At 38.4% G+C, this 111,381-nt stretch overlaps 10 protein-coding genes and 1 pseudogene across 10 annotated transcripts; 3 read left to right on the forward strand and 8 right to left on the reverse strand.

Moving 5' to 3' along the window:
* Window positions 1-3,780: 3,780 nt before the first annotated feature.
* Window positions 3,781-4,728, reverse strand: LOC122697790 (olfactory receptor 12D2-like). Its single transcript, XM_043908786.1, has one exon. The coding sequence runs from the start codon at window positions 4,705-4,707 to the stop codon at window positions 3,781-3,783; it is 927 nt and encodes a 308-aa protein (XP_043764721.1). The 5' UTR covers window positions 4,708-4,728.
* A 1,981-nt stretch (window positions 4,729-6,709) lies between these two features.
* LOC122696805 lies at window positions 6,710-7,300 on the forward strand (annotated as a pseudogene).
* A 2,225-nt stretch (window positions 7,301-9,525) lies between these two features.
* LOC122697791 (olfactory receptor 1361-like) lies at window positions 9,526-10,455 on the reverse strand. The gene has a single exon (XM_043908787.1). The coding sequence runs from the start codon at window positions 10,453-10,455 to the stop codon at window positions 9,526-9,528; it is 930 nt and encodes a 309-aa protein (XP_043764722.1).
* Window positions 10,456-21,131: 10,676 nt separating this feature from the next.
* LOC122697792 (olfactory receptor 12D2-like) lies at window positions 21,132-22,058 on the reverse strand. Its single transcript, XM_043908788.1, has one exon. It carries the CDS (start codon window positions 22,056-22,058, stop codon window positions 21,132-21,134), a length of 927 nt encoding a protein of 308 aa, XP_043764723.1.
* A 13,025-nt stretch (window positions 22,059-35,083) lies between these two features.
* LOC122696806 (olfactory receptor 1361-like) lies at window positions 35,084-36,013 on the reverse strand. Its single transcript, XM_043906936.1, has one exon. It carries the CDS (start codon window positions 36,011-36,013, stop codon window positions 35,084-35,086), a length of 930 nt encoding a protein of 309 aa, XP_043762871.1.
* Window positions 36,014-44,991: 8,978 nt separating this feature from the next.
* On the reverse strand, window positions 44,992-45,918 carry LOC122697793 (olfactory receptor 12D2-like). Its single transcript, XM_043908789.1, has one exon. The coding sequence runs from the start codon at window positions 45,916-45,918 to the stop codon at window positions 44,992-44,994; it is 927 nt and encodes a 308-aa protein (XP_043764724.1).
* Window positions 45,919-54,186: 8,268 nt separating this feature from the next.
* Window positions 54,187-55,116, reverse strand: LOC122696807 (olfactory receptor 1361-like). The gene has a single exon (XM_043906937.1). It carries the CDS (start codon window positions 55,114-55,116, stop codon window positions 54,187-54,189), a length of 930 nt encoding a protein of 309 aa, XP_043762872.1.
* A 10,280-nt stretch (window positions 55,117-65,396) lies between these two features.
* On the reverse strand, window positions 65,397-66,323 carry LOC122697794 (olfactory receptor 12D2-like). The gene has a single exon (XM_043908790.1). It carries the CDS (start codon window positions 66,321-66,323, stop codon window positions 65,397-65,399), a length of 927 nt encoding a protein of 308 aa, XP_043764725.1.
* An 18,143-nt stretch (window positions 66,324-84,466) lies between these two features.
* LOC122697795 (olfactory receptor 12D2-like) lies at window positions 84,467-85,414 on the reverse strand. Its single transcript, XM_043908791.1, has one exon. The coding sequence runs from the start codon at window positions 85,391-85,393 to the stop codon at window positions 84,467-84,469; it is 927 nt and encodes a 308-aa protein (XP_043764726.1). The 5' UTR covers window positions 85,394-85,414.
* An 11,263-nt stretch (window positions 85,415-96,677) lies between these two features.
* LOC122696767 (olfactory receptor 5V1-like) lies at window positions 96,678-97,625 on the forward strand. Its single transcript, XM_043906913.1, has one exon. The coding sequence runs from the start codon at window positions 96,678-96,680 to the stop codon at window positions 97,623-97,625; it is 948 nt and encodes a 315-aa protein (XP_043762848.1).
* Window positions 97,626-104,696: 7,071 nt separating this feature from the next.
* LOC122697796 (olfactory receptor 12D3) lies at window positions 104,697-105,647 on the forward strand. The gene has a single exon (XM_043908793.1). The coding sequence runs from the start codon at window positions 104,697-104,699 to the stop codon at window positions 105,645-105,647; it is 951 nt and encodes a 316-aa protein (XP_043764728.1).
* The last annotated feature ends 5,734 nt before the right edge of the window (window positions 105,648-111,381 follow it).

Here is a 111,381-nt window from a genome sequence, read left to right on the forward strand (position 1 = left end):
ATTACTCCATTTGCCAAATGACATCTTCAACTCCAGTCTCTGGCTTCCCTAATCTCTATAAATGGTGATCTTAGAATTATTCATTCTATCCAATGATATTGGTGAGTAGATGGGAAAGAACAAAGAATCCAGGGCCTTGGCATACATTGATGAGACCACGTAAAGATACTGTAGTTCAGATGCTGAGCATTATCAATATTTATCTCTTTGGGGATTGGAAAGATTTTGGCAGCAGAAGAAATCATTTTGGTCTTAGAGACAGTTCCCAAAATTACTCATTAGAAAAAAACCTGGAGGAATTTTCAGTTGAGAACATTTCCTATAAATAGGGAATGAAATCAACAATTAAACAGAAGTCTAACCTTGATTTGGACGTGGAATTAGAAAGATGACTTAAAACTCATAATTTTGTCTAGTCACTGCCCTATCTCCTTTTATAAGAATAGTTTGAAAAGACTAACATACAGCCATAACATGTTATATGTGTCCTTTTGTTTTTATTTTTCTGAGAACTTTTGTCATACAAATATACTGAAATTTAACAAATTGTTTCATACATCTGTTGATAAAGTCATCTCAGTTGAGACTTGAAACATTAAACAGAGTCAGTGCTTCTCTGCTGTACTCTTACCAATTTCTGAATCACTATATCACATTCTGAATAATGCAATTTAATTAAATAAGTGTTTAACCATCTGTGCTTTAGTGTGTCATGCAGCAATAGGTGACCGTGTGCTCTTCTATAATTTACAGCCTCCATGTATGTTCAGTCAGTCAGTTCAGTTGCTCCATCATGTCCAACTGTCTGCAACCCCATGCACTGCAGCACACCTGGCTTCCCTGTCCATCACCAACTCCCAAAGCTTACTCAAACTCATGTCTATCCAGTCGGTGATGCCATCCAACCGTTTCATCCTCTGTCGTCCCCTTCTCCTTCTGCCTTCAATCTTTCCCAGCATCAGGATCTTTTCCAATGAGTCAGTTCTTCACATCAGGTGGCCAAAGTATTGCAGTTTCAGCTTCAGCATCAGTCCTTCCAATGAATATTCAGGACTGATTTCCGTTAGGATTGACAGGCTTGATCTCCCTGCAGTCACAGGGACTCTCAAGGGTCTTCTCCAACACAACAGTTCAAAAGCATCAATTCTTCAGCGCTCAGCTTTCTTTATAGTCCAACTCTCACATCCATACATGACTACTGGAAAAACCATAGCTTTGACTAGATGGACCTTTGTTGGCAAAGTAATGTCTCTGATTTTTAATATGCTGCCTAGGTTGGTAATAGCTTTTCTTCCAAGAAGCAAGTGTCTTTTAATTTCATGGCTGCAGTCACCATCTGCAGTGATTTTGGAGGCCCTCAAAATAAAATCTTTTACTATTTCCATTGTTTCCCCATCTATTTGCCATGAAGCGACAGGACTGGATGCCACGATCTTAGTTTTCTGAATGTTGAGTTTTAAGCCAAGTTTCTCACTCTCCGCTTTCACTTTCATCAAGAGGCTCTTTAGTTCTTCTTCACTTTCTGCTATAAGGGTGGTGTCATATACACATCTGAGGTTATTGATATTTCTCCCGGAAACCTTGATTCCAGCTTGTGTTTCATCCAGCCCAGCATTTCGCATGATGTTCTCTGCATATAAGTTGAATAAGTAGGGTGACAATATCTATGTATGTTGGATTACATAAAAAATTCTGATTAATAGAAATTCTAGTCTGAGATAGTTCAGGATATAAAATACCTTCTCCCCACAGATTCTTTTATAAACAAAACTGGAATTAAGAGACCAAAGAAAGTAAAGTAGGAAAATGAAAGAACTACATGAGCTAGGTTAGAACCAAATTCTTTGCTTTACAAAAGTGGATGTAAACAATTTGAATAATCTGTTCATGAACTCAAAATATTCTTTTATAACTTTTCAGTCTATATCTCTATTATTTATTTAGTAGTCTTATTTATTTATTTATTGGTTGCACTGTCTGGCTTGTGGGATCTTAGTTCCCCAACCAGGGTTGAACCTAGGCCCTTGGCAGTGAAAATGCAGAATGCTAACCACTGGACACCAGGGAAACCTATATCTCTAAATAGTTGGAAATGCTGGTATCCACTATGGTTTCAAATCCAGTGACACTTCATGGAACATAGAAAGTGAGGAACATAGTGATTCTTGTCTATTAGCTCCAAAAATACTTCAGCAAAGAAAGCTGAGTGCCGAAGAACTGATGCTTTTGAATTGTGGTGTTGGAGAAGACTCTTGAGAGTCCCTTGGAATGCAAGGAGATCCAACCAGTCCCTCCTAAAGGAGATCAGTCCTGAATATTCATTGGAAGGAATGATGCTAAAGCTGAAAGTCCGATACTTTGGCCACCTGATGCAAAGAACTGACTCATTGGAAAAGATCCCGATGCTGGGAAAGATTGAGGGCAGGAGAATGGGACGACAGAGGATGAGATGGTTGGAGTGCATCACTGAAGCCATGTACATGAGTTTGAGCAAGCTTCGGTAGTTGGTGATGGACAGGGAAGCCTGGTGTGCTGCAGTCTGTGGGGTCGCAAAGAGTTGGATACGACTGAGCGACTGAACTGAACTGAATTACTATTTGATAGCTTTCACTTAATATAAATTTGGTGATAGGTAAGAAAAACAAACTTGATGAATTCTCCATATTCCACTGGCATTATATCATATTATATCACATTACAATCTGTGAAAATAAGTATGGAAATAAAAAACAAAATAAATAATAAGAAAGAACTTTGAAACTCAATTTTCTATGACCAGAAATTGAAGGGAAAATAACGTATCAATGAGCAAGAAAGATATTCCTGAGATTTTTTTTCATGCTGCCTCCATTTATAGCAATATTTTATGGTAATCTTTGACAGGTTGTCCATTTGAATTATAAAGCATCTTTGGAGCCAAAGTTCACAATTTATCTCTGTTAATTAGTACTCAAAGCATTATTTGTTTTAATTACTTACTTGCTTCCTTGCTTGGAGAAAAAGAAATCATGATATACTGCTTAAAAATTTCCCTTAACTTATATATGAGTTAACATTTATTTTTCCAGTTGAGTAACCATAGCCCTACACTCAAATTCTTAAAATAAAACAGCATAATAACTTGATTGTTCATATTGTAATATGTTAATTTATAGGAAACATGCAGATTAACAAGCCTTAGTATTATCCAACTATACAATATATGCATATTTGAGGCAAATTTCTGTATCTGATTTTATTCAAGAACACACAAGAATATGTAAACAAATAGTTTTATCAACTTATATCCCCCACACAAATTCAACATTAAAATTCCAAGGAGGCTTCCCTAGTGGATCAGTGGTAAAGAATCTGCCTGCCAATGCAGGAGACACTGGTCTGATTCCTGATCCAGGAAGATCCCATATTCCATGGAGCAATTAAGCCCACTTGCCACAACAGGAGAAGCCACTGTACTGAGACACCTGAGCACCATGACTAGAGAGAAGCCCCCACTCACTGAAACCAGAGGAAAGGCTGCCACAGCAATGAAGACTCAGCACAGCCAAAAAAAAAAAAATCTTGTGGATAATGTCCCATTTGTTCAAGTTCCCCTTATATTACCTAATCACACACTGTTAACACAACTAGACTGGATTTTCCCATTTATTTATTTTTTTTTATATAATGCCTTCTGTTTCACAAACAGTAAACAACTAGAAAAGCAGTATAATCTCACATCTCAACTTTCTCATAGTCTTTTTACTGATGCCTTGGAAGAATTCTCTAGATTTCTTAGGGTCAGAGTCCCCTTCTGATCACCCTCCTCAAAGCCCCCTCTACTTCCTTGTTCCTCAAAGTATAGATCAGTGGATTTAGTGCAGGAGTGACCACACTGTACATAATGGCGATAATCCGTTCCTGGTCCACAGAGCTACCTGAGGCAGGACGAATGTAAATGAAAATAACAGGAGCATAGAAAAGAACAACTACCATGAAGTGGGAGGCACACGTGGACAGTGCTTTATGAAGCATGCTGCAAGAATGGGTCTTGAAGAAAAGATAGATAATAATATAGAAATAAGAGAGAAGGGTTAGAGAGAATGGGCCCATGGCAATGGTCCCTGTCACAGAATGAAGTAGCCATTCATTGAGGTCAGTGTTCCCACAGGCCAACTCCAGCAATGGCTTAACGTCACAGAAGAAGTGATGGATACGGTTGGAACCACAGAAGTTTATGCGAGAGGTCATTACTGAGTGCAGCAGGGCATGGAAAAACCCAATGATCCAGACAGTGATAGCCACCTGGGTACAGACCTGATGATTCATGATAACAGTGTAATGAAGTGGTTTGCAGATAGCCACAAAGCGGTCAAAGGCCATCACGGCCAACAACATGGCCTCTGTGCTGCCCAGGAAGTGGAAGAAATGAAGCTGACTTATGCATCCCAAGAAAGAAATTGTTTTGTGGGTAGACAGGAAGTTCTCTAGCATCTTTGGCAGAGTCACCGTGGAGAAGCAGATATCTAGACATGACAGGTTTCCCAGGAAAAAATACATAGGAGAATGGAGTCTTGAATCAGAGATGACAACCATCAGGATGACTCCATTCACAGCCACATTGACAATGTAAATTGCAAGGAAAATCACAAAGAGAACAGGCTTCAGTACTTGGATGTCTGTCACTCCTAGGAGGAGAAATTCAGTGACTGATGTTTGATTCAGCATCACTGGAAAGAAAAGACAAAATAAGATATGAAATGATTTCTCTCATGGGAACCAGTGTCCTGCAGCTGAGGATTTCCCATCTAGACAATACTATTTTGAGGGAGAGCATTGTTGTTTTGGGGCTTACCTGGTGGCTCAGTGGTAAAGAAGCAACCTAAATGCAAGAGACATGGATTCAACTCCTGGGTCAGGAAGATCCCCTGTAGGAGGAAATGGCAACTCTCTCCAGTATTCTTGCCTGGAAAATTCTGTGAACAGGGGAGTCTAAAGGGCTACAGTCTATGGGGTTGCAAAGAGTTGGACACAACTGAGCACATACACAAAGTTTGGGAAACCCGTGAGTGGAGAAGAAAAAGATTTGATGTGACCTCAATAAAAAAGTGAATTAACTAGGAAACACTTCTAGGGATCCCATGGGACATTCACATTTATAGCTAGAGAATATTTTGAGTAATTATCTAACCTTTATTATATCTTTACTGAAGGCTGGCACTGAGGAATTCGGAGTAGCTTTCCTTAATAACCATGTGTATTTTGTATATTGTTAAACTTTATCACTCCTGCTTAAGATACACATGATATGCCAAATGTTATTTTTGGTTCTCTACCCTCAAAACAAAATTGTATCAAAAATTCATTTGGGGGGAAAAACCTTTTCCCAACGTTTAAAGAAAACAGCAATCAGACTTTCTGTACTAAATAATTTATTTCACTGCATCTTTAGAGTTTACTCATTTATTTTGATGAATATCTAGAGGTATGGCACTAAAATGTAGGCAGTAGGGAGCCTTCATAATCCATAAATACAATGTCCATCATTAAATAGGAAACCAACTCTAAGTCCTTGGTATGTAAATTTAGCACTAACAAGAAATCAGAGAATTTGGGCAACTTTGAGCCTGTTTCATTCTCCTACCTGATTCAGTGTTCAAATTTATAGTTAAGAAAGTTGACCAAGTTTACACTTCTGAAAAATAAACAGTAGAAAACTATGAAAAATAAAGACTAGAAAAATGTTTGAAGTGATAGTTTATATTGGGATTATAAACTCTTCATATTCCAAAACTTCTTCTGTCTGAAATTCTTCCTTTTGTTTATGATCCATGGTTCTTTAGATATATAAACTCTGAGAGAGGGTGTCCCCTGGGTTTGAGAGGAGGATTGTAAGAGTAAACAAGATACCTTTCTATACCTGCAATATAAGACAATTCTCCTTGGGGAATTCCTATCATGAGTTCCATTCTTTTCATTTTTCCTCTTTTCTTTGCTGTTTATTTCTTAATTTCAGAACCACAGGCAGTATAATTCTCAGTGGCCTCAAATTTTCTTAAATTATCTTTCATTTCCTGGGACAGAGGTATGGATACAACTTTCTCATCTTGGGAACTTCCTTGGAAAAACCATAAAATGGAAGGAAATTGGGCTATGACATTTAAGGCATGAGGGTCAGTCATATTTCTTTAATCCATACAGAAAGATGATTATCTTTAAATATTCCCCTCATTTATTACTGTGGCTCTGTGGAAAATAGAGGAATAGGGAGAAGTAGTAGGGCTTTGTTTCTTCTCAATCTGACTTTTCACTGTTGGTATTAACACTAAATTATTTCTTTTAATTTTGGAATTCCCAAGCTCACATGAGAGAGCTCTAGGAGAAGGAAGCTGGTCTCTCATTGTGTATCTTTACTTCTTGCTATACCCTTTAGGTAAAAATACTCTATCTGCTTATCCAAAGGATATATATATGTGTTCGGACATCCATCCAAGCTTTAATTCCAATTGTAAATGCCATGTCCTTTGTTCATATTTCTATTGCATATAACTTTTTTTTTTTTTGCTATGCAGAAGTTCATTGTATATTCATCACATTAATAATTTCTTGTTCTAGTATATGCTATGAATAAAATACAAGTAAATAGCAATTACTCTGTGCTCATTGTGTAAGTGATGTTTCTGAGTCTATGTATTTGTATTTCCATCCTTCCTTCTATATGTTTAAAGTGATGCCAAAAGTGCTGGAGGACTTCCTGCAGAAGGCATTCATCTCTATGACTAGTTCCTTGACCCAGTTCTTTATCTTTGGCTCTCTAGGGACAACTGGATGCTCCTGATTGGTGGTCAAGGAATATAATCACTACTGAATAATTGTTACCCTCACTGCCACTCACTCCCAGACAGTACTTGGGGCTGGTGGGCATAGCCTGGCTCTTTGGCTTCATGATAGATGGATTGGTTGTGGCCCTGATGGCCCAGCAGAGGTTCAGTGGCCCAACCACATTAGCCAATTTTACTGTGACTTCACGCCTTTGTTAAGACTTGCCTGCCCAGATCCTAGAATGAGTGGTCCAGGTAACAACATTCATTCATTCATTGTGTGGTTATCTCACTATTCCTTTTGGACTGACTCTGATATCTTATGCCTGGATTGTAGTGGTTATATTGGCAGTTCTTGCTGTGGTCAGCAAGAGAAAGGCTCACCCACATGGTCCTCCTAACTAGCTATAAAGTTCACATGCTGTGAAATTCTCATGGTCTTTTACATTACAGTCTCCGCTGCTCAGTCCCCATTCAAGTTATTACCCTGGTCTATTTGATGGTCACCGCCATCTTCAATCCTCTAATCTACCCTCTTCAGAGCAAGTTGGCTCATTAAGCACTGAGGAGGCAGCTGTCATAAGGAAACTGACTCACTTGACTTAATGAAGAAGGGTGTTGACATTTTCTTTTGGGAGTGCAGATTTCTCCACTGAGAAGTCTTCCAAGAATATTTGGAAAAGCATATCTTTGTCTATTCTCTTGTTCCTCTCTAATCTTTCTATGGTTCCTCTAAAAGTGAGGCAAGTATGGCAATTTTTAAGTGTTAGATTAAATTTTTTTATTTTAAATTCTATTATTTCTCTATCAAATAGGTCATGAATATTTTATATTGAAAAACAAACACAAATAGTATCACTAAAAGAAACCTAGAAACACTGTTTATTTATAGCATTGTTTTATGACATCAGAATTGCATTCTATGCAAATGTATAAATAACAGAAGCTGGATCATTAAGTTTATAATCAGATTTTCCAGTGAAAACTGTTAGGACAATTCTTTTCCAAGATCAACAAATACATACTGGTTTGGTGGAAAAAAACTGAATGAACTTTGTGGTCAATTCAATGTTTTATTCTTTTGGGTTTTATAATATGGCTAAACATGATGTCCTTAAATATTCTTTTATCATTGGGAATTTTTAGTTGTATTTCATTCTTTCATTGTTGTATTCCATTAGTTGTATTCCATTCTTTCACAAGCATTGTTTATTTCCAGAATTTACTTTAATGTATTCTTCATGGTTTGATTGCAATGTCTAAGTATACAGATATGTTAAAATTTTTTAAAGCTGAATTCACTTCACTTATTCATTTTAACTTTTTGCTTTATTTTTATCTTTTTACTGTAGGTCTTTGTTGGTTATCTATTTTAAATATAGCAGTGTGTACATGTCAATCCCATCTGTCCATTGACTGATGAATGGATAAAGGTGATGCGGAACATACATTCAATGGAATATTACTCAGCCACTCTAAAGAATGAAATAATGCCATTTGCAGCAAAATGGATGGATCTGGGGATTGTCATACTGAGTGAAGTAAGTCAGCAAAGACAAATATCATATAATATTTCATACAGCCTAAAAAAAAGATACAAATGAACTTATCTACAAAACAGAAAGAAACTCACAGAGTTAGAGAATGAATTTATGGTTATCAGAGGGGGAAAGTAAGGGGTAGGAATAGATGGGGAGCTTGGGATTGTCATTTTAACTTTTTATTGTAGAAAATGTCAAATATTCAGAGAAGTAGAGTTGGTAGTATAATAGACACTTATGTACCTATTATCCAGCTTTGACATCAATGTTTTGCTAATATTGTACCTACTATCTACCATTCCTTTTTTTTTTTTCCTGGAAAATTAAAAAAAAAAAATTAGGCATTGTGTGTATATTGTACAGGCAGATTCTTTACTACTGTGCCACCTAGGGAGCCCATATATATTGTGCTGTATAAATTATGTAATCTTGTATTCCCAGGGCAAATATTTATTATGCTTTCAAATTTATGAAGACATTTTTGTCCACCATGCCATGATGATATTTCCCACAATTATCAAGGTAGCACAAAAACACAGATTAATAGAACATTCTGAAAAATAAGGCATTAAAAGGGGAAAAGGTGCATAGGACCAGTTTCTATTCTCTTACTTATGATGATGATACTGGTGTTACTGATGGGGAGAGAACTGAAGATGGTAATTTGTAAGGTGACTCTGATGACAAAAAGATGATATTGACTAAAGCTGATGGTGATGATCTTCATTATTAAACTGGTGATAGAAATGGCAATAGTGATCAAAATGTTTTTAATGATGGGAATAGATGATCATGTCTCAATAGCATTATCTTTACAAGGTAATTTAAAGAGCAGCTCATCCAATCAACTCTTAAGAATATTATATATATAATATACTTAATTATATATTATAATGTAATGTATATTATACTCCCTTTGACATATCACTGATATAATGTTTTGAGATAATAATATAGATAATAAATAATATATATACCTATAGCTGGAATACATATATAAGCTTGCACCTAGAGTGGGACCTAGAAGCTAGTTCTCCAAATTTCTATGTAGTGTTATATCCAATATACTGTATCATACTGTGTGACATGTGAAAGCTTTGGTGTTAACTGACTCACTTTGTCAGTGTGGTGGTGAAGATTATAATTTTTTTTTCCGCCAAAACACTTGTTTCTTGGAATTATTCCTAATGCCATGAATTCTCTATGCCCAGAATCCTTTTCAGGGATCTCTTCACATCCTTATTTCTTAGACTGTAAATGAAAGGATTGAGAGTGGGGGTTACCAGGGCATACATGACAGCAGCACCCAGCTCCCCAGAGGCATGGGAAGCTGACGGGGACTTCAGGTAGGTGGCAAAGACCGAGCTGTAGAAGAGGATGACCATGGAGAGGTGGGAGCCGCATGTGGCCAGGGCTTTCTTTTTGCCCTGTGCTGATGAGACCCGAGCTACAGCAAGGAAAATATGAACATAGGAGCTTATGATGCAGAGAAGAGGGCTGATTCCTAAGAGTCCTGTCAGAACCATCATCAGGTCCTCATTGAGGTGGGTATCAGAGCAGGAAAACCTTAAGAGTGGTCCGAAATCACAGAAAAAGTTGGGAATTTCTTGATTAGTGTAGAATGAGAGCTGGGATAGCAACAGGGCATGGACAAGAGAGATAGAATGGGCCACCCCCCATGACCCACCCACCAGCAGCCCACATCTGCAAGGAGTCATCAGGAGCGGATAGTGCAGGGGATGGCAGATGGCAGCATAGCGGTCGATAGCCATGGCAGTCAAAAGCAGGTTGTCCATATTAGCAAAAACTGCGAAGAAATATAACTGGGCCAGGCACTCAGAGAAGGAGATAGATCCATTGCTGGTCCACAAAGTCTCCAGCATTTTGGGGGCGGTGGTGGTAGTGAAGCAGAGGTCGACCAGGGAGAGCTGGCTGAGGAAGAAGTACATGGGGGTGTGGAGGTGGAGGTCAGCTCCGATAGCCAGCAGCAGTAGCGCGTTTCCTGAGACACTCAGCAAGTAGAGGGCCAGGAGGAGAGCAAAGAGGAGCTGTGGTTTGTCTGGGTCACCGGAGAGCCCTGAGAGGACAAAGTCAGGGTTCTTGCTGCAGTTCATTTCAGGTTTTGATGGGTTACTAGAAAAGAATCACCTTAAAAAGAGGGTTCACTCACTGTTAGCTACTGAAGTGTATTGTAGCTAACCTCAAAGGTTCTCTTTTCAGTTGGTTTCCTTATACCACAAATATGAGGAACGAAGAAAAGAAATTTAATAAGCAAAGGGAGGGACAGGATTTGGACTTTCTGAAGGACAATCTAAATGAGGAGGGGTCAAAAATGAGGGAATGAAGGGAACACCAGGAGCTTCTTAGAGTTCTTTAAGGGTAACAAAGTTCTCTTAGTCTTTGTATTATCGGATGGCATAAGTACTTGTTTATGAATCAGTTTTTATTACAAGAACAGGAGTCTATTAAGGCAAGGACTGCATCTCAGTTCTTAGCTTAGTGCTTGGCACATCATAGGAGCTTGGTGAATGCTCCCACCCAATTATCCAGTGACTACTCTAATTTAAGCTATTGTTAATGACAAGAGTCCTGCTGACCTCTGAACTGCTTTAATAGTCCCACTCTTGTCTCATTCAATATATTCTCCACACTGCCACCAGAGTGACCTTTTCAAAAAAGAAACTCTGATCATGTCTGTTACTTGCTTAAAAAGAGGTGTCTGGAGAACCATTGGGCTTGTGAAGGAACAAAAATCCCCACCATATCTAACAAAGCTCAATCTATCTTGACCTCGTGATGTCTCAGCAGCTTCATTTTACGCTACAGTCCCCTCATTCTCTTCCCTTGTCACTTTGGCTGCCTTGCAGTTCCTCTTGGGCACTGTGTTCCTTTGCTTCATCCTGAGTCAACTCCTGCTCATCCTTTCACAGTCTTGATCAATTAGTGACTTTCTTAGGAAAGTTTTCCCTTGCCTCTTTGATTAAGTCAAATCTACTTTTCATATGCTACCACACATAGCACCTTCATAGATTTACTACAGCTGTCATATGGACAATGTTATTGATATTTATTTTGTTAAAATATTTATTTAAGATATTTAGTGTTGGACTCCCTCATGGAACCATAAAGTGCATTAGGGCAAATATTGCACCTGGCTTTCTTCTCCCTTGTGTCCTCATTGTCAGCACACATAAGCAGTATTTGTCACAAGATGAATAAATAAATTAACTAATTGATAGTGAGGACTGGAGAGGGTTGTATGATGTCCTCTCCAATTGCTGAAATGTCCTCTTCCATCTCAACATTTTATGAATAAAAGTTTTTTCCTCCAAATATTCTCCTAGTAAGACTGGAATCACTGATTCATCTTTTTATTTCATCCCTAAAATCCATATTAGTATATAACATATTTTTTTAACTACAAAATGATCCTGATTTTTGTCTTTTTCTCAACTTTTCCACAGTTATTGTCTTTGGACTTTCTTTCTTCATCTCACTCCCAGTTTCTTCATCAGCAGCTTAAGCAGCTTTATTGATTCCAGAAAATGTACAGCTTTCTGGTTTTGGCCCAGCTCTCCCTTGCTCAAATATATCTGATATCTATTTTCTAATGCATCACTTCCCAGGTGGTGCTAATGGTAAAGAACCCACCTGTCAATGCAGGAGACATAAGAGATGCTGGTTCCATCCCTGGGTTGGGAAGATCCCCTGGAGAAGGAAATGACAACCTGCTCTGGTATTCTTGCCTGGAAAATTCCATGGATGGAGGAGCCTGGCAGGCTACAGTCTATGGGGTCACAAAGAGTAGAACAAGACTGAGCAACTGAGCATGCACACAAAATGCATCACTTATATCTATCTGTGCCTCGTTATCGAGAACTCATATCTTTGTACCCACTTACCAATAAACATGATTTTCTACTTTTTATCACTATTTAGTCTCCTTTCTCCTTGATCTGATCATGTCATAACTCCATGAATATTCTCATTTATGCTTTTGCACACTGATATATACACAGGATAATCTAGTCCTTAATTGAATATTATCTTAAGATGTTTTCTAATGTTTATGACATATCTTGTATCAATTATATTATAAATACACTGAGAGTAGAATCATATTTTTTAAAAAAAGTTCTTTAAGCCAACAGCCAAGAAGTTGAGCACATGTTCGCTCCAACCATAACTCTCACATTTTTACGTCCTTTCCCAGGTTGAATCTTCCTGATACTTTTGCTTGAATAACCTTTCTGCTATTATATCCACCTCCTGCTAATTCACCTGAAAAATAATTACTGATTTTGGATCTCAGATCAGGTGTGGTTGAAAACTAACAGAATCATATTTCAGCATCGAACACATACGAGATCCTAACTATCTAAAATTGTGAGGTCTTAACTGTCTAAAATCTCAGCCTCAGATGGACAATACCCTAATATCCTACTGTTTCCCCTCCTTCTTCAGCTACTCCTCCTTTTCTCGGTTCTTTATGACAGATCCTTCAAAAAGCTACTTGTCTCCGTCACGCATTGTCCATTACTCTCCAAATTTGTTATTTTACCTTCCATGTTTTTTAAAAACCCTCTTCAGTCAAGCTGTTCTCCTGAAACTATCACAGCATTGTTAATTGGCTATACCCCAAAACAAAATTAAAAGTTAAAAATTTCTCTGTTTATAGGTATTTGAAGTCTGAAACTAAAGAAGAGATCCAAAAATGAATAATAAGAAAGAGGAGGAGCTAGCTAAGGAGACTAAGGAGTCATCAGTGAGATCACTGCATACCTAGGAGACTGTGAGGATGTCTTGAAAGACAGCAAAAAAGAGAATTTGAAGTAAGAAAAGGGGAGTTAACTGTGATAAGTCTTGCTGAGAGGTCAAGTAAATTAAGGACTGAAAATTGAACTTTGACATTGATGAGAGTGATTTCAACGGAATGTTAAGAGCAAAAGCTTTACCGAAGAGGGTCATACATATAAATATATCCATTCTCCCCCAAACTCCCCTCCTATCTAGGCTGCCACATAACAACATTGAGCAGAGTTCCATGTGCTATAAAGTATGTGGTCCTTGTTGATTATCCATTTTAAATGTAGCAGTGTGTACATGTCCATCCCAAATTCTCTAACTGTCCCTCCCCTCTGGCAACCGTAAGTTTGTTCTCTAAGTTTGTAAGACTATTTCTGCAATAACTAGGTAACTTTTAAGTTATATGTTCCATTTCATCTTCTTTTTTAAACTCTAGACTCATAAATTTAATTTCATATTAGATATGTCCTTTTGAATGTCTGTTAGAAGTTTTACCATCAAAGATATTCCTTACAGCTTGACTGATTTACTTATGGATTTAGATACAGATACAGATGGAGCCCTCAAGCACAGAACTTCCATCCACTATGTTCCACTCTGAAGTCTGAGCCTGTTAACTCTATTTGTCAAATGCTACCTTCCACACTTACCTACTTGCTTTCCTAATCTTCAACCCATGAGTGGTGACCTTTGATACATGTATTCTATCCAGTGTTCTTATTAAGCAAGTGGGACAGTCCAGAGAACACAGAATCCTTTGCCTACATTGGTGGAGATGATTTTCATAGCTAACAAAGATGTAGCTCAGGAGCTGAGTATTAACAATATTCGTGTCTCTTGGGATTGGAAAGTGTTGGCTAGCGTTAGGACTTTTTCTTGTCCTTGGAGACTCTCCCCATAGTTACTCATTAATTGCAAATCTTGAGGAATTTTCCATAGAAAAAGTTGGCTATAAATGGTGTTGAGGAATAAAATCAATAATTAACAGAAGTCTGCTATTAAGAATAACTTTGAAGTAAAATCAGAAAATTATCTAAAACTCACAATTTCTCTCCAGTTACTGTTCTGCTTCCTTAAGTCAGATTATTTTGAAGAGGTGACCATGTGACCATAGCATTTCATAACACTTAATAGTTATATATATATGCATATATATATACACATACATTTTGAATAGTCCTTTCCCCCTTTTTTTGTATAAACACAGATTGAAAGATTGAAATATTCAGGTTGTCCATATGTCATCTACCCTTGGATATCTGACAAGCACCTCAAACTTATTTCTATCTAAATGAGAACTTTTGTCCCAACCCCTTAACTTTTCCTTGTTTCTAGCCCAATATTTACCATTTTAATAACATGGTATCTGCTACATCATTTCCTGAATTCATAAAGGAATCACATTTAGCCAAAAAAGACTATCAACATGGAGTTATAAACAAGTAGAAGTTCGTTTTTCTCTCATGTAAATGAAGTCCAGAGGTAGGCAGTCTGGTGAGGATGTGGTGGGTCATCATAGGCTAAAGCTCCCTCTGTCCTTAACACATGGTTTTTATCTTTAAGGTCAACTGCTGGAGCTGCGTTAGTTTTTTGCTAATCACGCTGTTTTCCAGGAGAAAATTTTCCACATCTAATTGTCTAGAACTTAATCCCTTACTTCTTGGCTCTCTATTCTGTTTCACTGATCTATGTATCTATTTTTATGCCACTACCAGAATGCTTTGACTACTATAGCTTTGTAATATTGTTTGAAATAAAGGAGAGTGACATGTCCAGCTTTGCTCTTCTTTCTCAAGATTCTTCCAACCTCGGCTCTCAGCTTGATGCTCCACTGACCTGGGTGAGGGTCAGTGCCGTCAGCACGTAGCCGTTCCTCTTACCCTCTAAGGCAGTTTGTCTTGGTCTCTGTGATGCAGGGCGTTGCTTTGGCCTCATCTCTGTGATCCGTAATTTTCTCAGTAATGTCTTATCCATGAATATTTGTTAGTTGCTCTTGCAAGAGTGAGTGAAGTTGAGAACAATCTATGTGGCCATCTTGGTGACATCACTCTTCTATAGTAATTTGACATACTTTTATCTTTTATCACTTATATTAAAGTGACTTAATCACCACCATTACAATATTAGAGTATTAAGAATTTGACTGTATTTTTCCACTAGTATCTACTATTTATGGGACAGTTTTCAAAGATCTGTGCAACACATCACAAACATTATCTCAATTCTCAAGGTATCCATGTGTTACAGAGAAAATAAACATTTCAGGAAAAATAAGCCATTTACTAAACATGATTACATTGCTAGGATTAACTGAACCATAATTTGATCCTAATCTGACCCTAGCCAGCCCAATAGCAAGGAAAATAAATGAAAGTTTTTTTTTTTTTTTTTAATGAAAGTTTTAAATTTTAGTAGCTAAGAAATCGGAGAAGGCAGTGGCAACCCACTCCAGTACTCTTGCCTGGAAAATCCCATGGGCAGAGGAGCCTTGTGGGCTGCAGTCCATGGGGTTGCAAAGAGTGGGACACAACTGAGCAACTTCACTTTCACTTTTCACTTTCATGCATTGGAGAAGGAAATGGCAATCCACTCCAATGTTCTTGCCTGGAAAATCCCAGGGACGACGGAGCCTGGTGGGCTGCCGTCTATGGGGTTGCACAGAGTTGGACACGACTGAAGCGACTTAGCAGCAGCAGCAGCTAAGAAGTGAAACTCTTTATTCTCAGATAATAATGTATACTAGAAATTGAAAAGAATCTATAAAGATCTATTAGAAAGTATACATATATAGAGAAGATCAATGAATATAAGGTTAATGTACAAAACCTACTGGATTTCTATATACTGATCACAAAAATTGGACAATTAAATTTTTAAAACTACAACTTAAAATAACATCAAATACATAGAGATAAATCAAATTAAAGATGTCTGAAAACACTGCATTCAAAATTATACATTATTTCTGACAGAATTTTTAAAAAACCTAAAGAAATTCAGAAAAGTGCCCTGTTCATAAATTACCCTGTTTATAAATTAGAAGATGCAGCCTTGTAAAGAAGATTGTTCAGTTTAATCTATGGATTCAAGGTACTTCAGTCAACATCTTGGAAGGTTTTTTTTTTTTTTTAATTAAAAACCTGTTTCTAAAATATATGGGTAAGCAAAAGACTCAGAGTAGACCGTAAGATCTGAAGGAGCAGAGTTAGAAAACTTAGATAACTGAATATAAGAAACTACTGTATAGCTACAGTAATTAATAGAGCTTGATAGAATAAGTATAAACACATAAAACAATTGAACAGATGAGAGACTCCCATCAGTTCAGTTCAGTTGCTCTGTTGTGTCCAACTCTTTGCAACCCCATGGACTGCAGCACACCAGACCTCCCCGTCCATCACCAACTCCCAGAGCTTGCTCAAACTCATGTCCATTAAGTCAGTGATGCCATCCAACCATCTCATCCTCTGTCGGCCCCTTCTCCTCCTGCCTTCAATCTTTCCCAGCATCAGGATCTTTTCTAAGGAGTCAGTTCTTCGAATCAGGTGGCCAAAGTATTGGAGTTTCAGTGTCAGCCACCAGTCCTTCCAATGAATATTCAGCACTGTTTTCCTTTAGGATGGACTGGTTGGATCTCCTTGCTGTCCAAGGGACTCTCAAGAGTCTTCTCCAACACCACAGTTCAAAAGCATCAATTCTTCAGTGCTCAGTTTCCTTTATAGTCCAAGTCTCACATCCATACATGACTACTGGAAAAACCATGGCTTTGACTAGAAGGACCTTTATTGGCAAAGTAATGTCTCTGCTTTGTATACATATGAGACTCCCATATGTATACAGTTTTTAAACTTATTACAAAAGTACCAAGTGCAATTCTTTAGGGGGAAAATTTTTTTTCAATTAATTATTGTAGTTAATTGGATATCAATGAATAAAATGAAGAATGACATCTACCTTATGCCATCTCAAAAATTGTTTTCCAATGGATTATGGAACTAAATAAAAAAGGTAAAATAATGAAACTTCTAGGATATAACTGGTATTTTTAAATCAGTTTTTCTGTTTTAAGGTTTTTAAAATTTCTAGTTTCATTATTTTATAGTTTCAGAATGATATAACTGCATTTGTATTCATTTTACTTATACTGGCCAATTTTTGTAGTGCTTCTCAAACCTGAGGGTCTACATTTATTTCTATGAGTTCTGGGATAAAACCCTTTAAAGTTATTTCTCTGAATACTGCCTGTTACATATTCCCTCCACTGCATGGAAAGTAGATCTTTCTGAAACTATTATTACACAAATATTAAATATTTTTCCTATCTTTGTGACTCCTAAGTTCTTTTTCATGTTTTTTTATTCTCATTTTTATGGGAAATTCTTGAATCTGTCAGCTAATTCATTCTGCTTTTTCTTGCATTTTATCTGCTGCTTATACCATGCATTAAGTTTTACATTTTAGTCACTGTATATTATATTTACATGATACTTTTTGCTTATTTTTCAAATGTGCCTTTTAAAAACATATTAATTTAACTGTGTTTGTATTTATTCCTATATATATTTTATAAGTCACCAATTGTTGTATTTTTTAAACTTCTCACTCACATGAAAGACAAGGATGCAACCCAGATGACATAATAAGACTTTTCTATGGTGACCCTGTGTATTACCAACTGAAACCCTGTAAGAGTAATAGAACATTAGTTGGACTCCTAAACAGACAGAAGACATTGAGGTCCAAGTGGTTCTCTTACGTGCTCACCTAGGATATAACATTCCAAACTTGATTGTAACTCAGAAAAAAATGGATTTTTCCTTACTTTGATAGAAATGAGCCAGAAAGCAATGTACAGATGCCCTTACAATCACTGTCATTAAAGAGAAAGAACATATAGCAAAGGTAAAATACGACAAAGATGAATGACATATGACAAAGACAACAATAAGAAAGCAAGAGATTCAGTTCAGTTCAGTTTAGTCGCTCAGTTGTGTCCAATTCTTTGCGACCCCATGGACTGCAGCACACCAGGCCTCTCTGTCCATCACCAGCTCCTGGAGTTTACCCAAACTCATGTCCATTGAGTCGGTGATGCCATCCAACCATTTCATCCTCTGTCGTCCCCTTCTCCTCCTGCCTTCAATCATTCCCAGTATCAGGGTCTTTTCAAATGAGTCAGTTCTTCGCATCAGGTGGCCAGTACTGGAGTTTCAGCTTCAGCATCAGTCCTTCCACTGAACATTCAGGACTGATCTCCTTTAGGATGGACTGGTTGGATCTCCTTGCAGTCCAAGGGACTCTCAAGAGTCTTCTCCAACACCACAGTTCAAAAGCATTAGAAGCACAGAAAACTGGAATAAAAATCAGACAAAATGTGGTACAGAAATTTTAAAGGAATTACCTTATTACTGAAGAGGGACCCTTGAACTGAAACAAAACCAAGGTCTGTCTATACATTATCTATTGAGTCTTGATTAAAGCAAAGGAACCTGGAAAAATTAAAAGTGAAGGAAAAGATAGATATGTACCAAGCAAAGAAAGCACAGGAGACAATAATAACCTAAGATAAAATATGAGTCAAAGTGAAAACAAAAAAAATTAAACAGGAAAACCAAGAAAGGAAAAAAAAAGAAAAAAGAAATGAGTTAGAAAGGAAAATTAACTTGGAGTCTTTTGAGTTAAAGAAATTTACATTTTCACCGTACTTGGCATTGTGCACTGAGATTTAAATCTACTGTATTTACAAGAATAATTTTTAGATAACTCTATGTAAATGTTTTTATTGCTCAGAGATAGTCCAGTCATATAACTTTCCTTATAATGAGTTATGCTTGAACTTTAATTCCTTGATTGACTCATGTTTTCCCAATATATTTTGATTTGTTTCTCAGTGAGGAATGAATAAATGTGACTCATCAAAAGAGGTAGGCTTTTCTTCTTTTGCAAACTTTGTTAGAGCTGGCTTCATGGTTTTGTTTCTCAGGCTTTAGATCATTGGATTAAGTGTTGGAGACAAAACAGTATAGAAAACAGTAAGCAAAGAGTCTAATGCTGCTGGAGCATCAGAATGTGGCTTTAGAAACTCCAAGACACCAGTAGAGATAAGCAATATGATGACAGCTAGGTTGGGGGACAAATGGAAAAGGCCATGGCTGTGCCCTCAGCAGATGGGATCCTCAACATATATGTGTGTGTGTGGGAGAATCAAACTGGGACAAAACAAAGAAATGTCACCAAGGACAGGAAGCCAGTAACCTCAAGCTCACTGATATACCCATCAGAACAAGTGAATTTCAGGAGCTGGAGGACATAACAAAAGAGATGGTAAATGATGTTGGCACCATAGAAGGGCTTGGAGAAAGTAGCAGATGTATGCATGACTCCAGAGAGGACTCCACTGATCCAGAGGCTAAGATTTCATGAATACAAGTATTGACATTCATGATGATTTCAGAGCACTGGAAGGCAGGCGGCCACATAGTGATCCTAAGACACCACTCTGAGCATGGCCATCTCCACAAAACCACAGAGAGTGAAAGCAAAGCACTGCAGTATGCATTCCCAGAGGGAAATATTGCCAGTATGCATGAATGAATTGCAAATGAGCCTTGGTACAATGACAGAAATAACAGGTCTAAGAAAGAGAGATGTTTACAGAAGAGATACATAGTTGAATAGAGACTGTCATTCATGAGAGTTGCGATGATAATGAGAATATTACCAGTTAAAGCCACTAAGTGTAAGACTGAGAACAGAAAATGGAAAGAAAACAAACATTTGTTTATTCTTAATATCTCTCCTTTATTATACCATCTTACATTGTTTTACAGTTTGTTGAAATGAGGGTAGAATAGGAAAACGAAACAAAAAAAGGAAAACTTGTGTAAGTCAACATTTTCCATGACCAGAAACCCAGAAAAAAAAACCACAGGTAAGATAGAAGATATTCTTGAGATGTTTTTTCAACCAACCTCAACTTTTAATAACATTTCATAGTAATTTGAAATTTGAGTTTTGCCATTGACTTTTAAAAATCTCTGAAAACAGTGGTTCCAAAACTCTTTAGATGGACCATTGGTTATTTTCTGTTTCATGATTACAGTGTCATTTTCTTTAATTATCATTTTGCCTCCCTGCTTCTTTAATTATCACATTTGCCTCCCGTGATAAGAAATCACGATGTACCTCTTAAAAAGTCCCCTTAAATCATATGTTAAATTGTGAGTTAATATTTGCATTTATAATTGAGTAATTATGGTCCTAAATTAAAATCCTCAAGATCTGAAAGCATCATAATTTTACTTCTCACATTAAAATATGCTAACCTGGAGGGATCATATACATAGCCTTACAAACTGTCTACACACTACATAGGCAATAGAGACATATTCCTATAACTAAATTCAAGGAAGAGCTTATTACAATATATAACAAATCAACTTTATCACTTGTAACTCAAAAGCAAATTCAGCATTAGACTTCCATGGCTGGTATTTCATTTGTTCACATTTGATTTCTATTACCTAAGAATGCATTGTTGAACACTAGACAAGACACTCCCAGTTATTTTTCCTTTACAATCCCATCTGGAGAAGGCAATGGCAACCCACTCCAGTACTCTTGCCTAGAAAATTCCATGGATGGAGGAGCCTGGTAGGCTGCAGTCTATGGGGTCACTATGAGTCGGACACAACTGAGTGACTTCACTTTCACTTTTCACTTTCATGCATTGGAGATGGAAATGGCAACCCACTCCAGTGTTCTTGCCTGGAGAATCCCGGGGATGGGGGAGCCTGGTGGGCTGCCGTCTATGGGGTCGCACAGAGTCGGACACGACTGAAGCGACTTAGCAGCAGCAGCAGCAATCCCATCTGTTATATATATGTATATAATAAACAATTTGAGAAGCAGTATTATTTCACATCTCAACTGTCTCATTGCCTGTTTATTTATGCCTCAGAAGAGTTCTCTAGACTTCTTCAAGTCAGAGTCTCCTTCTGATTACCCTCCTCAAGGCCCCCTTCACTTCCTTGTTCCTTAAAGTATATATCAGTGGATTTAGTACAGGAGTGACCACACTGTACATAATGGCAACAATCCAGTCCTGGTTCATGGAGCTACCTGAGGCAGGACGAATGTAAATGAAAATAATAGGACCAAATAAAAGAATAACTACTATGAAGTGAGAGGCACAAGTGGACAGTGCTTTATGAAGCATGTTACAAGAATGGGTCTTAAAGAAAAGATAAATAATAATGTAGAAATAGGACAGAAGTATTAGAAAGAATGAGCCCATGGCAAAGGTCCCTGTGACATTATTGAGCAGCCACTGGTTGAGCTCAGTGTCCCCACAGGCCAGCTTGAGCAATGGCTTAACATCACAGAAGAAGTGATGGATATGGATGGAACCACAGAAGTTTAAGCGAGATGTCATTACTGAGTGCAGCAGGGCATGGAAAAAACCAATGATCCAGACAGTTACAGCCATCTGGATACAGACCTGATGATTCATGATAAGAGTGTAACGAAGTGGTTTGCAGATAGCCACAAAGCGGTCAAAGGCCATTACGGGCACCAGCATGGCCTCTGTACTACCCAGAAAGTGGAAGAAATGAAGTTGGCTCATGCATCCCAAGAAAGAAATTGCTCTGTGTGTAGAGAGGAGGTTCTCCAGCATCTTTGGCAGTGTCACTGTAGAGTAGCAGATATCTAGACATGACAGGTTTCCCAGAAAAAAATACATAGGAGAATGGAGTCTTGGATCAGAAATGACAACCATCAGGATGGCTCCATTCCCAGCCAAACTGAAAAAGTAAATTGCAAGGAAAATCACAAAGAGAACAGGCTGCAGTACTTGGATGTCTGTCACTCCCAAGAGGAGAAATTCAGTAACTGATGTTTGATTCAGCATCACTTAAAAGACACAGCAATATACAAAATGTTATCTCCTTTGAGAACCAGAGTCCTCCTGCTGAGGATTTTCCTACCTAGACAATAATATCTTGAGGGAGAGCATTGCTATTTTAAATAGTCGCAGCACCAGAAGTTGTATGATATTTGGACCATTAACTTCTTAAATATTAAGTTACATGTTGGTTTTGGACTGTTACTCAACCACTTTTTTTCTTTATCAGATTTATCATTATTATTTTTCTTTCACCCAGAGATTCAGAGCATGTTGCCAGCCTGTGAACTTCTACATTCTAATACAACTTCCCTTTTATCATCCTAAGTCAGCTTTAAGAGAGGGTGAATTTTTAAACATTCCATCACTGCTATCTCTTGACCTAGTAGGAAACCATCTGAAGGGTTTTTACTTATAAAAAATAGACAATGACACAATAATAAGAGTTATAAGGAAATCTGAATAGAGATGCACGCTTTGGAGTGCTCCCAACAAAAAGGAAATCACTTGAAGTTTGGAAAATCCCTGAGAAGAGAGACAAAAGATCTTATGTGACTAGAATAAAAAAGTGAATTAGGGGATGTTTCTAGGGGTCCTGTGGGATTCTAGGCTTCATAGCTCTAGAAAAATTTGAGACATTATCTAACTTTTATTATATCTTTGTGAAAGGCTGGCTTCAAGGAATTCAGATTAACTTTTCTTAATAGCCATGTACATTTTGTATATTGTTAAACTGTCACTCTTGCTTAAGATAAAAATAATATGCCCAGTATAATTTTTGGTTCTCTACTCACAAAACAAAATTGTATAAAAAATTCATTTGGAGAAAAAACCTTTTCCTAACATTAAAAAAAAGCAACGGGACCTTCTGTATTAAATGATCTATTTCAGTGCATTGTGAATATTTAGAGATTACATATTTACTTTGGAGAATTTATAGCAATATGGCAATAAAATTGTAGACAGTAAAGAGCCTTCATAATCCACAAACACAAGGTTCATCATAAGATAGGAAGCAGGTCTAAATCCTTGGCTTGTAAATTTAATACAGGCAAGAAGACAGAGAATATGGGCAACTCCCTACCCTGTCTCCTGGTGCATTCTCCTACCTGGTTGAGTATTCAAATTCACAGCTAAGAAGGCTTATCAGGTTGACACTCCTGAAAAGTAAATAGTAGAAAAATTATTGATAAATAAAGAGCAGAAAAATATTTGATGTGATAGCTTATATTGGAATTATAGAATAAGCTCTTCATCTTCTGAAACCTCTTCTTTCTGAAATTCTGCCTGTCTTTTATGATCCACAGAGCTTTAGATATATAAACCCTGAGAGAAGGTGTCCCCTGGGTTTGTGATGATTATTTTAAGAATTAACACATTATCTTTCTTTACTTGCAATGTAAGAGAATTCTCCCTAGGGAATTCCTATCTTGAGCTCCATTTTTGTTGTTGTTCCTATTTTCTTTGCTTACTGTGTTTCTTTCTTAGTTTTAGAAACACAAACAATTTGAGACAATTCACAATGACCTTGTGTTTTCTTAAATTACCTTTCATTTCCTGGGACCAGAGGTATGGATGCACTTTCTTATCTTGGGCACTTTCCTTCAAAAACTCTGTATGAAATGGAAGGAAATTGAGCAAGGACAGTTAAAGAATGAGGGCCAGTGATATCCTATTGATCCATACAGAAAGATATCTGTATTTAAATATCTTTTAAATATTTTACTCATTTATTATTGTGGTTCTAAAAAAACAAACAAAAAAAAAAAGAGGAATATGGAGAAGTAGTATTGTTTTTTTTCTTCTAAATCTCATTCTTCACTGTTAGTATTAACATTAAAACATTTTCTTTAATTTTGGGCTCCCTGAGCTCACATTTCTCTCTGGGAGAATGAGGCTGGTCTCTCCAATGTGTATCTTCACTTCTTCCTATATCCTTTAGGTAAAAATATTTTATCTGATTCATTCAAGAAGTGATCTAACATCTATCAAAGTTTTCTAATTACAGTTATGAATGCCATGTACTTTACCCATCTTTCTACTGCAGTTTATTTTTCTTGCTTTGCTGAAACTTATTACATATTCATCACATTAATAATTTCTTGTTGTAGGATATGTTATGAATAGAATACAAATCAATAAGAATTATTGTATACTCATTGTGTAAATTTTTGTTCTGAGTCCATGTATTTGTATTTGTTCTTCCTTGACAATCTCCAAATCTTTTTTCTTTTTCCCTGCATCTTTAAAGTGATGCCAAATTTGCTAGAGGGCTTCCTGCAGGAGGCATTTATCTCTATGACTGGTTCCTTGATCCAGTTCTTTATCTTTGACTCTCCCTGGATAACTGGATGCTTCTGGGTGGTTGTCAAAGGATATAATCACTACTAGTAATTGTTAGCCACTCTGCCACTCCCAGATGGTACTTGGGGCTGGTGGGCATAGCCTGTCTATCTGGCTTAATGGTGAATGAATTGGTTGTGGCCCTGATGGGCCCAGTTGAAGTTCTGTGACCCAACCAAATTAGCCACTTTCCCTGTGACTGCATGCCTTTGATAAGCCTGACCTGCTCAGACTCTAAAGTGAGTGGTCTAGGTGACAACATTATTCATTAATTGTGTGGTCTACCTCATTATTCCCTTTGAACTCATTCTGGAATTTTCTTTAAAGCATATTGGATTCATTTTGCTTTTACTTTTTTGTGCAAATGACCTGTTTACAGTTTAATTATCTCATATTTAAATGTGATATATTGCTACTTTTATTCAGTTTTAATTTAACTCTTTGGATAGAATTAAACATTTTTTTTTTGGCAAGTTTTGTTTATTTTTAAAAAGTGAATTCATTTCTATTATGGTTGTATTTTAAATCTTACTAACTTTTCTATAAAATCATTATTGTTGTAGGTAGTAACTGATTTGTATATTTTCGTTTTGTATCAGACAGCAATTACTTAAGATTCTAATTCATTTTAAATTTGCTTCTTAGTTACATAGATTTTATTGTTGTTGTTTTAAATTAACAGACTTTCAGAGCACTTTTAGGTTCACAGAAGAATTGAGCAGAAAGTACAAAGTTTCTACATAACCCCTTCTCGATTCCCACACAGCCTCCTCACTACCAGCATTTGTACCAGAGTAATACCTTTGTTACAATCATTGAACTAACACTGGCACATCATTACTGATTAAGCCCATGTGGTGGTCGTGGTTTATTTGTGAAGTCATGTCCAACTCTTGTGACCCCATGGACTGAAGCCCTCCAGGCTCCTTTGTCCATAGAATTACCCAGACAAGTATACTGGAATCGGTTGCCATTTGCTTCTCTAGCTCACCGTTTACATTCTTTATGTTGTTCATTCTATGGGTTTGGGACTAATGTATAATGTCAGGTATCTACTGTTACAGTATCACACAGAATAGTTTTCCTGCCCTAAAAATCTCTATATCTCTCCCTCCCCAGACTCCTGGCAACCACTGGTCTTTTCCAGAATGCCATGTACTTGGTATCATACAGAATGCAGCCTTTCAGATTGGCTTCTTTCACTTAGTAATATGCCTTTAAGATGCCTTCATGTCTTTTTGGGGCTTGATAGCTGTGCTTTTTTTTTTTTTAACCTGTCCATTGTATGGCTATGGCTTCCCAGGTGGCACAGTTAGTAAAGCATCTGCCTGCTAATGCAAGAGAGACAAGAGATGTGGATTCAGTCTCTGGGTTGGAAAGATCCCCTGGAAGAGGAAATGGCAACCTGTTCCAGTATTTTTGCCTGGAAAATTCCATGGACAGAGGAGCATGATGGGCTATAATCCGTTGGGTCGCAAAGAGTTGGACACAACTGAGACTGAGGAGGCATGCACGTGTATGGATGCTCCAGTGTATCTGCTCACCTGTTGAAGAACATCTTGTTTACTTCTAAGTTTCAAGCGGTGGGCTTTGTAGGTGGGCTTCCCTGACAACTCAGTTGGTAAAAATTCTGAGGAGACCCCAGTTTGATTCCTTGGTCAGAAAGATCCCCTGGAGAAGGGGTAAGCTACCCACTCCAGTATTCTTGGGATTCTCTGTTGGTGCAGCTGGTAAAGAATCTGCCCTCAATGTAGGAGACCTAAGTTTGATCCCTCTGCTGGGAAGATCCCCTGGAGAAGGGAAAGGTTATCCATTTCAGTATTCTGGCCTGGAGAATTTCATGGGCTGTATAGACCATGGGGTCGCAGAGTTGGACACTACTTAATGACCTTCACTTTCTTCTGTAGGTAAAACTTTTTCTTCTTTAACTTGATTCTTAGGACCCAACCAGTAAGAAAGTAGAGGTCTTTCCTCTGGTTCTAAGAGGGTAACAGGCAGGTAGGCCAGGGGTCTCCAAATGGAGGTAATGGGGTGCAAGTGTCAGACATTTTTTATCCCTCTTTTAAGCTCAGGAGGAAACAAACAAGTGTTAGATTTATCTTTTCCCCCTTCTCTATACAAATCTAAAAGGAGTTTTCTCTTAAAAGTCTGTGTTGCCATGATGACACCTGGCTCCACCTGAACTTAACTTGTCTCAAACCTTGAGCTAACCAATGTGTTTTTCTTATGGAAATGTTTGTCTTAAGCTATGTTGATGAACTATGTATTTACCCCAGACTCTTTCTTCAAGTCCATTTGCCTAAGACTCAGAATCCACTTGACAAATCTGTATGTTTTACTCATACTATGTTCTCTCTCTTTGTTCTCTAAGTTAATGAAACTATATATTTACTTGGAAACCTGCTTTTCTTCAAGATTCATGTCAATCATTTTATGGCCCGGGATGACTCACCTGGTGCCAATGTTATCTCAAGATGCAAGTTGTGGGTGAGGGGCCTGGTGCCACTCTGAGTTTTGAGACATCTCCTTTCTATAATTAACAGCTTGCTAGTAGCTATATCACATCCAGCTAAAGACTAGCAGGGGGGCACTCTTTCTGCCCTCTTCTGATGTCTATGTCAGAAGCTTTCTCTATCTCTTTTATACTTTAGTAAAACTTTATTACACAAAAGCTCTGAGTGGTCAAGCCTCGTCACTGGCCTCTGATTGAATTCTTCTCCTCCAGAGGCCAAGAATCCGAGTCTTTTGTGGTTCAACAACCTTTCAGTTCCTAGCAGGTAGCACTGTTGGACTAGTTTTTGGTTTCTCTTATCCAAGCTACCTCTGGTTACTTTTGAGAATTGGCACTTTCTGCCCTCGAGCACCTCTGTCAAGGTGTCACCAGTACCCCTGTTGTCACTGCTTGTGCCTCCGGGGTTGTTGGTGTCTTGCCCAGCCAGTGTCACTGGCATTACCACCTAGGGCACTGGAAAGGCCGGCACCTCCACTGCACCCAGGGTCTCCTGGGTTGCAGGCTCCAGCCACCACAGGAAAAGGGTGGGGGTGTCTGGGGAGCCAGGGTTGGGAGGTTCCCTGTATTGTCCGGGGTTGTTGGGTTCATGGGCATTGCTGCTGTGGGTGGAAGCTGCCTGGAGTTGGAGTGTCTCCACAACTAGAGCAATGGGGTCCCATGCCTCACTGTCTCTACCACTTGGATCCCTGTGGCCACAGGGACTGCTGAGGCTCAGAGGCTGGAGTTGCATGCTGCCTCCCCTGAAGCTATCATGTTTTCTGGGGCCGTAGGCTCAGCTGCTGTCCCTGGAGGTTGGAAATTATTATCCCCACCCCTCCTCTGCTCCTGGTTGTGCCTTTTCTGTATGTTCCAGTCCAAACGCTTATATGCACAGATGTGTGGAATGCTCTGGCATTGTGGGTTGTTGGGCAGACGCAACTTTGTTGAGTTATGGATGCTTTACTGGTTTTAGATGGAAGGGGAGCGACAAAGAGAGCCATTCAGCTATGATGCTGACATCACCCTGAGCCCGTATATATTGCTGAGGAGACTACCGGGAAGAATTGTGAAAGTTCTGAGCAATTTCTTTTAGTTGACAATTATAAAATACATAAAGAATTAGATGAGCTAAAAACCAAACCATTCAGCTTTCAAGCAGAATTTAGAGGAAAATTAAAGAAGCCAGGACAGTTCAGACTCAAAAGTTTAACTGTATGTAAGTCCTAGATACTCTACATGGTAGAAGGTTATCAAAGTAAAAATGGCCTCAGGGCAGAGATCAAATTCTGAGGTGGTGGGAGTAAAATGTGGCCTTTGGTTAGAGATTTCAAGGATGTGGCTGTAAGATCCTTTGTTGGGACTTCAGTAAAATAAAGAGGAAACCTAGTTTAGATTCTAAAAAAACTTAAGGTCAGATCTCCTAGACTCTCTGTGCTAGATTTGAAATCCTCTAAGAATCTTAAGGACATGACTTATACACCTTTTCAAGCAGACAAAAATGTTCCTAGAAATCTTAACAATATTGTTCCAAAGTATCCTGACCCTCAGCCCAACTCAGAGAAAAGCCTGTATCAAAGAGCTTTGTGAATATGGCATTTGTCTAATTGAGTATATCTTAATAATAATTGTAAGGCCCTAAAATAAAAGAATTTCATTGGCATCATCATTTTCAATTTCATCATATTGGGCTTTAGGGGGCAAATTTAGAAAAATGCCCCCAGCTAGAGTTCAGTACTGCTCTGTTGCTGTTACGTGCCTCCCATTTTTCCCTTTTGCAATAAAAGTTTTCTACTTTGGTCATTCTATGTCTATTGTATCATTATTTTGAGTTTGTGATGGGCAGATAATCTGACTCTTTAGTTCTAAGTTCTTCAGAATACAAGAAATCATACTTGAAGGATCTACACAAGAAGCCCCATTTGTACCTTGATTTGATGAAAAGACCTGGACTTTGAGCTGAAGTTGTAATGTGATACATTTTAGAACTAGGGGAGGGAGTAAGTGTCCTTTTACATGGGGACAATGAAAGTTATTTGTAGTTAGTGGTGGGACTGATAAGCCACAATGCTTTGACACTCTTTCCGTTGAGAGATAGGATTTATTTCCTCTCTCTATGAAGAATTCTGAGTTTGGCCTGTGACTTCTTAAACTAATAGAATATGATAGAAGTGATGTTAATTCTGGTTATGGGTTTTTTCTTTCAATGACTAACAGCTTTTGCCTTGGTTTGTTGGCCCCCCCATGTTGAAGGTTTGCCCTGCATTATCCTTCTGAAGAAGCACAGGGTAGTCACAAGGAGAAAGTGGAGAAAGAAAGGAAAAAAGGGAAAGATTTTATCAGTTCCTAGCTATTCCATGTCCAACTGTTATGAGGAGAAACCAGATAAAGAGAGAAACACAGGGAAAGACTTAATCAGCTCCCAGCTATTCCATGTCCAATTGTTCAGGTTAACCTAATTGAGAGGCCCCAGACTTTCTTTAGCAGAGTTAACTATTGCTGTTTTCCTCCTGCCCCAATCTCTGACCCACAGAATAATAAAATTTAATGAAACAAGTGGTTTTAAGCCAGTAAATTTTGGAGTACTAGTGTGTTATCTGTCAGTTCAGTTGCTAGGTTGTGTCTGCATCTTTGCAACCCCATGGATGCAACATGCCAGGCTTCCCTGTTCATCACCAACTCCAAGAGCCTGCTCAAACTCATGTCTATCAAGTCGGTGATGGCATCCAACCATCTCATTCTCTGTTGGCCCCTTCTCCTGCCTTCAGTCTTTCTCAGCATCAGGGTCTTTTCCAATGAGTCAGTTCTTTTCATCAGATGGCCAAAGTATTGGGGCTTCAGCTTCAGCATCCATCCTTCCAATGAATATTCAGGACTGATTTCCTTTAGGATTGACTGTTGGTATTAACACTAAGCTATTTCCTTTAATTTTGGAATTCCCAAGCTCACATTTCCCCCTAGGAGAATGAAGCTGGTCTCTCCAATGTGTATCTTCACTTCTTGCTATATCCTTTAGGTAAAAGTATTCTATATGCCTTCTCCAAAGGATATTTATATGTGTTCTGACATCTATCCAGGCTTTTTAATTCCAATTATAAATGACATACCCTTTGTCCATCTTCCTATTGCAAGTCACATTTTTGCTATTTAGAAGTTCATTATATGTTCATCACATTAATAATTTCTTATTCTAGTGTATACTATGACTATAACACAAATAAATAGCAATTATTGTATGCTCATTGTGTAAGTTATGTTTCTTTTTTGCAAAGCATATTATATTTATTTGAATTTGCATTTTAGGGTTTAAAAATATAAGTCAAGATCTCAATTCATAAAACAAATAGAAGGTGGTTAGCAGGTTACAAAAAGCCAAGAAGTCATTCTTTTTCATTTTTTTTAGTTGGAGGCTAATTACTTCACAACATTTCAGTGGGTTTTGTCATACATTGATATGAATCAGCCATAGATTTACACGTATTCCCCATCCCGATCCCCCCTCCCACCTCCCTCTCCACCCGATTCCTCTGGGTCTTCCCAGTGCACCAGGCCCGAGCACTTTTTCATTTTTTTATTGAAGGATAATTGCTCTGCAGAATTTTGTTATTTTCTGTCAAACCTCAACCTGAACCAGCCGTAGATATACCTATATCCCCTCCCTTTTGAACTTTCCTCCCATCTCCGTCCCCATCCCACCTCTCTAGGGTGATACAGAGCCCCTGTTTGAGTTTTTTGCTGCCGCTGTTGCTGCTAAGTCGCTGCAGTCTTGGCCGACTCTGTGCAACCCCATAGACAGCAGCCCACCAGGTTCCGCTGTCCCTGGGATTCTCCAGGCAAGAACACTGGAGTGGGTTGCCATTTCCTTCTCCAATGCGTGAAAGTGAAAAGTGAAAGTGAAGTCGCTCAGTCATGTCCGACTCTTAGTGACCCCATGGACTGCAGCCCACCAGGCTCCTCTGTCCATGGGATTTTCCAGGCAAGAGTTCTGGAGTGGGCTGCCATTGAGTTTCTTAGCCATACAGCAAATTCCCATTGGCTATCTATTTTACATATGCTAATGTAAGTTTCCATGTTACTCTTTCCATATATCTCACCCTCTCCTCCTCTCTCCCTATGTCCACACGTCTATTCTCTATGCCTGTTTCTCCATTGCTGCCCTGTAAATAAATTATTCATAACCATTTTTCCAGATTCCATGTATATGCATTAGAAAATGATATTTATCTCTCTCTTTCTGACTTACTTCACTCTGTATAATAGGTTCTAGGTTCATCCACCTCATTAGAACTGACTCAAAGGTATTCCTTTTTGTGGCTGAGTAATATTCCATTGTGTATATGCATCACAACTTCTTTATCCATTCATCTGTTGATGGATATCTATGTTGCTTCCATGTTCTAGCTATTGTAAATAGTGTTGCAATGAATAATGGGATACATGTGTCTTTTTCAATTTGGTTTCCTCAGGGTATTTGCCTAGGAGTGGGGTTGCTAGGTCATATGGTAGTTTTTCAGTGGAAACAGTGGCTGACTTTATTTTTGGGGGCTCCAAAATCACTGCAGATGGTGACCACAGCCATGAAATTAAAAGACGCTTACTCCTTGGGAGGAAAGTTATGACCAACCTAGACAGCATATTAAAAAGCAGAGACATTACTTTGCCAACAAAGGTCCGTCTAGTCAAGGCTATGGTTTTTCCAGTAGTCATGTATGGATGTGAGAGTTGGACTCTAAAGAAGGATGAGCACCAAATAATTGATACTTTTGAACTGTGGTGTTGGAGAAGACTCTTGAGAGTCCCTTGGACTGCAAGGAGATCTACCCAGTCCATCCTAAAGGAGATCAGTCCTGGGTGTTCATTGGAAGGACTGATGTTGAAGCTGAAACTCCAATACTTTGGCCACCTGATGCAAAGAACTGACTCATTTGAAAAGACCCTGATGCTGGGAAAGATTGAGGACAGGAGGAGAAGGGGATGACAGAGGATGAGATGGTTGGATGGCATCACTGACTCAACGGACATGAGTTTGAGCAAGTTCTGGGAGTTGGTGATGGACAGGGAGGCCTGGCATGCTGCAGTCTATGGGGTCGCAAAGAGTCAGAAGTGGCTGAGAGACTGAACTGAACTGACGGTAGTTTTATTCCTAGTTCTTTAAGGCATCTCCATACCTTCTTCCACAGTGGCTGTATCAATTTACATTCCCACCAACAGTGCAAGAGTGTTCCCTTTTCTCCACACCCTCTCCAGCATTTATTGTTTGTAGACTTTTTGATAATGGCCATTCTGACTGGTGTGAGGTGATATCTCATTATAGTTTTGATTTGCATTTCCCTAATAAGGAGTGATACTGAGCAACTTTTCATGTGTTGTTAGCCATCTGTATGTCTTCTTTGGAGAAATGTTTGCTTAGGTTTTTTCCCCACTTTTTGATTGGGTTTTTTTTTTTTTCCCTGGTATTGAGTTGTATGAGTTGCTTGTATCTTTTGGAAATTAATACTTTGTCACTTGTTTCATCTGCTATTATTCCCATTCTGAGGGTTGTTTTTTCACTTTGCTCATAGTTTCCTTTGCTGTGCAAAAGCTTTTGAGTTTAATTGGGTCCCACTTGTTTACTTTTGTTTTTATTTCCATTAGTCTAGGAGGTGGGTCATAGAGAGTATGGCTTTAATTTAAGTCATCGAGTATTCTGCTTATGTTTTCCTGTAAGAGTTTTATATTTTTTGGTCTTACATTTAGGTCTTTAATCCATACTGAATTTATCTTTGTGTATGGTGTTAGGAAGTGTTTTAATTTCATTCTTTTACATGTAGCTGCCCAATTTTCCCAGCACCATTTATTGAAGAGGCTGTCTTTGCCCCATTGTATATTCTTGCCTCCTTTGTCGAAAATAAGGTATCCATAGGTGCATGGGTTTATTTCTATGCTTTCTATCTTGTTCCATTGGTCTGTTTCTGTTTCTGTGCTAGTACCGTACTGTCTTGGCGATTGCAGCTTTGTAGTATAATCTGAAGTCAGGAAGGTTGATTCCTCCAGCTCCATTCTTCTTTCTCAAGACTGCTTTGGCTATTCGGGGTCTTTTGTGTTGTATAGGGTGAGATTTCTGCTGAGTTTTCATTTGTTTGTCTTTTTCCTCTGATGGGCAAGGCTGAGTGAGGTGGTAATCCTGTCTGCTGATGATTGGGTTTGTATTTTTGTTTTGTTTGTTGTTTAGATGAGGCATCCGGGCAAGGTGCTACTGGAGGTTGGGTGATGCCAGGTCTTGTATTCCAGTGGTTTCCTTTGTGTGAGTTCTCACTATTTGATACTCCCTAGGGTTAGTTCTCTCGGAGTCTATGGTCTTGGAGTAAGTGCTCCCACTCCAAAGGCTCAGAGCTTGATCTCAGAAGGACAAGACTGACAACAAAATTTGTGCTCAAGATGCAGACCTTCTTTGCAGAAACTCTCGTCAGTAATATTCTTACTCAATTTCAGCACCTCAGAGTCAATACCAGCCATGTGGGCATTTTCACCTTTAGATAATGGTCCAGCAACGGAGATAAATATCAGTGACAAGAGATCCCAGATCCTGGACATGGCTGTGGAGCAATCGCTGACATGTAAGTTATGTTTCTGAGTCTAACTGTTTGTATTTTTATCCTTCTTTGACAATCTCTACATGTTTAAATTGATGCCAAAAGTGTTAGAGGACTTTCTGCAAAAAGCATTCATCTCTATAATTGGTTCCTTGATCCAGTTCTTTATCTTTGGCTCTCCACGACAATAGGTTGTCAAGGAATATAATCACTACTGAATAATTGTTACCCACTCTGCCACTTACTCCCAGGCAGTACTTAGGGCTGGTGGGCATAGCCTGGCTCTTTGGCTTCATGTAGATGGATTTGTTAGGGGTTTGGCTAAAAAAACTGAGTGAACTTTGTGGCCAATTCAATACTTTATCCTTCTGGGCTTCATAGTACGGCTAACCATAATGTTCTTAAATATTCTTTTGTCATTGGGAATTTTTAGTTGTATTCCATTCTTTCACTATACAAGCATTGTTTATTTCCAGAATTTACTTTAATGTATTCTTCGTGGTTTGATTGCCATGTCTAAGTATATGGATATTTTAAAAATATTTAAAGCTGAATGCAATTCACTTATTCATTTTAACTTTTTGCTTTATTTTTATCTTTTTACTGTAGGTCATGGTTGGTTATCTATTTTAAATATAGCAGTGTGTACATGTCAATCCCATCTGTCCATTGACTGATGAATAGATAAAGGTGATGTGGAACATATATTCAATGGAATATTACCCAGCAATTCAAAAGAATGAAATAATGCCATTTGCAGCAAAATGGATGGAGCTGGGGATTTTCATACTGAGTGAAGTTAGTCAGCAATATATCTCATATATAATATATAATATCTCATACAGTCTAAAAAAAGATATAAATGAACTTATTTACAAAACAGAAAGAAACTCACAGACTTAGAGAATGAATTTATGGTTATCAGAGAGGAAAAGTGAGGGGGAGGGATAGATTGGTAGCTTGGGATTGTCATTTTAACAAATTAATAGAACAGTCTGAAAAAATGAGGCATTAAAAGGGGAAAAGGTGCATAGGACCAGTTTCTATTCTCTTACTCATGATGATTATACTGGTGTTACTGATGCAGAGAGAACTGAAGATGGTAAACTGTAAGGTAACTCTGATGACAGAAAGATGATGTTGACTACAATAAAACTGATGGTGATGATCTTCATTATTAAACTGGTGATAGAAATGGCAATAGTGATCAAAATGTTGGTAAAGATGGGAATAGATGATCACGTTTCAATAGTATAATTTTTATAAGGCAATATAAAGAGTAGCTCATCCAATCAAATCTTAAGAATATTATATCTATATAATATACTTAATTATATGTTATAATGTAATATATATTATATTCCCTTTGACATATTACTGGTATAATGTTTTGAGATAATAACAGATTAATATATAATATATATACACCTATAGCTGGAATACATATACAAGCTTGCACCCAGAGTGGAACCTAGAAGCAAGGTCTCCAAATTTCTATTTAGTGTTCTTTTCAATATACCATATCATGCTGTGTGACATGTGACAGCCTTGGTGTTAACTGACTCACTTTGTCAGTGTGGTGGTGAATTGTGCATTTTTTTCCCAATACTTGTTTCTGGGAATTATTCCTAAGGCCATGAACTCTCTATGCCCAGAATCCTTTTCAGGGATCTCTTCACATCCTTATTTCTTAAACTATAAATGAAAGGATTGAGAGTGGGGGTTACCAGGGTGTACATGACAGCAGCACCCAGCTCCCCAGAGGCATGGGAAGCTGACGGGGACTTCAGGTAGGTGGCAAAGACCGAGCTGTAGAAGAGGATGACCATGGAGAGGTGGGAGCTGCATGTGGCCAGGGCTTTCTTTTTGCCCTGTGCTGATGGGACCCGAGCTACAGCAAGGAAAATATGGGCATAGGAGCTTATGATGCAGAGGAGAGGGCTGATTCCTAACAGTCCTGTCAGAACCATCATCAGGTCCTTATTGAGGTGCGTATCAGAGCAGGAAAGTCTAAAGAGTGGTCCAAAATCACAGAAAAAGTGGGGAATTTCTTGATTAGTGTAGAAGGAGAGCTGGGATAGCATCAAGGTTTGGATCAAAGAGTCAGAGTGGGCCACCCCCCATGACCCACCCACCAGAAGCCCACATCTGCAAGGAGTCATCAGGAGTGGGTAGTGCAGAGGATGGCAGATGGCAGCATAGCGGTCGATAGCCATGGCAGTCAAAAGCAGGTTGTCCATATTAGCAAAAACTGCGAAGAAATATAACTGGGCCAGGCACTCAGAGAAGGAGATCGATCCATTGCTGGTCCACAGAGCCTCCAGCATCTTGGGGGCGGTGGTGGTAGTGAAGCAGAGGTCGACCAGGGAGAGCTGGCTGAGGAAGAAGTACATGGGGGTGTGGAGGTGGAGGTCAGCTCCGATAGCCAGCAGCAGTAGCGCGTTTCCTGAGACACTCAGCAAGTAGAGGGCCAGGAGGAGACCAAAGAGGAGCTGCGGTTTGTCTGGGTCACTGGAGAGCCCTGAGAGGACAAAAGCAGGGTTCTTGCTGCAGTTCATTTCAGGTCTTGATGGGCTACAAGAAAAGAATCACCTTAAAAAGAGATTTCATTCACAGTTAGCTACTGAAGTGTATTGTAGCTAACCTTGAAGGTTCTCTTGTCAGTTCCTTTCCTTATACCACAAATATCAAGAATGAAGAAAAGCAACTCAATCAGCAATGGGAGGGACAGGATTTGCACTTTCTGAAGGATGATCTAAGTGAGAAGGGGTCAAAAATGAGGGAATGAAAGGAACACCAGGAGCTTCCTAGAGTTCTTTAAGGGTAACAGAGTTCTCTTAGTCTTCATATTATTGGATGGCATAAGTACTTGTTTATGAATCAGTTTTTATTATAAGAACATGAGCCTACTAAGGCAAAGACTGCATCTCAGTACTTAGCTTAGTGTTTGGCTCATCATAGGAGCTTGGTGAAAGCTTCTACCCATCTACACAATCACTACTCTAGTTTAAGTTATTGTTAATGACTAGAGTCCTGCTGACCTCTGAACTGCTTTAATAGTCCCACTCTTGCCTCATTCAATATATTCTCCACACTGCCACCAGAGTGATCTTTTCAAAAAATAATCTCTGATCATGTCTGTTATTTGCTTAAAAAGGGGTGTCCAGAGAACCACTGGGCTTGTGAAGGAACAAAAATCCCCACTCTATCTAACAAAGCTCAATGTATCTTGACCTCCAGATATCTCAGCATCTTCATCTACCACTAAAGTCCCCTCATTCTCTGTTCCCTAGCCACTCTGGCTGCCTTGCATTTCTTCCTGTGTGACTGTGTTCCTTTGCTTCATTCTGAGTCAACTCCTTTTCATCCTTTCACAGTCTCAGATTAATTAGTAACTTTCTTAGGAAAGTTTTCCCTTGTCTCTTTGATTAAGTCAAACATACCTTTCATATGCTACCACACATAGCACTTTCATAGAATTGCTATAGGTGTCATATGAACAATGTTGTTCATATTTATTTTGTTAAAATATTTATTTAAGATATTTAGTTACTGTTGGACTCCCTCACGGGGCCATAAAGTACATTAAGGCAAATACTGTATCTGGTTTTCTTCTCCCTTGTGTCCCCAGGGTCGGCATCCATGAAGCAGTATTTGTCACAAGATGAATAATTAATTAATTAATTGATAGTGAGGACATGAGAGGGTCATATGTTTTCCTCCCCAAGTGTTGAAATGTTCTCCCCCAAACTCACCTCCCATCTAAGCTGCCATATAACATTGAGCAGAGTACTATGTGCTATACAGTAGGTCCTTGTTACTTATCCATTTTAAATGTAGCAGTGTGTACATGTCCATCCCAAACTCCCTAACTATCCCTCCTCTCCAGCAACCACAAGTTTGTTCTGTGTTTGTGAGTTTATTTCTGTCATAACCGGATAACTTTTAAATTATATCTTCCAATCCATCTTCTTTTCTAAACTCTAGACACATATATTTTACTTCCTATTAGATATGTCCTTATGAATGTCTATTAGAAGTTTTATGGTCTAAGACATTTCCTACAGTTCAATTGATTTACATATGGATTTAGAAACAGATACAGACAGCCCTCAAGCACAGAACTTCCATCCACTGTGTTCTACTCTGAAGTCTGAGCCTGTTACTCTATTTGTCAAATGCTACCTTCCACACTTACCTACTGGTGTTCATAATCTTCAACCCATGAGTTGATCTATGTATTCTATCCTTTGATATATGTATTCTATCCAGTGCTCTTATTAAGCGAGTGGGATATTCCAGAGATCCCAGAATCCTTTGCCTACATTGGTGAGATGATGTTCATAGCTAGCAAAGATGTAGCTCAGGAGCTGAGTATTAATGATATTCGTGTCTCTTGGGATTGGAAAGTGTTGGTTAGCATTAGGAATCTTTCTTGTCCTTGGAGACTCTCCCCAGAGTTACTCATTAATGGCAAATCTTAAGGAATTTTCCATAGAAAAAGTTGGCTATAAATGGCATTGAGGAATAAAATCAATAAATAATAGAGGTTTGCTATTAAGAATAACTTGGAAGTAAAATCAGAAAGAGTACCTAAAACTCACCATTTCTTTCTGGTTACTGCTTTGCTTCCTAAGTCAGATTATTTTGAAGAGGTGAGCATGTGACCATAACATTTCATAGCCCTTTATATATATACACACATTTTGAGCAATCCTTTTTCTGTCTTTTGTATAAATATAGTGAGAGATTGAAATATTCAGGCTGTCCATATGTCAACTACTCTTGGATATCTGACAAGCATATCAAATTTAATTCTATCTAAATAAGAACTTTTGTCCCAACCTCTTAACTTTTCCTTGTTTCTAGTCTGATATTTACCATTTTAATAACAAGGCTTGTGGTATATCATTTCTTGAATTCATAAGGGAATCACATTCAGCCATTAAAGACTATCAATATGGAGTTATAAACAAGTAGAAGTTCATTTTTTTCTCAGTGAAGTTCAAGTAGGTAGTCAGGTGACGATGTGGTGGGTCATTGTAGACTAAAGCTCTCTCTGTCCTTAGGATTGATTTTTATCCTCAAGGTCAACTGCTGGAGCTGCATTAGTTTTGGTAATCATACTATTTTCCTGGGGAAATTTTCCACATCTAATTGTCTAGAACTTAATCCCTTATTTCTGGACACTCTCCTTGGTTTCATTGATCTATGAATCCATTTTTATGCCACTATCATATTGCTTTGACTACTATAGGTTTGTAATATTGTTTGAAATCAGGGAGAGTAATACATCCAGCTTTGTTCTTCTTTCTCAAGATTGCTCAAACCTAGGCTCTCAGCGTGATTCTCCACTGACCTGGGGGAGGGTCAATGAAGTCAGCAGGCAGCCATTTCTCTTACCCTTCTAATGCAGTTTGTCTTGGTCTCTGTGCTGCTTTGGCCTCAACTGTGTGGTCCATAATTTTCTCAGTGATGTCTTATCCATGAATATTTGTTAGTTGTTCTTTTTTCAAGAGGGAGTAAAGTTGGGAACAATCTATGTTGCCATCTTGGTGACATCACTCTTCTATAGTAATTTGAAATACTTTTATCTTTTAGCATTAAAGTGACTTAATCACCGTAACAATATTATTCAGAACTTGACTATATTTTTTCCACTAGAATCTACTATTTATGGGACAAAATAGTAGATTTTTGCAAAGATCTGTGCAACACATCACAAACATTATTTCAATTGTTTCTCAAGGTAGGTATCATATCCATGTGCTGCAGAGAAAACAAAAGTTTCAGGAAAAATAAGCCATTTACTCATGATTACATTGTTAGGAATAGCTGAACCACAATTTGATCCTAATCTGACCCTAGCCAGCCCAATAGCAAGGAAAATAAATGAAAGTTTTCAATTTTGGATATTAAGAAATAAAGTTCTTTATTCACAGATAACAATGTATAATAGAGATTTAAAAGAATCTATAAAGATCTATTAGAAAGTATATGTACATATGGAAGACCATTGAATGTAAGGTTAATATACAAAAATCTACCAGATTTCTATATACTGATCACAACAATTAGACAATTAAATTTTTAAAATTACAACTTAAAGTATCATCAAGTACATAGAGATAAATCAAATAAAAGATGTCTGAAACTACTACATTCAAAATTGTACATCATTTATGACAGGATTTTTAAGAACTTAAAGTACTGAAAAGTACCCTGTTCATAAATTACCCTGTTTATATAAATTAGAAGAGGCAAACTTTTAAAGAAGATTGTTCAATTTGATCTGTGGAGTCAATGTACTTCAGTCAACATCTTAATAGGTTTTTTTTTAATTAACAACTTGGTTCTAAAACATATTTATCCATATGTTTATCCATATTTATCCATATGCAAAAGATGGAGTAGACCATAAGATCTGAAGAAGCAGAGATGGAAAACTTAGATACTTAATATAAAAAGCTGTATAACTGCAATAATTACTAGAGTTTAATAGAATAGGCATAAATACATAAATCAATTGAACAGATGAGAGACTTCCATACATATACAATTACTAAACTTATTACAAAGGCACCAACTGAAATTCTCTGGGGGGAAAAGTTTGTTTCCAATTAATTATTGTAGTTAATTAGATATCAATGAGTAAAATGAACAATGACATCCTCCTTATGCCATCACAAAAATTGTTTTCCAATGGATTATGGAACTAAATAGAAAATGTAAAATAATAATACTCCTAGGATATAACATTGGTATTTTTAAAAGAGTTTTTCTGCTTTAAGATTTTTAAAATTTCTGTTGTCATTATTTAATAGGTTCAGAATGATATAACTACATTTATATTCATTTTACTTATACTGGCCAATTTTTGCTGTGCTTCTCATACCTGAAGATCTACATTTCTATGAATTCTGGGAAAAAAGCCTTTAAAGTTATTTCTCTGGATACTGCCTGTTACACGTTCCCTCAATTGCATGGAAAGTAGATCTTTCTGGAACCATTATTAGACTGGTATTGAGTTTTTTTCCTATCTTTTATGATACCTAAGCTCTTTTTCATGCTTTCTTTTTAAAATTTTTTTTCTCATTCTGTGAGAAATTCTTGGATCTGTCAGCTAGCTTCTCCTGCCTTTTCTTGCATTTTATCTGCTGCTCATATCATCCATTCTTTTACATTTTGGTCACTGTATATTATACTGACATGATTTTTTTTTTGCTTATTTGTCAAATGTGCCTTTAAAAAACATATTAATTTAAGTGTGTCTGTATTTATTCCTATAAGCATTTTATGAGTCATTTATTGTTTGTTTTTTTCAACTTCTCACTCACATGAAAGACAAGGATGCAACACAAATGACATAATCAGACTTTTCCCTGGTGACCATGTGTGTTACCAACTGAAGCCCTGTAAGATTAATAGAACATTAGTTGGACCCTTAAACAGACAGAAAACATTGAGGGCCAGGTGGTTCCCTTATGTGCTTACATACTATATAATATTCCAAACTTTATTGTAACTCAGAAAAAAAATGAGTTGTTCTTTTCTTTGATAGAAATGAGCCAGAGAGCATTGTACAGATGCCCTTACAATCACTGTCCTCAAAGAAAAAGAACATATGACAAAGATGAATGACATATGACAAAGACAACAATAAGAAGATAAGAGATTAGAAGCACAGTAAACAATGGAATAAAAATTAGACAAAATGTGGTACAGAAATTTTGAAGGAATTACCTTATTAATGAGAAGAGACCCTTGAACTGAAACAAAACCAAAGTCTGTCTATACATTGTCTAATAAGAGTCTTGATTAAAGCAAAAGGGACCTGGAGAAATTAAAAGTGAAAGAAAAGACAGGTAGCTACCAAGCAAAGAAAGCACAGGAGACAATAATAACCTGAGATAAAGTATGAGTCAAAGTGAAAATAAAAAATGAAACAGGAAAACCAGAAGAGATTAAAAAAAGAAATGGGTCAGAAAGGATAATTAAGTTGGAGTCTTCACTGTTAAAAATATTTATATTTTCACCATACTTGGCATTGTACTACTGCTACTGCTACTGCTAAGTCACTTCAGTCAGGTCCGGCTCTGTGGGACCCCATCCCTGGGATTCTCCAGGCAAGTACACTGGAGTGGGTTGCCATTTCCTTCTCCAATGCATAAAAGTGAAAAGTGAAAGTGTACAGTGAGATTTAAATCCACTGTATTTACAAGAATAGTTTTTGGATAACTATGTCGATGTTTTCATTGTTCAGAGACAGTCCACTGGTATGACTTTCCTTATAATGAGTTATGCTTGAGCTTTAAGTTCTTGATTGACTCTGTCATATTTTTCCAATATATTTTGATTTGTTTCTCAGGGAGGAATGAATAGATGTGACTCAGCAAAAGAGATAGGCTTTTCTTTTCTTGAAAACTTTATTACAGCTGCCTTCATGGCTTTGTTTCTCAAGTTTTAGATCATCAGATTAAGTGTTGGAGGCAAAATATTATAAAAAAGCAATATAAAAATAGTAGGCTTCCCTCATAGCTCAGTTGGTAAAGAATTCACCTGCAATGCAGGAGAATGGTTCAATTCCTGGGTCAGGAAGAGCCGCTGGAGAAGGGATAGGCTACTCTCTCCAATATTCTTAGGTTTCCCTTGTGGCTCAGCTGGTAAAGAATTCACCTGCAATATGGGAGACCTGGGTTCAATCCCTGGATTGGGAAGATTCCCTGGAGAAGGGAAAGGCTACCCACTCCAGTATTCAGGCCTAGAGAATTCCAATGACTGCATAAGTCCATGGGGCCGCAAACAGTCAGACATGACTGAGCTTCACTTTCACTTTCAAGTAAAGTCTAATGCAGTTGGAGAGTCAGTATGTGGCTTTAGAAACTCAAAAGATACCAGTAGAGACAAACAATATGATGATAGCTGGTGGAGGGGGCAGCAAGGCAAAAGGCCTTTGCCCAGTAGATGGGATATTCAACACTGTAGAGGATGTGTGTGTGTGTGTGTGTGTGTGTGTGTGTGTGTGTGAATCAAATGGAAATGAAGCAAAGAAATGCCATCAAGGACAGGAAGCCAGTAACCCCAAGCTCACTGACATACTCATTGGAACAAGTGGGTTTTAGGAGCTGGGAGATATCACAGAAGAGTTTGTGAATTCTATTGGCACCATAGAAATGATGGAGAAAGTAGCAGATGTACACATAACTTCAAAGATGACCCCACTGATCCAAATTGCTAACATTTCATGAGTACAGATGTTGATATTCATGACGATTTCAGAGCGCAGAGGAAAGCAGACAGATGGCCCATAGAGATCATAAGGCATCACTGTGAGCATGGCCATCTCTGCAGAACCACAGAGACTGAAAGCCCAACACTGCAATATGCATTCCCAGAGGGGAATATTGCTACTATGCATAATCAAGTTGCAAATGAACCTTGGTACAGTCACAGAAATATAACATCGGTCCAAGAAGGAAAGATGTTTCAAGAAGAAATATATGGGTAAATAGAGACTGCTAGCACTGTTTATAATAGCCAGGACATGGAAGCAACCTAGATGTCCATCAGCAGACGAATGGATAAGGAAGCTGTGGTATATATACACCATGGAATATTACTCAGCCATGAAAAAGAATTCATTTGAATCAGTTCTAATGAGATGGATGAAACTGGAGCCCATTATACAGAGTGAAGTAAGCCAGAAAGATAAAGAACATTACAGCATACTAACACATATATATGGAATTTAGAAAGATGATAATGATAACCCTATATGCAAAACAGAAAAAGAGACACAGATGTACAGAACAGACTTTTGGACTCTGTGGGAGAAGGCAAGGGTGGGATGTCTCGAGAGAACAGCATGTATATTATCTATAGTGAAACAGATCACCAGCCCAGGTGGGATGCATGAGACAAGTGCTCGGGCCCGGTGCACTGGGAAGACCCAGAGGAATCGGGTGGAGAGGGAGGTGGGAGGGGGGATCGGGATGGGGAATACATGTAGATCCATGGCTGATTCATGTCAATGTATGACAAAACCCACTACAATATTGTAAAGTAATTAGCTTCCAACTAATAAAAAAAAAAAAAAAATAGAGACTGCTATCCATGGAAGTTTCAGTGATAATGAAAATATTACCAGTTAAAGCCACTAAGTATAAGACTAACAATGGAGAAGTGAAAGAATATAATAATTTATTTATTCTTAATATTTCTCTTATATTACATCATGTCACTTTGCTTTATAGTTTGTTGAAATAAGTGGAGAATATAAAAGCAAAGCAAAAGAGTAGAAAAAATTCTGTAAATCAACATTTTCCATGACCAGAAGTTGAGGAAAAAAAAGCCACAAATAAGATAGCAGATATTCTTGAGATGTCTTTTCAACCTGCCTCCATTTTTAATAAAAATTCATAGTAATTAGGTGTTTGACCATTGAGTTCTAAAAATATTGGAATTATTTGAAGTTAAATTACTGGTTATTTTCTGTTCATTCGTGATTACAATATAATTTTATTTATTATTTTGCCTCCCTGCTTAGATAACAAGGAATCATGACGTACCTCTTAAAAATTCCCCTTAAATAGTATGTTAACTGGTGAGTAAACATTTAATTTTCTAACTGAGTAATTATGTCTTAAATTAAAATTCTCAAAATCTGAAAGCATAATAATTTTACTTCTCACATTAAAATGTGCTAACCTGGAGGGGTCATTTGAAGTGAAGTCGCTCAGTTGCGTCCGACTCTTTGCGACCCCATTGATTATAGCCTAGGAGGCTCCTCCGTCCATAGGATTCTCCAGGCAAGAAGACTGGAGTGGGTTGCCATTTCCTTCTCCAGGGGATCTTCCCGACCCAGGGATTGAACCTGGGTCTCCCACATTGGAGGCAGATGCTTTAACCTCTGAGCCACCAGGGAACAGGCTTAAAAAACTCTACACGATACATGGGCAATAGAGGCAAATTTCTATAACTAAATCCAGAGAAGAGTTTGTTGAGATATATAGCAAATCTATTTTATCACTGGTATCTCAAAAACAAATTCAGCATTAGACTTCCATGGCTGATGTTTCATTTGTTCACTTTTCATTTCTACTACCTAAGAATGTATTGTTGAACACTAGAAAAGCCTTTTCCAGGTACACATGTATAGATGGGCTTCCCAAGTGGCGCTAGTGGTAAAGAACCCTCCTGGTAATGCAAGAGATGTAAGAGACATGGATTCAGTTTGTGGGTCTGGAAGATCCCTGGAGGAGGAAATGGCAATCCACTCCAGTATTCTTGCCAGGAAAATCCCATGGACAGAGGAGCCTGGAGGGCTACAATCCAAAGGGTCACAAAGAGTCAGACCTGACAGAAGTGATGTAGTGTGTATGCATATATATATGTATTTATATATGTATATATGTATTTATATCTATCTATATATATGTATTTATATATTTGATAAACAATTTGAGAAGCAATATAATTTCACATCTCAACTATCTCATTGCCTGTTTATGCTTCAGAGGAGTTCATAGACTTCAAGTCAGACCTTCCTTCTGATCATCCTCCTCAAGGCCTCCTTCACTTCCTTGTTCCTCAAAGTATAGATCAGTGGATTTAGTACAGGAGTGACCACACTGTACATAATGGCACTGATTCGTTCCTGGTCCATGGAGCTACCTGAGGCAGGACGAATGTAAGTGAAAACAACAGGAGCATAGAAAAGAACAACTACCATGAAGTGAGAGGCACACGTGGACAGTGCTTTATGAAGCATGCTGCAAGAATGGGTCTTAAAGAAAAGATAAGTAATGATGTAGAAATAAGAGAGAAGCGTTAGAAAGAATGAGCCCATGGCAAAAGTCCCCGTGACATTATTGAGCAGCCACTGGTTGAGCTCAGTGTTTCCACAGGCCAGCTTGAGCAATGGCTTAACATCACAGAAGAAGTGATGGATGTGGTTGGAACCACAGAAGTTTAAGCGAGATGTCATTACTGAGTGCAGCAGGGAATGGAAAAAACCAATGATCCAGATAGTGACAGCCATCTGGGTACAGACCTGATGACTCATGATAACAGTGTAATGAAGTGGTTTGCAGATAGCTACAAAGCGGTCAAAGGCCATCACGGGCACCAGCATGGCCTCTGTACTACCCAGAAAGTGGAAGAAATGAAGCTGGCTTATGCATCCCAAGAAAGAAATTGTTTTGTGTGTAGAAAGGAAGTTCTCCAGCATCTTTGGCAGAGTCACCGTGGAATAGCAGATATCTAGACATGACAGGTTTCCCAGGAAAAAATACATAGGGGAATGAAGTCTTGGATCAGAGATGACAACTATCAGGATGGCTCCATTTCCAGCCAAATTGAGAAAGTAAATTGTAAGGAAAACCATGAAGAGAACTGGCTGCAGTACTTGGGTATCTGTCACTCCCAGGAGGAAAAATTCAGTGACTGAGGTTTGATTCAGCATCACTTAAAAGACAAAACAGTATTGAAATGTTATCTTTTATGGGCTTCCCTGGTGGCTCAGCTGGTAAAGAATCCACTTGCAATGCGGGAGACCTGGGTTCAATCCCTGGGTTGGGAAGATTCCCTGGGGAAGGGATAGGCTACCCATTCCGGTATTCTTGGGCTTCCCTGGTGGCTCAGCCTGTAAAGAATCCACCTGCAATGTGGGAGTCCTGGGTTTGATCCTGGGTTGGGAAGATTCCCTGGAGAAGAGAACAGCTAATCACTGCAGTATTCTGGCCAGGAGAATTCAAAGAGTCGGGCATGGCTGAGCTACTTTCACTTTCATCAGAACCAGAGGCCTCCTGCTGATGACTTTCCTACCTAGACACCGTGTTTTGAGGGAGAGCATTGTTGTTTTAAACATTCACAGCACCAGAAGTTGTATGATATTTGGACCATTAACTTCTTAAATATTAAGGTTCAGTTCAGTTCAGTTCAGTTCAGTTGCTCAGTCATGTCTGACTCTTTGCGACCCCACGAATCGCAGCACGCCAGGCCTACCTGTCCATCACCAACTCCCGGAGTTCACTCAAACTCATGCCCATCGAGACGGTGATGCCATCTGGCCATGTCATCTTCTGTCGTCCCATTCTCCTCCTTCCCCCAATCCCTCCCAGCATCAGGGTCTTTTCCAACGAGTCAACTCTTTGCATGAGGTGGCCAAAGTATTGGAGTTTCAGCCTCAGCATCAGTCCTTCCAATGAACACCCAGGACTGATCTCCTTTAGGATGGGCTGGTTGGATCTTGCAGTCCAAGCTTAAATGTTGGTAATGGACTGTTTCCTAACGACTTTTTTCTTCATTGGATTTATCATTATTATTTTTTCCTTCACCCAGAGATTCAGAGCATGTTGCCAGCCTGCCATCTTATCTGGCTGTGAGCTTCTATATTCTGATATAACTTCCCTTTTGTCATCCTAAGTCCACTCTAACAGAGGGTAAACTTTTAAGCACTCCCCCACTGCTGTCTCTTGACTTAGTCAAGAAACCACCTGAAGGAAACCACCTGAAGGGTTTTCATTTCAAAAAAATTGACAATGAGAGAATCATAAGAGTTATAAGAATCTGAATAGAGATGCAAACATTAAAGTGCCCCCTATAAAACGGAAATCATTTGAAGTTTGGAAAATCCTTGAGAGGAGAGACAAAAGATTTTAAGTGACTAGAATAAAAAAGTGAATTAGGGGACATTTCTAGGAATCCTGTGGGATTCTAGGCTTCATAACTAGAGAAAAATTTGTGAAATTATCTAATTTTTAACACACGTTTATGAAGGGCTGGCTTCAAGAAATTCAGAGTAATTTTTCTTAATCCAGTTTAGTCACTCAGTCATGTCTGACTCTTTGCGACTGCATGGACTGCCGTACCTCAGGCCTCCCTGTCCATCACCAACTCCTGGAGTTTATTCAAACTCACATCCATTGAGTCGGTGATACCATCCAACCATCTCATCTTCTGCCGTCCCCTTCTCCTTCCACCTTCAATCTTTCCCAGCATCAGGGAAATTAATTATTAGTTTTCCTTAATAGCCAAGTATATTTTGTAAATTGTTAAACTCTGTCACTCCTGCTTAAGATATAATTGTCATGCCAGATATTATTTTTGGTTCTCTACACAAAACAAATACTTACCAAAAATTCATTCAGAGGAAAAACCTTTTCCTAACATTAAAAAAATAGCAATGAGAATTCTTGTACTAAATGATTTATTTCACTGCATCATGAATGTTTAGAGACTACATATTTACTTTGGAGAATATCTAGAGATATTGCAATAAAATTGTAGGCAGTTAAGAGTCTTCATAATCTGCAAATACAAGGTTCATTATAAGATAGGAAACAGGTCTAAATCCTTGGCTCATATATTTAGTACAGGCAAGAAGACAGAGAATATGGACAACTCGCCAGCCTGTCTCCTGGTTCATTCTCCTACCTGGTTGAGTATTCAAATTCACAGCTAAGAAGGCTTATCAGGTTGACACTCCTGAAAAGTAAATGGTATAAAAATACTTGAAAAATAAAGAGTAGAGAAACATGTGACGTGATGGTTTATATTGGGATTACAGTGTAAGCTCTTCATCTTCTGAAACCTCTTCTTGCTGATATTCTGCCTATTTTTATGATCCTTGGATCTTTAAACATAGCATCCCTGAGAGAGGGTGTCCCCTGGGTTTGTGAAGATTATTATAAAAATTAACATGTTACCTTTCTTTCCTTGCAACATAAGAGAATTCTCCTCAGGGAATTCCTATCTTGAGCTCCATTTTTGTTGTTGTTCCTATTTTCTTTGCTTACTGTGTTTCTTTCTTAGTTTTAGAATCAGAAACAGTTTGAGACAATTTGCAATGACTGTGTTTTCTTAAATTATCTTTCATTTCCTGGGACCAGAGGTATGGATGCACTTTCTTATCTTGGGCACTTTCCTTCAAAAACTCTGTATGAAATGGAAGGAAATTGAGCAAGGACAGTTAAAGAATGAGGGCCAGTGATATCCTATTGATCCATACAGAAAGACATCTGTATTTAAATATCTTTTAAATATTTTACTTATTTATTACATTGGTTCTATGGAAAATAAAAAAAAAGAGGAATGTGGAGAAGTAGTATTGTTTTTGTTTCTTCTAAATCTGATTATTCACTGTTGGTATTAACACTAAAATATTTTGTTTAATTTTGGGCTCCCCGAGCTCACATTTCTCTCTGGGAGAATGAGGCTGGTCTCTCCAATGTGTATCTTCACTGCTTCCTATATCCTTTAGGTAAAAATATTTTATCTGATTCATTCAAGGAGTATCTGTATGTGATCTAACATCTATCAAAGTTTTCTAATTACAGTTATAAAGGTCATGTACTTTATGTATCTTTCTACTGCAGTTTCTTTTTCTTGCTTTGCTGAAACTCATTACATATTCATCACATAAATAATTTCTTGTAGGATATCCTCTGAATAAAATACAAATCAATCAGAATTATTGTAAATTTAATTGCATAAATTATTGTTCTGTGTTCATATATTTGTATTTCTGTCCTTCCTTGACAATCTCCACATCTTTTTTCCCCCTACATCTTTAAAGTGATGCCAAAAATGCTAGAGGGCTTCCTGCAGGAGGCATTTATCTCTATGACTGGTTCCTTAATCCAGTTCTTTATCTTTGACTCTCCCAGGATAGCTAGATTCTTCTGGGTGGTTGTCAAAGGATACAATCACTACTAGTAATTGTTACCCACTCTGCCACTCCCAGATGGTACTTGGGGTTGGTGAACATAGCCTGTCTATCTGGCTTAATAGTGAATAGATTGGTTGAGGCCCTGATGGGCCCAGCTGAAGTTCTGTGACCCAACCAAATTAGCCACTTTCCCTGTGGCTCCACACCTTTAATAAGCCTGACCTGCTAATCATTCAGTATTTCCATTTGATAGAATGGGAAGGACTAGAGAGTTCCTCAAGAAAATTAGAGGTACAAAGGAAACATTTCATGTAAAGATGGGCACAATAAAGGACAGAAATGGTATGGACCTAACAGAAGCAGAAGATACTAAGAAGAGGTGGCAAGAATACACAGAAGAACAATACAAAAAAGATCTTCATGACCCAGATAATCACGACGGTATGATCACTCACCTAGAACCAGACATCCTGGAATATGAAGTCAAGAGGGCCTTAGGAAGCATCACTATGAACAAAGTAGTGGTGGTGATGGAATTCCAGTTGAGCTATTTCAAATCCTAAAAGATGATGCTGTGAAAGTGCTGCACTCAATATGCCAGCAAATTTGAAACACTCAGCAGTGGACACAGGACTGGAAAAGGTCAGTTTTCATTCCAATCCGAAAGAAAGGCAATGCCAAAGAATGCTCAAACTACTGCACAATTGCACTCATCTCACATGCTAGCAAGGTAAGGCTCAAAATTCTCCAAGCCAGGCTTCAACAGTACATGAACCATGAACTTCCAGATGGTCAAGCTGGATTTAGAAAAGGCAGAGGAACCAGAGATCAAATTGCCAACATCTGTTGGATCATCAGAAAAGCCAGAGTTCCAGAAAAACATCTATTTCTGCTTTATTGGCTATGCCAAAGCCTTTGACTGTGTGGACCATAACAAACTGTGGAAACTTCTGAAAGAGATGGGAATACCAGACTACCTGACCTGCCTCTTGATAAATCTGTATACAGGTCAGGAAGGAACAGTTAGAACTGGACATGGAGCAACAGACTGGTTCCAAATAGGGAAAGGAGTATGTCAAGGCTGTATATTGTCACCGTGCTTATTTAACTTATATGCAGAGTACATCATGAGAAATGCTGGGCTGGATGAAGTACAATCTGGAATCAAGATTACCAGCAGAAATATCAATAACCTCAGATATGCAGATGATACCACCCTTATGGCAGAAAGTGAAGAAGAGCTAAAGAGCCTCTTGATGAAAGTGAAAGAGGAGAGTGAAAAAGTTGACTTAAAGCTCAACATTCAGAAAACTAAGATCATGGCATCCGGTCCCATCACTTCATGGCAAATAGATGGGGAAAACAATGGAAACAGTGAGAGACTTAATTTTGGGGGGGGCTCCAAAATCACTGCAGATGGTGACTGCAACCATGAAATTAAAAGACACTTGCTCCTTGGAAAAAAAGTTATGACCAACCTAGACAGCATACTAAAAAGCAGAGACATTACTCTGCCAACAAAGGTCCGTCTAGTCAAAGCTATGGTTTTTCCAGTAGCCATATATGGATGTGAGAGTTGGACTATAAAGAAAGCTGAGTGCTGAAGAATTGATGCTTATGAACTGTGGTGTTGGAGAAGACTCTTAAGAGTCCCTTGGACTGCAAGGAGATCCAATCAGTCCCTCCTAAAGGAAATCAGTCCTGAATATTCATTGTAAGGACTGATGCTGAAGCTGAAACTGCAATACTTTGGTCACCTGATGCGAAGAACTGACTCATTGGAAGAGACCCTGATGCTGGGAAAGATTGAAGGCAGGAGGAGAAGGGGCTGACAGAGGATGAGATGGTTGGATGGCATCACTGACTCATGGACATGAGTTTGAGTAAACTCTGGGAGTTGGTGATGGACAGGGAGGCCTGGCATGCTGCAGTCCACGGGATTGTAAAGAGTCGGACATGACTGAGCGACTGAACTGATGGTAGTTTTATTCCTAGTTCTTTAAGGCATCCTCATACCTTCTTCCATGGTGGCTGTATCAATTTACATTCCCACCAACAGTGCAAGAGTGTTCCCTTTTCTCCACACCCTCTCCAGCATTTATTGTTTGTAGACTTTTTGATAATGGCCATTCTGACTGGTGTGAGGTATATATCTCATTATAGTTTTGATTTGCATTTCCCTAATAATGAGTGATGCTGAGCAACTTTTCATGTGTTGTTAGCCATATATATGTCTTCTTTGGAGAAATGTTTGTTTAGGTTTTTTCCCCACTTTTTGATTGGGTTGTTTTTTTTCCTGGTATTGAGTTGTATGAGTTGCTTGTATCTTTTGGAAATTAATCCTTTGTCAGTTGTTTCATCTGCTATTACTCCCACTCTGAGGGTTGTCTTTTCACCTTGCTTACAGTTTCCTTTGCTGTGCAAAAGCTTTTGAGTTTAATCAGGTCCCACTTGTTTACTTTTGTTTTTATTTCCATTAGTCTAGGAGGTGGGTCATAGAGCGTCTGGCTTTAATTTAAGTCATCAAGTGTTCTGCTTATGTTTTCCTGTAAGAGTTTTATATTTCTTGGTCTTACATTTAGGTCTTTAATCCATACTGAGTTTATCTTAGTGTATGGTGTTAGGAAGTGTTTTAATTCATTCTTTTACATGTAGCTGTCCAATTTTCCCAGCACCATTTATTGAAGAGGCTGTCTTTGCTCCATTGTATATTCTTGCCTCCTTTGCCAAAAATAAGGTACCCATAGGTGCATGGATTTGTTTCTGTGTTTCTATCTTGTTTAATTGGTCTGTTTTTGTTTCTGTGCTAGTACCGTACTGTCTTGATGATTGCAGCTTTGTAGTATAATCTGAAGTCAGGAAGGTTGATTCCTCCAGTTGCATTCTTCTTTGCCAAGACTGCTTTGGCTATTCGGGGTCTTTTGTGTTGTATAGGGTGAGATTTCTGCTGAGTTTTCAGTTTTTTGTCTTTTTTCCTCTGATGGGCAAGGCTGAGTGAGGTAGTAATCCTGTCTGCTGATGATTGGGTTTGTATTTTTGTTTTGTTTGTTGTTTAGATGAGGCGTCCGGGCAAGGTGCTACTGGTGGTTGAGTGATGCCAGGTCTTGGCATCCTTTGTGTGAGTTTCCTTTGTGTGAGTTTCCTTTGTGTGAGTTCTCACTATTTGATACTCCCTAGGGTTAATTCTCTCATAGTCTATGGCCTTGGAGTCAGTACTCCCACTCCAAAGGCTCAGAGCTTGATCTCAGAAGGACAAGACTGACAACAAAATTTGTGCTCAAGATGCAGACCTTCTTTGCAGAAACTCTCGTCAGTAATATTCTTACTCAATTTCAGCACCTCAGAGTCAATACCAGCCATGTGGGCATTTTCACCTTTAGACAATGGTCCAGCAACGGAGATAAATATCAGTGACAAGAGATCCCAGATCCTGGACGTCCAGGCTGTGGAGCAATCGCCAACATGTAAGTTATGTTTCTGAGTCTAACTGTTTGTATTTTTATCCTTCTTTGACAATCTCTACATGTTTAAATTGATGCCAAAAGTGTTAGAGGACTTCCTGCAGAATGCATTCATCTCTATTACTGGTTCCTTGGTCCAGTTCTTTATCCTTAGCTCTCCAGGGACAATAGGTTGTCAAGGAATACAATCTCTACTGAATAATTGTTACCCACTCTGCCACTTACTCCCAGGCAGTACTTAGGGCTGGTAGGCATAGCCTGGCTCTTTGGCTTCATAGTAGATGGATTGGTTATGGGTTTGGCTAAAAAAACTGAGTGAACTTTGTGGCCAATTCAATACTTTATTCTTCTGGGCTTCATAGTACGGCTAACCATAATGTTCTTAAATATTCTTTTGTCATTGGGAATTTTTAGTTGTATTCCATTCTTTCACTATACAAGCATTGTTTATTTCCAGAATTTACTTTAATGTATTCTTCATGGTTTGATTGCCATGTCTAAGTATATGGATATTTTAAAAATATTTAAAGCTGAATGCAATTCACTTATTCATTATAACTTTTTGCTTTATTTTTATCTTTTTACTGTAGGTCATGGTTGGTTATCTTCTTTAAATATAGCAGTGTGTACATATCAATCCCATCTGTCCATTGACTGATGAATAGATAAAGGTGATGTGGAACATATATTCAGTGGAATATTATCCTGCCAAGAATGAAATAATGCCATTTGCAGCAAAATGGATGGATCTGGGGATTGTCATACTGAGTAAAGTAAGTCAACAAAAGACCAATATCATATAATATCTCATACAGTCTAAAAAAAGATATAAATGAAATTATTTATGAAACAGAAAGAAACTCACAGACTTAGAGAGAATGAATTTATGGTTATCAGAGAGGAAAAGTGAGGGGGAGGGACAGATTGGTAGCTTGGGATTGTCGTTTAAACAAATTAATAGAACATCCTGAAAAAATGAAGCATTAAAAGGGGAAAAGGTGCATAGGACCAGTTTCTCTTCTCTTACTCATGATGATTATACTGGTGTTACTGATGCAGAGAGAACTGAAGATGGTAATCTGTAAGGTGACTCTGATGACAGAAAGATGATGTTGACTACAATAAAACTGATGGTGATGATCTTCATTATTAAACTGGTGATAGAAATGGCAATAGTGATCAAAATGTTGGTAAAGATGGGAATAGATGATCACGTTTCAATAGTATAATTTTTATAAGGCAATATAAAGAGTAGCTCATCCAATCAAATCTTAAGAATATTATATCTATATAATATACTTAATTATATGTTATAATGTAATATATATTATATTCCCTTTGACATATTACTGGTATAATGTTTTGAGATAATAACAGATTAATATATAATATATATACACCTATAGCTGGAATACATATACAAGCTTGCACCCAGAGTGGAACCTAGAAGCAAGGTCTCCAAATTTCTATTTAGTGTTCTTTTCAATATACCATATCATGCTGTGTGACATGTGACAGCCTTGGTGTTAACTGACTCACTTTGTCAGTGTGGTGGTGAATTGTGCATTTTTTTCCCAATACTTGTTTCTGGGAATTATTCCTAAGGCCATGAACTCTCTATGCCCAGAATCCTTTTCAGGGATCTCTTCACATCCTTATTTCTTAAACTATAAATGAAAGGATTGAGAGTGGGAGTTACCAGGGTGTACATGACAGCAGCACCCAGCTCCCCAGAGGCATGAGAAGCTGACAGGGACTTCAGGTAGGTGGCAAAGACCGAGCTGTAGAAGAGGATGACCATGGAGAGGTGGGAGCTGCATGTGGCCTGGGCTTTCTTTTTGCCCTGTGCTGATGGGACCCCAGCTACAGCAAGGAAAATATGGGCATAAGAGCTTATGATGCAGAGGAGAGGGCTGATTCCTAGCAGTCCTGTCAGAACCATCATCAGGTCCTCATTGAGGTGGGTATCAGAGCAGGAAAGTCTAAAGAGTGGTCCAAAATCACAGAAAAAGTGGGGAATTTCGAGATTAGTATAGAGTGACAGTCGGGTTAGCATCAAGGTTTGGATCAAAGAGTCAGAGTGGGCCACTCCCCATGACCCACCCACCAGAAGCCCACATCTGCAAGGAGTCATCAGGAGTGGGTAGTGCAGAGGATGGCAGATGGCAGCATAGCGGTCGATAGCCATGGCAGTCAAAAGCAGGTTGTCCATATTAGCAAAAACTGCAAAGAAATATAACTGGGCCAGAGTGTCAGAGAAGGAGATCGATCCGTTGCTGGTCCACGAAGTCTCCAGCATCTTGCGGGCGGTGGTGGTAGTGAAGCAGAGGTCGACCAGGGAGAGCTGGCTGAGGAAGAAGTACATGGGGGTGTGGAGGTGGAGGTCAGCTCCGATAGCCAGAAGCAGTAGCACATTTCCTGAGATACTCAGCAAGTAGAGGGCCAGGAGGAGACCAAAGAGGAGCTGCGGTTTGTCTGGGTCACTGGAGAGCCCTGAGAGGACAAAAGCAGGGTTCTTGGTGCAGTTCATTTCAGGTCTTGATGGGCTACAAGAAAAGAATCACCTTAAAAAGAGATTTCACTCACTGTTAGCTACTGAAGTGTATTGTAGCTAACCTCGAAGGTTCTCTTATCAGTTGGTTTCCTTATACCACAAATATGAGGAATGAAGAAAAGAAACTCAATCAGCAATGGGAGGGACAGGATTTGGACTTTCTGAAGGATGATCTAAGTGAGGAAGCACAAAGATGAGGGAATGAAGGGAACACCAGGAGCTTCCTGCAGTTGTTTAAGAGTGAAAAAGTTGTCTTAGTCTTCGTATTATCAGATGGCATAAGTACTTGTTTATGAATCAGTTTTTATTACAAGAACATGAGCCTACTAAGGCAAAGACTGCATCTCAGTACTTAGCTTAGTGCTTGGCACATCATAGGAACTTGGTGAACACTCTTACCCATCTACACAGTCACTAGTCTAGTTTAAGCTATTGTTAATGACTAGAGTCCTGCTAACCTCTGAACTGCTTTAATAGTCCCACTCTTGCCTCATTCAATATATTCTCCACACTGCCACCAGAGTGGTCTTTTCAAGCAACAAACTCTGATCACATCTGTTACTTGCTTAAAAAGGGGTGTCCAGAGAACCATTGGGCTTGTGAAGGAACAAAAATCCCCACTCTATCTAACAAAGCTCAATCTGTCTTGATTTCGTCATGTCTCAGCAGCTTCATCTACCACTACAGTCCCCTCATTCTCTGTTCCCTAGTCACTCTGGCTGCCTTGCATTTCTTCCTGGGCACTATGTTCCTTTGCTTCATTCTAAGTCAGCTCCTGTTCATCCTTTCACAGTCTCAGATCAATTAGTGAGTTTCTTAGGAAAGTTTTCCCTTGTCTATTTGATTAAGTCAAACCTACTTTTCATATGCTACCACACATAGCACCTTCATAGAATTGCTATAGGTGTAATATGGGCAATGTTGTTCATATTTATTTTGTTAAAATTTTGTTAAAATTTAAGGTATTTAGTTTTGTTGGACTCCTTCTCGGGGCCATAAAGTGCATTAAGGCAAATACTGTATCTGGTTTTCTTCTCCCTTGAGTCCCCAGGGTTGGCATCCATGAAGCAGTATTTGTCACAAGATGAATAATAAATTAATTAATTGATAGTGAGGACTGGAGAGGGTCATATGTTTTCCTCCCCAAGTGCTGAAATGTTCTTCCTTCTATTTTAACATTTTATGAATAAAAGTTTTTTCCTCCAAGTATTTTCCTAGTAAGACTGGAATCACTGATTCATCTTTTTATTTCATCCCTAAAATCCATATTAGTACTATAACACTTTTTTTTAAACTACAAAATGATCTTCATTTTTGTCTTTTTCTCAACTTTTTCCGTTACCGTCTTTGTACTTTCAACAACCTGCTCCCAGTTACTTCATCAGCAGCTTTACCGGCTTTATTGATTCCAGAAGATGTACAGCTTTCTGGTTTTGGCATAACTTTCCCTTGCTCAAATATCTCTAATATCTTATTTTCTAATGCATCACTTCCCAGGTGGTACTAATGGTAAATAACCCACCTGCCAATGCAAGAGACATAGGAGATGCTGGTTCCATCCCTGGGTTGGAAAGGTCCCCTGGAGAAGGAAATGGCAACCCACTCTGGTATTCTTGCCTGGAAAATTCCATGGACAGAGGAGCCTGGAAGGCTACAGTCCATGGGGTCACAAAGAGGAGGACAAGACTGAGCGAATGAGCATGCACACAAAATGCATCACCTATACCTATCTGTGCCTGGTTATCAAGAGCTTCTATCTTTGCACCCACTTACCAATAAACATGATTTTCTACTTTTTATCACTATTTAGTCTCCTTTCTCCTTGAGCTGATCATGTCATAACTCTTATGAATATTCTCACTTATGCTTTCACACACTGATCTATACACAGGATAATCTAGTCCTTAATTGAATATTACCTTAAGATGTTTTCTAATGTTTATGACATATAGGTTTTCTTGTATCAATGATATTATAAATACACTGAAAGTAGAATCATTTTTTTTTTTTAAATTTCTTTACACCAACAGTCAAGAAGTTGAGTGCATGTTCTCTCTGACCAAATCTCTCACATTTTTACATCCTTTCCCAGGTTGAATCTTCCTGATACTTTTGCTTGAATAACCTTTCTGCTATTATATCTACCTCTTGATAATTCACCTGAAAAATAATCATTCGTGTTGGATCTCAGATAGATCAGGAGTGGTTGAAAACAGATTATCAGAATCATATTTCAGCATTGAAAATATACGAGGTCCTAACTATATAAAATTGTGAGGTCCTAACTGTCTAAAGGAGAAGGCGATGGCACCCCACTCCAGTACTGTTGCCTGGAAAATTCCAGGGACGGTGGAGCCTGATGGGCTGCCGTCTACGGGGTTGCACAGAGTCGGACACGACTGAAGCGACTTAGCAGCAGCAGCAGCAACTGTCTAAACTCTCAACCTCAGATGGACAACACCCTAATATCCTACTGATTCCCCTAAGCCTTCTTCAGCTACTCCTCCACTTCTCCACTCTTTATGACAGATCCTTCAAAAAGCTACTTGTCTCCATCATGCATTGTCCATTACTCTCCAAATGTGTTATTTTACTTTCCATGCTTTTTAAAAAGCTTCTTCAGTGAAACTCTTCACCTGAAACTATCACAGCATTGTTAATTGGCTATACCCTAAAACAAAATTAAAAGTTAAAAAGCTATCTGTTTATAGATATTTGAAGTCTGAAACTAGAAATAAAAGAAGAGGTCCAAAAATGAATAATAAGAAAGAGGAGGAGCCAGACAAGGAGACTAAGGAACCATCAGTGAGATCACTGCATACCTAGGAGACTGTGAGGATGTCCTGAAAGTCAGCAAAAAGAATATTTGAAGTAAGAGGAGTCAGCTGTGAAAAGTCTTGTCGAGAGATCAAGTAACTTAAGGACTGAAAATTGAACTTTGACATCGATGAGAGTGATTTCAATGGAAGGTTAAGAGCAATGGCCCGACCGAAGAGGGTCATACATATGCATATATCCATTCTCCCCCAAACTCACCTCCCATCTAGGCTGCCATATAACATTGAGCAGAGTACTATGTGTTATACTGTAGGTCCTTGTTAATTATCCATTTTAAATGTAGCAGTGTGTACATGTCCATCCCAAACTCCCTAACTATCCCTCTCCTCCAGCAACCACAAGTTTGTTCTCTGTGAGTCTATTTCTGGCATAACCAGATAATTTTTAAATTATATCTTCCAATCCATCTTCTTTTCTAAACTCTAAACACATATATTTTACTTCCTATTAGATATGTCCTTATGAAGGTGTTAGAAGTTTTATGGTCTAAGACATTTCTTACAGCTCAATTGATTTACATACAGATTTAGAAACAGATACAGATGTAGCCCTCAAGCACAGAACTTCCATCCACTGTGTTCCACTCTGAAGTCTGAGCCTGTTACTCTATTTGCAAAATGCTACCTTCCACACTTACCTACTGGCATTCATAATCTTCACCCCATGAGTTGATCTATCTATTCTATCCTTTGATATATGTATTCTATCCAGTGCTCTTATTAAGCAAGTGGGATAGTCCAGAGATCCCAGAATCCTTTGCCTACATCGATGAGATGATGTTCATAGCTAGCAAAGATGTAGCTCAGGAGCTGAGTATTAATGGTATTCGTGTTTCTTGGGATTGGAAAGTGTTGGTTAGCATTAGTAATCTTTCTTGTCCTTGGAGACTGTCCCCAGAGTTACTCATTAATGGCAAATCTTAAGGAATTTTCCATAGAAAAAGTTGGCTATCAATGGTATTGAGGAATAAAATCAATAATTAACAGAGTTCTGCTATTAAGAATAACTTGGAAGTAAAATCAGAAAGAGTACCTAAAACTCACCATTTCTCTCTGGTTACTGCTCTGCTTCCTTAAGTCCGATTATTTTGAAGAGGTGAGAATGTGACCATAACATTTCATAGCCCTTAATGTTTATTTATGTATATATACACACACATTTTGAGCAATCCTTTTTCTGTCTTTTGTATAAATATAGTGAGAGATTGAAATATTCAGGCTGTCCATATGTCAACTACTCTTGGATATCTGACAAGCATATCAAATTTAATTCTATCTAAATAAGAACTTTTGTCCCAACCTCTTAACTTTTCCTTGTTTCTAGTCTGATATTTACCATTTTAATAACAAGGCTTGTGGTATATCATTTCTTGAATTCATAAAGGAATCACATTCAGCCATTAAAGACTATCAATATGGAGTTATAAGCAAGTAGAAGTTCATTTTTCTCTCAGTGAAGTTCAAGTAGGTAGTCTGGTGAGGATGCGGTGGGTCATTGTAGACTAAAGCTCTCTCTGTCCTTAGCATTGATTTTTTTTTTTTTATAAATTTATTTATTTTTTTTATTAGTTGGAGGCTAATTACTTCACAACATTTCAGTGGGTTTTGTCATACATTGATATGAATCAGCCATAGATTTACACGTATTCCCCATCCCGATCCCCCCTCCCACCTCCCTCTCCACCCAATTCCTCTGGGTCTTCCCAGTGCACCAGGCCAGAGCACTTGTCTCATGCATTCTACCTGGGCTGGTGATCTGTCTCACCGTAGATAATATACATGCTGTTCTTTTGAAACATCCCACCCTCATCTTCTCCCACAGAGTTCAAAAGTCTGTTCTGTATTTCTGTGTCTCTTTTTCTGTTTTGCATATAGGGTTATTGTTACCATCTTTCTAAATTCCATATATATGTGTTAGTACTTAGCATTGATTTTTATCCTCAAGGTCAACTGCTGGAGCAGCATTAGTTTTGGTAATCATGCTATTTTCCCGGAGAAAATTTTCCACATCTAATTGTCTAGAACTTAATCCCTTATTTCTGGACACTCTCCTTGGTTTCATTGATCTATGAATCCTTTTTTATGCCACTATGATATTGCTTTGACTACTATAGGTTTGTAATATTGTTTGAAATCAGGGAGAGTAATATGTCCAGCTTTGTTCTTCTTTCTCAACATTGCTCAAACCTAGGCTCTCAGCGTGAATCTCCATTGACCTATGGGAGGGTCAATGCAGTCAGCAGGCAGCCGTTTCTCTTACCCTTCTAATGCAGTTTATCTTGGTCTCTGTGCTGCTTTGGCCTCAACTCTGTGGTCCATAATTCTCTCAGTGATGTCTTATCCATGAATACTTGTTAGTTGTTCTTTTTGCAAGAGGGAGTAAAGTTGGGAACAATCTATGTTGCCATCTTGGTGACATCACTCTTCTATAGTAATTTGAAATACTTTTATCTTTTAGCATTAAAGTGACTTAATCACCGTAACAATATTATTCAGAACTTGACTATATTTTTTCCACTAGAATCTACTATTTATGGGACAAAATAGTAGATCTTTGCAAAGATCTGTGCAACACATCACAAACATTATTTCAATTGTTTCTCAAGGTAGGTATCACATCCATGTGCTGCAGAGAAAACAAAAGTTTCAGAAAAAATAAGCCATTTGCTCATGATTACATTGTTAGGACTAGCTGAACCACAATTTGATCCTAATCTGACCCTAGCCAGACCAATAGCAAGGAAAATAAATGAAAGTTTTCAATTTTGGATATTAAGAAATAAAGCTCTTTATTCACAGATAACAGTGTATAATAGAAATGTAAAATAACCTATAAAGATTTATTAGAAAGCATATGTACACATGGAAGATCATGGAATATAAGATTAATATATGAAAATCTACTGGATTTCTATATACTGATCACAAAAATTAGACAATTAAATTTTTAAAATTACAACTTAAAATATCATCAAGTACATAGAGATAAATCAAATAAAAGATGTCTGAAACTACTACATTCAAAATTATACATCATTTCTGACAGAATTTTTTAAAACTTAAAGTACAGAAAAGTACCCTGTTCATAAATTACCCTGTTTATATAAATTAGAAGATGCAAACTTTTAAAGAATATTGTTCAGTTTGATCTATGGATTCAATGTACTTCAGTCAACATCTTAATAGGTTTTTTTTTTTTAATTAAAAACTTGTTTCTAAAACATATGGATAAGCAAAAGACTTGGAGTAGACCATAAGATCTGAAGGAACAGAGTTAGAAAACTTAGATACTTAATATAAAAAATTGTATAGCTGCAATAATTAATAGAGTTTAATAGAATAAGCATAAATACATAAATCAATTGAGCAGGTGAGAGACTGTCATACATATACAATTACTAAACTTATTACAAAGGCACCAGCTGAAATTCTTTGGGGGGAAAAGTTTGTTCCCAATTAATTATTGTAGTTAATTAGATATCAATGAGTAAAATGAACAATGACATCCTCCTTATGATATCACAAAAATTGTTTTCCAATTGATTATGGAACTAAATAGAAAATGTAAAATAATAAAGCTCCTAGGATATAAAATTGAATTTTTAAAACAGTTTTTCTGCTTTAAGATTTTTAAAATTTCTGTTTTCATTATTTAATAGGTTCAGAATGATATAACTACATTTATATTCATTTTACTTATACTGGCCAATTTTTGCTGTGCTTCTCACACCTGAAGATCTACATTTCTATGAATTCTGGGAAAAAAGCCTTTAAAGTTATTTCTCTGAATACTGCCTGTTACACATTCCCTCAATTGCATGGAAAGTAGATCTTTCTGGAAGCATTATTAGACTGATATTGAGTTTTTTTCCCCTATCTTTTATGATACCTAAGCTCTTTTTCATATTTTCTTTTAAAATTTTTTTTTTTCCCATTCTCCGAGAAATTCTTGGATCTGTCAGCTAGCTTCTTCTGCCTTTTCTTGCATTTTATCTGCTGCTCATATCATCCATTCTTTTACATTTTGGTCAATGTATATTATACTGACATGATTTTTTTGCTTATTTGTCAAATGTGCCTTTAAAAAACATATTAGTTTAATTGTGTCTGTATTTATTCCTATAAGCATTTTATGAGTCATTTATTGTTTTTTTCAACTTTCCACTCACATGAAAGACAAGGATGCAACACAAATGACATAATCAGACTTTTCCCTGGTGACCATGTGTGTTACCAACTGAAGCCCTGTAAGATTAATAGAGCATTAGTTGGACCCTTAAACAGACAGAAAACATTGAGGGCCAGGTGGTTCCCTTATGTGCTTACATACTATATAATATTCCAAACTTTATTGTAACTCAGAAAAAAAAATGAGTTGTTCTTTTCTTTGATAGAAATGAGCCAGAGAGCATTGTACAGATGACCTTACAATCACTGTCCTCAAAGAAAAAGAACATATGACAAAGATGAATGACATATGACAAAGACAACAATAAGAAAATAAGAGATTAGAAGCACAGTAAACAATGAAATAAAAATTAGACAAAATGTGGTACAGAAATTTTGAAGGAATTACCTTATTAATGAGAAGAGACCCTTGAACTGAAACAAAACCAAAGTCTGTCTATACATTGTCTAATAAGAGTCTTGATTAAAGCAAAGGGACCTGGAGAAATTAAAAGTGAAAGAAAAGACAGGTAGCTACCAAGCAAAGAAAGCACAGGAGACAATAATAACCTGAGATAAAGTATGAGTCAAAGTGAAAATAAAAAATGAAACAGGAAAACCAAAAGAGATAAAAAAGAAGAAATGAGTCAGAAAGGATAATTAAGTTGGAGTCTTCACTGTTAAAAATATTTATATTTTCACCATACTTGGCATTGTACAGTGAGATTTAAATCTACTGTATTTACAAGAATAGTTTTTAGATAACTCTATGTCGATATTTTTATTGCTCAGAGACAGTCCATTGGTGTGATTTTCCTTATAATGAGTTATGCTTGAGCTTTAAGTTCTTGATTGACTCTGTTGTATTTTTCCAATATATTTTGATTTGTTTCTCAGGGAGGAATGAATAGATGTGACTCAGCAAAAGAGGTAGGCTTTTCTTTTCTTGAAAACTTTATTACAGCTGCCTTCATGGCTTTGTTTCTCAAGTTTTAGATCATCAGATTAAGTGTTGGAGGCAAAATATAAAAAACAATATAAAAATAGTAGGCTTCCTTCATAGCTCAGTTGGTAAAGAATTTGCCTGCAATGCAGGAGAATGGTTCAATTCCTGAGTCAGGAAGAGCTGTTGGAGAATGGATAGGCTACTCGCTCCAATATTCTCGGCTTTCTCTTGTGGCTCAGCTGGTAAAGAATTCGCCTGCAATGTGGGAGACCTGGGTTTAATCCCTGGAATGGGACGATCCCCTGGAGAAGGGAAAGGCTACCCACTCCAGTATTCTGGCCTAGAGGATTCCAATGACTGCACAGGTCCATGGGGTCACAAAGAGTCAGACACGACTGACAGACACGACTGAGTGACTTTCACTATCACTTTCAAGTAAAGTCTAATGCAGTTGGAGAGTCACTATGTGGCTTTAGAAACTCAAAAGATACCAGTAGAGACAAACAATATGATGATAGCTGGTGGAGGGGGCAGGTGGAAAAGGCCTTTGCTCTACCCTCAGTAGATGGGATCTTCAACACAGTAGAGGATATGTGTGTGTGTGTGTGAATCAAATGGAAATGAAGCAAAGAAATGCCATCAAGGACAGGAAGCCAGTAACCCCAAGCTCACTGACATACTCATTGGAACAAGTGAGTTTTAGGGAGCTGGGAGATATCACAGAAGAGTTTGTGAATCTATTGGCACCATAGAAGTGATGGAGAAAGTAGCAGATGTACACATAACTTCAAAGATGACCCCACTGATCCAAATGGCTAAGATTTCATGAGTACAGATGTTGACATTCATGACGATTTCAGAGTGCAGAGGAAGGCAGACAGATGGCCCATAGAGATCATAAGGCATCACTGTGAGCATGGCCATCTCTGCAGAACCACAGAGAGTGAAAGCACAACACTGCAATATGTATTCCCAGAGGGGAATATTGCTACTATGCATAATCAAGTTGCAAATGAACCTTGGTAGTCACAGAAATATAACATCGGTCCAAGAAGGAAAGATGTTTCAGGAAGAAATATCTGGGTAAATAGAGACTGCCATCCATGGAAGTTGCAGTGATAATGAAAATATTACCAGTTAAAGCCACTAAGTATAAGACTAACAATGGAGAAGTGAAAGAATATAACAATTTATTTATTCTTAATATTTCTCTTATATTACATCAGGTCACATTGCTTTATAGTTTGTTGAAATAAGGGTAGAATATAAAAGCAAAACAAAACAGTAGAAAAAATTCTATAAATCAACATTTTCCATGACCAGAAGTTGAGGAAAAAAAAACCCACAAATAAGATAGAAGATATTCTTGAGATGTTTTTTCAACCTGCCTCCATTTTAAATAACAATTCATAGTAATTGAGAGTTTGACCATTGAGTTCTAAAAATATTGAAATTATTTGAAGTTAAATTGCTAGTTATTTTCTGTTCATTCATGATTACAATATAATTTTATTTATTATTTGGCCTCCCTGCTTGGATAACAAGAAATCATGACGTACCTCTTAAAAATTCCCCTTAAATAGTATGTTAAATGGTGAGTTAACATTTAATTTTCTAACTGAGTAATTATGTCCTAAATTAAAATTCTCAAAATCTGAAAGCATAATAATTTTACTTCTCACATTAAAATGTGCTAACCTGGGGGGTCATTTAGACAGGCTTAAAAAACTACACGCTACATGGGCAGTAGAGGCAAATTTCTGTAACTAAATCCAGAGAAGAGTTTGCTGAGATATATAGCAGATCTGTTTTATCACTGGTATCTCAAAAACAAATTCAGCATTAAACTTCCATGGCTGATGTTTCATTTGTTCACATTTCATTTCTATTACCTAAGAATGCATTGTTGAACACTAGATAAGCCTTTTCCAGGTACACATGTATAGATGGGCTTCCCAGGTAGTGCCAGTGGTAAAGAACCCTCCTGGCAATGCAAGAGATGTAAGAGACATGGATTCAGTTTGTGGGTCTGGAAGAACACTGGAAGAGGAAATGGCAATCCACTCCAGGATTCTTGCCTGAAAAATCCCATGGACAGAGGAGCCTAGAGGGCTACAGTACAAAGGGTCACAAAGAGTCAGACATAACAGAAGTGATTTAGCATGTACACACACACACATATATATATATTTATATCTAGCTATATATATGTATATATTTGATAAACAATTTGAGAAGCAATATAATTTCACATCTCAACTATCTCATTGCCTGTTTATGCTTCAGAGGAGTTCATAGACTTCAAGTCAGACCTTCCTTCTGATCATCCTCCTCAAGGCCTCCTTCACTTCTTTGTTCCTCAAAGTATAGATCAGTGGATTTAGTACAGGAGTGACCACACTGTACATAATAGCAATGATCCGTTCCTGGTCCATGGAGCTACCTGAGGCAGGACGAATGTAAATGAAAAAAACAGGACCAAATAAAAGAACAACTACCATGAAGTGAGAGGCACACGTGGACAGTGCTTTATGAAGCATGCTGCAAGAATGGGTCTTAAAGAAAAGATAAGTAATGATATAGAAATAGGAGAGAAGTGTTAGGAAGAATGAGCCCATGGCAAAAGTCCCCGTGACATTATTGAGCAGCCACTGGTTGAGCTCAATGTTCCCACAGGCCAGTTTGAGCAATGGCTTAACATCACAGAAGAAGTGATGGATATGGTTGGAACCACAGAAGTTTAAGCGAGATGTCATTACTGAGTGCAGCAGGGCATGGAAAAAACCAATGATCCAGATAGTGACAGCCATCTGGGTACAGACCTGATGACTCATGATAACAGTGTAATGAAGTGGTTTGCAGATAGCTACAAAGCGGTCAAAGGCCATCACGGGCACCAGCATGGCCTCTGTACTACCCAGAAAGTGGAAGAAATGAAGCTGGCTTATGCATCCCAAGAAAGAAATTGCTTTGTGTGTAGAAAGGAAGTTCTCCAGCATCTTTGGCAGAGTCACCGTGGAATAGCAGATATCTAGACATGACAGATTTCCCAGGAAAAAATACATAGGGGAATGAAGTCTTGGATCAGAGATGACAACTATCAGGATGGCTCCATTTCCAGCCAAATTGAGAAAGTAAATTGTAAGGAAAACTGTGAAGAGAACCGGCTGTAGTACTTCGGTGTCTGTCACTCCCAGGAGGAAAAATTCAGTGACTGAGGTTTGATTCAGCATCACTTAAAAGACAAAACAATAATGAAATGCTATCTTTTACAGGCTTCCCTGGTGGCTCAGCTGGTAAAGAATCCACTTGCAATGCAGGAGACCTGGGTTCAATCCCTGGGTTGGGAAGATTCCCTGGGGAAGGGATAGGCTACCCATTCCGGTATTCTTGGGTTTCCCTGGTGGCTCAGCCTGTAAAGAATCCACCTGCAATGTGGGAGTCCTGGGTTTGATCCTGGGTTGGGAAGATTCCCTGGAGAAGAGTACAGCTACCCACTCCAGTATTCTGGCCAGGAGAATTTAAACAGCCAGACATGACTGAGCCACTTTCACTTTCATCAGAACCAAAGGCCTCCTGCTGAGGATTTTGCTACCTAGACACCGTATTTTGAGCTGCTGCTACTGCTAAGTCACTTCAGTCGTGTCCGACTCTGTGCGACCCCGTAGATATCAGCCCACCAGGCTCCCCGTCCCTGGGATTCTCCAGGCAAGAACACTGGAGTGGGTTGCCATTTCCTTCTCCAATGCGTGAAAGTGAAAAGTGAAAGTGAAGTCGCTCAGTCGTGTCCGACTCTTAGCGACCCCTGGGACTGCAGCCTACCAGGCTCCTCTGTCCATGGGATTCTCCAGGCAAGAGTACTGGAGTGGGGGAGAGTGTTATTGTTTTAAACATTTACAGCACCGTAAGTCGTATAATATTTGGACCATTAACTTCTTAAATATTAAGTTTACATGTTGGTAATGGACTGTTTCCTAATGACTTTTTTCTTCATTGGATTTATCATTACTATTTTTTCCTTCACCCAGAGATTCAGAGCATGTTGCCAGCCTACCATCTTATCTGGCTGTGAGCTTCTAATTCTGATATAACTTCCCTTTTGTCATCCTAAGTCCACTCTAACAGAGGGTAAACTTTTAAGCACTCCCCCACTGCTGTCTCTTGACTTAGTAGGAAACCACCTGAAGGGTTTTCATTTCAAAAAAATTGACAATGAGAGAATCATAAGAGCTATAAGAATCTGAATAGAGATGCAAACATTAAAGTGCTCCCTATAAAACAGAAATCATTTGAAGTTTGGAAAATCCTTGAAAGGAAAGACAAAAGACTTTAAGTGACTAGAATAAAAAAGTGAATTAGGGGACATTTCTAGGAATCCTATGGGATTCTAGGCTCCATAACTAGAGAAAAATTTGAGAAATTATCTAATTTTTATCACACGTTTATGAAAGGCTGGCTTCAAGAAATTCAGAGTAATTTTCCTTAATCAGTTCAGTTCAGTCACTCAGTCATGTCCAACTCTTTGTGACTGCATGGACTGCAGCACCTCAGGCCTCCCTGTCCATCACCAACTCCTGGAGTTTATTCAAACTCATGTCCATTGAGTCGGTGATACCATCCAACCATCTCATCTTCTGTCGTCCCCTTCTCCTTCCACCTTTAATCTTTCCCAGCATCAGGGAAATTAATTATCAATTTTCCTTAATAGCCAAGTGTATTTTGTAAATTGTTAAACTCTGTCATGCCTGCTAAGCTATAATTTTTATGCCAGATATTATTTTTGGTTCTCTACACAAAACAAAATCTTACCAAAAATTCATTCAGAGGAAAAACCTTTTCCTAACATTAAAAAAATAGCAATGAGAATTCCTGTACTAAATGATTTATTTCACTGCATTGTGAATGTTTAGAGATTACATATTTACTTTGGAGAATATCTAGAGATATTGCAATAAAATTGTAGGCAGTAAAGAGCCTTCATAATCTGCAAACACAAGGTTCATTATAAGATAAGAAACAGGTCTAAATCCTTGGCTTCTAAATTTAGTACAGGCAAGAAGACAGAGAATATGGACAACTCTCCAGCCTGTCTCCTGGTTCATTCTCCTACCTGGTTGAGTATTCAAATTCACAGCTAAGAAGGCTTATCAAGTTGACACTCTTGAAAAGTAAATGGTATAAAAATACTTGAAAAATAAAGAGCAGAGAAACATGTGACGTGATGGTTTATATTGGGATTACAGCATAAGCTCTTCATCTTCTGAAACCTCTTCTTGCTGATATTCTGCCTATTTTTATGATCCTTGGATCTTTAAACATAGCATCCCTGAGAGAGGGTGTCCCCTGGGTTTGTGAAGATTATTATAAAAATTAACATGTTACCTTTCTTTCCTTGCAACATAAGAGAATTCTCCTCAGGGAATTCCTATTTTGAGCTCCATTTTTGTTGTTGTTCCTATTTTCTTTGCTTACTGTGTTTCTTTCTTAGTTTTAGAACCAGAAACAGTTTGAGACAATTTGCAATGACTGTGTTTTCTTAAATTATCTTTCATTTCCTGGGACCAGAGGTATGGATGCACTTTCTTATCTTGGGCACTTTCTTTCAAAAACTCTGTATGAAATGGAAGGAAATTGAGCAAGGACAGTTAAAGAATGAGGGCCAGTGATATCCCATTAATAAATACAGAAAGATATCTGTATTTAAATATCTTTTAAATATTTTACTCATTTATTATTGCGGTTCTATGGAAAATAAAAAAGAGAGGAATATGGAGAAGTAGTATTGTTTTTGTTTCTTCTAAATCTGATTATTCACTGTTGGTATTAACACTAAAATATTTTGTTTAATTTTGTGCTCCCCGAGCTCACATTTCTCTCTGGGAGAATGAGGCTGGTCTCTCCAATGTGTATCTTCACTGCTTCTTATATCCTTTAGGTAAAACTATTTTATCTGATTCATTCAAGGAGTATCTGTATGTGATCTAACATCTATCAAAGTTTTCTAATTACAGTTATAAAGGTCATGTACTTTACCCATCTTTCTACTGCAGTTTATTTTTCTTGCTTTGTTGAAACTCATTACATATTGATCACATAAATAATTTCTTGTTGTAGGATATGCTATGAATAGAATACAAATCAATCAGAATTATTGTAAATTTAATTGCATAAATTATTGTTCTGTGTTCATATATTTGTATTTCTGTCCTTCCTTGACAATCTCCACATCTTTTTTCCCCGTACATCTTTAAAGTGATGCCAAAAATGCTAGAGGGTTTCCTGTAGGAGGTAGTTATTTCTATGACTGGTTCCTTAATCCAGTTCTTTATCTTTGACTCTCCCAGGATAGCTAGATTCTTCTGGGTGGTTGTCAAAGGATACAATCACTACTAGTAATTGTTACCCACTCTGCCACTCCCAGATGGTACTTGGGGTTGGTGAACATAGCCTGTCTATCTGGCCTAATGGTGAATGGATTGGTTGTGGTCCTGATGGGCCCAGCTGAAGTTCTGTGACCCAACCAAATTAGCCACTTTCGCTGTGGCTCCATGCCTTTGATAAGCCTGACCTGCTTATCATTCAGTATTTCCATTCTATAGAATGGGAAGGACTAGAGAGTTCCTCAAGAAAATTAGAGGTACAAAGGAAACATTTCATGTAAAGATGGGCACAATAAAGGACAGAAATGGTATGGACCTAACAGAAGCAGAAGATACTAAGAAGAGGTGGCAAGAATACACAGAAGAACGATACAAAAAAGATCTTCATGACCCAGATAATCATGATGGTATGATCACTCACCTAGAACCAGACATCCTGGAATGTGAAGTCAAGTGGGCCTTAGGAAGCATAACTATGAACAAAGTAGTGGTGGTGATGGAATTCCAGTTGAGCTATTTCAAATCCTAAAAGATGATGTTGTGAAAGTGCTGCACTCAATACGCCAGCAAATTTGAAACACTCAGCAGTGGACACAGGACTGGAAAAGGTCAGTTTTCATTCCAATCCCAAAGAAAGGCAATGCCAAAGAATGCTCAAACTACTGCACAATTGTACTCATCTCACATGCTAGCAAGGTAAGGCTCAAAATTCTCCAAGCCAGGCTTCAACAGTACATGAACCATGAACTTCCAGATGGTCAAGCTGGATTTAGAAAAGGCAGAGGAACCAGAGATCAAATTGCCAACATCTGTTGGATCATCAGAAAAGCCAGAGTTCCAGAAAAACATCTATTTCTGCTTTATTGGCTATGCCAAAGCCTTTGACTGTGTGGACCATAACAAACTGTGGAAACTTCTGAAAGAGATGGGAATACCAGACTACCTGACCTGCCTCTTGAGAAATCTGTATGCAGGTCAGGAAGGAACAGTTAGAACTGGACATGGAGCAACAGACTGGATCCAAATAGGAAAAGGAGTATGTCAAGGCTGTATATTGTCACCGTGCTTATTTAACTTATATGCAGAGTACATCATGAGAAATGCTGGGCTGGATGAAGCACAATCTGGAATCAAGATTACCAGCAGAAATATCAATAACCTCAGATATGCAGATGATACCACCCTTATGGCAGAAAGTGAAGAAGAGCTAAAGAGCCTCTTGATGAAAGTGAAAGAGGAGAGTGAAAAAGTTGACTTAAAGCTCAACATTCAGAAAACTAAGATCATGGCATCCGGTCCCATCACTTCATGGCAAATAGATGGGGAAAACAATGGAAACAGTGAGAGACTTAATTTTGGGGGGGGGCTCCAAAATCACTGCAGATGGTGACTGCAACCATGAAATTAAAAGACACTTGCTCCTTGGAAAAAAAGTTATGACCAACCTAGACAGCATACTAAAAAGCAGAGACATTACTCTGCCAACAAAGGTCCGTCTAGTCAAAGCTATGGTTTTTCCAGTAGCCATATATGGATGTGAGAGTTGGACTATAAAGAAAGCTGAGTGCTGAAGAATTGATGCTTATGAACTGTGGTGTTGGAGAAGACTCTTAAGAGTCCCTTGGACTGCAAGGAGATCCAATCAGTCCCTCCTAAAGGAAATCAATCCTGAATATTCATTGTAAGGACTGATGCTGAAGCTGAAACTGCAATACTTTGGTCACCTGATGCGAAGAACTGACTCATTGGAAAAGACCCTGATGGTGGGAAAGATTGAAGACAGGAGGAGAAGGGGCTGACAGAGGATGAGATGGTGGGATGGCATCACTGACTCATGGACATGAGTTTGAGTAAACTCCAGGAGTTGGTGATGGACAGGGAGGCCTGGCATGCTGCAGTCAATGGGGTTGCAAAGAGTCGGACATGACTGAGTGACTGAACTGAACTGAAGTGAACTGACCTGCTCAGACTCTAGAGTGGTCTAGGTGGCAACATTATTCATTAACTGTGTGGTCTCATTCATTATTCCCTTTGAACTGATTCTGGAATTTTCTTTTAAGTATATTGGATTCATTTTGGTTTTGTTTTTTTTTTTGTATAAATGACCTGTTACAGTATTTAATTATCTCATATTTAAGTGTGATACATTGCTACTTTTATTCAGTTTTAATTTAAATCTTTGGATAGAAGTTTTTTTTGCAAGTTTTGTTCATTTTTAAAAAGTGAATTCATTTCTATTTTTAGTTGTATTTCATATCCTACTAACTTTTCTATATAATCATTATTGCTGTAGCTGAATATTTGATTTATATATGTTGGTTTTGTATTAGGCAGCATTACTTAAGCTTCAAATTCATTTTAAATTTGTTTCTTATTTACATAGATTTAATTGTTGCTGTTTTAAATTAACAGACTTTCAGAGCACTTTTAATTTCACAGAAGAATTGAGCAGAAAATACATAGTTCCTACATAACCCCTCCTCGTTTCCCACACAGCCTCCTCACTACCAACATCTCTACCAGACTAATACCTTTGTTACAATCAATGAATCAACACTGGCACATCATTACTGATTAAGCCCATGTGATGGTGGTGGTTTATTCGTGAAGTCATGTCTGACTCTTGTGACCCTATGGACTGTAGCCTGCCAGGCTCCTTTGTCCATAGAATTTCCCAGACAAGTATACTATAGTGGGTTACCATTTCCTTCTCTAGCCCACAGTTTACATCGTGTTTCATTTTTTGTGTTGTACATTCTATGGGTTTGGACAAATGGATAATGTCATGTATCTACAGTTATAGTGTCACACAGAATAGTTTTCCTGCCCTAAAAATCACCTGAGTTAGATCTCTTTATCACTCCCTCCCCAGACTCCTGACAACCTCTGATCTTTGTATTGTCTTCAGTTTTGCCTTTTCCAGAATGCCATGTACTTGGAATCTTCTTTCACTTATAAATATGCCTTTAAGATGCCTTCATGTCTTTTAGGGGCTTGATAGCTGTGCTTTTTTTTTTAACCCGTCCATTGTATGGATATGGCTTCCCAGGTAGCACAGTTAGTAAAGAATCTGCCTGCCAATGCAAGAGAGGCAAGAGATGTGGATTCAATTTCTGGGTTGGGAAGATCCCCTGGAAGAGGAAATGGCAACCTGTTCCACTATCCTTGACTTGAAAATTCCAAGGACAGAGGAGCCTGCTGGTCTACAGTCCATGGGGTCACAAAGAGTTCGACACAACTGAGACTGTGCGTGCATGCATGTATATGGATGCACCAGTATCTATTCACCTGTTGAAGGACATCTTGCTTACTTCTAAATTTTAGCAGTTAGAAACAAAGCTGCTATAAACATCCATGCGCAGGTTTTTGTGTGAGAAGTTTTCAACTCATTTTAGATAAATTTGCAGTTTTTATAATGTCAATAATAATATACTCTGCATTATTTAAGGTTTTTTTCTCTTCCCTTCCTCTTCCTTTATTTCCTATTTATTTTATTATTTAATTACATTGGCTGAGATCTATTATAGTAGCAGGGATGCAATAGTGGAAAACCTTTATTTTTCTTTCATATATTAAAAGGATATTTCTAAAGTTCTTCACTGCATGTGACTTTGGCTGCAGTTGTTTTTTTTTTTTTTTAATGGCAGCTATTTTAAATTCTTTACCTGTTAGAGGACATTATATTTTAAGTTTGATTTCTGGAGAACTGTCATTTTCTTTTGTGATAATATGTTACAGTGGTCCATCATGGTATTTGATGAGTTGTTCCTTTTAGTGCATTTGTAGTTGCAAACACCTTTCTTCTGTAGGTGGGCTTCCCTGATATCTCAGTTGGTAAAGAATCTGCCTGCAATGCAGGAGACCCCGGGTTTGATTCGTGGGTTGGGAAGATCCCCTGGAGAAGGGATAGGCTACCCCCTCCAGTATTCTTGGACTTCCTTTGTGGCTCAGCTGGTAAAGAATCCTCCTGCAAAGCGTGAGACCTGGGTTTGATCCCTGGGTTGGGAAGATCTCCTGGAGAAGGAAAAGGCTACCCATTTCAGTATTCTGACCTAGAGAATTCCATCGACTGTATAGTCCATGGGGGTCGTTAAGACTCAGACATGACTGCGCAACTTTAAAGAGTCGACCTGACTGCGCAACTTTCACTTTCTCGTGTAGGTAAGATTTTATTTTTTAGCTTGATTCTGAAGATTCAACAAGTTAGAAATTAGAGGTCTTTCTTTTGGTTCCTTATAGGTGGCACTACTGCATACAGGACGGTGCAATTTTCACTTTCTTCTGTAGGTAAAACTTTTTATTTTTTAACTTGATTCTGAGGACTCAAAAGTTAGAAAGGAATGGTCTTATCTTTGGTTCCTAGTGGTAGCTCTGCTGCATGAGTTTTTGGTTTCTCTTACCCAAGCTACCTCTGGTTACATTTGAGAATTGGCACTTTCCGCCCTCGAGCACCTCTGTCAAGGTGTCACCAGTACCCCTGTTGTCACTGCTTGTGCCTCCTGGGTTGTTGGCGCCTTGCCCAGCCAGTGTCCCTGGCATTGCCACCTAGGGCACTGGAAAGGCCGGCACCTCCACTGCACCCAGGGTCTCCTGGGTTGCAGGCTCCGGCCACCACAGGAAAAGGGTGGGGGTGGCTGGGGAGCCAGGGTTGGGAGGTTCCCGTATTGTCTGGGGTTGTTGGGTTCATTGGCATTGCTGCTGTGGGTGGAAGCTGCCTGGAGTTGTGTCTCCACAACTAGCGGGATGGGGTCCCAGGCCTCACTGTCTCTGCCACTGGGTTGCATGCGGCCATGGGGACTGCTGAGGCTCAGAGGCTGGAGTCCTGTTCTGGCTCCCCTGAAGATCTTGTGTTTTCTGGGGCCGTAGGCTCAGCTGCTGTTCCTGGAGATTGGGAATTATAAGCCCCACCCTTCCTCTTCTCCTGGTTCTGCCTTTTCTATATGTTCCAGTCCAAACGTTTATATGCACAGATGAGTGGAATTATCTGGCATCGTGGGGTGTTGGGCAGAGGCCACTTTGTTGAGTTATGGACGTTTTACTGGTTTTAGTTGGAAGGGGAGCGACAAAGAGGGCCATACAGCCATGATGCTGACTTCACCCTGAGCCCATGTATCTTGCTGAGGAGACTACCAGGAAGAATTGTGAAAGTTCCAAGCAATTTCTTTTAGTTGACTATTATAAAATACATAAGGAATGAGATGAGCTAAAAACCAAACTATTCAGCTTTCAAGAAGAGTTTAGGGGAAAATTAAAGAAGCCAGGACAGTTCAGACTCAAAAATTTAATTGTATGTAAGTCCTAGATACTGTACAAAGTAGAAGGTTATCAAAGTAAAAATGGCCTCAGGGCAGAGATCAAATTCTGAGGTGCTGGGAGTAAAATGTGGCCTTTGGTTAGAGATCTCAAGGTTGTGGCTGTAAGATCCTTTGTTGGGATCTCAGTAAAATAAACAGGATGCCTAGATTAGATTCTAAAAGACTTAAGGTCAGGTCTCCTAGACCCTCTATGCTAGATACGAAAACCTCTAAGAATCTTAAGGACATGACTTATATACCCTTTCAACCAGACAAAAATGTTCCTAGAAATCTTAACAATATTGTTCCAAAGTACCCTGATCCTCAGCCCAACTCAGAGAAAAACCTGTATCAAAGAGCTTTGTGAATAAGGTATTTGTCTAATTGAGTATATCTTAATAATAATTGTAAGGCCCTAAAATATTTTTTAAAATAATTTCATTGGCATTGTCATTTTCAATTTCATCATATTGGGCTTTAGGGGCAAATTTAGAAAAATGCCCCCCGTTGGAGTATACTACTGCTATGTTGCTGTTACGTGCCTCCCATTTTTCCCTTTTGCAATAAAAGTTTTCTGTTTTGGTCATTCTATACCTATTGTATTATTATTTGTTGAGTTTGTGATGGGCAGATAATCTGACTCTTTATTCTAAGTTCTTTAGACTACAAGAAATCATACTTGAGGGATCTACACAAGAAGCCCCATTTGTACCTTGATTTGATGAAAAGACTTGGACTTTGAGCTGATGTTATAATGTGATACATTTTAGAACTAGGAGAGGGTGTAAGCATACTTTGTACATGGGGACTATGAAAGTTATTTGTAGTTATGAAGAGGAAAAGTTAAAATTTACATAACCTCCTGGTCCTTCTGCCCCTGTAACCCAGCTTGCTCCTTGCAAAGTCTAGATACAGGCCTCAGAGAGTAGGGACTCACAATGTTAGGAACAGGAGTTTATTTCACTCACCCTTGTCCTGCTCTTTGCAATCCCCGTAGCCCCTGCAAACCTGCAAACCCACAAACCCGCTTAATCATGCTTGTCTGTGTATAAAAACTCTGTAACCCCTTTGTTTAGGGCTCAGAGCTTGGAGTGTTTACTCCTCTGGGCCGACTGGCATAATAAACCTGAGTTCTCCAACTCTCCGAGTGTGGTGCTTGATTTCTGGTTTCTACATTTCTGGAGGCCCAAGAAGATTCCAACCACGCTGGCCTCTGGAGCCGCCGGACTGGTGGCTCAGCTGGGCTGGAGCGAAGGAACCCTGAGAGGAATGAGAAGGCGTGCCACCTGATGGCATTTTGGGTTCTCTTTTGGACCAGTGTTCCGACTCTCCTGAGGGCCCAGCCAACCGGACTCATTGGGGGGAGGGACCAACTAACCAGGAACAGCCGCAGGTTGAGGTAAGGTCTGGGGCTGCTACCCCGTCAGGACCCACCCCAACAGGTAGAAGAGGAGACTGATCACCCTGGGCTCCCAAGAAGGGAGCATCAGATAGGGGGAACTGGGGACTCGGGAAAGGGGAGGCATTGTGATAGCCTCTGAATGATTGTGAGTGCATGATTGCTGATTGAACGGAGTGAGAGAATTTTTTTTTTTTTTTTAACCGCAAAGCCATTTCTTTTTGTGTATGCAATTAAAAACAACTAGCTTGTTGAAAGGCCTGCCTAGGGAAAAGCTTGAAGTTAACGCTTTCCATGTCATTGAAATACACAGCCCACTTTGCCTGAGACCTCAGCCTTGGGCAAATTGGAACTTCAAGCAAAGAAAAAAAGGGGTCAAAGAGATATTTAAAATCTCAAACAGAAAACTGTAAGATCTCTGTCTGTCTGTCTGGATTTATGTATGTCTTTTTTTTTTTTTTTTTCTGATAATATTGTTGAAGCTGTAAATGCATTCTAATTTAATTGGCCTAAAGAAAAGTAAGCGCTTACAAATCAAACAATTCTAAATGCAAGAAAAATTAACTTAAATAAATTTCAGATTCATGTAAACTGGGAAATATTCAATATTAAATATCTAGTATTAATGTCTGTTTGCTAGTCTAATAAGAAAGTAAGATGTATGTTTTTAATAAAGAAGATATAAAAAATAAAATTATATTTTATAAAGGGAAAAGAAAGTAGGTCTGACTTACAGATGGCTGTTATAGAAAGTGATTAAATGGTTTGTGGAAAGTGGACCCTAAAAATTTTTGTGCATAGATAGGACTAAGTTTAAAATAAACTTAATTGTTTACCTAAATGAGTTTAAAGTAAGCTGGTGCAAAACTTGAATTTGGCCTTTCTCTCTGTTAAAAGGACATAGTTTCTCCAGATGTTGAACTGTTTTTAATAATAGATTTAAGTTTCTTTACCTCTTAATTGATCTATTCTATATTTACCTTTAAAAATCTTTTGTTAACTTTGGCTAAGTGAATAACTATTATTTCACAGTTACTTATATGATCCTACCTGAGTGTTATAACCCTTTTGATATTTATTGACAAAACTTCCTAAATAACTTGACTTCTAGCTAACTTTGGGATGCTTCAGAGGGACCCTGAGACATCCCAGAGAGCTATTAAGCTACCTGGGTTCATTGGACATGTTAAATTACATGGGAAGTACTGTTGAAGGAGTGATAAGTCTTTACAGATTATACTGTATGGTTGATGTTACTAACATAGATATCTTAAAATTGTGTAAAATTCATATAGATCTGATATGCCCTGATAAACTGTGGCCAATTATAATTCTAGTTATATTAAAGTGTGTGACCAGGTTTCTTTGTCAATTGCAATAGAATCAGATTTTAAACATGCCCTCTATGGTTTTACTCTCATGCCTTTAGAAAAATACTGCTAGTTCTTCAAGACTTATAGAAAATGCTTTCTAAGACTAAGCAGATAAAAAACTTTTGTTGTTAACAGTAAGCTGGCACCAGACTGTAATTTGGTCTTCTCTCTATTTAGAGAACAAAGTATTCTTAGAATGTAGCTTTTGAAACCAGATTATGAATTTCTTTGCTTTTAAGTGATTTATATTTGTTTTTAAAATCTTTTTGTTACTTTTATAAAGTAAATAAACATTATTGAAGATTAAGGTACAGGTAGACAAAGCTCATTCTGCTTCAACAACAACAAAAATAACCTCTCACAGTTAGACTTTTGCTATCCTGGTGTCCTTAAAACATGGCAATAGTCTTCTCCTTAATAAGGAAATTAAAAATGGATAAACAATAGCTGAAAATCAAACAGCCAGGGCTATGGGAAATCCAAGATGGCTGCTTGACTTTTCCCAGCTCCCTGACAGACCTCATTTTTCTTTGATGGATTAAAGACTTACCTGGCTACAGTGTTAATGCCTTCATGATGAGTTCTCCAAAAAAAGGAAAAATTATGTTTTACTGAATATTAAGTTCTAGTTTTGTTAATTAAAGTCTGTACTTACTAAGACTCAGTTCTGAGATAGTTCCTTGTTACTTTATATTGCTAAAAGTTTTAACTGAGTTATTAAAAAGGACACTCTAAGATTGTTTCTAAAGCTTATATCAGTAACCAGTCTTTGGATAAAGGTCAGATGCTCCATGATGTACAACCAGGAGGCGAACACTTGTATATAATCATTTAACTGAGTCAGATGAACTGGGGTATACTGGGCTATACCCATTGAAAGTTCTTGACTTAAATTTCTTGCTTGTGATATTACTAATAACTACTAACCATATTATTTTCTATGTAGCTTGCTTCAGAAGATTATTTCTTACATTACCAAATGTGTGACTGAGCCTGTGATAAAATGCTGATATGAAGTTCCATATGAGATCAATAATTGTAATAATGTAACTCTAGAGATGGGAAGAAGCAGCAAGAGGAAATATTTTCCTGGACCAAGAGACTAGTAAGATAGGTATGGTCCAGAGACTTTTGCTACTTACAAGGCCTGGCTTAGTGACAACACATTGAGTGGGACACAAGGACCAAGAAACAGCCCCAAAACATGGTCAAATATGTGGCTATGAAGGGGTCCTGCTGACTGGAAGTTGGCCCTTGGCAGCTGCCTCTACAAAGATTAAAATCATGACCACTCAAGATTCTGACCCTCAACATCCCCTCAAAAGGAGTTCAAGGTGGAGACAAAAATTAAGGCACTCTGTGCTCTGGGAAAAACCCTGAAAACAGGCCTCCAGTTAGTCAGATGTTTTCAGGTAAAGATTTTTATGAGTCCAAATTCTTGCATCTTCTCATACTTAAAGAAGTACTAATGTCTGGACCTGGTTTTCCTGGCTAGCCCCACAACAGCTTTCCTACTTCTGTTAATCTTTGGGCCATATATCTTTAACTTTCTCTTTAAGTTTGTTTCTCCAAGTAGTAATACAAGAATATCCCCTGGCCAACACCCAGACAATGCTAGAACAAGCTGCCTTATCATTCTGTGGACTCTCCTCTCCCTCTGTAAATGCATCCCGAGGTCCTCAGATTGTTCTCCCTTTGAGATCTTATACAGGAGACCACCCCCAGTAATAGAAAAGCTCAAGGGAGACCATAAACTGGATGGTGAACCATCCAGTTCACCATAGCTGAACTGGAGATGTCCCAACACCTCCAGGCCCTGGAAAAGTCTTCCACCATATTGCCTGAGAAACCTTAGAAAGGACACCCATTCCCTTGGACAATTGGGTTCATCCCTATCAGCCAGGAGATGAGATATGGGTTAAAGGTTGAAAAAAGGAACCACTTCAGCCAGTTTGGACAGGCCCTCACACGGTCGTCCTGGCAACCCTTACTGCTGTTAAAGTTATAGGTGTCATCCCTTGGATCCACCACACCAAAGTCAAGAAGGCAGAAGCTTCCTGTGATGAGGACACCTGGAAAGCAGTTCGGGACCCCGCAAACCTCCTCAAGGTCCAGTTCCAAAGGCAACAGCCCTCACCCACGAAGGACGCTGAGCTCTGCTCTAGTCACTCTGGAAGCTGACTAAATGCAAGGCAGAAGCCTGAGGATTCTTCAGCCCTGCTCCAGTCACACTCCAGCAGCTGGCTGGTCAATGCACGGTGGATGCTTGAGGATCCAGCTATCAAGATATCAATGGATTTTCATTGTCAACCCTGGCCTCTATCCTTAATCGGTATTATTGCTGTGCTCTTCATTACAGGACCAACTAGACTCCCTGGTTGAGGTGGTTTTACAGAATAGGAGAGGGCTAGACCTTCTGACAGTTGAAAAGAGAGGCGTCTGTCTCTTCTTAAATGAAATGAAGAATGCTGCTTTTATGTAAACCTATCAGAAATAGTCAGGGACATGGCACAACAGCTAAGGGAACAAATCATAAAAAGGAGAGAGAAACTAGCTAATTCCTGGGGTAGTTAGAACAATATCTGGAGCTGGGCATCGTGGCTTCTCCCTTTAACAGGTCCTCTCTTCATGCTCTTTGAGGTGCTCTTGTTTGGCCCTTGTATTCTCAATGTAATTGCCAGTTCATAACCTCTTGGATTGAATCCATAAAGTTACAATGGTAATAGCTCAATATAGCCCCCTAAATGATGGGGAGCTCTGAATGTCCTACCAAAACATGAGATGATGCTTTCTACGAGTGACAGAAGCATCAAGAGGGGGGAATGAAGAGGAAAAGTTAAAATTTTACATAGCCTCCTGCTCCTTCTGCCTCTGAAACCCAGTTTGCTCCTTGCGAAGTCTAGTCACATAGGTCTCAGAAAGCGGGGACTAACAATAGTAGGAAGAGGAGCTTATCTCACTCACCCTTGTCATGCTCTTTGCAATCACTCTAGCCCCTGCAAACCCACAAACCCACTTAATCATGCCTGTAGTGTATAAAAAACTCTGTAACCCCTTTGTTTGGAGCTCAGAGCTTGGAGTGTTAACTCCTCTGGGCCCACCGGTGAAATTAACCTGAGTTTTCCAACTCTCCAAATGTGGTGCTTGGTTTCTCAAGTACTGGTTTCCACAACAGTTAGAGATGGGACTGATAGCCACGATTCCTTGACACTCTTTCACTTGAGAGGTAGGATTTATTCCCTCTCTCTATGAAGAAATATGAGGTTGGTCTTTGACTTCTTAAACTAATAGAATATGATAGAAGCAATGTTAATTCTAGTTATGGGTTTTTTCTTTCAATGACTAACAGCTTTTGCCTTAGTCTGTTGGCCCCCCGTGTCCCTGCATTATCCTTGCTGAGGAAGTATAGGGTAGTCACAAGGAGAAAGTGGAGGAAGAGAGAAACAAAAGGGAAAGATTTTATCAGTTTCCAGCTACTCCATGTCCACCTGTTACAATGAGGAACTGGAGGGAGAAACACAGGGAAAAATTTTATCAGGTCCTAGCTATTCCATGACCAGCTGTTCATGTTAACTTAACCAAGAGGCCCCAGACTTTCTTTAGCAGAGTCAACTCTTGCTGTTTTCTGGCCCATGGAATAATGCAATTTAATGAAACAAGTGGTTTTAAAACAGTAAATTTTGGAGTACTAGTGTGTTATCAGCCAGTTCAGTTGCTAGGTCATGTCTGAATCTTTGCTATCCCATGGACTGCAACATGCCAGGCTTCCCTGTCCATCTCCAACTCCTAGAGCCTACTCAAACTCATGTCCATTGAGTCAGTGATGTCATCCAACCATCTCATCCTCTGTCAGCCCCTTCTCCTCCTGCCTTCAATCTTTCCCAGCATCAGGGTCTTTGCCAATGAGTCAGTTCTTCGCATCAGGTGGCCAAAGTATTGGAGCTTCAGCTTTAGCATCAGTCCTTCCAATGAGTATTCAGGACTGATTTCCTTTAGGACTGACTGGTTGGATCTCCTTGCAGCCCAAGGGACTCTCAAGAGTCTTCTCCAACACCACAGTTCAAAAGCATCAATTCTTTGGCACTCAACTTTCTTTATGGTCCAACTCTCACATCCATAGATGACTACTGGAAAAACCATAGCTTTGACTAGACAGACTTTTGTTGGCAGAGTAATGTCTCTGCTTTTTATTATGCTATCTAGGTTGGTCATAGCTGATCTTCCAAGGAGCAAATGTCTTTTAATTTCATGGTTGCAGTCACCATCTGCAGTGATTTTGGAGCCTCCCAAAAATAAATTGTCTCACTGTTTCCATTGTTTCCCCATCTATTTGCTATGCACTGGGGGGACTAGATGCCATGATCTTAGTTTTTTGAATGTTGAGTTTTGAGCCAAATTTTTCACTCTCTTCTTTCACTTTCTTCAAGAGGCTCTTTAGTTCCTCTTGTTGTATGCAGCAATATAAAATCAGAGCTCTACTGTTCTTCTGTAGTTTGTAACCTCCATTCAGACTGGATTATAGGACAAATTACAATTGACCAAAAAGCTAGTCTGAGATAGTTCAAGTGGGAATATACCTTATCCGCAAATGCCTTCTCTCACCTACAGACCTGAATTGATGGGTTAAAGAAGACTGAGCAGGAAGATAGAAGTAGTACAAGCACGAGATCAGAACCAAGTTATCTGGGTAAGCAAAAGTAAAAGCAGGAGCTTTGAATGGTCAATCCAACAGTTCAAAATAACTTTCATAGTCTTGCCTTTGTGTATATCTATGCTCAATCACTTCAGTCGTGTATGACTCTTTGCAACCTATGGACTATAGCCTGCCAAGCTCCTCTGTCCATGGGATTCTCCAGGCGACAGTACTGGAATGGGTTGCCGTGCCCTCCTCCAGGGGCATCTTCCTGACCCAGGAATTGAATCCACGTCTCTGGCATCTCCTGCTTTGCAGGCAGGTTGTTTACCCACTGAACTGGGAGGCTCCGTGTGTGTATCTAAATAATTATAACTGCTGATACCCTATCGTTGGGCCAACAGCCACTCCTAGGTACTGAGACACCAAGGAACATACTGCGTCTTTACTATTAGCTGCAGAAACATCTCAGAAATTATGGCCTCATTGCTTTTACTTAGTATAAAGTTGTTGCCAAGTAAGGGGAAGAAGGAGGAGGAATGGAAACCCACTCCAGTATTTTGCCTGGAAAATCCCATGGACAGAGGAGCCTGGTGGCCTACAGTCCATGGAGTAGCAAAGAGTTGTGACTGAACATGAGTACAAGGGAAAGAAAACTAATTTTGTTTATTCTTACTATTTTTCCTGTATTACATTATATTATATTGCATTACAATTTGTTGAAATACAGTAGGAAAACAAAACAAAAAAGGGGAAAAATTTTATAATTCAACATTTTCCATGACCAGAAGTTGAGGGAAAAAATAAGCCACCAATAAGGAAAAGATATTCTTGATATGCCTTTTCAACCTGCCTCCACTTTAAATAATATTTCACAGTAATCCTTGACTGTTTGGCCAATGACCTCTGAAAAATCTCTGAAAATAGTGGTTCCCAAACTCCTTAGATGAACCATTGTTTGTTTTCTGTTAATTCATGATTCAGTTCAGTTCAGTCGCCCTGTCATGTCCAACTCTTTGCAACCCCATGGACTGCAGCACACCAGGCCTCCCTGTCCATCACCAACTCCTGGAGTTTACCCAAACTCATGTCCATTGAGTCAGTGATGCCATCCAATCATCTCATCTTCTGTCATCCCTTTCTCCTCCCACCTTCAATCTTTCCCAGCATCAGGGTCTTTTCAAATGAGTCAGCTTTTGGCATCAGGTAGCCAAAGTATTGGAATTTCAGCTTCATTGTAATTCATTTTCTTTAATTATTATTATTTTGCTTCTTTGCTTGGATAACAAGAAATCATGACTACCTTTTAAAAATTCCCCTTCTTCAATCATATGAGCTAACATTCACTTTTCTAACTGAATAATTATGCTCCTAAATTAAAATTTTCAAAATCTGAAAGCATCATAATTTTACTTCTCACATTAAAATGTGCTAATGTGGAGGGATCATACAGATAGGCTTAAAAACAACCTATCTACACACTACATGGGCAATAGAGGCATATTTCTATAACTAAATACAGAGAAGAGCTTATTACAATATATAACAAATCAATTTTATCAACTAATATCTCAAAAACAAATTCAGCATTAGACTTCCATGGCTAGTATTCCATTTGCTCAAATTTACTTTCTATTACCTAAGAATGTATTGGTTAGCCCTAGACTAGACTTTCCCAGTTATTTTTCCTTTATACTATTTCCTCGGTTATGTACATGTATCAGTTCAGTTCAGTCGCTCAGTAGTATCCAACTCTTTGTGACCCCATGGATTGCAACACACCAGGCTTCCCTGTCCATCACCAACTCCTGAGGCTTGCTCAAACTCATGTCCATCGAGTCAGTGATGCCATCCAACCATCTCATTCTCTGTCGTCCCCTTCTCCTCCTGCCTTCAATCTTTCCCAGCATCAAGGTCTTTTCTAATAAGTCAGTTCTTTGCATCAGGTGGCCAAAGTATTGGAGTTTCAGCTTCATCATTGGTCCTTACAATGCATATTCAATGAATATTCCTTTAGGATTGACTAGTTTAATCTCCTTGCAGTCCAAGGGGCCCTCAAGAGTCTTCTCCAACACCACAGTTCAAAAGCATCAATTCTTCAGTGCTCAGCTTTCTTTATGGTCCAACTCTCACATCCATTCATGACTACTGGAAAAACTATAGCTTTGACTAGACGAACCTTTGTTGGCAAAGTAATATATATGGCAAGTGATTTTGAGTAGCAGTATTATTTCACATCTCAACTGTCTCATTGCTTGTTTATTTATGCCTCTAAGAGTTCTCTAGACTTCTTCAAGTCAGGGACTCCTTCTGATCACTCTCCTCAAGGCCCCCTTTACTTCCTTGTTCCTCAAAGTATAGATCAGTGGATTTAGCACAGGAGTGACCACACTGTACATAATGGCAACAGTCCGGTCCTGGTCCATGGAGCTACCTGAGGCAGGACGAATGTAAATGAAAAAAACAGGACCAAATAAAAGAACAACCAACATGAAGTGGGAGGCACAGGTAGACAGTGCTTTACGAAGCATGCTGCAAGAATGAGTCTTGAAGAAAAGATAGATAATAATGTAGAAATAGGAGAGAAGTGTTAGAAAGAATGAGCCCATGGCAATGGTCTCTGTGACAGTGTGAAGTAGCCACTCATTGAGGTCAGTGTTCCCACAGGCCAACTCCAGCAATGGCTTAACATCACAGAAGAAGTGATGGATGTGGTTGGAACCACAGAAGGTTAAGCGAGATGTCATTACTGAGTGCAGCAGGGCATGGAAAAAACCAATGATCCAGACAGTGACAGCCATCTGGGTACAGACCTGATGATTCATGATAACAGTGTAACGAAGTGGTTTGCAGATAGCTACAAAGCGATCAAAGGCCATCACAGCCAACAACATGACTTCTGTACTGCCCAGGAAGTGGAAGAAATGAAGCTGGCTTATGCATCCTGAGAAAGAAATTGCTTTGTGTGTAGAGAGGAAGTTCTCCAGCATCTTTGGCAGAGTCACCGTGGAGTAGCAGATATCTAGACATGACAGGTTTCCCAGGAAAAAATACATAGGAGAATGGAGTCTTGGATCAGAGATGACGACTATCAGGATGGCTCCATTTCCAGTCACGCTGACAAAGTAAATTATAAGAATAATAACAAAGAGAAAAGACTGCAGTTCCTGGATGTCTGTCATTCCCAAGAGAAGAAATTCAGTGATTGAAGTTTGGTTCAGCATCACTTTAAAAAAAAGACAAGATAATAGAGGAAGACAATCTTTAATGAGAACCAGTCCTTCCAGCCCAGGATTTCTTGCTGAGACAAATATGTTTTAAGGAATAGTGTTGCTGTTCTATACAATCCCAAATCAGAGGTGGTGCCATATTTGGACTATTAGATTATTAAATACTAAGGCCATCTATCATTTATGGTCTATAAGTCAAACATTTATTTTCTTTACAAGATTTGTCATTAGTGTTTTTTTTCTCCCAGTAATTCAGAGTACATTGCAAGCCTGCTATGTTTTCTGGTTGTGAACTTCTACATTCTTGTACAACTTTTTTTTTATCTTCCTAAGTTAACTCTAATAGGAAGCAACTTTTTAAGTATTTCACCACACTGCTGTCTCTATACCTAATAAGCTATCTTAAGTATTTTAAATTTAAAACAGTTGACAGGAATGAAAACATTACAACTACAAATTCTTTTTTAAAAAACCAAAATGTTCTTTCAAATAATAGTAATAACTTTTCCTCCTCTTAGAGTGTTAGTGGAGCTAGTGGTGTTCTTATGCTGATCTCTTTCTGACCCTCACACTTGGAAAAGTCATAAAACCTTACTGGGGTAAGAAATGTGCTGTGGTGTACTTAGTCACTCAGTCGTGTCCAACTCTTTGTGACCCCATGGACTGTAGCCCGCCACGCTCCTGTGTCCATGGGGATTCTCCAGGCAAGAATACTGGAGTGGGTTGCCATACCCTCCTTCAGGGGATCTTCCCAACCCAGGAATTGAACCGGGGTCTCCTGCATTGCAGGCAGATTCTTCACCAGCTGAGTACCAGGGAAGTCCCGGCTAAGAAATAAGACCACATTAATCAGACAATAGCCAGAGGTATATTTGACATTTTATTACTGCTTTATGTGATGGTGAGCTTAGTTTTCCCCTACAATCTGAGAAAATATAAATTTATATGTAAATATAAATTATCTCAAAACAGGATCCCCAAGTTATTACTTTGATGACAAATGTTATTATGCTTCTTCTCTCTAGTTGCCCTGGGACTCTTTTTCATTTCCCAAATTGCCAAATCCCTGGATAAGAAAAATTCTTCCTCAAATGAGCTCACTAGTTCCTTATTTTACCCTACACTGACCTCTCTTTGAAGTATGTATGAGTTCAACCCTCTTAAAATCTTATGTTTTCTGAATGATTTGCTTTCTGAAGTTCCATTTTCATTTTGTCTTCAATAAATTTGCTCTTCAAATATTAAGGAATATTCTACCCCAAGTGCGATTTACCTTCTTCACTTCTAGTTCTGTTGCAGGATGGGGGACCCCTTCCAGGGTCCAAAACTGGGCTCTTGTCTAACACTTGGAAATAAATTGTCTGAGGAGACACATCTGCTGACAAAGCAAGAGATTTTATTGGGAAAGGGGACCAGGGTGGAGAGCAGTAGGGTAAGGGAAACCAGGAGAACAGCTCTGCCATGTGGCTCATAGTCTCGGGTTTTATGGTGATGGGATTCGTTTCCGGGTTGTCTTTAGCCAATCCTTCTGACTCAGAGTCCTTCCTGGTGGTGCACACCTTATTCAGGCAAGATGGATGCCAGAGAGAAGGATTCTGGGAGGTGGTCGGACATGTGGTGTCCCCTGACCTTTCCTGAACTCTTCCAGTTGGTGGAGGCTTATTAGTTCCATGTTCCTTACCAGGACCTCCTGGTGTAAAACAACTCATGCAAATGGTTACTATGGTGCCTGGCCAGGGTGGGCGGTTTTAGTCAATGTGATTTCCCTAACAGTTCAGTCACTGTGTCACTGGCCAAGTCTATGTGCTTTATATCAACTCTCTCCCAAATTGTCACAAATTTCTCTCACCTGAAAATTGTGTTTTCTCTTTTGATTTTTCTATTAAATAAAATTCTTATTTTCTACTACAGGGATGCATTAATTTTAATTTCATTGGTGGGACTGAAGCCTTTTCTTTAGTGAAGGCGAAAACTCCTAAGGAATTGTAAGGAAATTAGCTGTAATGAAGTTTGATATTTGACTAAATTTGCCCTATTTACTGAAAGGCAGGAAACCCTTTGAATCCTTTTTTCCTCTATATTTACAAAGTATATTGTTTTCCTTCAGGTACCTTGACAAAAGCAGATATAATTACATAAAGTTGCTTCCTCTTTGTTCCTTTTATTTGCTGATGTAATGATCTAGCCCTTGCATATTTGAGGGAAGAAGCAAAGGTGGGTAGAAAACTTATAGATATGAAGGCACTGAGAAAAAAGTAAGAGCTGTAAGGAAATTTGTATAGAGATGCAGATATTGGAGAGGTGGATAGTTCAATTTTGAGAAATAACTGAGGGCAAAAGAAAATGATTTGACTAGAGTAAAAAAATGAATGGACTGGGAAACACTTTGAGGGAAATCATAGAGTTTTAGGTTTATCTCTGAAAGAAAAATTGAGAAAATTATCTGATCTCTACACATCTTCAAAAAGGGTTATTTCAAATAACTCAGTAGATTTTTTTGATAGCGTGTATATTTTGTGTATTTAAATAATTTTATCATCACTGTTTAAAATAAAAATGATATGCCAAATATCATCTTGGTTTTCTGACCAACCCAAAAAATATTATCAAAAATTATTCTCGGAATAAACAAAACACAACACACACACACACACACACACACACAACTTTCTTAATTTCTAAAGAAAATTAACAATTAGATTCCTCTGTTTTAAATTATTTCTTTCACTATGTCAATATTTAGACATTAAAGATCAGTATGAAGAATGTCTAGAGAAGCAGGAGCATTGAATGAGGACCGTGACATGGCAATATAACTGTGGGAAGTAAAGTGCCTTCATAATCCACAAACACAATAAGGAGTCCATCATAAGACAGGAAATCAGCTCTTAACACCGGGTATTAAAAAAAGCCAAAACAAAACAAAACAAAAAACACACTGGGTATTTAATTTTCATACTAGCAAGCAGACAGATCACTTATTCAGAGATAGAAAATATGGGCAACTTCCCAGCCGGTCATCTGTTTTATTCTCTTACCTGATTGAGTATTCAGATTCATAGGTAAGAAAGCTTTTTAGGTTGACCCTCCTAATGATAAAAAACAGTAGAAAAATATTTGTAAGTATGGTTCTTCCTGAGATTGTAGCATAAGCTCTTTATTTTGAGAAGTCTTCTGTTCCCTTTCTGAAAATTTGCCTGCCTTTTTATGGGTCACATATTTCTACACAAGAAAATCCTAGGGGAGAATGTCTCCTGGGTACCGAGAAGAATTGCTGTAAGGAGAAACACAATGTTTTTCACACATACAACATGATGAGGTAAGCTTGGGGAATTCTTTTCTTTAGTTCCATTTGGTTTTTTTCATTCTTCCTATTTTCTTTACTGTTTTTGTCCCTTCGTTTCAAAATCATAGATAGCGGTAGGATTTCAGTGGCTATTCTGTGTCCTTTCATTTCCTAGGACAGGGGTACAAATTCACTTTTTCATTTTGGAAATTATCTTGGAAATACTCATTGGTGTATATGATGAAAAGAAAATTGGTAATATGAGTTAAGGAATGGGAATCACATTAGCGTCATGGCAGAGTGAGATGCTCCTTGTATCTTTCCCCTTCAATTTATAGCCAGTAAAACACCCACAGCTCAACAAGGTGCCTCTGCCAAACCACCAGGATGTCAGATAATTCCACTCATCTTTTCATCTAAAAGAGGGTGGATTGGAACCCATAAAGGAGGCAAAATTGAGGAACAGCAGAAACGGTGCCTACAATCCCAGCATACCCCTTGTGCCCTGGCCACAGCAGCTGGTAACAAAGCCCCAGAGAACCCAGTAGTAGCAGGTGGTGCCCATGACTGTGACTTCCCAGTCATACTGGCACTCAGAGCCAAAGTAAATGGGCATCAACAGTGGGGTCTATGACCCTATCCTTCCAGCTGTGGAGGCATCCATGACTTGGGCCCCCAACCCTCCAACCATAGTGGCAGCTTCCACATATGCCACAGCATTGGACATGACAGAAGCACCAGTGACCCCAATTCCACCTTGATAACACATGGTAGATAACGAATGGGAAAGGGGAATGAACCTAACTTTTACCGAGCGCCCTTTGTGAGTCAGGAACAATATCCTTTATCCATCTTGCTATCAATTTTTCATTTTTGTTGCTTTTCAGGAGTTCCTTGCTATGTAATATGTTGCAAATATTATATAAAGATAACATTTATTGTGTGCTCATTTTATGTGTAAATTTTTGTTCTGAGTTCTTTACCTGTGTCAGATTATTTAATTTTTACAAAAGCCCAATGAGGAGGAGATTAAAATCATAAGAGCACAAAAACCCAAGGCTCGAAGGATTTTAACAAATTTCCAAATTTATAACAATACATTGTGAAACTAGGATTCAAAGCGAGTCACAAAAAAATCTAATACTTTAAAATATCACCCATTCTTGGTTCCAGATCAAGATGGTGGAGTAGGAAGTTCCTGAGTTCACCTCCTCCCATGAACACACCAAAACTACAATTGTGTATGACAACTATCTCTGAAAACAGACCAAAGACTAGTAGAACAGATTCTATACAACTAAGGATATAAATAAAAGGCCATATCAAGATGTATATGAGGGGCAGAGATGTGGTCTAGTCAGAAACCACACTCTGGTGTGGCAACCAACAACCAGGTGGGCTATCACAACCTCAGAGGTCCCCCTCGGTAGGCTAGCCATGAACACTGTGCATGTACGATCAGTTGCTTCAGCCACGTCTGACTTTTTGCAAGTCTATGAACTGTAGCCTGCTAGGCTTCTCTGTCTATGGGATTCTCCAGGCAAGAATACTGAAGCATGCCCTCCTCCAGGGTATCTTCCCAACCCCGGGATCAATCCCTGGTCTCCCACATTACAGGCAGATTCTTTACCATCTGAGCCACAAGAGAAGCCCAAGAATACTGGAGTGGGTAGCCTATGCCTTCTCCAGGAGGTCTTACTGACCCAGGAATTGAACCGGGGTCTCCGGCATTGCAGGCAGATTTTTTACCAGCTGAGCTATGAGTAAGTGAAGTCGCTCAGTCGTGTCCGACTCTTTGCGACCCCTTGGACTGTAGCCTACCGGGATCCTCCGGCCATGGGGTTTTCCAGGCAAGAGTACTGGAGTGGGTTGCCATTTCCTTCTCCAGAGGATCTTCCCGACCCAGGGATTGAACCCGGGTCTCCCACAGTGTAGGCAGGCGCTTTACCGTCTGAGTCACAAGTCTGCAAATATTAAGCCCGCCTTACTTGTTTTGCAAATAAGATCATTTAAACTATTTTTCTAGATGAGCTGAATGGGAAGGAAGTCCAAAAAGGAGGGGATATATGTTTATGTGTATGTATGACTGATTCATTTTGCTGTAAAGCAACTCTACTCCAGTAAAAATTAATTTAAAAAGAAAAAAAGACCAAGTTGAACTAAGGATAAGATACAAATGCTGTATGTTGAAAATTAACATTTTTTTCTTAGATAAATTAAAATTTTTTAGTCTCTCCTTTAAATTAAATTTATTTAGTGGTTAATTTTTATTTGACCATTAAAAATACAGAGTGTGAAAGAGTAATATAATTTCTGAGATAAGTGTGTTACCTGGAAGTCAATTTTGTTGTCTACGTGGCTTTTGTCCTTACCTATAAGTTTTGTCTTTATTTTTCTTTCTCATGCCCTAAATTTTGGTGTTAACAAAAATTTGATATTTGGATCTTTGTTTTTTTTATTTCATGCTATGTAATCTTCATTAGTTTCATGAGTCAAATGTTATCTTCTTCCACATAACATAATTGTTATTATCTAACTCTTGAGTATCAGTTTAATATATTCAAACATTCTTTGGAGATATCTGCTTGAAAAATATTATTAATAATAAGAGCCAACATTTGTTCAGCACTCTGTGATAATCACTGTGCTCATGTCTTGTACACATTTTTAACTTAATCTCAGTGCCCTGATAGACCAGAAAACCTGAGTCATTTAAAATTCATTTCTTTGCCAAAATAAGCTTTTTCTCTGAATGCCTTTTTACTTCAATAACTTTACCATCCTCCAAATTTCCTCACCCAAGTTTTAATCTTTAGCTCTATTTAATTTTTCTGTCCCCTGTGGCTGAAAAATAAACATGACCACAAAATGTACCTATTTTTTTTTCTTCACAGTGATTTTGATTTTTATCCTTTTCTTTCCTTTTTAATATCATCACTTACACCTCACAATCAAGCTTTCTTAACTTCACAGCTATATCATTGCATTAACTTCCAAATGATTTTTCTTTGCCTCTAGAATTTATATTTAGGAAAACTCTGCATAGAAGCCTTGGATTAATTTTCTATTGTTGTGTTCCCCTCTACCCCCATCACTCTTGATCGGAATGGGGAATACATGTAACTCCATGGCTGATTCATATCAATGTATGACAAAACCCACTGAAATGTTGTGAAGTAATTAGCCTCCAACTAATAAAAAAACAAACAAACAAACAAAAAACTCTTAACTGATTCCCAGTTACTTAGAAGACAAGCCATAATTTCTTAACCTGAAATTTCATCCTTCATGATCTGTATTCATGCAAAGATGGATGAATATTTACCAGCTAAAGTGAAGAAAATATTTTTAATATGAAGGTGAGATTAGGCCAGATACCCGAGTGAGAGAAAAAGTCTTGGACCTTCATTCTGTGTGATCCTAGAAATGTTCAAAACTTATGGGGACCTCAGTTTGTTTTCATTGCCAGTTGGATAGTGGTAGCAAATAAACACGATTGGAACAGGAATGTCTAAAGGTTTTAAAGTCTCCTAAGTCAGTCTCTTCTGAGGAGAGCTCTTATGAAATCACCATAAAGGATTACCATTTATCTGAGACTTTTCTATTTCAACTCCCTAAAGCAGCATATCCTGCTTCTGTAACACCCAGAACATCGGCGTTTAATTAGGGATGCTGGGCTCTTGTTAAATGTTTCTAACAGCATGGAAACTCCAGGGACAATAAGTCTGTCACTTCAAGAGTTCATAAAAGAAGCCTCGTACCAGGTTATGGGAATCTGAATTTGAACATCTACTCTCATGTTCTCTTTTCTATTATAAGTAAGTGTTTTTCTTCTTGTTCTTACTCTCCTCTTCTTCCACCTCCTTTTCCCCACCTCCCTACTTCTTTTTTCAGCCTGATTCTTAGACTTACTGTTTTTCTTCAATCACCCTCTTTGGAAAACAGTAGGGAATAGTTAGGAAAAAGGAAATCAAAGATCTCATGGAGCTTTATTTGTAGGAGACAATAAGATGCCCATCCTGTCTCTGGGTGTGTGGGGCAGTGCAAGTGTCTGTAAAGTGTGTAGCTTTCTTCAGCAATGTCATTTTTTAGCTACAGGAAAGGTGCTTGGCCCTCCAAAGTGTTTGATTTATCTGTTCTGCCAATATTGTGAATTCTTTTAATAAGAGACAAGTCATTCAGTCCATGACAGTGAAAAGGTAAAAATCCTACTGGATGATAAAAGAGTTTGGCATGATTTGGCATAAATGACTATGATCAAATTCATATTATGTGAGAAACAAAGACATGAAATAAATTTGTTTAGTCCAGAGTCAAAAGTTTCATATAGCAAAGTCCTTCATGAAGAAGAGAGACCAAACTTTACCTGTGGTTTCAGAACTCAGACCTAAAACCAAATATGTGAAAAAACAATAATAATATCTATCATTCATTGTTATTTTTATGTACTACACATTAGGTTAAATACTAAATGCATTACCTCATTTAATGTCACAATTTTCTGATGAGAAAGATATCATTATTTTCATTTAGGGAGGAAGAGCTTTATAATTCATTCATGGTCACACAGCTAGTAAGTGGGTGGAATAGCTGCATTTTTTGTGTTCACACAGCTGGTAGGTGTAACCATTCTTCCAGTAATAGAACACAGTGACCAGGGACTTCCCTGATGATCCAGTGGCTAAAAGTCCTTGTTCCCAATGCAGGGGGCCAGGGTTTGATCCCTGGTCAGGGAACTAGATACTACATGCTGCAACTTGATCCCATATGCCACAACTAAAACGTGGCTCAGCCAAAAAAACCCCACAATGATAAAAATTTTTTTCTAATACTTGGATTTGTCTAAAGATGGAATAGCCTCCCTTTGCAGAGTTTATATCTCCCACCAATACAGTATACAATTTTAGATTGGATTATCACCTTGCAAAATATAGGGCTTGCCTGGTGGCTCAGATGGTAAAGAATGCTCCTGCAATGCTAGAGACTTGGTTCAATCCCTGGATTGGGAAGATCCCTTGGAGGAGGGCATGGCAACCCACTCCAGTATTCTTGCCTGGAGAATCCCCATGGACAGAGAAGCCCGGTGGGTGACAGTCCATGGAGTTGCAAAGAGTCGGACACGACAGCAACTAAGAACAGCACAGCAAAATATCTATATAGGGTATTTCGGTGGCCGGACTAGATGACTTTTAAAGGCTCCTTCCCAACTGGAGCTGGAATTCCCATTCTGTATGTTCCATAAGAGATGATCCAAAATACCGCATTGAATTTTCAGCACCAAGTACCGTGCCTTAGACTCAGTAATGCTCACTAATTATATAAATAGCCACAGTTAGCCCTGACTTTGATTTCAGTGTGGGAGAGGAGATGGATAGTGGTGGTACAGCAGATAAAAGCCTAAAGAAAAGGTTTTCTCAAGATTTCTACCTTTTTCATGATTTTTCAATTAATATGTGCAGTGTTATCATTTCTAGAGAATTCATTAATTAAAGGGAAATATTCTATTGTAGAGTTTTTCCTTCGCTTATCTGAACACTCTACAAAAACACCAACATAGGGTCCAGTAACACCAAACTAACCATTCTCCAAAATGGAGCTTTTCCAAAACAAGTTTCTCATTTGTATATACTGGATAAAATGGTCAGATGATCCACAGAAAGGTTTGTTGTGTAAATGAATTCATATTAAACCTTTCACTTTAATATTTATAATAATTCTGAAAGCCAGTTTATACTTTAGCTTAGTTCTAGTACTGAACTCTTGGGATTACTATTTCTCTGTCTTCCATTCAGTTGTCCACTGAGATGGAATTCAGCCAAGTACTGCCACCTGTAGACTAACTCATGAGGAATTTTCTTCATGGAAAGCTTATTTTTCATGATACTGAAATGATGCAGGGGAACCAGGAAATTAAATAGAAATAAAATAATTTACATTTACTAAATGTATTTAATCTCATAATTTTTTGAAACAAGACTCTCAGTCTTAATCTCAGTTTCATTAATATTTCCTTGATATTTGTTCTTTGGGTCTTAAACCAAAACATATTTCTAGGGTGTGTTTTGGAAACAGTTTGGCCAACCTAGGGGGAAAAAGCTAAATAATTAGAAATAAAAAGTTACTGATTATTACCATGGATACTATGTTGCTTTTTTACTTTTTTTTTTTTTTTACTATTTTTTATTTTGACAATTTTAAGCATATAATATATACAAAATTTTATCCTATGTCCAAGAGATCCAAGTTTTAAATTATCCTTTATTTTGTGTGGAAATGTTTATAAATTTGATCTTTGTCATAAGTATCTCTGAGTTGAAGTAATTCAAACTTTTCATGGATCTGGAAAAAACAGAAATGGGAAAAGACAATGGGCTTATGTCTCATCAAAGCCAATGCTGTCCCAGCAATATTTTACTCAGTGTTTTATTTCAAATTTACTCTTTGAGTTGTAATATGCTATGATCATAGTATACTTAATTTACTGAGATCACTAATTGTGACATCACATTGCCAAAACTACTGATGACAAATTGATTTTTAAACATTTTTGATTCTTCATCATTCTAAGCAATCAGAATGGATCACTGGTCAAACTAAAACTGTTACTTTTACATCATAATATATAAATATTTTTCTGGAATTTTGGAGACAGAGAGTTTATAATAATTTTACATATGACTCAGGGCTTCCCCTGTGGCTCAGCTGGTAAAGAATCTGCCTGCAATGCAAGAGACCTGGGTTCAATCCCTGGGTTGGGAAGATCCCCTGGAGAAGGGAACGGCTACCCACTGCAGTATTCTGGCCTGGAGAATTCCATGGATTTTATAGGCTGTGGAGTTGCAAAAAGTCAGATATGACTGAGTGACTTTCAAATGACTCAACAGGGAACCAGAAAATTAACTCAACAGGGAACCAGAAAATTAAAATGATCTCCCCATGTTCAAACAGCTAGTGGATTATAGAACTGAGGAGGGAACCCAGGTATTCTGACTTGTTGTGAGAAGTATTCTCTTGTTTGTTTCATGTTTTCTCTGATCGGCTAAGGTTGCTGTTGGTGACCATACTAGTTATGGTCAGAAGAGAGAGAAGTTTGACTTCAAAATTTCCTGCCCTGAATGCAGATACAGGACTTAGTGACTAAACCACCACCACCATCACGATATTTGAGGCTAAAAAGAGACAAAGTTATTATTTAAAATTTTTATTTATTTACTTGGTCTTGCTTTTACAGCAGTGAAATCTCCAAATCCTAATCACTGGAGCACCAGGGAAATTGTATGACAAAACTTAGAGCACTGGAGAGTGGTTTCAATAACTAATTCCATTGATAACATTGTCATCTTCAAGTCTTAGTGTCATGGTTTGTAAGAGTCTGTTCCAGGACATGCTTACTAGTGTCAACTATTGTTTTTTAAGATAAAATTTTATCAAAGTACATGGTATCACATTCTGGAACTATCTTGTTTTTGGAATTTTCTATTCCACTTTCATTTTCTTAAAATATAACTTAAATAAAAACCATAAAAAGCAATCTCTAAATGTGCAAGGAAGACAAGGAGGCATCACAAGGAGAAACTCAAATAACCCCACAACTCTTGAAACAAATTACATGATGGATATTCACCAGTCATGTCTAAGACACAACGAGGTGCTAGGAAACGGGCTTGCCAAGACATATTTATAGAAATAGCTCTTATGCTGCACATAGACTTTTAAAATATTTACTTTTTCCTGTAAAGGTGTTGCTGATATTCTGTAAGAGATGCGTCCCATAGGAAAAGTTTAAATGTGTGTGTCGAGGGCTTATGTGATGATTGCAGTACAATACTGTAACTTGTCATGGATTCTAAATTTGAGTGTTTTTTCCTGATATTTTCTGATGATTATTTTATCTATAAAGTTATATATTCTTGTTTTGTAGATTACTGCTGTTGCAGCACATGAATACTGCAGTTTGTACTGCTTCTTTCTCAATTTCCGAGAGAAAACATCATGGAAGGAGAAAATCACACTCTGTCTGAATTTATCATCTTAGGATTCTCTGACCTAAACAATGTGCAGTTTTTATTCTTTACCATCTTTCTTATGATCTATCTCTGTACCCTGGGAGGAAATATTTTCATTATTTTGGTAACATTGATCGATATACGACTCTATACCCCCATGTATTTTTTTTTAAGGAATCTGGCCTTTCTTGATATCTGTTATACCACCACTAATGTCCCCCAGATGATGGTGCATCTCCTATCAAAGAAGAAAAGTATTTCCTACGGGGGCTGTGTGGCTCAACTTTTGGCATTCCTTTTCTTTGTGGGGGTAGAGTGTCTCCTCCTGGCAGCCATGGCATATGATCGTTACATTGCAATCTGTAAACCTTTAAGGTATTTGGTTATTATGAACAAGGTCCTATACAGCCAGTTAGCAGCCTTCTGCTGGACTGGTGGTTTCCTCAACTCAGTGGTGCACACAGTACTGACATTCTGCCTGCCCTTCTGTGGCAACAACAAGATTAATTATTTCTTCTGTGACATCCCCCCTTTGCTGATCTTGTCTTGTGGTGACACTTTTGTCAATGAGCTGGTGTTACTCATTGTTGGGGTCTTCATTGGATGGGCTCCTTTCCTAGGTATCATCCTTTCCTACCTCTACATTATCTCCACCATCTTGAGGATCCGCTCCTCAGAGGGGAGGCAAAAGGCCTTTTCTACCTGTGCCTCCCACCTGGTCATTGTCCTTCTCTACTACGGCAGCTCTATCTTCACATATGTGCGGCCCATCTCATCTTACTCATTGGCAAAAGACCGGCTGATCTCAGTACTGTACAGTGTGGTCACCCCCATGCTAAACCCCATCATTTATACTTTGAGGAATAAGGATATCAGAAAGGCCCTGAGAACTGTGGGAGAAAAAGTAGCAACTTTCAAACTTCATTTCCCTTGAAGTGTAGTGTTTATTTTTCTCTCATGATAAATATAGAAAATTCTCTGTTGTACCCATGCAACTGTTTTTTTCATGCCAACATTATTGATTTCAATGATAAATGGGTCAAAATGTTAATAGATTAATCTGGGTAAAGGATTAATGGATTTTGGGGGTTCTTTTCTTATTCCTGAAATGCTTCTGTATATTCTATATATTTGAAACTATATATAAATAAAAAATTAATTTGAATCTTTTGAGCATAACTAAAACTACGATGTGCTTGTCTCTACTTGTGCACACTTTTTTTTGGTATTTTAACCTCCATATCAAGTATAGTGAAGTGAAGTCGCTCAGTCATGTCCGACTCTTTGCGACCCTAAGGACTTAGCCCACCAGGTTCCTCCATCGATTGGATTTTCCAGTCAAGAATACTGGAGTGAATTGCCATTTCCTTCTCCAGGGGATCTTCCTGACTCAGGGTTTGAACTCAGGTCTCCACACAGCAGGCAAACTCTTTATTGTCTGAGCCACCAGGGAATCCCAAATATATTCAAACATATCAAATATATTCTTCAGTTAATCTGGTGTTCTTAAATTTTATTTTGTCTTATGGTGAGCTAACTATCCATTGACTTGTGGTTCTGTTACTTTCAGCATTTGTCTAAAAGATGTCTTCCTTTGTCACTGTCCTTCTTACATTTACTGTACTTTCCTGGTGGCCCATCTGGTAAAGAATCCACCTGCAGCTGGGAGACCTGGGTTCAATCCCTGGGTTGGGAAGATCCCCTGGAGAAGGGAAAGACTACCCACTCCAGTATTCTGGCCTGGAGAATTCCATGGACTGTATAATCCATGGCGTTGCAAATTTGGGCTTCCCTCGTGGCTCAGACAGTAAAGCGTCTGCCTGCAGCGTGGGAGACCCTGTTCGATCCTTGGGTTGGGAAGATCCCTTGGAGAAGGAAATGTCAACCCATTCCAGTATTATTGCCTGAGAAATCCCATGGACAAAGGAGCTTGGCAGGCTACAGTCCATGGGGTTGCAAAGAGTCTGACACCACTTAGCAACTAAACACAGCACCAGTGGTTAGGACTCAGCGCTTTCACTGCTTTGGCCTGGGTTCACTCTGGTATCAGGGAACTAAGATTCTGTAAGCCACGTGACATGACCAAAAAAAAGGGAAAATAGAAAATATATAATTTCTCTTATCTTCAAAAAGGATATTTATCATAATAGCACAAATAATAAACTTAGATTCTTTGCAATACTTCAAAGATCCCATGCATAAAAATGTAAATTAAACAAATTTATTCCCATTGTTTATTCTTCCCTGTTGTTCATCATTTCCCCAAATCCTTCCAGTTTCTTTATTTGTGGAACTCAGTTTATATTTCATCATTTTTAGTTTTCATTATATTGTTCTAAGTGATATCATGTTTTTGCATTTACAAGCTGTTAGACTTTTGAAGGATAAGAGCTGTCTCTTCTCTTTTATATTCTCATCACCCCCTTTTGCTCATGATCAACCAAAGGTTCTGCCCCAAATTTATTATTAAAGAATTAATCTAGTGACTTCACAAGCACGCCAAAGAAAGGTATAAATTGATACTTATGGAAGAGAAATAGGGAGAGAATAAGTCTCTGGAGAGAAAATCCCAAGACATTAATGTCCAGATAGTAAGTCTCTGGAGAGAAAATCCCAAGACATTAATGTCCAGATACCCCTAGGGAGGTTTATATAGGATTTAGTCTGTTTGTTCTCTGGTCAAAATAAAGAGATGGATTTGCTGAGACAATCTCACATCTAGATAGAGATTGCTTGCAATAAAATGGGTGTAAGAGTCTTGAACAGCTGGAGCTATCTCTGATGATCTTATTCAAGGAGACAGTAAACACAGCTGATCTCTGATTTTTGGACATCTTTTTTGAGCCAAAAGTTTATTTTATTATAAAGTATGTGAAGACAGATGTGCAGGACAAATTAGCTGAGAGTAAACAGAAAAAAAGTGAGAGGAATAATTTTCTGAAGAAAAGGCATTAATATCATTGGAAAAAGCAAGTGGAAGTACATGGGGGAAAACTCTTTGAATCTAGGCTGTGAAAATTACAGAGAGGAAGAGCAGGTGGGTTCACAGCACAAGTCATTAGCTAGTAAAGCTTTGAATTTCTCAATCTATGTGTGCATACAGTTTTTATTTTTTTGGTTGTTTGCTATTTATATCAGGGTAGACTCTTATTGAGATCAAGTTAGGTGTATGTTTTAATTAAATGTCTGAGTGTCTATATCTGTTTAGTGGTGTGTGGGTGTGGGTGTGTGTGGGCAGGTGTGTGTGTTACCAAGAGTTAGAGAAAATATAAGGAGAAGAAGAAAGTGAAGTAGAGAAAAAAATTACATGAGTAATACCTTAATATATGTCAAAATTAATAATACAAAAATGGCATGTTCTAGTTCTAGTCAAACAATATTTTAGATTGTATTTACTGTTTATAAAATTACATATCTTTTCAATAGTATTATTTTTAGTGGAAGACAGATGGTGCTATTATCCAGGAAAAATATAATAATTTTCAAACCTCTTGTATGAAGTATTTACTTATGTATTAATATTTTAACTTGAGTATATCCACAGTTTCCAATATATGCATAGGTAATAATGTCCTTCAATTATATTCATGACTCCTGAGATTAATCATCTTCTCTTCTCTACCAACAATTCCATTTAGAATATTTCTTCTATATCCTCATGGAATGCAGCTCCTAGATTTTTATGTTCTTTCACCAATAATGTAATTCCTTAAATTTTGAATACTGTTTATAGACAGCAATTAATCGTTAAGAATCACAAGTGTCTTTGAGAACAGTCCGTGACAAAAATGAATTGCTAAAACTGACCCTATATGGCTAAAAGTTATTTCAGTCAGTCAGTCAGTTCAGTTGCTCAGTCGTGTCCGACTCTTTGGGACCCCCATGAATCGCAGCATGCCAGGCCTCCCTGTCCATCACCAGCTCCTGGAGTCTACCCAAACCCATGCCCATCCAGTCGGCGATGCCATCCAGCCATCTCATCCTCGGTCATCCCCTTCTCCTCCCGCCCCCAATCCCCCCCAGCATCAGGGTCTTTTCCAATGAGTCAACTCTTCACATGAACTTAATCACAAATATTCATTGCTTACTTTCTATGTTGCCATGTCCTCTAATAAACTGGAAGAATCTTCTGTGAGTGTAGCATCACATTCAGGAGAATAGTATGGATAGATTGTAGGTGAGAATGTTCAAAAGAAGACAAATCTGACCTTTTGAGGGTAGTTTTTGTAGCTGATAATGATTGAACAGGTAATCACAATCCAGCAGTTAGTATACTCAGTAAGTATAGAGAGAGCACCAAAAAAATGTTCCAGACACTGTTTTAGGTGCTGGGTTGCAGTAGTGAATAAAATAGACAACAGTTTTGTGTGTGTGTGTCAGAGACTGCAAGACACATTTAATAAAATCCAGTACAGCAGATTAAGATAAGTGTGATTGATAACAACATAGCAAGAAAGGATATGCTTTTTTTTTGTCATTTAACCTGGAGAAGACTCTTGAGAGTACCTTGGACAGGAAGGAGATCAAACCAGTCAATCCTAAAGGAAATTAACCCTGACTCTTAACTGGAAGGACTGTTGCTGAAGCTAAAGCTACAATACTTTGGCCACCTGATATGAAGAGCTGACTCACTGGGAAAGACCCTGATGCTGGGAAAGAGGGAGGGCAAGAGAAGAGGGTGGCAGAGGATGAGATGGTTAGATAGAATCACCGACTCAATGGACTTGAATTTGAGCAAACTCCAGGAGATAGTAGAGGACAGAGGAGCCTGGCATGTTGCAGCCCATCAGGTCACATAGACTTGCACAGGACTTAGTGACTGAAAAAAACAATCAGAGAAATCCACGATGAGGATATAGCTTTAGGGCAAAGATCTGAAAGAGATGTGGGAATTAAACATGTGACTTTATTAGGTGTAAGAATGCTTCATACAAGTGGAAAGCTGGTGCACAGACCTTGAGATGAGAATGTAGTTAGTGTCTTAGGAACAACATAGAGATCAATGTGGTTGAGTAATCCAGGGATAGAGTGGAAGTGGAAGCTTAAATCATTAGGCATATTTAACAGAATAATCCTGGATGCCGCCTTGAGAATAGGAGACTGGATAAGTGTGGAAATAAGATCATTCCAATAATCCAAATGAGTGATGATGGTGATTTGCACAGTCACATAGGAGGCAGTGAGAAAGGAATTTTGCATCTGTAGTCATGAAACAGGGTAATCTGCACATCTCCTTTCTGTTAAGTCCTTTTTCAAGTATTGGTATCAAGGTCATGCTAGCCTTATAAAAGAAGTTGAGAGTATTCTTTCTTTTGGGCTTCCCTTGTGGGACGTAAGAAAGAATCTGCCTGCAATGAGGGAGACCCGGGTTGGGAAGATATCCTGGAGAAGGGAATGGCTACCCATTCCAGTATTCTGGCCTGGAGAATTCCATGGACCGTATAGTCCATAGGGTCACAAAGAGTCAGATATGATTGAGTGACTTTCACTTTCACTACATTCATCAAGGTTATGCTAGCCTTATAAAAGAAGTTGAGAAGTATTCTTTTTTTCTTTCTTTAGGAGGCTATGTGTAAATTATTATTTCTTCATTAACTATTTGGTAGAAATCTAGATTTGGCATTTTCTTTTGGGGAAGATCTTAAATAGCAGCTACAGTTTTCTATATAGATATCAAACTATTCAAATTTTCTTTCTTTTACTGTTAGTTTTAGTAATTTACTTTTGTTTTGAAGTAATTTGTAAATGTCATATAGATTGTTAAATTTATTGGCATAAAGTTGCTCATAAAGATCTTCTATAATTTTTGACATTGATAATATCCATAGTAATATTACCTTTTAAATTGATATTTTGAGCTCTCTCTCTTTAACAGTCTTACAGGAGTTTATCACTTTCACAATCTTCTCAAATAACTAAGTTTTCACTTTATTGACTTTTCTCTACTGCACTTTTCTTTTCTATTTTAATGATTCATTCTATTATTTTCATTATTTCCTTTCTTTTGCTTTCTTTAGATTTGAGATGCTGGTTTTATTCATTCATTCATTCAGTTTCTTGAAATACAACTTTAGAGTACTTATTTTCAATATTTCTTCTTTTCTAAGATATGAATTCAAGACATAAAATCTCTGTTTATTTCTTTAGCCACATACTAAAAGTTTTGATATGTCTCATCTTCATTATGACTTGGTTAAAATATTTTAAAAAATCTATTTGGATTTTCCCTTTATCCATGAATTATTTAGCTGTGTGTTGCTTTATTTCAAGCATTTAGTGCATTTCTGGATATCTTTTTCTTACTTTTTAAAAATTTTACCATAGTCAAAGTACATTATTTGAATGACTCAATCTATTGAAATTTTGATGATTAAAAAAAAAAACCCTATCTTGATTTTGTAAATGTTTAATGTGCCATTAAAAATAATGTGAATTCTTCTCTTTTTCCATTCATGTATTCTATTCTACATAGTATTAACATCCACAAGTCATAATCATTATGGCCTTGTATAGTCATTTTTCACTTTATTGGGTCAATTTTTCCTTACATGTACACAGACACATACCATTCTGATGTTCTTCACTTCTTTCTGCATTTCCATTCTTCTACTTAGGATCTTTTCTTACTGACTAGAGAACTTCCTTTAGTGTATATTTTTAGTATAGTGATAAGTTCTCTCAGTTTGTATTTTGCTCTTTTTTTGTGGGTGTGAATTCTTTTCTTATTGAGCTGTTTATATATGTCAATCAAATTTGCAAATAAAGCTTTTCAGATTTTTATATTCTTAATAACTTTTTTTTGTTTCCTCTTCTATAAGGCATAGAGAGAGAGATGTTAAAAACTTCTATTAGGATTGTGAATTTTACTCTTTCTTCATTATTTCTGTCAACTTTTGAAGCTGTTTTATTGGGAGCTTACATTGGGTTGTGATATTCTGGACCAGTTGTTAGCAGGGGAATGTTAGTGTGGGTGAGGGTGGGTAGGCCGCTGCTTAATCGCTCAGTCATGTCTGACTCTTTGTGACCCCATGGACTGGAGTCCACCAGGCTCCTCTGTCCATGGTATTCTCCAGGAAGGAATACTGGAGTGGGTTGCCATTCCCTTCTCCGGGGGGTCTTTCCAACCCAGGGATTGAACCTGGGTCTCCCACACTGCAGGCAGATTCTTTACCAACTGAGCCACCAAGGGCTCCCTCAAATGACAAAGCATTTAGTATATTTTTTTCCTTTCTCTTTTAATGTTTATGCTTTATCTTGTTCTAATTCTTCTCCTCTTGTAGAAATTCCCACTAAATGTAGGGCACTTTTTCCTGGGGCTGAAAAATCGGGGATGTTTTCAAAATTCTCTTCCTGTTAACACTTTCTACTCTTTCAAGTTTTTCTCAGCTACACACACAAACCCACCACTGTGCTGCAGTCTTGTGACTATTGATGCTAATTTTGCTGTTTTTATTCCCTCTGCTTAAACACAATATTTGAAGATTCTGGATTTTATGTTTCTTAGTTTTGCTGAAAGTTTATGCTTGTAGGAAGGATGTGTTAATTCCCTGAGGCTTTACATTATGTTAGGAGAAAAGAAATCCTCATTAGGCTACATCACTTTTACTGCCAGAACCAAGAATCATAAGCTGAACAATTATTTCCTTTGTATGTTTTAAATTTTTCTAACCTGTAATTTTTTTTGTCTAACCTCTAATTCTAATGTTGTAAATAAGATATAATCATGCTTTACATTTTATGCTTTAAAAAAGTGCCTTTTATCTATATCTGATTTACTCATTATAAGCTGTTTTTATTAGTACATGATAAATTCTGAAGCAATAAAAAGATGTTTGACTCATATTTAGGAGTGGGTAAAGCTGTTTATTTACCACTTCTAAATATTCTCCACACTGGAGCTCACCCTTAGGTTTTTCCAAATAATAAACTTGCTTCACTTAATTCCCACAGTGTAAAATTCAAAAAAACTAACTCATCGTCATCATTACATTTGCTCCCCAAAGCAATGGAGAATGTCACTACAGTAAATGAGTTTCTGTTACTTGGCCTGACCAGTGTTCAGCAGCTGCAGCCTTTCTTCTTCGTGATTTTCTTAATCATTTACTTGATAAACTTGGTTGGAAACGGAGCTATATTAGTGGTTGCAATTTTGGAACCCAAACTGCATTCCCCCATGTACTTTTTCCTGGGAAACCTTTCTTGTCTGGATATCTGCTACTCTTCAGTGACATTGCCCAAAGTCCTTATAAACCTCCTCTCCGCTCGCAGGGCCATATCTTTCCTGGGCTGTATCACCCAGCTACACTTCTTCCACTTTCTGGGAAGCACAGAGGCCATCTTACTGGCTGTCATGGCTTTTGATCGCTTCGCTGCCATCTGCAACCCACTTCGTTACCCTGTCATCATGAACCCCAAGGTATGTAATCTCTTGGCAGCCGTGGCCTGGATCACCAGCTTCTTTTACGCTCTGATACATTCTGTCATGACTGCACGCCTGAACTTTTGCCGCTCTCAAGAGCTCAATCACTTCTTCTGTGATGTCAAGCCCCTCTTGGAACTGGCCTGCAGTAATACACTGCTCAACCAATGGCTTCTTTCTGTTGTCACTGGCAGCATATCTATGGGAGCTTTCTTCCTGACGCTTCTCTCCTACTTGTATATTATTTGCTCCCTTCTGCTCAAGCATAAGTCCTGCAGAATACTCCACAAAGCTTGGTCCACTTGTGCCTCCCATTTCACGGTGGTGTGTCTTTTCTATGGGCCTGTAGGCTTCACGTACATTCGTCCTGCTTCAGCCACTTCCATGACTCACGACCGGATGGTGGCCATCGTCTACAGTGCGGTCACGCCAGTGCTGAATCCACTGATATACACTCTTAGGAATAAGGACGTGAGGCTGGCGCTGAAGAAAACCTTCGGGAGCAAGTTATTTAAAGACTGCTGGCAGCACCACTGAGATTAATGAGGTTTATACCTGACTCCGATTAAGATTTTTATCCCTTCACTCTAATAAATGGTCTACATGATTTTCCCTCAGGAATCTGTAGCCCCGTAACCATGTTCTTCACTCAACTGTGTGTCATTATTTGCTCAGTTTTTATTTACCTACTCACTTATTTAAGAGATAGTCATTGAATATATATTGTGTCAGGCAGCATAGTAGGTGTAGGAAGCAAGACTGAGCAAAAGAAATTCTACAATCTCACACAATGAACAAATTCATAAGTATTTACGTCAGGGTAATTAGATGCTACAGAGAATTAAAAAGAGATAAAAAAGCTAGGGAGGGATGAATGCAGGCATTTACTACATAATAATTTATCTGTTTCCTTTCTATTCGAATCCTTCTATTATCATATATGGAGAAGGCAATGGCACCCCACTCCGGTACTCTTACCTGGAAAATCCCATGGCCGGAGGAGCCTGGTAGGCTGCAGTCCATGGGGTCGCAAAGAGTCGGACACGACTGAGCGACTTCACTTTCACTTTTCACTTTCCTTCATTGGAGAAGGAAATGGCAATCCACTCCAGTGTTCTTGTCTGGAGAATCCCAGGGACGGCAGAGCCTAGTGGGCTGCCCTATGGGGTTGCATAGAGTTGGACATGACTGAAGCAACTTAGCAGCAGCAGCAGCAGCAGCATTATCATATATGTCAGATGTTCTCATATCAATTTATTCATTGGAAAAAGATCAGTTGATATAAATGCTAGAAAATGCACTCAATTTTTTGGTAAATCCCTTGTTGTATACCTTGAAAAGGGAAGACATATTAAAACTGAGATTTATAATAAATGTCTCCATCAGCATCTAGATGCAGGATAATTGGAAGCCAGACTCTCAGGCAGCAGTTTTCAATGTCTATAGACTTCCTTCATTGGAAGTCTGTAAGAAGTGAGTTTGTCTGCTTCTCCTTCATTGAGCCCTGGGGTGGTAGCCAGTTAAGAACAGTTTCTTTGTGACTGTCCTGGTAAGCCCAAAGACACAAGCCCCTCTGGTCATTAGAGCAGGCTATCTGGGTTATGTGGCCTCTGGGTGTCAGCAACAAAAACTGGGACACCAGAAAGATGTTTCTTTGTCAGAAACACCAGAGATCTGAGCCAGGGCAGAGCTATAGCCTGAAGATTGGACTCCCCAACCAGCTGTGTGATAAATGAGAAGCCTGCCTCTTAGGCTGTAGCTTTTAAGGGAAGCAAATAGTCCTATTTCACAGAAAGACTGAATGTTTCTGTCTATGTCTCTGTGCTGTGCCAGGGGAGATAGCCAGTTAAGAACTGCTTCCCTGTTACAGACCTGTGGGAGCCAAAAGATGTGAGCCCTGCTATCCACTGGAGTGAAATGGTCAAGGGGTGTCCCCTGGATGTTGGGATATATTGGCAATCTAAATGAGGCAGAGGGATAGAAAAGAGATGGTGTCTGCTAAGGCCTCTGTCCATGGAGAGTATTGTAGTTGGCCTCTAGAAGTGTGCCAGATAAGAAGCCTACCACTTAGGTCAAGCCTTTAAAATAAGCAAATAGATCTCCTTCACATGAAGACTGGACACATTTCATTCTATGGGAGTTTTTTTGTCTGTTTGTTTTGTCTTTTGTATTTTGACTGTGCTATATGGCATGTGGGATCTTAGTTCCTTGATCAGGGATTGAACCTGCACCCTCTGCATTTGAAGCTCCAAGACCTAACTACTGGACGACCATGGAATTCCACAACTTGATTTTTAAAAAAGCATTTTGATGCAAGAAAGTCTCCTGGGGCTTCCTTTGCTGTTTTCACCTCCTATGTCTAGTCCTCCCATGAGAACGTAAGAAGGTCACTCCGGGAAGGACTTCAGTCTTAACCACTGGACCACCAGGGAATTCCATAAGACTGGACACATTGCAATCTGCTGCCTCTTTTCTGAGCTTTGGGGAGTAGTAGGGTGTCAGTTAGCCAGAGTGAGGTCCTGTGAGCCTTCTAAGAACTCTCTCTTAGTTCTCCATAGCCTTGTAGGTCTCACATATGCAAGCCTTGTTTTTCAAAGCTAGATGTCTGGGGGCTTGTTCCTCAAGTGAAATTCTTTAGAGTTGGGGTACCAGATGTGGAATCTAAATTCTTTACTCCTCAGTGAGAAGCTGGGAGTTGTGAGTTGCCGTGCTGGGAATAGAGTGTTTGGCCAGATTGCATCTTGGTTTCTCTGCCTGATTCAGTGTGGAATATTTCTCGCTGATTTGATGTGTGACAGTTCTTCAACTAGTTTCTGGTTTTCTTTTCTGTGTAGCTAAAGATTGGGTGTGTCCATGGGAAGAGGTGAGTTCAGGGTCTCCTACTCCGCCATCTTGAACCAGAACCTCTGTTATTCTCTTTTGTTAATTTAGAATCCGCTTGTCAATATCCATGAAAGAAAATATATTTTAAATTGGATGAAAAGTAATCCTTTGGCAAATGTCATCCTGCAGTAGAACTGGATAAAAGTCTAGATATTTGTGATTGAGGTTTCCAGACTATGATTCTTAACATCACAAATTCTCTCTCTGCTTCTTGCAAAATGTCTTCATAACCCTTATTCAGAATTCTCTGTAGTCATAATTGTGTGTGTGTGTGTGTGTAATCACTTATATAGAGTTTGTTCACTTACAGATATTATTTTATTTAACCTTAGTCATCACATCAATCAAAGCAGATTGGTTTCATCATCTGTTTACAGAAGAGGAAAACCAGAGACCAGAAAGGAAAAGTAACTTAACTATAGTCACACTGCGAGCAGAGCCAGGATTCTAACTCCAGGAGATCTTGTTCCAGAGTCTGAGAGTTTTGCTGTATGCATCTATAAATAATCATTATTAAGAAATTTTTGGCTAAGGCAGATTATAAGAAAAATCTGTCAATTTCTCTTCCATTTATAGACAGGATCGATCTATTTTGAGTCTAACAAGGTACTTTATTTTCATTTTGGTGGCTATAAAGCCCTTATTTTGTTCTTGTTTTCTTTTTCTCTGACGTTTCTCAAGTTAAATCAATCACCTTGTCTTGTCAAAATGATTCAATATAAGCTTTATCGTCTTTTAATTTCTTAATATATTTCTCTAAACAATGACAAACTTTGGATCCACAAGCTGTTAAGAGTTTCTAATGATAGGAGCTGTATTGTTTATAAATTGTTACTTACTCTTTCCTTAATCTTTCAGTGGAAATCACTGGCTCAGCATAATATTCTTTTCTAGTTAAATGTAGCAAAATGTTCTACCAAATAGATTAGAAAAACAAAATAACTATTTATTGAAAGATTAAAGTAGAGAGAATAACCCTTTGAGAAGAGATCTCTAGACATCTATGCTTGGAACATCTCTAGGGAGAGTTCAGAGGGGATTCAATGTGCTTTTTTTGTGCTTAGAATGGGAATGAAGGGCAAGTCCTCTGTGATTTATATTTACTCTTAGGTATATGATATTTGTCATATAAGACTCTGAGCAGCTTAACTCTTTCTGATAATTTTATACAAAGAGATAATCAACATATTATAGCCCTGATTCTTGGGTTTCCTTATGCACCAAAACCATATATTTTTTCCAAGGTATGTACACAGAGGAGTAAAGATTAGGGTCAATTGCCACAGTCAGTAAGTAGAACGTAAGAGAATAGGTAAGAAGGAAGGTTTTTGTTTTTGTATATGTACAAACGTGTGGCTTTTTTTTGTATGTGTGTTTTGTGCATGTGTGTGTGTTTTACAGAAGGAAATTGAGACCATTAGAAAGGGTGAGTGAGAGCAGCTGGGGAATCTCTTTGAATACAATTTGTCAAAATTATAGGGTGGAGCAAGTGGGTTTATGGCACAATTTCTTAGTTGGAAAAGCTTTGGTTTTCTTAATCTTTTTTTTCTCTCTCTTTTTTTTTTTCTTCTTAATCTTTTTAATCATTCATTTTTGTATGAAGTTGATATAGCAGCACATATGCATTTCTACCTGAATACTTGTGAGTGTTTTTTTGTGCAAGAGATGAAAAACAGTATATAAAGAGCTGCCTCGTTTTACTATTTCCTATGTACTGAAAATTATTTAACTAGTCCTCTATGGTCATTTAGTTTGTTTGTAATCTTTCGTATGGCAATGCTTAAATAAATATCACGGCAAATACATAATTTTTTACATTTGCAAACACATCCGAAGGACAATCTAGAAAGTGGAATTGCTTTTAGTGTGATATTTTTAATAGTTATTGCTAAAATATATGTTAGAGATTAAATCAACTGACACCCCCATCTGTGTGTATTTTACCACCCTCAGGCAAATATAACGTCTCAAACATTTTCAGTTAAGTTCAGTTGCTCAGTTGTGTCTGACTCTTTGCGACCCCATGAATTGCAGCACACCAGGCCTCCCTGTCCATCACCAACTCCTGGAGTTTACTCAAACTCATGTCCATCGAGTCGGTGATGCCATCCAGTCATCTCATCCTCTGTAGTCCCCTTCTCCTCCTGCCCTCAATCCCTCCCAGCATCAGGCTCTTTTCCAATGAGTCGGCTCTTTGCATGAGGTGGCCAAAGTGTTGGAGTTTCAGCTTCAACATCAGTCCTTCCAATGAACACCCAGGACTGATCTCCTTTAGGATGGACTGGTTGGATGTCCTTGCAGTCCAAGGGACTCTCAAGAGTCTTCTCCGATACCACAGTTCAAAAGCATCAATTTTTTGGCACTCACAGGCCAACTCTCACATCCTTACATGACTACTGGAAAAACCATAGCCTTGACTAGATGGACCTTTGTTGGCAAAGTAATGTCTCTGCTTTTTAATATGCTGTCTAGGTTGGTCATAACTTTCCTTCCAAGGAGTAAGCATCTTTTAATGTCATGGCTGCAATCACCATCTGCAGTGATTTTGGAGCCCAAAAAAATAAAGTCTGACACTGCTTCCACTGTTTCCCCATCTATTTCCCATGAGGTGATGGGACCAGATGCCATGATCTTAGTTTTCTGAATGTTGAGTTTTAAGCCAACTTTTTCACTCTCCTCTTTCACTTTCATCAAGAGGCTTTTTAGTTCCTCTTCACTTTCTGCCATAAGTGTGGTGTCATCTGCATATCTGAGGTTATTGATATTTCTCCCGGCAATCTTGATTCCAGCTTGTGCTTCTTCTAGCCCAGTGTTTCTCATGATGTACTTCATCAAAATAGTATATCATTGTGTTTTAATTTGAAATTCTGCTTTGAATATTTGTATATTTTTTCATTAAAAATTATGTTATAACTTTAGTAGCTTAGGAATGTTGTGCTGAAGTTTTCTATTTCACTTCACATATTTTTTTCAGAAGAAATATATTTGATTAAGAAATCATGATTTTCTATTTATCTGTTTTTTTCTTATTGTGCTTTCATGTAGATGCAGAAGTTTTCATATTTATTGTTTATCTATGAACAAGGTTGAATCTGGGGACAAGTTATCAGCAGGTGGTTTATGGGAAAAGGGATAGGATATTTCCCCCAGATTCTTGGCTCATTGGTCCCCTCTTGTACTGCAACATTCTTACTGCCTCTGTAGTAATGTACTTTTCTCCTCATTCCATCATTACAAGCACATTGACTCGCTCTTTTCTGATATCCTACAGAAATTAACTCTCAGTGTGAGGTACTCTTTTCTGAGACTGAATTTTTTTGCTGTTTTCACTATTCTCTTGCTGTTAAACAGCTTGGTATTTGGGGATTTTCCTGCATAAATAGCCCTG

The sequence above is a fragment of the Cervus elaphus genome, chromosome 7, assembly GCF_910594005.1.
Source record: "Cervus elaphus chromosome 7, mCerEla1.1, whole genome shotgun sequence".
NCBI lineage: Eukaryota > Metazoa > Chordata > Mammalia > Artiodactyla > Cervidae > Cervus > Cervus elaphus.

Coding starts and splice junctions, on each gene's coding strand:
- LOC122697794 (XM_043908790.1), bottom strand. CDS start 66,323: ATGCTGAATCAAACCTCAGTCACTGAATTTTTCCTCCTGGGAGTGACA.
- LOC122697790 (XM_043908786.1), bottom strand. CDS start 4,707: ATGCTGAATCAAACATCAGTCACTGAATTTCTCCTCCTAGGAGTGACA.
- LOC122697791 (XM_043908787.1), bottom strand. CDS start 10,455: ATGAACTGCAGCAAGAACCCTGACTTTGTCCTCTCAGGGCTCTCCGGT.
- LOC122696807 (XM_043906937.1), bottom strand. CDS start 55,116: ATGAACTGCACCAAGAACCCTGCTTTTGTCCTCTCAGGGCTCTCCAGT.
- LOC122697792 (XM_043908788.1), bottom strand. CDS start 22,058: ATGCTGAATCAAACATCAGTTACTGAATTTCTCCTCTTGGGAGTGACA.
- LOC122697795 (XM_043908791.1), bottom strand. CDS start 85,393: ATGCTGAACCAAACTTCAATCACTGAATTTCTTCTCTTGGGAATGACA.
- LOC122696806 (XM_043906936.1), bottom strand. CDS start 36,013: ATGAACTGCAGCAAGAACCCTGCTTTTGTCCTCTCAGGGCTCTCCAGT.
- LOC122696767 (XM_043906913.1), top strand. CDS start 96,678: ATGGAAGGAGAAAATCACACTCTGTCTGAATTTATCATCTTAGGATTC.
- LOC122697793 (XM_043908789.1), bottom strand. CDS start 45,918: ATGCTGAATCAAACCTCAGTCACTGAATTTTTCCTCCTGGGAGTGACA.
- LOC122697796 (XM_043908793.1), top strand. CDS start 104,697: ATGGAGAATGTCACTACAGTAAATGAGTTTCTGTTACTTGGCCTGACC.